This window comes from Mustela nivalis (assembly GCF_964662115.1).
Source record: "Mustela nivalis genome assembly, chromosome: X".
NCBI lineage: Eukaryota > Metazoa > Chordata > Mammalia > Carnivora > Mustelidae > Mustela > Mustela nivalis.
In genome coordinates, this window is record NC_139040.1 from 3,588,748 (window position 1) to 3,727,113 (window position 138,366).

At 47.1% G+C, this 138,366-nt stretch overlaps 1 protein-coding gene across 2 annotated transcripts; it reads right to left on the reverse strand.

The window, feature by feature from the left end:
- Positions 1 to 3,076: 3,076 nt before the first annotated feature.
- On the reverse strand, positions 3,077 to 93,895 carry MTM1 (myotubularin 1). Of its 2 annotated transcripts, XM_082716697.1 has the most exons (15): positions 93,631 to 93,895; positions 70,020 to 70,092; positions 67,724 to 67,796; positions 65,910 to 66,004; positions 53,964 to 54,074; positions 49,945 to 50,046; positions 31,085 to 31,168; positions 28,931 to 29,080; positions 24,857 to 25,045; positions 21,590 to 21,775; positions 16,716 to 16,922; positions 15,525 to 15,617; positions 14,899 to 15,012; positions 11,097 to 11,273; positions 3,077 to 4,794 (listed from the first exon to the last, which is right to left on the reverse strand). In XM_082716697.1, exons 1-15 carry the CDS (start codon positions 93,783 to 93,785, stop codon positions 4,627 to 4,629), a joined length of 1,977 nt encoding a protein of 658 aa, XP_082572823.1. In that variant the 5' UTR covers positions 93,786 to 93,895; the 3' UTR covers positions 3,077 to 4,626. The 2 variants fall into 2 exon arrangements, with proteins under 2 accessions (XP_082572823.1, XP_082572824.1); XM_082716698.1 differs by lacking the exon at positions 65,910 to 66,004 and having other exon boundaries at positions 93,631 to 93,713.
- Positions 93,896 to 138,366: the final 44,471 nt, after the last annotated feature.

A 138,366-nucleotide genomic window follows, 5' to 3' on the forward strand; every position in this document is an offset into this window, starting at 1 on the left:
TTTAAAAGTTTTGCCCATGTGGCTGTGGGATACTATCTCACTGTGGTTTGAATATGCATTTCCCCAAAGACAGATGCGACCGAACTCCTACCTAGGCTTCCTACCTTTCCAAGACTCAGTTCTTTTTTTTTTTTTTTTAATTTATTTGTCAGAGAGAGAGAGCGAGCAAGAGCGAGCACAGGCAGACAGAGTGGTAGGCAGAGGCAGAGGGAGAAGCAGGCTCCCCGCGGAGCAAGGAGCCCGAGGCGGGACTCGATCCCAGGACGCTGGGATCATGACCTGAGCTGAAGGCAGCCGCTTAACCAACTGAGCCACCCAGGCGTCCCTCAAGACTCAGTTCTAACTGCGTTCCCAAGAAGCTCCTCCCTGACCTCCCAAAGCCCTCCCTCTGCCTTTGTCTGAGCGGGAGGCACCCTCCCTGCATGGGAATTACCCGTTAACCCAACAGTCTTCCCTCTAGGCCAGGTGCTCCTCGAAGGAGGCCACTGTTTCACTCATCTCTGTTTCCAAATAAAAATGACAAACAAACACGAAACCTATCCGTTTGATAGTCTGTGGGGATGCCAGATAGTATAGTGTGCAGCACATACGGCCCCAGTAAATAGCTCCCTTTGCTCCGTTTAGGGACCAAGGGAGTTGAAAGCACATGGTCTGGCTTTGGATGATGCCAGGATACAAAGGAGAGCCAGAACTGGGGGGAGGGAGCCAGAGGCAACTAAAAGCTTGGATTTCCTCCGAGAGGTCACAGAATGGACTGAGCTGGCCCTTACCTAAAGTAACTGCATGGCTGGTGATGGGCGAGCCTAGCGGTGTCTGGACCTCTCGCACCCTGCTTAGACCCGAAGCTGAACAGACTGCAGTGCAGTGGGCATGATGACGCCCCCTCCCCCAAAACATGTCCACATCTTACTCCCCAGAACCTGGCAGTACGGTAGCTTACACAGCACGGGGGTATTAAGGTAGTGGGGGAAATTGAAGTCACCAGTTAGCCGGCCCTGAGATGGGGAGACTGGCCTAGGCTCTCCGGGTGGGCCTGGTATGATGCCAGGGGCCTGTAAATGTCAACGAGGCAGGGAGACGAGTCAGAGTTCAGACATTTGAGATGCTGCTGGCCTAAGGGACAGGGGAATGGGCCACCAATCTGGGGAAGCAAGCAGCCACGAGAAGGTGGAAAAGGAAAAGGACTCTCCCCGAGGGCTTCCAGAAGGAACACAGCCCTGCCGACACCTTGACTTAAAGCCAGTGAGACCAATTTCAGACTTCTGACCTCTAGAACTGTAAGGAGGTAAATACCTTGTAAGATAATCACCTCTAAATGTGTGGTGATTTCTTGTAGCAGAAACAGGAAGCTAATACGGGAGGCAAATGTTGTTTTGTGCCATAAATCTTGTATGTGCACGAGTGATTAAAATGCATTTTCTAGGAAGGGCTGTTTGAACTGGAAGGAACCTTCGAGAACGTGAAGCCCATACCCTAGCTGAACAGATGGACACCGAAGCCTCCAGATCCATCACTTCTGAAAGCTGGGAAGGCCTCAGACCTTCCAACTGCCCCAGCAACAGTTCCAGAGCTCAGGCAGGAGCCCAGGTCTCCGTGCATCCCGGCTAAGAAAGTTTGTGGGATCAGGGCCCCTGACACGAGGTGAACAACTTTCTTTTGTGATTTATGTGGAATGCACTGGGAAATACATTCACTTTCAGAAGCACATAAGTATTACCAGCTATAAATGAGCAAGTCATGTTGTCCAGAGCTACTGGAAAATAAACCATTAGGACTAACAGTCATGTGCAAATGTGTAGCTACCCTACCTAGGCGGTTAAACACATTATCGTCTTCGCAAATAAGGACTAACCTGTGTCTGAATCTAAGCCTCCTGAGGAAACGAGCATGCTTCGGTTTGCTGAGCTTTCATCTTCCACATACATTTAATACAGAAGACTCTGCTAATCATTCTTTAATGCAGTTGTGCACCCACCAATGGATGTCGGCGGATTAGACTCACTTCCAATGAGTGATTCTGTGAACCTCCAACAATTCGACTGCAATCTATTTCAACCATAGTATTTTCCTGCAGATGTGCTAATCCTCGTTTGTGGGACACACCTTGCATATGTTTCTTATTTGCTCTGGAGGTCCCCTTGCTTCTGCTTCTGGCCGTGTCTTCCAGCCACAGATTTAAGTACTGTGTGACAAAGTCTCCCACTTAAGAACATTCCCTGCTTTTGTCTAATGCCCCAAATGCCACAAGAGTTGTCCAAATGAGCGACCCACAAATCTGCGTTCTGTACACAGGGCTGCAGGTGATGAACTACTTGGAGAGTTCTGAGTATTATTCCTACCAAAAAAGCAGACGGATAAGCTTCACTGTGTTACCTAAGTATATCAGGAAGGGCTAGGACCATAGTTCGGGAAAACTGTCACATTATCAAAAATCTCTATGACTGCAACTTATTTGAAGGGCTTTCCCAGAAGAGAGATGACTCTGTTTCGTTCCAATTGGCAGAGCTATAAGGCTATGCACTGGGAACTCAAGAGACGCGGACTTCAGTGTGACACCTGTGCACATTCATTTCAATGCTGTGGGACTTTGGGGCAACGGCGCTCTGCAAAGAAACTTAATCTTTAAAGAGTCCTATTCAGATTTTTAAAAAAAAGTTAATTTTAGTTTACTGCTTGAACTATTTAGCATTCTTAGAATGCACATAATTTCCAACCAGCTATACTATTTGAAAACAATTTTGAAATCTTAAGCACAAGAGACACCGACTATGGCTTACTTCCATCAAGGTCTCACCATCCCTTAATGGCGGCCGCTGTGTTCTGCATCCAGAGTCTAATGTCTCGCGTCCACATACCCTGGCTCTTTTGCGGAAGCTCTCCGGACTTTAAGACAGCTACGGCTTAAAATTGCCACTGTTAATACAGTCAAATGGACCATACTGCTGCAGTTTGGGGAGAGCCCTGCAAGGCTGCTAGTAAGACCAAGAGCATGTGACGTAGAGGCAGGAGAAGACAAGACACCCATTACCTCCCCCAACAACACACACACGGTTATACTCCCGGAAACAGAGTGCTATTTTAGTTAATACATTTATTACAGCAGGTCTTTAGTCATTATTGTCATGATGATTTTCATGACATTTCACAAAATCCTTTAAGCTATTAGTATTCCTTTTTCTTTTTATGGAGTGACACTTTGTTAATTTATGAACTATTTACAGCGTTTACAAAAAGCAAGAGAATGTCTAATAAAATTTCTTATACATACAAAATTTATACATGATACTACTGTATTTGAGATGTCTTATTTGGTAGACCAATTAAGCTGTGACATAAAATAATTTACAAAGATATATTTAATCTCTCTTAATTCATTGAAAACAAAACCATATTAGCTATAAATAGTCCTTTACAAATCACTTGCAAACATTAATTGTTTTAACTCTAGCCTTAACTTTTACAAATATACGTAACTAAATGAATTAGTTCAGATATCAAATAGAACTGTATTTGAAACTTCATTTACCACTAGCACTACGACTACAAAACAAAAACAAAAAACAAAAACAAAAACAAAACGAAACTCCCCAAAAACCTGAAAACACAAACTGCCGGGTACATTTTCAAGTAAAAATGTGTAGAACCAGTTTAATGCACACTTGGGGGGAGGGGCATCCAACACCACGCACGCTCGACAAATGTACATCTGCAGCTTTAATTTCAAAGGACGAAGCTCTAGCGACAGCTCATGCATCCTAGATGGCCAGCCCTACGCTTTGGCGGATAAGCTGGTCGGACTAGAGCGATGTTTGCAAAAACATTCACCTAAGCAGCACAGTGCCCCCGACATCTTCCAACAGTGCTAAGGGCTTTTCCACAACCTGAAAATGGGTCAGAATTTCAGGCAAGCTGATAGAAGAACTTAGAAAACAGAACTGGCAAAAAGTTGAAAAAAAAATCAAATCATATTCGACTGGGCCCCATCAGTGTAATATAAAAATATGCTCCTCTTGAAAATTACGGGAAAACACATCAGATTCCAAAATTCCAAAAGAACGAAAAACTCATCTACGCAGCTATTTCTCTTTAAGCCACCACTCACGATGGTATAAAGTTTGGCAATTATTTCAACACCTTGCTTTTGGATGACGCCTCAGAGGATGAGCTCGATTTGGTTTTGGCAACAACATCTCTCACATTTGGGCTCGTTTTACACCAAAGCAACTATGAGAAGCAGCCCAAGGAAAATCCGGTTCACAAACCTATTTTTTTTCACTTCAGTTTAAAATAATGTCGTTCCAATTAGGCCCACAAAATACATATTGTAGACGCAGTATTTCGAAAGAGGTCAACTCAATTTCAATTTTCTCTTTCAAAAACTGTCCTTGAAAGGTGTCCGGATTTTCCACTTGGCTAACCATCTTGGTTCCTTTCTTCTGATTGCCCTGTAGACACTAGTTTTCTTGTAATATGTATTCTAGAAGGCACATATTCAAGAGTTTAAGATTATGTTAGTTCAAGTTCTACACGGAGGCAAATGTTTTAATCTACTTTGTACAGAGGCCCCCAAGTGAAAGTCAAGTCTCTCCTTTACTCGGAGCTCTGGCGCAGCCCTGGGGCTCCCTCCTAGAAGTGAGTGTGCACGTGGGGCATCATCTGGGCAGGACCGGACGGCGAGGTCGAGGGGTCGGAGAGCTTGGCGGAGCTGGCGAGCTGCAGCTCTTCGAGCCGCTGTATATATTCGTCACGCAAGGCCAAGAGCTCCACGTAGCGCTGCTCCACAGGGTTAGGCTGCTGCAAAGAAGCACAGACGGGCGTTAGAGCTTTTCCCAGGAAACCCCCGGACTGACCTTCAGCGTTGGTCAGAAATACAGAAAAGTGCAAAGGGTGAGACACCCAGCTCTTCGCTGCCAAGACATAAGCTCATGTACACATGGCCTTGCATTTGCCTCACCATCTTTTTAAGGTTTATCAACCCAGACACGGCTCTGGTCTCCTACGTGTCCCGGCCCCAAGCCCACTGCTCTTTCGTTTCCGGAGGCCACAACTCTCCTCCAGTAGGCGCATGGCCTTCTTCCCCGTGTAGATTCGTGACACTCTTCCTATACGTGAGTATTGGGAAACGAAACACGCCGTTCTGGTCTCTCTTGTCGAGGCCTACGTTGATGGTGCTCTTCTGTATTCTGTCCGTATTGACTGGCGTCTTGACCCGTGTCTCTGCGCTCGAGCCCAGCTGAGTCCCCGAGTGAATAAGGCGCGGCTCATCTCTGCACTCCCGCAGCGACCGAGAGTCGGGGCTCCCGGGCCCGTCAGCCTCAGGGCCGAAGCTCAGGTCTGCCTCTCAGCAGCCAGAGGACTTAACCCAAGAGTCTGCACCTCCCTGCCAGGGAGATGGGAGCGGGACCGGCGCAGACCTCACGGGGCTGCTGGCAGAGCGAGGCCAGCCGTCATGGTCGGTGTCGCCGTGCCGCCCCTTTCCTTCACGGGTCAGTGGGGGTCTCGTGGCACTCCAGAGGTTAGACATCACACGGGGACAGAATGTGATTCTCCCCAGCGTGCCAATTCTTTAAACTCCTGTACTGATACATACATTATGCCGGGAACGCAAACCAATCTTGAACTGGTCAGCTCAGCGGGCCTTTACCAGATGTGCACTAATGCCATCACCCACCCGGGCCAAGATACACGACACGACAGCCCCCAGGAGGCTCTCTCACCAGCATGTTGTGAGTGATCAAACGCAAGCTTCTAGAAAGCTTGAGCAGTCTATGAAGACATCAAGAAAAAGGCCAAAAGGCTACAGAAGTCCATTCCTTTGGCACCAGTGGCTTCTGGGACCATCCTGCTTTCTACCTGGTAGGCTCTGAACCCCAACAAGGGAGTTGAAGCAGGCCGTGCCCTGGCCTTGGCCCACAGTGTGGAGGACAGCGGGCCGGGTCATGGCTTTCAGGAGGGCGCGGGAGTCCCGGGGGTTAATACTATGTCTGAGCTCCCTGGGGCCACCATAGCAAATGAGCACGACCCGGGGGACAGCGGCAGTGCTTAACGCAACGGGGGCACTGTGCTGCCTCCGGGGGCTCCAGGGGATGCTCCTTCCTCTCCTCTTCCAGCTTCCAGTGGCATCAGGTGTCCTTGGCTTGTGGTCACATCCTTGTCGCCTCCTGTCTTCACAGGGCGTTCTCTCCACAAGTGTCTGTGGCTCAAATCCCCGTCTGTTTTCTCTTATAAGGACCCCTGTCACACGACGTAGGACCTATTCCAAATCCAGAAGGATGGCATCTTCAGATCTTTAACGAAGTAATACCTCTAAAGACCCCTTTCCCAAATAAGGTCACATTCCCAGGTTCAGAGTGGACATGTCTTTTGGGGGTAACACCAGCCCACCCCAGCGTCTGCCAAGGAGTGGTCGACAGAGGCCAGGTAAAAACGCCACGCATTTCCAGTGGCACTGGGGTTTCTTTTTCTTTTCTTAAAGATTTTATTTTTAAGTTACCTCTACATCCAGAGCGGGGCTTGAACTTACAACCCTGAGACCAAGAGTTGCATGCTCTACCGACTGAGCCAGCCGGGGGCCCGCACCGGTGTGTCCATCAGAGCTCTAGTTACAAACGTCCACAGGCTGGAGGAGGTCTCCTCCTTGCTCCTAATCCTATTCTTCCTGTAAGCCCTATTCCCTTACTGGGGCTGCAGAAGGTGAAATTTTTCAGAAAGGCACACGTGGCATTAGAACAGGAATGCTTGGGGGCGCCTGGGTGGCTCAGTCAGTTAAGTGTCTGCCTTTGGCTCAGGTCATGATCTTGGGGTCCTGGGATGGAGCCCTGCATCGCATTGGGTTCCCTGCTCGGCGGGGAGTCTGCTTCTCCCTCTCCCTCTGCTCTCCCTGCATGTGTATTCTCTCTTGTGCTCTCAAATAAATTAAAAAAATTTTTTTTTCAAAAAGAGCAGGAGTGCTTGGTAGAGCGCATTAACACCCAGCAGGTACTGTGCACAACCTGCTACTGTCTTTCGTCCATTTTTCTCTATGTATTCTGCTGCGGGCAGCTGCTGTTCTGGGCACTTGGGACCCCTCAGTGAACGAAGAGGCCCAAATCCCCATTTTTTTAAAAGATTTTTATTTATTTATTTGACAGACAAATCACAAGTAGGCAGAGAGGCAGGCAGAGAGAGGGGGAAGCAGGCTCCCCGCTGAGCAGAGAGCCTGATGCAGGGCTCAATCCCAGGATCCTGGGATCATGACCCCAGCCAAAGGTGGAGGCTTTAAGCCACCGAGCCATCCAGGTGCCCCCCCAAATCCCCATTTTTATGGCATTTTCCTTCCAGCAGAGGGAGACAGACAAATGAAGAATACCACAAGTCTGAGTGACAGGGGCTGTTCAAGGGCTAGGAACACTCCAGAAAGGGAGAAGAGCAGGGTTAAGAGGGGCAGGGCTGGTGGGACGCTGCATCAGGCCGTGGAAACTACTGCAGGGACCTGGACTTTGTTGTCTGGTGAGGTGAGCTGCTCCCGGGACAATTTTGAGTGGAGGGGCGGTGGGATCTGGGATGGGCTTTATTTGCAAGGACCACTCTGGCTACCATGTTGAGAACAGACTGGAGGGAAGGAAGGTGGAATTCGGGAGTTCAGCTAGAAGTCTAGGCAGCACCGCACGGCCCGCACCAGGCCAGCAGCGGGAGGACTGGTATGGAGGGTCTGGGGTTATATGGGTTTTGAAGGCCAAGTCCAGCGGGCTTCACTGACAGACCACATAAGGGGGTGCAAGAGAGAAGGGAGTCGAGGAGGGCTCACTGGTTTCTGGCCAGAGCGACTAGGATGGAGTGTCCAAGAGCCACAATGGGAAAGATGGCAGCAGGAATAGGTTCTGGGGACCGGGGGATCCATTTTAGACACGTCCACTTTGATCTACTGTGCAAGGATGGTCTGTCCTCTGCCCTCTGCGCCACCTCCCGGGGCTCCCCATCTGTGCCGTGTGCTTCCAGGCTCTACCCCTGCAAACAGCAGGGCAAGCTCTTCCTCGATATTCTCCTCCAAAGCTGTCCTGGCTATTTTTAAAATTCCGTCTTTTCGGATGACTACCAGAATCAGTTTGTTACTATGCCAGCAAGGACAATTAGACAAGAAAAAAGAATCGGAGGTAAAAAGCATTTTTGTAGATGACAAGGCTGTATAATTAGAAATCTCAAGAGAGCAGACCAAGGAATGATTCCAAATAAAGAGAATTCGGTCTGCTGATGGGTACAAAATACCCAGAAGCCATTAGCCTACAGACAAACACAAACCATTGAGAGGATACGAGGAAAGAGTCCAAAACACAAAATTATAAGAAATGAAGTTGAAAGTCAAGTGGCTGCAAAGGCACAGCCCGGCCCCTCCCCCGGACCGACCGTGGAGCCCAGCGTGTGCTCTGCACAGCACACTGCAGCTAGTGAAGAGAGGAAGCACCCTGGCCTTTGGGCAGTTTTTAGGGTCACATTCCTTTTGGGGCTCCCCTCAGAAATGACTTAAGCGCCACACGGGTCAACCTGTTTCTATGTGACTGCCCCTGTTCTCACCGTTTGGCTCAGCCTTTGGCGATTGCGGGGCAGACAGGAGCGCGGCACCGTGCGCCTGCGCAACAGCCGCGGGAGTCCCAGAGGAGGCTCCCGGGCGGCCCGAGGCCTCATTCAGGCTCTTAACAGGACTCGCGGGATACTTCCGCTTCCGGGATGAGCAACTCCCTCGTCTCAATACGTGCACCAGACGGGCTTTGCGATAGCTCTTCAAAGGGAAGCATTGCTCTTTCCGTCAACTCCACTGAGTTTTTATGTCGCAGCAACGGTTGGTGGTTCTTGCTTTTAAAACACACTCGAACCCTTCCTTCTTCTAGGCCAGAGCTCATGTGACAGATGGGCTGTGTCTGCTTTTGTCGCTTTCAGTACTGCTCGTATATATACGACAGGTACCTACCTGGTAACATTCTGTATACCAACTGGGCCACACAACTGAACAACAATTGAACTTTTAAGTGGTTAAATATATTCCTTGAGGTTTACAATTTATAATTTAAAAAGTCCTACGTGATCCGATTTAAATCTATTTTTGTACGAAATAATGTTCTAGGGGAGATCTTTAAGGAAATGTAAAGCATTTCATTCACACATCCATTATGACATTTTTCCCTGAGCACTATCATGGGCTCATGTTCCGGGCACCCCCGTCAGCCTGGGAGGTCCTGGGGCCAGAGATGACCTCTTCTTAATCTCTTTATCACCCTCCCACCCCACCACAGCCCTGAGAATACAAAGATACGTGTAGTACCCTCCACATTCCGAAAATCTATATGGAAAGGATAAGTTACTTTCCTTTTTGAGTAAATTTCACAGATCATAATACAGAGCAATTACTGTCTCAAAATAGAAACCTCTATCAAGAAATGTGTATTCCTATCTGGCCCAGTTCCATTTTGCTAAGCTCTACAAAAATAAAGGGGTAGATACACTGTAGTAAGTTATTCTAATGATTTTTTTCCTACTTGTCACACAGTTATTACCTTTATATGTTCAGAGGTGAATTGCTCTAAATTCCTTGAATTTTAAGAATTTCTCCAGTACAAATGGGTGAGGGGAGATTAGAGAATCTGTACAGAAATTAGCGATACTTTCTAATTACTAATGTTTTTTAAAAAGTCACAATAAATACAGAAAAGGATCAGATTATAGGAGACACTGCACATCTATATAATATATATGTATTTTTTAAAAGATTTTATTTATTTATTTGACACAGAGAGATCACAAGTAGGCAGAGACGCAGACAGAGAAAGAGTGGGGGAAACAGGCTCCCCGCTGCGCAGAGAGCCCGATGCGGGGCTCGATCCCAGGACCCTGAGATCATGTCCCGAGTGGAAGACAGAGGCTTGACCCACTGAGCCACCCAGGCGCCCCAATATTTATGTATTTTTTTTTTTATTAGAAAAGAAACATGGCCCCTGTAACAGCAGTTAGAACCCTGGCAAAATGCCTGTTTCCTCTTTACTTGATATTCCAAAGGCTAGAAATTCTCTCACTGTGCTTCTCAAATCCCCGACTAAGCAAGCGAGCGTTCTCAAGCCCTGAAATTTGTCACTTTCCAAGAGATTACACATTTCCACCATTCCTGAATGGCAGAAGCCTTTCACAGGAGCAGCAGAGACCTTGAAACGAGAGTGTCGGCTTGAAGCGGGCAGTCCCCAGCAGAGAGAGAGGGCACAGCCTGGCGTGCGGCCAGCTGCACGAGTGGGATGAGCAGTCTAAGAGACAGAGCGCAGCACCCGGGCCCGGCTATCGCCCGGCAATTTCTAGCGGGATTAAAGTTGGCACTTTTACAAGACTGGCCCGTGCGAACAGGCAGCCCGCCATCCAAACCACAGGAGAAGGTGAGAACCTTCACAAAGGAGCAGCTGCAAATACGAAGTATTTATAACACTTCAAACAAGTCACAGACCAGAGGCCCTTCTGAGCCCTTACACACACAGGCTATGCTTCCCGTCCGCTTCTGGATGGAGTGAAGTGGAGAGTGGAAAGCCCGAGCGTGTCTTCAACAAGATACGAACTTTTTTGCCCAAAAATCATTATTTCCCTTTTTGGTTGCTGAATGGCCAACCGAATGTACTACCTGCTGACAGATCAATTATCTTTATTTCAGAAGCAAAGGTCCTCAGTGAAGTGCACTCTGATGTCCGCTGACCCGGTACAGACACGTGAAGCAGACAGAAGAAACTGCTTTGTTTCTTCTAAGTCCACTCACTTGAAAGAATTGTCTTATGTGCAACAGTGTCCACTACTTGAAGCAAATCGTTGGCAAACAAAACCCAAAACTTTTCCAGAGCTTGCAGTTCACATTTTAGTAAAATAAAATAAAATAAAATAAAATAAGAATCGAAGTTTAACACCAATCAAAATAAGTGATTTAGTAATTAAAACCAATTTTTAATTAAAGTTGCATTTGAAAGCAAGTATGATTTTTTTTAGTTCATTTCCCCTCTCACGATATTAAAACAAAAGCACTACTGAGTAACATTATCTAAACCCAAAGGCAGACTATTAATAGCACTGCCTTTCAACGACCTCCCTTCACTTACTTGTTGCTTGATTCTGGGGTTCCATCTAATGTAGTAATTCACCCAAAGCTCCAAGTGGCGCATACTGGCAACTGGATATAAAACTCGATTGATCTCTTTAGTATAGAAAGGATTTTTGTACGTGTCCTTATTACTGTTGATCAGCGACCACAAAGATACCGTTCGTTCTGTAACTTTCTACGGAGAGAGAGAAAGCAGGAAGCTGAAGTCAAAACACACAAGTACACAAACCATCTTTCAGCCCGTGGCACTACAGTTGAGCCTCAACTCGAATCAAACATTTACGTTAGCCCCAGAATAGCTCAAAAAGCCTCATGGGCCAGTGAGTGTTCGGCAGCCACTTACTATTATTTGCAGAGATAATGGCCTAGCTGGAGAGCCACTGTTTCTGCCAGAAGACAGAGATGCAGGACGCTGTCTCATTAAATGTAATTCACTGAGCTAAGATGACACTTCCTGGCTAGGTAAAACATCTGGGAACAGATAGGCAGTATGTTCTTTGTAATTCAGCAGAGAGAAAAACGATCATACGATCCTGTCGGCTTTCTTCATTTCTGTATATGTTAGAACTGTAAAATCTTAACCTGTGCCTACTTGACAGCAGGGACCCAGATAGGAAGTTGTTTTTAACCAAGCATCCAGATGTTCGCTCGCTATCACGCTAACGTGCAGATATGTGAAAACACCTGGATAACTGACTTCACTGAATCGTTACTTTCTCACTTGGTGTCCATGATCTCATGTAGAGATCCACGTTTTCACTGTTTTTTGGAGATCTTTACCGATTCTGAGCATAAACTAGAAAAAAAAAAACCCCAAAGCTTGGGAAATAAAAGGTATGATTGTTAAAATTACCAAAGGCAGACTTTGAGACTCTTCCCAGTAATGACTTCAATAAGCAAGGACCAAAGACCTAAAACTGGGAGCTAAAAACGAACGGCCTGAAACAAGTGACTGAAGAAATGTCTTTAACATACATATTTCATTAATGTGAACAAGAAATATGGCAGCATAAATTTGTCTTCCTTGGAATCCACCTCAAATTTCATTTACTGGTACCTTTCCGATGCCCCAAGCTATGCTGGGTTGTATTCATTTGCATGCTTGCTTTTAGTTTTATACATGCAGAGTTTAATAATTTTTAAGAGATTTTATTTATTTGACAGAAAGAGACATGAAGGAGGGAACACAAGCAGGGGGAGTGGGAGAGAGAGAAGCAGGTTCCCGCTGAGCAGGGAGCCCAACTCAGGGCTCGAGCCCAGGACCCTGGGATCCTGACCTGAGCCGAAGGCAGGCATTTAACAACTGAGGCACCAAGCGCCCCTGCGTGCACATAATTTAAAAGGTCACATAGCCTTCACAGGTTTGTTATGGATAAAAAAAGAAAAAAAAAAAACCTCAGCTATCTCTCAGCTCCCCACAAGCAACTGTGTTTGATATTTTTAAGTTGATTGCTTTGACTATCTGGTACTTAACCTCCGTATCTCTAAATAATATGCTTTCCTTGCCAGCCGGGGGGCCGTGCGGCTCTGGGCACTCACGCTCTCTGTCCTGCCCTGTGCTCCCAGCAGGAAGCACGGCTTTCAGGAGGCTGACATTTAGTGTCAGATTCCTGTGACGAAGCAAATACTACTCTCGGGCAGGCCCTGCAGCCCTTTCTGTGACTTCTTCTCCTGCACGAATTTTGTCATCTTCCCTCCATCTAACCATCTATTCTGCGTATCCTATTATCTGTTGTTGGCATTTATTGTGAATTTAACCCCGAACTCTTCCTCCAACATCTCAAACTTCTGTCAAGACACTCAGCACCTCAGGCGCTTCCCGTTTCCTCCTCAGGGGAAAGCCAGCCACACACCTACGATGGCGTCTCTGTTTCGCCCCAAGCATCCCCTGTTGCCTCTCTCTGAGCTGCAGCTCCGGCTTCCTGAGTTCCACAGTCTTCTTTCTTGTTTGCATGGAGCCAACACTCCAGGAGCTTCCAGAGAAATGGTTTGGTGTGGGAGGGAACTCTTGGTGCCATGCATGTCTGAGAATATCTTTGGTCCGCCTAAACAGCTGGCTGACAGTTCAGTGTTTAGAGAATTCTAGGTTGAAATCATCTTCCATTAAAATTCTGAAGGCAATGCTCTACGGACTTCCGGCTTCCAACACCGCCATTGAAGGATTTTGCCTTCTTGATCTGTTTCTATCTGTTTCTTTGCAAATGACCCATTCCTTTTCTGTCTGGAAGCTTGAAGAATCTTTTCTTTGTCCCTGGTGTTTTGAAACCTCACAAAGACGGGCCTTAGCTTGGGCCTGTTTTGGTCTGCCATGCTTGGGCATGTGGCAGGCCTTTCAGTGTGGAAACTTATATACTTCAACCCTGGGAAATATTCTCATATTATTTCGGTGACCTCCTGCTCTCGGGTCTTCCTGTTTTCTCTTTCTGGATGCCCTATTATCTAGAGATCAGACTCTAGGACTGGTCTCCTGGTGTGCTCACCTCCCTTCCATCTTCTACCACCGTCTCTAGATTTCCACTTCACCTTTCAACTCTTCTTCTGGATTTTTAACCTCTTTTCATTTCAAGTTGTTTTCTGATCTTTACATAGTCTTTCCAAACAATATCCTGTTATTACATCACAGTACCAACATTTACTTATCTTTCTGGAGATATGTGATGCTAGCTGCCTGTCTACATCTCTCCCCTCCCTACCTGGTAACCATTCTGTCCAAGTGGCTTCTCTCCCTCCAGGCTATCTGCTATTACTGAAGAGCCGACTGGAAGCCCTGGGACCACGAGGCTCAGCGCCGGAGCCGCACTGTGGGGAACCACAGGTGCTGGTATCTTTCGGTTCTTCCTCTCTTGGGCTCCGTTTCCCCAGGGATGATTTTTTTTTTTTATATCGAGGTGGGGTTCATGTACTGTAAAATTCACCACTTTGAAGTCTACAATTCATTTGTGTCACAGCCCCCCTCTCCAGTTCTGAGAGATCTTCAGCACCCCGAATGGAATACTCCAACCCACTGAGCACACATTCCGCTTTCTCCCCCGCCATCAGCGCCCCCCCCCAAACACTCATCTGCTTTCTGCCCCGATGGCCTTGTTATTCTGGACATTTCCTAGCAATGAATCATGCCATCTGTGAGCTTTTGCATCTGGCTCCCCCCTCATGAGCGTGTTTTCAAGGTTTGTCTACACGGTAGCCTGGGGCACAACTTCCTTCCTTTTGCTAGGCCAGCGTGTGGCTAGGTTGCGTTCTGTTCATCCTGTCATCAGCGGATGGACCCGGGGTTGTTGCCACCTTTTAGTTCTTTGAACATCTGTGTGCTTTCGTTTCAACTCCTGTTTTCATTGCCCTTGGGTATGTGCCAGGGAGTGGACTTGCCGGGCCACAGGACAACTCTCTGCTTAGCTTCTGGGGAACTGCCAGCTGGGGCTCACTGCCATTCACCTCACCCCCTGATAACACGCGGGTCCCCAGCCCACTCTCGTGCTCTCTCGAGAAGAACCCTCTGTCAGAGTCCCCAAATTTGGTGCCTATGTCTCCTTTCTCATCTTCTTTGTTCCTGTAGGTTTGTGCCTTTAAAACAATGCCCTTTCCTGATGTTTTTATGGTGTTTTGGGAGGGGGACCTTCTATACCTTCAAAGTCATTCCTACTCTCAAAGTCAAAGTCTAACCCCCTCCCCCGCAGAAAATGCCAGACACTCAATAAACCCTCTACATTTCCCACAAACCAAGCTATCAAAAAATAATTTTTTTTTTCTATTTCATGGAAGACACGACACAGTTAACTAAAAGGATGAGCATTTCCACTCACCTGTTTCTCTCTCGCAGATTCACAGTTGTATAAGAAAGTCCCAAACCGGCAACTATACAGATGATCCAGAATTGTAATCAAAAATCGTTCATTGAACTCAAAAGCTGTAGGGAACTAGACAAAAACAAACACGCTCACAAAGCATGAAAACTTGGGACTAGCAGAGGCTGCCATTTGCATACGCCCTAGAGCTCACTGAGCAGTGAGCGGCACAGGACCGAGGAGTTCAAAGGAGGGTCAAGGAAAGGGATCAGAGGAAAAGCAGCTGATATTCTGGGTTCTCCAGAGCATACAAGGCACACTGGGTAGTTTCAGCACCGATGGGGTCTTAAGTGCACAGGCTGGTCCCAAGGCAACGGAAAAGATGAGTTGGGATTCCGTTAGGAGAGAGGACGCAGTTAAATACTGAATTTTTAAAACATTACAGAAAATCCCAGGCATAAATAGCTGCGAGAATAAAAGCGCAAACCCCACGTACCCACCACCCGACTTCAGCAATGACTCGCGTAGGGCCAGACTCATTTCATCTCTCTCTGCCCTGCGTACCGTGAGGCAAATCCCAGACATTAGATCAAAACACTTAAACGTGAAGTCCAATGTAATTTTATCCCGTACACATCCCTTACCTGTTTTGACATCTGCCATACACAGTCAATAAACTGGAGGAAAATAGGAGACCGGTCAGCGTCGGCGTGGTTTTTATCACCATGGCCTATTCTCTGAAACGAAAGGATGGAGATGATTTGTTTTCAGTTACGGGTACAAAACCGAGAAAGCATATATAACCCACAAAGCGTGACAATACAACTCATCAATCTGCTTTCCAAATGCCAAGTTTCTCAGAGAGTAAATGGTGTCTGTTTTTCCTTGGCAATATAGAAATGTGCAAAGGTTTAGGAATACCGGAAGTCAAACATAAACATCTATACTACCCCAATGCCATCAGCTCAGCCTGCCGTTAAGTTAGCAGTGCTGAGGGGCCAACCCTCACGGCCGAAGCCTCAAGACCACGTCCAAAACGGTGTGGTCATTAGTAAGTGAAGTTCTTTCTCTCCTAAGAACAAGACAAAAGCCTCACCATTTATTTTTATTAACAATGACTTTTTCTACTTGAAAATGTTCTTCACATTCCTTCGGAAGTGTGGATGATCATCTGAGGGAGCTTGTTAAAAAGGCTTCTTCAGGGGCACCTGGGCAGCCTGGTCAGTTAAGTGGGTCTGACTCTGAGCTTCGGCTCTGGGCGTGAGCTCAGGGTGATGAGATCAGGCCCTGCGCCAGGCTCTACGCTCAGCGGGGAGTCCGCTGGAGGCCTCTCTCCCCCTCCGCCCTTCCCCCTGCTCATGCTTGCGTGTGTTCTCACTCTCTCAAACAGATAACTAAATAAATCTTCTTTTCTTTTTTTTTTTTAAGGCTTTTTCAGACCTGGAAATATGAATTTTAACAAGTTCTCGCAATTTTCAAATTGTGCGTCAGAGAATAATAATGATAGTAACAATAATAAAGCTTTGAACGAGTCTAGCGGCTCTGTGAAAGGTATTTGGCTCTAATGGCTATAATTGTAGCTGAGAAAGAATGGTCACACAGTCTCAATTTCAACCCTTCTACGCAGGCTCCTGCTCTGATTTTCAAGTCAAACTGTAAATAGGGCAGATGGAGAAAGCGGTCTCCGGAAACAACTTTCACGACCCCCGAGGAATTGCACATACTTTTCATTTGACTCCTCAGATTTTCTTTTCGAAAGCAAATATATGGCTTAACCACCAGTCTCTCAATCTCAAACATGGACACGGAACACGTCGGCTTGACTGTTCACTTACAGATGCAAATTTATGTCCGAAACTTATCCATTCTTTCTGTACTAGTATTTCAAAGCCCTCGATGCTCCGATAGAAGCTGTCCAGCATCAGCATGGCCAGGGACGTCAGCTGCGCAGTCCGGTCCCAGCCGTCGCTGCAGTGCACCAGCACCGAGCTCTTCCCCGAGGAAACTTTGTCTGCTACCTGAATGGCTCCCGTCAGGACAAGCTGGCGAAGAAGAACACGCGATTAGTAGGCAGCTGTAAGAGATGGCTAAAACTTGAAATAATCGTTTTTAACTCCAGAAAAGGTCATGTTTTCAAAAATTACTACTGTCTAGAACAGAAAAACTTCTGCAAATGGAACAGCAGGGGCTCTGGGGCCCGCTGCTCTTGCTCTGGGGCAATGGCATTCCGGAGACTAGGTCATAACAAAACAACAAACTCAAAGTGCACAAGTCTAAATGGCATTTCAAACCCATTTTTATGCCTGTGAGTACATTAGCGTATGAGGGCTGTCGTTGCCAATGACCACAGCCTGGGGCTTAAACCACAGGAGTGTATTGTCTGGCTGGAAGGCCTACACCAAAGTGTGGGCAGGGCCTGGCTCCCTCTGAAGGCTCTAGGGAAAGACCTGTTCCAGACCTTCTCATCGCTTCTGGTAGACTTCCTTGGCTCGTGGCAGCAAGACTCTAGTCTTCACGTGGTGTTCTCCCTGTGTCTGTGTCTCCGTGTCCAAATTTGCCCTCTGCATAAGGACACCAGTCTTACTGAAGCAGAGGCCCATCCTACTTCAGTATGACCTCATCTGCACTCACCGCACCTCCGAGGAACCTAGTTCTAAAAAGGTCACACTCTGAGGTACCGGGAAGGGGGTGCGGTCAGGGTTTCAATACACGGAATTTTTTACGGGGGAGGTTTCAATTCAACCTATAGCAGTGATCATTTTTTTAAAAACATCACCGGCCCAACAGGTCTAGTTTAGACCTTAAAGGCCTGATACAATGGAAATCCCCTTTTATCCTTTAAATTGACAAAATATGAACTATTCTGTGGCTTGTAAGTGGAAGACTTCCATCAAGATAAAGTGACAGCCTTCTTGTAAACATTTGAGACTGAGAAATACTACGAAATTTGTGTATACCAGGAGTTATTGCTAGGATGTCATTTTTGGGTGACTTAGGTATTTATGGACTTATTCTGTATGCAGCACAGAGTTCACCCATCACGAGTGTGCAGTGTGATAAGACCGCACACACGTATACACAGCTGCGTAGCCATCATCGCAAACCAGCTGTAGAGCGCTTCCATCACCCCCAGAGAGTCTCATGTGCCACCTGAGGTCAAGCCCTGCTCCTGCCCTCAGACCCTGGCAGCCACTGATTTGCTTCCTATCTCTACAGTTCTGCATTTACCACAACCGTCATCTAAATGGAATCACGTAATAGGTGGGCTTTTATGTCTGGCTTCTGTCACTTGGCGTCAAGTTCTTAAGGTCCATCCATGTCATAGCCTGCATCAGTACTTCCTTCTTTTTACGGTCAAGGCATATGCTGTTGTACGGACAGATCACATTTTATTTATTCACTCCCTAGCTGATCAACACCTGGTTGTTTCTTGCATTTGGTTACTACAAATGATGTTGCTGTGAACTCTAGCACGCACAGATTTGTAGGGACTTAAGTCATCATTTCACTTGGGTAAACACTGACGAAGGAAATGGCTGGATGACACAGTAAATGGATGTTTATTGAACTTTTTAGCAAACTGCTAAGCCGTTTTCCAAAGTGGTTGGACCATCTCTCATTGCCACCGTCAGTGTACGAGGGCTCCGTCTTTTTATGTGCTCATGATGCCATTTCTGGAGCTCCCCAAGCCCTAACAGCTCTGCAACAGTCATGTATTACAGTTGTTTTCATGGACTCAAGGCAAAGTCGGACGAAGCGAATGATCTGGTAGAGAAAACTTTAAAGACACATACTTTTTGTTATTTTTTTAACTGGATTTACTTATTTAAGTCAGCTCTATGCGCAGTGTGGGGCTTGAACTCACGACCCTGCCATCACCAGTCCCATATCGCACCCACCGAGCCTCTGAAGATCCGCATCTGCATTATTTTGATATAAACAGTAACTGCAGATAAGTGCCCAGAAGGACAGGTGAGGGGACCTCCATTATTCATACAGAAGTCACTGCTTTTAACTGACTAGAGTGGCTTTAATTCTTCAAGTGTTTTAAGCATCTCCTCAAAATCCTGTTTACAAATTTAATCTGAGGCACTGCTGAGGAAAGGGCTGTTGGATGCGACTAAAGGCAGCTTCACCCCAGACACTCCCCTCACCATGAGAAAGGGAGGCGGCCTCAGCCTGTGATCTTTCAAAATATTAGATGTTTTCCCCAAAAGTATGAATTCCCACCACTGCTTCTCGACAGGAAGGCTGCTAGTTATCTCATGAAGTGAAATTAGATTTTCAAAACCATCACTGGCAACTGTTGTGTAATCAGACGGCCTAGCGGCTGACGGGGAGGCAGCGTGTGGCGCTGGCTCAGTGGCCCGAGGCCTGGGTGTGAAACCTTCCGCCGCTTTGACCCGTCACACACTGCGCCAGTCACAGAGCCGTGGTTCCTTTCTCTCTGAAGCGGGAGGAGGAATGGTAGCCCCAGCACAGCCTGTCTTGGCCCGAAAGAAAGAATCCCCACGAAGTGACGACAAGGAGGACAGGTTCGGCGAATGCTGGCTGCCGTCTAGCTGCCTTCTCAGAAACACACAGTGACAGGTCATTTCCAAATGGGAAGGGCTACAGGGCAAGAGTGTTGAAAAGGACAGAAAAAAACCATATGCTCCAGAAACCACAGACACATTCTACCCTGCTGGGGCTCCAGGGGCGGACTAGAATGGGGGTGGTCTTGCCTGTGAAGCTTGCCCTGTTTCGCACACAGTCGTGAGCCCACTTCACCTGAATGCAGGTTCGTGGTGGCCATGCCATGTGTCTAGCAGCAGCTCTGGGGCTGCAAAACAGTGTGCGAGGCCGAATAGTGGGTCAGCCAAAGATGCCCCGGTCCTGGCCCCCAGATATCTGTGAATACCGCCTGGCATGGTAACAGAGACTTCGTAGATGTTATCAAGATAATGACTTCGAGACGGAGAGATTATCCTGGATCGTGGGGGAGGGCACTAAATTACATCCCACGTATGTGATAAGAAGGAGCTGAGGGAGATTTCACAGAGAGAAGGCAGTGGGACCACAGGAGCAGAGAACGAAGTGACCTGGCCATAGCCAAGGAATGTCAGCGGCCACCCGGAACTCGAAGAGGCAAGGACCGATGCTCCTCCTGGAGCTTCCAGGAGCACAGCCCAAACGTGCCCCCCACTGATTCTGTAAGGTCCGGCTCAAGGCTACCCACATCTCTGCTCCCCCGTCTTCTGGCACGATGGGACGGAGGCCTGAGCAGCCCTGAGTCAGAGGGCATTAAGGTGCCCGTCTGGCACCCCCATCACAGGTGGCCTCCTCAGAGAACACTGACAGTTTCTTTCATTTCCTTTCTATCTCCCTCTCTTTGGACAAACCTATAAAAATTGACAGGGGCCTTTTAGAGCCTTCTCCATATTCTGTAGGTCCTAACTTCCATTCCCCATCTTGTAAAGATGGCCTGGACTCCTAGTCTCCTCAGATAAGTCCCCTCGCCCCTTCTGCTTTCAAGCCCCTCAAATCCCAAAGGCCCCTTTCCTTCCACTGCCTTTGCTACGAAGGCTTGTGGCATGTAACACACCACACGGTGGAGCAGTAGCTCTCCTGTTCATGAGCCTGTCACCTCTTCAACCGCAAGAACCTCCTGGAAGGCAGAAAGTACGTCTCGTACCTTTTTCCATTCATGGGGTCTAGCGCGCTGCTTTGCCTGCCTTTAAGAGTGCGATAATTTCTAAAATTAAATGTTTTATTTTAGAATAGTTTTAGATGTATAGAAAAGTTACAAAGATAGTGCAGAAAGTTTGCATATACTCAAGTACATTTGCCACAACCTGTGAACCAATATTAACATGTTATGAAATTATTAATAAACTTACTAACTTATTTTTAATAGAGTCTGTACTTTATCCAGCTCTCCTTAATTTTCACCCAGTGTCCTTTCTCTAATCCAGGATCTCATCCAGGACCCACATTCCCTTACCGGTTACAATTCATTGGTTTTGCAATTTATCTTTGAGAATGACAAATTAAGAAAAAAATGAGAGTTAGGCCAAATGAAAATGCGATTCCTATCAAGTCTGAAAGTAAAATTTGACTAGAAAACAATTTATATTAATAATGCACCTATTTAAAGTAGGCTTTCTGTTTGTTTCCACAACAAAAAGGGAGCTTCTAAAGGTGTTAGTTCCCTCAGATAGCTTCAAGTACTTTTAAAGACTGGAGGGGTGTTGCTGATTTTATCAAGATGAAACACTGAGTATAATCGAAACGCTAAGTTCATTCTTTAAAGTAAGTCAATTTGAAATTGGTTTCAATGAAAAAAACCCTCTCTCCAGGGCCCTGAGGGTCGTACCCAGCAACAGTTGGATAATAAGTTGGCTGTCTCTAAACAAATCCACGTGAAGACAGAACTTACTATTGGCAAGATGGAAAGTGACCGCTCCACAGACTGTGAAACTGTTCTGGAGTGAGATGCTGTGAAATCTTTAACTTAAAGGTAAGCACACTCTGAAGAGGTACGGAACTATCAAATGTAAGAACCTTATACGACAACTATTTCAGCTCTCACCGCTCAATTTTAGAATGGAAGGTACTGAAACAGATCCCTGTTCCACTGAACAATGACTTTCTTATTTAGGTACGGACATCTTTTTTTCAAAAAAAAATATACTTGAAAAAAAATATACAAAAAAAAAAAGATACTTGCCTTGATGTGTTCTAACCAGTGAGTAGACTCCAAACTGGACAGCCAGTGAGATTCTTCCACATTAGGATAGACAATGTCTTTGACTTTTTTTAAAGATTCCCGCATGACATGAATGTTATGGATGTCTAGGAAGAAGAGTTCGGTGTTATGGTACGCGTCGTCACTTTCATATCCTCCTCCTGTTGCCTGAGAAACAGCAAAACATACAAATAGTCAGCTGGGTTTTCTAGTTCATCAGAGAACTTACATGAATATTTCAAGTTATTGGTCCTCCAAATCTCCACCTTCCAGCTTGCACGCGGCGATCGACAGGACCTGACTTCCCATCCAACACCAAGCCTCAACAACATCAGTCACACACTGAGCTTGGGGGGGGGGGGGAGGACAACAACAGAAAAACCACCCAGCAGGCTGGCAGTTTGCTGGGGATCTGTATTTGCAAGGAAAAAAAAATCACTTCAAATGTTCCATAATTACTAGCTCTTTTGGGCCTGGAAAGGCAAGAGAGGTTGTCAAGGGTCCCTTTCCTTGATGGGTTCCGTGGCGGTACTCTCAGGCAGTGGGAGAGGGCAGGCACGGCGCTCACTCTAACAGCCCTCAGCTCAGCCCCACTTGCTCCGAGACTGAGGGGAGGCACTCAACCTCTTGGAGCCTCGGAGACTGGGCAGGCTGAACAGGTTTAAAAGGAGTCACACTCCACCACAGTGGACCCCAGCCACGATTCAGTGAGCCCCCGCCCCCCGCTTATGGCCATGCCGCCAGAGAGAGAGTACTATCCCCATTTTGTCACAGATGATAGATGCTATTTAACTATCCCCAAAGTCACACGGTAATCAGTAGGACGCCACGTGTCTGAGTTCAAGGCCCGCACCTCTTCTAGTGCACCGTGACCATCTGTCCACCCCGCGGACACCAGGGACAGAGCGCCGCACCACTTTCCAGCACGGCGGAGATACCCATTCTCCATATAAAGCAAAAGAAACGGAATGGGAGGAACCTGGCTACACTCTGCTTCACGTTTTAAAATGCCATGGAACATGTGGCCTCTGGCCCTTTAAGGAAAAGTTAAATAATTCAGAGACTTGCCAAGAAAGCAAAGTTCTCCAAGCTGAAATGGAAGGGGGAGGCATTGGACAAATGTGCCGTTGCTACATCTTGCCTCTTTTGTTTTTATTTACAACAATACAAAGAATATCTAACTTGTAACTCAGAACAGAAGGGCCAATGCATCCCATGTTTTGTGTTTTTTTTTTTTTTTTTTAATTTTCCCAGGGTTAGTCACACAAGTTTCCTATGCAATGAAAGGAAGGCAACCACTTGAATTTCAAACCTAAAGTCCTCCGTACAAGCCAAAGGTGTTGGTCTTCCTGGTCTCTAGGTAAGAAAATAGGTTTTATTTAGAAATACGTGTCTAAAGCTTATGACAAACAGCATCAATATAAGTAGAAAACACACAGGGCAACCTTGTGTGTTTTTTTCAACCTTGTTGTTTTTTAAAAAGTTATTAGCTAATGAATACCTAGACAGATGAGCCCTATTTCCCTCTCCTACCCATGCGTCAGGGCACGTAACACCTCGAGGCTCTGGTCAGAGGCCCACAGAGGTGCTCCTACCCGCCCAGCAGTCACTCCCGGAAACGGCAGGTGCCCGGCTTGGGAGCAGAGAGCGAGTCTGAGTTTTGCCAGAGCTGCGAGCCACTGATGCAATGATAAGTCACCCTCGCTTGGATGACCTGCTTCTCTACCCTTATGGTTTTTAAAGAGTTAGAGCGATTTTCAAGAGATTCCCAACGCTGGAGTTTCTTTCGTAAATAACTGAAGATAACATGCAGACAGATGAAAGGCAAAATGTACTGATCGCTCCTTGCCGAAGCGAAGGACGTTACTGCCGCTCTACTTTGATTCATCACGGTCAGCTGCGGCAAAACTGAAGCAGCCTGGTGCAGGCGCTTGTCTATGCCTGGGTTTTGCTTACTTTATAATGGTGTAATGTTGCTTATTACGTGGGGGGGGGGGTGTAAATTTCTAAATATCCACGAGGGAGGAACAATCAGGTCCAAAGAGAGCAGAAGTCAGAAGGGTAAAAATCAATTAGCCAAGCATAGATTGAGTTTCCAAAGTTCAAATTCTCCATCTCTGGCTAGTTTTGAAGTCTTTTCAGTTTCCTTCTCTTCAACAAAAAGGAACAACCCTGATTATCGAGTACGGCGACACAGAGGTTCAAGGGCCTGTTGCTATGGATATAGATGACTAGGGGAGAGACACAGCGGGGGAGGAGGGAACGAGAGCTTGGGTTTTTCCAGAACGCCACAGACATCTTTAAAGCCTGGGTTTTTTCCCTTCATTTTTTCCTTCCCTTCATTCCTAAGAGCACTAGTAACACAGGCATATTTCCTGAGTGTTTAAGAGGCATTCAAGAATTCTGCTGCTGTGAAGCTGGGCGGGGTGGGGGGCGAGATTCTACTATCACAATAAGCTTTAAAGTTAATAGATGAAGGTAATCACTTTATATATTTTCATATTTTAAAATAATCTTTCTAGGGGCGCCTGGTGGCTCAGTGGGTTAAGCCTCTGCCTCTGGCTCAGGTCATGGTCTCAGGGTCCTGGGATCGAGCCCCACATGGGCTCTCTGCTCAGCGGGGAGCCTGCTTCCCTTCCTCTCTCTCTCTCTCTCTCTCTCTCTGCCTGCCTCCCTGCCTACTTGTGATCTCTGTCTCTCTGTGTCAAATAAATAAATAAAATCTTAAAAAAAAAATCTTTCCAAATACCTCATTACAATTTTACATCATATTTATTTCAGCCTAAATGTGTACATAGAAATACTGCTTTTTATAAACATATTCAACTCTGAATTATATAGAAGGGATGGGTCAGAAACATCTAACATTACAAAGAATGCAAGATATTCATCTTTAGACTCAATTTCCTAAATGTTTTAATTCTACTTCCCAATTTACTTTGATTGCTTTACCTACAATTTCAAAATCATTTCCACTACTGAAACAAAAATCAACTGCAATTAACGCAGAGCTGGGCCAAGGGACCACAGGGAGCGGAGGGAACTCGGCAGGCGTGAGTGGGTAAGATGCACGATCCACGTGTAAGTAACAGTGAGCAGAGCCGCTCACACACCCTTCCATTTAGGAAGCTGCTGCATCTCTCCAAGCTGCGTGATGACTTGTTTAGCTTTCAGGTTCTTGTCTTGTGCTATGAATAATTGAAAATGCCAGAAAAGTGACGCATCTAGCGTGTCACTGAATATACTCACCTTGTTGGCCACTGCATTTACATTGGGTCTTGCATCATAGATTGTGAGTTTAGAAATTTGTCTGTTAGTCTCCCTGATAACATCGAGATACTTCTCATCATCTTTATTCCGTTTACCACTCATACCAACGAGGGGCTGACTGCAACGCACGATGACGGTCTTGTTTTCTGGATGAATCCATGACAGCACCTATGGTGGGTTCAGAAATTTTAAGCTATCAAGAAAACAGCAAATCACAAAACTATTAGAAATATAAAAAAAATAAAGCACTAACCATCATGATGCTGTGAGTCCGATTTGGCCAAAACAGAAACTTGTTTACCTGTGATTGCACGGTGTGTGCCTAGCAACACACGTTTAATGAGGACTGTTCAGAGACAACTAGAATAACCAATTTCATTAACCAGTCTTTTCTTAATTAGCACATCTCACAGAGATAAAATGCTTACCTAAAAAAGAGTTCTATCACTTCAAGGGAATAAAAAGCTTCTGATACTACTTCAGTTCTGTAGCCTGCCCTGGATTTCTCTGACAGAAACAAGTAAATCACCCTGGTATAATATCTTTATATAATACCAACTCACTTCTACAGGTCATCTACCCAACAGTCTCAATTCTAGGAAAAGAAAAAAAAAAGCTTTCAGGATGACCACAGGGCTGCCAGAGTTCCCACAATGAAGCTTAGGGAGCCGTACTTTGCACACAAGCCTAGCACAGGGGCTACCTGGTTTCGAAGCTCGCGGTGCAGGAGAAACAACACCTGTAGAAGGGAGCTAACAAGTAATACAATAAGAGCTATAGAACTGTCCACTTTAAGTGGGTGAATTGTTTGGTAAGTGAATTAGATCTCAAAGCTGTTAAAAAAACAAAAAGGGAGCCACAGTGCGGACTCAGGGCGAGGCACACCTCTGCCATCGCCGTAACCCGGGCACAGAGTTCACAGCCTCTGCCGCTTCCCCCTCCTGCTTCATCACATGTGGGGGTGAACATGACTCCGTGGCCCTGCTGGGGGAGGGCGGAAGAAAACATGTAACGTACGTTCGAGGGACAGGCCAGGTGGCCTGTGAAGTCAGATACAGAAAACCGTGAAAAGCAGACACAAGAACCAAAGAACTCAGTTACTACAAGGCCAAACACACTGTCATCTCCGAAGTCACCCCCTCCACGAAGGCATGCCAGTGAAAACAGGCTACTGAGAAAAGATCATTACCACAGCGTGAAGGAGTCTTTGTGCCATGCCAGAGACCAGTAAAAACACCACTGTGGCCCCTGAGAGTCCAAAGGCTCAGAACTGGGAAGCCTCGGGATAAGCACTGGCTCCCCGGGACCTCCATTTTCTAACCGGCAACGTGGAGGTGACACTGGCCCAGCTTGCCTCCATTGGCCCTTGCTTTGAGACAGATAAGAGACAGGAGATCCTTTTAGGCAAGTATGAATGTATTTTAATTTTTCAGGTTTACTGAGATATAAGTGATCTACAACACTGTGTAAGTTTAAGCTGTATAAGACGCTGATGTGGTGCAAGACCACTTTTTTTTTTAATTTCATAAACACCGCAGCAACTTTTAAATTTAAATCAGGTCCTAGGCAAGAAACTGCCGTGTGCCGCCACCAGTGGCTTCCCTCCCTCCGCCCCTCTTCTCCCGGCCTGGGAATTTAAGGCTGCAGTCACCACGCCATTACTAGACAATACTTTTGTAAGCTGGTTTGCTTCTTTTCTTTTCTTTTCTTTTCTTTTCTTTTCTTTTCTTTTCTTTTCTTTTCTTTTCTTTTCTTTTCTTTCCTTTTCCCTTTCCCTTTTTCTTTTCTTTTCTTTTCTTTTCTTTTCTTTTCTTTTCTTTTCTTTTCTTTTGGGATCTCCACAACCTTCTTAAAAAGGATGCTTGATGTTTGGCTCAGAGCTATAAAGAATGGTCACTTCACAACACCAACTACCGTGACTGCTTTCAAAGTATAGGGTACTGTCTTAGGCTGTTCTGATTGAGGTTAGGATCTAGAAGCCAAAGATAATTAAGGATGTGCACACATATTGCGCCACCAAAAAGGTGTTGATCGCAGCACTGTGGATAATAATAAAAGATTAAAGAGAACCCAGATGTCTCACAACAGAAAATGGATAGAATACATTATGGCACACCTACACCCTGGCATACAGAATAATTTCTTTTTTTTTTTTTCAAATAAAATATGTTTCCATGGAAGGAAGTTTGGAAGGACATAGAGCAAAATGTTAACTGTGGTTCTCACTAGGTGGCAGACTCCTTTTTGCTTATCGGCATTTTGTAAAATGTCTAAAATGATTATGTTACTTCTATGTCAAGGACTCCTGTAACTTTAAGACAAAGTAACTGAGTAACTGAGTTCTTTGAGAACACAGGAATGCATATGAGAGCAGATGTATGCATTCATGGAAATACTGATTCATGCAGATCATTTTGTCATTCAACAATATCTTATAATCGTTCTTGTCCTATTTATACACACAATAACAAGAGTGCTTTCTCATCAACTCTTTTTGTGTTTTTATATGGGCTTTTAAAAAAGAACTGAATATCAAATATTAATGATTTCACATTAAAAGCAAATACATTTTCTGGTGTACAGTCGAAAGTCAGGTGGTCAGAAGGTGTATCAGAAAGAGGATATCATCTATTATTAAATATTCTTAAGCATGGTAATCTATAAAGATACAGACACGATGGAGAGCTTAGCCTTCATTTTATTAGGAAAAATACAGGTAGATTGGTGGCTGTTATGAAGTAATAAGGATCAATAAAATGGCTAAATAAGTAAAAAGCTAAGCATTCTACTGGCTCCACAGTAGACTCTCGCTCACTCAGGGTAGCAGAGACTAGTAGGTCCAGATGGTAGCTGAGCACAGCAGACTGGGCCCAGTTGTTTCATCTCTTCTCCTGCCCTAAATCCCATGAAATTCTCTCTCTTGCTCTCTCTCTCTCTCTCTCTCTCACACACACACACACAAACACACACACACATGCGTGCACACACACACACTTGACATGGTACATGTTCAACTGAATGAAGGCAAAACAAAATCCATCCATACTACCCTAGCTTAGTTCTCCTGTGGATGAGACAGTGGGCACAGAAAAGTATGTCACAACAGAGCAGAAGAGGAGTAAGTAAACTTGTAACTCTAGCCTCGTTGGCACAGTACTCTAGCAAAACGAGCTAAAGAACATATGTTCAAGTATGGAACCACCAAGAGATCATTAACATATGAACAGACACTCATAATCAGAGGAGCGAGTGCATTTTAAAAGTTGTGATTCCTATTATGTTGACATTCTACAAAAGTTTCACATGAATGTCCTTTTAAGGACAAAAAATGTCTAGACTTGGAGTTAAAGGCAAGGTGACATTAAATCTTCATTTCTTCAATCCTTGTTTTTCCAAAATCTGTTATTTAGAAAACCAAAACAAAACAATGTACTTATTATGACATGTCCTAAAAATTAAGAGGGGAAAAAATTCTCTAAATTTTTAGTCAATAAAATTTATGCACACAAAGTAGACAGTATGACTCATACATAAATATTTAAGAGCCAAAGAGAACTTTGTGAACTAGGTCCAATGATACCGTAAGTATACTGTCTGGAATAATCTGCACTTGGCTCCAGTTTGCTAACTGCATTCAGAGAGCTTGCAAATGTGATGAGGACAAGCTAGACCTACTAAAGCTGCCATGTGCTCTATGTCATTTCCAGTATGATTGAGCCGACGCTCATGGAAAGCCCATCACACGTCATGTACAGTATTACAAAGGTGAAAACCAGAAACCCTCCTCTTTCCCTCTTTCCTTCCAGCTAGCACTTGGTTGACTTATGCTTTACTTAGACCCTCTCCCAAATAAGAATTAGTTTGCACTCATTCTCTGACCTTGATTGTGAGCTCTGGAAGATGGGTGCTGTCTTAGTTCTTTTCCCAACAGGCGTAGCACTTTGCACTCAGAAGGCACACTGTGGCCTGCAATTCCAAGAGTGTTTCTCTGACCTGACTATTTTTATGGGCTAAAAGGCAATCTCTGAGGAAAACATTAACTGTAGTACTCACTGGAATCCGATTTCTGGATCTAAAAGTTGCAACTCTCCTGAGATCGTCATCTGAGGCACGATATGGAACCACCAAGAGAGCAGGGTAAGTGTCACAGAGTTCATAGCACTTATTGATAAAACTTATTCTCCAGTGGTGATTGGGCAAGCCCTGTAGGAAAAAAGGAAGTCTAAGTCAGTACTCCATGACTTTGTACCTGGATTTGGCCTTGGGTCTCCTTTCTTCTTTCTAGCAGAATCTGCACATGCTTCTTTGACCACAGGGTAGTGACCGTCTATCGATTTATACTAAAGGGAGCCAAATCCATAATCCAGACAACATAAGAACACAAGACAAAACACTGGTGGTTCCCATAATTCTAGAATATCATTGATGAATACAGATTCTCTTGAATTTGAGATCTTCCTTTATTTCATGTCAAGCTATCTCTTACTACTTGGACAATAAAGATAAACCCAAGTTCATCCCCCACCTGTATACCCCACCCCCACCCCAAAGAAAAGTGCATCATGTAATTTCAACCTGAGTCTAACTGAGGATAGAAAAGAGATTGGGCAACTCCCTCTCCCTGCTCAAAACGGAGTGAATGCTTCAGTCTGCTCCAAATTAGAAAGAAGCTAAGTTTATGAAGAAAGTCACAGAGGGGAAATAGAGGAAAACCCCTCTGGGGAGGCTCATTTCGCCACCTCCTAAAAGTTTTTTCAATCAAGTGGTTTGGGATTGGTGATTGCCCTATAGGGCTGTGTGAGAAATACAGTCATCTGCATTCTAAGCACACTGCTAATGCGACAGGGAGACAAGGCGTACACCTCCCATCCTGTCATTCACCCACAAAACCGTATCTAGTATGGACAAGATCCAGAGGTGGTGGAATATTCTCTCCCCATACTCACAAATACACAAATACACAAACAAAGGTGAGCTATGTGGGTGCTTGCTTTGGGGACAGACATTGTACCTTTTCCTTAGGTCTGGTCCTATAGACCACGGACCAAACAGGTGAGTCTGATGCTGAGTCCAATTAGAGAGTTATAAGTCCCATGAGAAAGTTATAGGAAGAAAAGATGAAATATAATGGCAGTCTAAAACAAGATACCTTTCAACAGTTCATACATGCATGCAATCTTAAACAGGAACTGTCTTGTATCAAGCTAGGAACACTGATCTAAAAAATAAGTCTTAATATGTCAGTAACACTCCAAAACTAAGATACAGATATTTAAATACATGATGCTACAGAGGTCTCCAAAACATGCAAAATGTTTTAATGGTCTTTCTTCTGCCTCAATAACTGACCCAGAACAGAGGTCATTAAAAAAACGAGAGGTATAGATAGCCTTCGGAAACTCAACGCTCTAAAGCTGACTTCCGGAAGCATAGGACATACTACCTCATACATGGGATTTAAACTCCTGCACCCACATTCCTGAGCATCGAATCTGCTTACAAATATGCACACCACTGGTCAAGACTAAAAAAAAAAAAAAGAGAGAGAGAGAGAGAGAAGAGAAAATCAACACAGGTCCTTGGTAGTGGAGGTGGTGGCCAGAAGGTTCTTCTCAAGTCTAGGGTTCTAAGATTTTACTTTACCTTCACTGCCTTTTCACATAAGGCAATCAGGCTTGATCTGATTCTCAAAGCTCACCCGACAAAAGTTCCCAATTATTTTAAGAGCTGTGTAGGATGAGAACTATGAAAAACTTCATCACATAACTCCAAGCTAGCCTACAGATTTGGTTAAATCAGAGGTCAAACTGTGGCTTTTGGACATAAAACACACAGGCTCTTCTTCACAAAAGTGCCACAAGAGACTTTTGTCCCTGAATAGCCGCACTGTACCACCGTGTTTCTTACAGCACAACAACCATGCACGTGGGTGAGGTTTACAGAAGAGAGCAGCAAAAGCAATTTGAATATCCATCCATCAAAGCTTTCTTGGAAAAGACATCATTACAGGGAAACCATTCTAATTCATTTCAATCTGCAAATCAGAATAAATATAATTTGAATCTAGCTGTCAGTGATAGTCAAGCTCCCAGGTACGTAAATATATAGTGACACGAATTCCTAAAGAGTAAGGTATAGAAGTTTGACTCCTCTAAATTCCAAATATTTGATTCATTTCATATGTCTGCGATTTGCTACATGACTTACCTGCCTTCTGTATTCTTCGACTGGGTTATAAACCATCCACCCATCCACGTTAAACTTTTCTTCATTTAGAAATGCAAATATGGGCTAGAAAAGGCAAAAGGAAAAAAAACAGAATTTCAAGTTCCACGTGACGGAATTGATAGTCTCCTAATTCCATGTCCTCTGGGTTTGCCTACCATGAAATCACAACCCAAAGCGAGACTTTCAAAAAAAGGAGTAAGAGTGGGAAATGCAGACCAGATTTAATGCTACCTTCTAGCTTGAGTAAGCATTACTTCTGAGACCTCAATTTTCTATGGCTACAAACATCTCTTTTCATTTGTTCTTTTTAAAAAATGATGTTCCACGAACATCAGATTTCTAGACCAAAACATACCTATCTATTTTGAACAGCATTAGCAATTGATCAGGTAAAAGCCACTTAAAAAAAAAAAAAAAAAAAGAAATTCAGGAATAATCACTAAACAGATGACTGTCTCACAAGGGAACAATACCATGTTTATCTATTTTAAAAGGGAAAGGACATTAGGAAAATTCTTAATTAACTGTTCTCAGTGAGTTCTGAATCGATGCCCTGACCTCCATGCAATGATAGGACGTGGCCCTCTCTGTGTCCCTGTGCTCACTCTGGAGGCGATATTGACGAATTTTACAGCTTCAAATGCCATCTGTATTCCAGTGACTCCTAAGTATTTCTGGCTCTCCAGCCCCGACTTGGATCTGCACACCTGGCTGTCCAAGGGACCGCTCCACAACTCCAGCCTGCCCCCAGAGGCATCTGGAAGACTCAGAAGTTAACACGTCCAAAGCCAAACCCTTGAACGCCTCCCATCCTGCTCCTCTCACAGCCTCCCCACTTCAGTCGATGGCAACCCCATCCTTCTAGTTGAGCCCAATACCTCGGTGCCATCCTCATCAGCTCACTGCCACCGCCCTGCTCTAAGCCTCAACCATCTCTGCTTGCATCACTATAACTTCCTAACTGGTCCCCTACTTTGCCTCTTAACCTCTAAAGTGTCACAACCTAAGTCAGCCCGAGTCATTCCTCTGCCCCAATCTTCCTGTGCTTTCCATCTCACTTGGAGTCAAGGCAGAAGTCCGCCCAGTGGCCTACACACCGCTGTCCGCCATCTGGCCACAGTCCCTACCAGGCCTCTGCTCTCCCATCGCCCCCTCCGCTCCAGCCCCGCCGACCTCCAGTTTCGCTGTTCCCCCAAAGCACCCAGCACATGCCAACGTCAGGGCCTTTGCACCTGCCGTCCCGCTGCCTGGAATCCTTTTCCCCCATGGCTTTCCCTTCTATTTCTTTCACATCTCTGCCCAAATGTAACCTTAGTCAGTGAGACTTATTCTGACACCCTACAGAGAAACTCCATGCTACCCCTCCCAGAACAGCACCCCTCTTCTCCTTCCCATCTTATTCCCCTATTACCTACGACCGTCTGACACACTGCATGTTTCCTTGTTTGTTTACTGTTGGACTCCCACTGTTCCCTGCCCTAGACCATGGGCTCCATAAAGAGAGACACCTGCTTGGGTCACATCCTGTATCCTCCGTAACCGGAATGGTATCTGGTCCACAGTAGGCAGCATACATACTCGTTGGCCCAGAGAAAATGCCCAGTCTATACAGCCCCTGTACAACCACGTTCTCGCGAAGCACCGGGTTTGGGCACTTTTTCCTCTCGGTTATCTTCCCCGCCACCCACTCTCCTCTGCTGTCGTCCTGCAACTGTGCACGCCAGCCTCACCTCCCCTACACTACACGGCATTTCTGGAAAAGCCTTGCTCGGCAGCAACAGCTTTACGTATTCAAAAAGCCAGAGGTTTAAGGTAAAAACTGACTAGGAGACTGCTCTCCGGACTGTCTTCTTGAACTCTCTGAAGCACGGGGGCCCCCCCAGCAGGTCTCAGGGCAGGCAGTGGTAGGCCCAACCGCTGTGTAGTCTACGGCGGGCAGGACACCAACCACATGATACTGAGCTAGCTAAGCAATCCGCCGAGGCTTCACACGGACACGGAACCCCCGGCAGTCCTTAATTATTCCTACCACTGCGGGATATGAATGATTCCTGTTACTTGAAGTTTAACGCAAAGGCGGAGGGACTTTTGATGGAAACAATCCGTAGCACGCATCAACGTGCTCTGCTGGCGACCTCTGGCACTGGAGAGCGTATGATCAGCTCCGCCCGCCACTGCGCTGCTCACATACGTGTAGACGGCGGTGGTCTGAGACACAGGGCTCCTACCCCCTTTACAAGACCCATATGCTGCTTTCTTGAAATGAGTTCCTGACTTCCACTTTTTTTTTTGTTTGTTTATTTTGTTTGTTTGTTTTTAGTTATTTGCCACTTTCCCATGCAGCTCAAGTGAATATGGCGGCCTTTTAAAAACAGAATAAAATGACTAACTTGAAGGCCAGATAAAGCTTTCTCTCCAGAAAAATCGTCATGTGTGTTAATGCCATCAGGACCCTTTGGCTTGCCAGCAGCATTTTCAATGTAACTGTTTCTCAGCTACAAATAATAAAGCAACTCCTTTCTTGCTTCACATATTCTCTTGTATCTTATATTAAAATTACTGAGGTATATAAGTTCATAAAATCATTATCAGAAGATGAAAGTTATGTAGCCCAAACCAAAATTATCTCTATAATTTCTTTTTTTTTACGATTTTATTTATTTATTTGACAGACAGAGATCACAAGCAGGGAGAGAGGCAGGCAGAGAGAGACGGGGAAGCAGGCTCCCTGCTGAGCAGAGAGCCCGATGCGGGGCTCGATCCCAGGACCCTGGGATCATGACCTGAGCCGAAGGCAGAGGCTTAACCCACTGAGCCACCCAGGCGCCCCTATAATTTCTTTAATAGGTTTGCTTTTAGGCAACTCTGAATACAAGTAATATAAAAAATTGTCATTAATAGGAGAGTGGGTCCAGTGTCCTTGTGGTAGCAACATCTCAGGCGGCCTTTCTCAAGAAATCGTTCTGGAATAACACTGCACATTCTAAATGACATCCAGATATACAGGATGAGTCAATGAACTGGCATCCTCTACCTCTGAAACATGCCTCTGAGAACCCTGTGATGGAAACAGCTCCCAGGTTAAGAGCTAAGAGCCGGACCTGGAGCTCAGATATTTCAGGAAAATTTATGAATCAACCAACAGCCAGATAGTCCTGGTCATGAAATACACAGGAGCATATCAAATACTGAATTGGAGCTTAAGGTCGAAAAGACCAGGTGTCTAAACCAAGATGTTAACCATCCAAATAAATTAGCTTACAATTACAAGAAAAAAATATATATATACATTTTAATATTTTGTCTATTTGAGAGAAAGGGAGAGGGAGAGAACAAGCAGGGCAGGGGAGAGGAAGAGAGAGTCTTAGCCAGACTCTGCACTTAGCACAGAGCCCAGCACAGGGCTCAATCTCACAACCCTGAATTCATGACCTAAGCTGAAACCAAGAGTTGGATACTTAACTGATTGCACCACCCAGGTGCCCCGAGGAAAAAATATTTTTAAAAAACTATTACTTGTTAGTTTTTAAAGAAAAACACAATTCAAACATGAAGTTGTTGGTATCTGGCTCCCCTGAGGCAAGCTTTCCAAAAGAACCAATGCGGATGTTTTCTAAAGTTGGATGTACCTAGACTTATTTCCCAGGTTATTTTCATTTTTACCTATTTTTTTTTTCCTCTTAAAGATTCAGGTAAGAGAATGAAGCAAGAGTTTTAAAACAAGCTCTCAACAGGATAACATAAATGTGGATTATTACCAAAACTACTTACTAAGTATTAAAGCAAAGCAACAAAACCCTTCACCTGTACCTCATTATTACAAAGTACAAAATTCCCCACAAGTGGTGACTTGTGACAAGTCTTAAGCTCCTGTCCGAACACTGTTAAAACCTAAGGTTAATGGGTTACATGCCTTGAGATTTTTAGCTGTCATTTATTTTCTCTTCTTTAAGGCTTTGAGTCTTTTCGGACTTTAGCAGAGGGCTGCCATTTCCAGGGATTCCTAACTCTATCCCTGGATCGCCTGAGAGCCTCTCTTAGGGAACCAGAAGTGCCATGAAGAAAACTTTCCTTTCTGAGGATGGAGCAGGGAGCCGGGCGTGTAAGCCGGGTTACAGTGAATCCATCCTGGCAGTGACATGACTTCAGGGCCTGGGGACCCTGCAGCAGGAGTGCAACTGTGTGTGCGGGGGCGGGGGGGGGGGAGGGACAGCTCCGCCTCTGGGCCCAGAACAGTTCTGCCCCATGGGGGCTTCGGGAGGTCCTCCACGGGGCTGGCCACACCCTACCTCAGAGTCAGGCTGGGGCAACAGGGGCGGGTGCCCAGGGGTGCCTGGGCCCCACCTTGCCCTCCCTCTCCCCACGGAGCCAGAATTTCCAGGGGTGGGGGGAGGTGGGGGTGGTCGCCCCTGTTCAGTGCCCTGATCCTGAAGAGCCACGTGCCATACAGGATACAGGACCACACTCAGGATTACAGCCCAAGGCTTCTATGTACACAGGCTAGCTGGGGGGCTGCTCCACTATTTTTTTTTTTAAGAAAGTAATTTTGAAATACTTAGAGATTCACAAGAAGTTACAAAAATGTACAGGGAAGTCCCATGCCCCCTTCACTCAGCCTGAGCCATCAGGAACACCTTGCACAGCTAGAGCACTGTATCCAAACCATGAAAGGACACTTGCGTGCCTACCCTGGCTTCAAGTGAGCAGGCCTGCCTTCACTTGGCTCTAGACTAGTATTTGGGCAATTCACCAATTCAGATTCCTACTAGTCAAGAGATACCATGGATGGAGACTTAAGGAAAAAAAAAAAAAAAAAGCAATCATGTGCATTTTTTCCAGGATTAAAAATAGCACAATGTAACATTTGAAAAATGTTAAAGGACAAAGTTGAGATGAAAATCTCTGATTTCACACTAGGGATAAAAACAGCTCTGACAAAGAGAATGTAACTTGTCATTTAAATTTTCATACATTTATCACTGTTGTTGTCTTGTGGGGTGGGGGATAAAACCTGAAAGGACAACAGGTTTTAGATTTCATTTAATTAGCCATTATTTAAAACAGCCCCTATGTGAAGATGCACAAACTCACTTAAAAAACCTAGATTGGATTTACTGCTATTTAATAGGCTCTATAAATACTGAGCAACTCCCTTAGTTTTCTTCTTCAAGGTGGGAGAGCTGTCTGTCCGTGAATTAGAGTTTCTAGATCTCATGAAACCCCTCTCAGACAGCCTCTTCCCCCAAAGACTTGGCAGGTTGTGTCTCAGAACTGGAGGTTGGAGAGTCAGATGTGTAAAAATTAAATACCATTCAAAAGGGAGGCAGTTACAGAAGAAAACTATTTTCATAGTACCCAAGGGAATGAACTGATAAGCTATGCAGATTTAACGGTGCTTTCAAATGATGCTGCCACCAGGCATGGACACAAGTTTGAGGAAAAGCAGACCCTTTTTAGGAAACAAGCAAACTCTCTCTGAACACCCAGCACTAAACATCTAGGGGGCTGTTCACTCACTCCTTTCCTGATGGAATTCTGCAGTATCTGAACAGGAACTTAAGTGGCCATTTTTAAAATTTCGTTTCTGAAATTGAAGACACCTGCCTTTTTAAAAGATTCCATCTACCATTTCAGGGTGTCGCAATGTAAAATCACCTCATTTTCATCTTTCGGGTTACACTTAAGAAACAAGACCTCTTTGTATAAGGAAAAAGAATGCTTTCATTAAAGTTGGCGCGGGGGGGGGGAGCCCCAAATTTTGAGATAGAACTATAGGAGGTAGTGAAACTTGGAAATTTTTCAGTTCAAAGTAACATCTTTCATGCAACTGCATCAAAAGTAATTTCATCCAAAAGTGTGACAAAAGCCTCCTAGGTCAAAAGCGGCTAGCACATAAATGACCATTTACATCTCCGTTGGCTTCAAGAATTCTCCTAGTCCTCGGGGCGCCTGGGTGGCTCAGTGGTTAAGCCGCTGCCTTCGGCTCAGGTCATGATCTCAAGGTCCTGGGATCGAGTCCTGCATCGGGCTCTCTGCTCGGCAGGGAGCCTGCTTCCTCCTCTCTCTCTCTGCCTGCCTCTCTGCCTACTTGTGATTTCTCTCTGTCAAATAAATAAATAAAATCTTTAAAAAAAAAAAAAAAAGAATTCTCCTAGTCCTCTACCCGACAGTGCTAACAGCAGTCATTCTGCTCGTCTTCCAGGGTTCACCTCCTCCAGGAAGCTGTCCTTGACACCAAGCTCCTTACTTCCCCCTCCCCTGATATCCCGCGCACAGGCGTCTGCAGTCCGTGCGTCTGTCTGTCCTCCCGACAAGCGGGCATGAGCCCCAGCTCCCCGCACCTAGCCATAGGCCGGCAGGAATTGTGTAAGTGCCTGCAGAGCAAACACAGAGAGGAAAGGATGGAACGGAGGATGAGGAGGATGAGGACGGAGGAGGGGCCTGACCTAGCAGACCTTCCATTTTAAAAAGCCTCAATGGTTAAAAGAACGTTACTGGTACCTGAAGGGTGACTGATGCAAGAAAAGAAATGTTCCAAAATCAAACACAAAGAAGTGTGTGTGATAAAGGTGGTATCGTACACGGGAGCCCTGAATAAATTCCAAATCAGTAAAATATTTACATTTTAAAAAAGAAACTGAAGTTTTAAAGGAATATCCTAGGGAGAATTATTCTACAACTCTGAGCAGGGAAGACATCCCTACCAGTGATGTAAAACCCAGAAGCTATGAAAGGAAACTCCACAGACAAGAGTTTAACCTAGCAGGCCCGGCTGCTCTCCTGAGACAGGTCCGCTCGTGAGGTTGGCCCTCGGCTGGCCCCTGGGAAGCTGGGTTCTCGGGAGAGTTCCCATAGCTCCTTAACTGATAAGAAGGGTTTATGGTGCCTCAACTGTATAAAAGTGTTTTATGTTATTTATTTATTTGAGAGAGAGAGAGACTGAGAGCATGAGAGGGGAGAAGGTCAGAGGGAGAAGCGGACTCCCCTTGGAACTGGGAGCCTGATGCGGGACTTGATCCTGGGACTCCAGGATCATGACCTGAGCTGAAGGCAGTCGCCTAACCAACTGAGCCACCCCGGCTCCCTGTATAAGCATGTTTTATGCTTAATCTCTGCTTTCCTCCTGAGATGCGGTGATTCGGGTACCTGCTAGGCAGATGGCGCTGCACTTTCCTGGTTGGTGACACTTCCCATGTGTTGTCTCAAGTTGTTGCTGTAGGAATAAGTGTCTCCCGTGTGACTCTACTGGGAGAAAACTCTGGAAGTTTGTGCCTGGTTTCCCCCCCAGACTTTACCCATGTGCCTTTTCCCTTTGCTGCTTTTCCTCTATACCTTTTTGCTATAATAAATCACACTCGTAAGCATGACTGTATGTTAAATCTTCTGAATTGTCTGAATGAATCATTGAACTTGGGGTGGTCTTAGGGACCCCCATCGGAAAAAAAATGATAAATACAAAGATTTTTTAAAATTCCTATAGCAAAAGCCACCATAGTCAGAAGACATATTGGGAAAATATTTGCAACTCGTAATATGAGTATGGCCATTACATAAAGAACTCCTACAATTAACAAGCAAAAGACCAAAATCCCAAAGGAAATATAGGCAGAAGCTGCAGACAATCAATAGAAATACGAATAGCTCAAACCAAAAAATATTTAATTCTGGGGCACCTGGGTGGCTCAGTGGGTTAAACCTCTGCCTTCAGTTCAGGTCGTGATCTCAGGGTCCTGGGATCAAGCCCCGCATCGGGCTCTTTGCTCAGCGGGGAGCCTGCTTCCCCCCTCTCTCTGCCTGCCTCTCTGCCTACTTGTGATCTCTCTAGAAAAAAAAAGAATATTTAATTCTAGTCAAATAGGATAAATACAAAATAAAACTATGAATCCACATTTTCACCTATTAGATTAGTGAAGATAAAAAAATCTGGAAGTAACCTGGCTTGGTGCAGTGGGCAGAACGGTCCCCCAGAGATGTAGTCCTACTCCCCGTGACCCATGTTACGTCACCGTGCGTGGCAAAGAGGAATTACGCTGCCAATGGAATTAAGATTTCTAATCTCCTGACTCATTTAAGAAAGGAAGAATACCCCGGACATCGCAAGAGTGCCAATGTCATCGTAAGGGTCCTGAGATGTGGAGGGAGGCCAAAGAGTTGGAATCAGAGAAGGAGAGGGACGATGGAATAAAGTCAGCAATTCGAAGGACTCCACCACTGCTTCGGCTCTGACGGAGGAAGAGGCTGTGAGCGAGGGAACGTGGGTGCCTCGGGAAGCTGGAAAACACAAGGAACGGACTCTCCCCGAGACCCCCAGAAGACACACAGCACCACACCCCTTGACTTTAGCCCAGTGAGACCCATTTTGGACTTCTGACCTCCAGAACTGTAACATGACAGACTCGTGTTTTTCTAAGCCTCCAAGTTTGTGATCACGTGTCCTCGCAGCCACAGGAAACGAACGGAGTTGGAGGGGAACAGGCGCTCTGACGCACTGCACGTGGGGGGCGAAGCCAGTACATCTTCTTTTCCTGACAGTGGCAACAGCAGCCACTCTGCTTCGAAGGACTTATCCTACGACATACAGGAGCGCGTACAAAATGATGTATGCGCAAGGCTACCCGCCACAGTTTACGTAGCGGCAGACGCCCGGAGATGGCCGCGGTACCCATCCATGAAGGTCATAAAGAGGGCGAAGCGGCCCACTCATCCGGCAGTAGCTTTTGGTAAATGTAAAAGCAAGGTATGGAAGAACACACAGCTTACTCCCGCCAGGGTCAGAGGGGGACAATACGACTAACAAGTTACATGACCAGGCTTAAAGTACCACTGGGTGGACAGTAACAGATGGGCAACACGGGTCATCTGTGAGGAGGGGAACGGGACGGGTGAAGGATGCTGGGAGCGGGCTAGTCTCACAAAACACCTGCCTTAGTGGAGCCAGGATGACAAGTTACCACAGACGGGCTGGCTTAAAACAAGGAACATTTACTTCTCACAGTTCTGGAGGCTGCAAAGTCTAAGGTCCAGGAGTCACCATGGCTGGGTGCTGGTGAGACCCACGTCCTGGTTTACAGAGGGTGGCCTTCGCACTGTACGTGACGTGCTGGAGAGCCCCGGTCAGGTCAGTGATCTCATCCTGGGGCTCTCTCCCCATAACCTCATCTAAGCCTAATCACCTCTCCAAAGCCCCACCTCCAAATACCATCACACTGGGGGGCTTGGGCTTCGGCACGGGATTCTGGGAGGACAGAAACATTGAGTCCGTAACACTACCTTCTAGAGGTCCCAAGTTTTCAATTATGGACACGTATTAGCTATTTTTAAAATTATAAAGTAGCGCTTGTTGAATAAATGCCCTTTCTAAACAGAATATTCTTACTGATGACTTGGTTGCTGCTGGTTCTTAATTCAATCACTCTACTGACCTTAGTATATTATCAACAAACATTTACTGAGGACCCACCTCAGTACAAGGTATTAAGTAGAGAAAAAGATGAGTAAGACACAGGCACTGTCTTTCACAGGTCAGAAATTCTCCAAAGGACAGTGACCAGGGCACAACTACTGGTCACGAAAAGTGGAGAGCACAGATAAAGCATTTGGGGCTCCAGAGAGAATGCCTAGCTTACTTCTAGAGAGATGGGCCTGGAAGGGTAAGATGACCTTGGACATGATAATAACAATGATGACAAAAAGGCGTAAGTGATAGCTAAACTCAGCGAATACGAGGCCAGAGTGCAGGAGGGGGTCGGAAAAAGTGGGGACAATTGAGAGGTGAGGCCACAAAAGTAAACGCATTTACACGAACAGAGAGGGAGGAACTGCCAATGTCTCGGGAGGTGGGGGAATGAGAGCCGAGTCCCAAGGAGAGGACATGCAAGGGGGGACTGGGTAGGAGACAGACAGGAAGCAGGAAAACCAGCCCAAGAACTATTCTACCACTTGAGAAAAAAAGAGACAAAAACCCTGGGTTCAGTAAACATTCAGGAAAAGGGAAATCTTCCAGTGGTGGCCTTGATTTTGGAGGAAGAGAAGATACCATGAGAAAATGGGAGCACAGAGAGCAGGTTTAAGGGAAAGAGGAGAGATCATATTAAAGGAACATTCTGGTATCAGCTGAAGTTCTAGATTGTTAAAGGGAAACAGAAGCTTTGGATCTGGCAGGTCAGACGGGCAATGCCGGAAGACAGGAGAGGGAGAGCGACTGACGAGGAGATGGTACAGAGCAAGAAGGAGGGGGTAGAACCGACTTCTCGAGGACCCACACTTGGACAGCAGAAGGAAGCAGTGGAACCTGCAAGGAAGCTAGAGAGCTAGAGGGCTGGGCGCTTCCCATCTCAGAAACGACCGGGAGAGGCATCTGGTATAGATGCCCTGAGCCTTCTGCTGGAAGCATCTTTAAATGCTGGATAAAACAGGAACCTTTTTAAAAATGCTCTACTGAGCTAGCCAGCGAGGAACAAATACTCAGAAGCTAAATACTAACCACAAACAGGGGGGAAAAGTGCTGGCCTTTACCTCAGAGCGCTCACAGAATAGATTCTTCACAGCCTCTTGGGGTACAGGAGCTGGAGGACACGAAGGCCCAGGGCCACCCAAGATGCCAAGACGGGCATCAGCCTGCAAACCGCCTTCAGCAGAGGCTGGCCTCCTCCCAAGCGTGCACAAGCTCGCGTGAAGGACAAGCAGGAAGTAAGCACCTGGGCCTCCGAGGAAATCACCTGTCCAGATCAGGGGTGTTGATCGAGGGAGAAAAAAAAAAGTCTCCACTGCTGTCCCCCACTGGCAATCTGTAGCCACAAAGCCGCTCTGCAGAAAACTTGGATGGTCAAGAGCACATCAAACAGGGAATCTAGTTTATAACTGCCCCACACCGGCAGTGCCCTAAGACGCCCGGCGGAAGGAAACGTCAAACCACCTCCGGTCCTGGCCTCTGAGTATTCCCGCAAAGGTCCGAGGAATAGGAGTTCAGAAGCAAGAAGCACAAGACATTTCGGGAAATGAGGCACTGTGAGCCAGCAGGTAAGAACTCGGCAGAGCAGGCCCGGCCGAAGAGCGCCACAGCGGATAAAGTCAAGGCCACAAGATGACACCCCGGGAGCCGGAGGGCACTCCGGGTATCAGACCACCTCCCACTTCACGTGTTTTACAAACATCCTCTTGTGGCTCCTCAGTAGTTCAAAAAACCTTTGGAAGGAGAGGTGGCTTGCGTACTTGCAGGGTCTTGAGTCCCATTCAAAAGAACAGCTCCCCTGGCGTGGGAGGGTGAGAAGCAGAAGAGCTCTGTAGGGAACGGCTGCCGAGCCAGGCGGGCAGGCAGAGCACGCTGGGCTTCTGACCACGGAGGGCCCCGTGGGGCCCGTCCTGTGGGCAGCACAGTGCCAGGAGAAGGGAGGGACTGAAAGAGACTGAAAGAGACCAATGAGCAGGGCCTGGAGGGGGCAGGAAGCACGGGGAGACCCTCAGTCGGCCACTTACTGCTTATCCAAGAAAAAGAGTCCTAGGCAAAGCCGCATCTAGGCTGAAAAGCAGGTAGGTGTGGTGTGTGTGTGTGTGTGTGTGTGTGTGTTTGTGTGTACATGCAAGGTACTGCTTCTCATTTCAGCTGCCTTCTGAAAATGAGCTGTTTGCTTTTATCTATTCCGTGGCCACCCTAGAAAGTCCACTAAATTTCAGGCTGAGATTTTTAAAATCTCAAAGCAATTTTAAAAAATGTCCCCAGTTTTGGACTGAAAACGGAAGGGCCGGGGAAGAGCACCCTTGCTTTAATTGCCTATTCACAGGATCCTCTACTCTCATTTGGGCAATTGAAGAGATGTGCGCCCCCATCACCCGCTTCGGTAATTTTCATGCAATCATTTGTACAAGCAGGTACACTTGGACTGGAGCCAGAGTGGACACAAGGTGGAAATGACACAGTGCTTAAGTGGTGGGGGCAAGTTTTGATGTTGTTCACCAAAGTCAGGCAAAAAGAAGTGAGCGGCTAAGATTTTGAGAAGCGAAGGCAGCAATCTCCAATGCCGGCACGCGCAGCGGGACCCTCTCCCGGAAGGCACGGCGGCCGTCTCGAGCACCTGGCCCCCCCGCGCTGCCCGCCGCAGTTAGCGCCACGCCATCCATCTGCGGAGCGCTGCTGGTCTCCGCAGAAAAGCCTCCGACGCCCAGCTGTTTCTCGCTCTCAAAAGCACAGCCAGTAGTCTGCTCTCCTGTGCCTATTCCTACCACCCACCCAAAGGTCAAGTTTACCAAAGCAAACAAAACACCAAAAACCTTTGCAACCACACGAGTGCTAATGAGCTCACAGTGTAACTAGAGGCAGAAAACACTGTGATGCCCAAGAGCTTAATCCAGAATGGCACAGGAAAGTACAGAGCGCGAGGACATACACACCCAAATGCGCCGCACTACCCTGGAAGCGGGAGGCCTGCCCGGCGTCCAAAGGTGGACTGAAGAAACAATGGGAGGCCTTTTCTAAAGACGATCACTGCTGCCCCTATGTCACATTTCTAGTTAAGATGCTTTCTGCACTTAACACACTGAAATTGGAAGACTTCCAACCAATCCTTTATCCAAGTACAACCAGTGGTTTCTTAATAAGGATAGAAACCTTATCCACATGGCATCCTTCTTTTATGGGCCTTAAAGTGTCTCACATATTATCACAATTACTTTATTAATATTCTGGGGGGGAAAAGTGTGTTGGGGCAATCATCCTTCTTCTCTGCACCTGCTGGGAAAATGGTGTGCAACTGCATAGTGGACATTCAAAGGACACTTAACTGTATGCCAGGCACTTGTACACAGTTTATGTTTAATCCTCACAAAAACTCTATGGGGTGGAGACGATTATCCCCCATTACAGATGAGAACACGGAAGCACGTAAATATTACACGGCTTCCCAAGTTGTCAAGCAGGTAAGTGACTGAGCCAGATTCAGACACGGGCCGCTGGACTGCCCAGCATGTGCCGTGAGCACGCACCTTGCTGGTAAACTCTGTCAACAAGTCCTCTCCCTGGCTCTCCCCCATCCGTGGCTGCCCTGAGTGTGGAACCACGTGCCAGGCTCCGTTCCTTCCAGCTCTCCATCCACTTCCCTATGTGAGGCTCCCCACTCCATGATTTGTTTTTCAAATTTTATTTTTTCCAGTGTTCCAAAATTCCTTGTTTATGCACCACACCCAGTGCTCCATGCAATCCGTGCCCTCCACAATACCCACCACCAGGCTCACCCCATCCCCCACGGCCCCCCTCCGAAACCCTCAGTTGTGAGTTGGGGGAAATCGGAGGGGGACACAAACCATGAGAGACTGTGGACTCTGAGACACTCCATGGTTTTTGTCAAAACTCAAGCCCTTCATTTCAACAAAATTCAAGAAAGTCCATGCATGCCTGTAGTTGTCAAGACAGATGAAAGTGCCTTTACTAACCTAAATTTACTCAAGCCCATTTTATTCTATGTATTTGAGCATTACCTAAAAGGTTGTTTTTCAAACTTTCTAGATTAACATAAAGCCATACACTTTGTACCACGACCACCTCCCTGCACACACACACACACACACACACACCACACCTCTGAAACAAATGTCTGACAAAACCACATGTGCCCATGGTACGTATTGTGCTCTTAGTACTTCTTCTTCTAGGCCATTTAAAAATGCTGGTTGCAACCTAGTAAATGGATTTCATGATTCAGTAATATGTTGGGATTAACAGTTAAACACTCATCTGAAATTTATATTCTCTCTGGTTATCCCAACTGGGTGGAAAATGAGCAAACAATAAAGGAAATCAATGAAAGAACTACTCTGGCATTGAATGAGCTGCCCCAACAACTAATTACTCTCTTTGGTAGCTCTGTTAGGCTCTAATCAGATCTATACAGTTTTCGTTCTCGCCTTTGAAAAATTACGTCAGAACCATTGACACATTTCTTTTTTTTCAAGACTTATTTATTTTTTGAGGCAGGGGTCAGGGCAGAGGGGAAAAAAGAGAGAGCATCTGAAGCAAACTCCCTGATGAGTGCAGAGACCGATCCGGGGTTCAATCCCAGGACCCCAACATCAGGATCTGAGCCAAAACCAAGAGTCAGACCCTTCAGCCACTATGGGTCACCCAGGCACCCCAACGTTGTCACATTTCTTATGAAAAGGTATCATTTACCTAGAAGTAGTGTTGAGTCACAAGGTAGTTTGTGAACTTCGTACAATTTCTAGTGTTCGTAAGACAAGATAGAAATAAAGCAAGCAAAAACACTTGGGCTGAAGTAGAAAATGTTATGGGAACAACGTCCAAGTCTGACTGGACCGACAGAATACGGAAACCAGCAAATTAATAGGCTAGGGTTGACTATGTGTGGCTAACCTGCTCAAGTTCAACTCAAAGTTTAAGTCCCAACTTGAACACACTGATCGGTGAAAATGCTAATGGGTAAGGAGGCCAGACAGAGCCAAAGGGAGGGTCTGAGAGCAAAAAGCCCACTCGTACACCATTCACCCTCCGGCTGGATTCGGAACCCAGCTCTTCCGGCTTTCAGACACCATTTCACGGGTACAACAGCAAGCTTACTTCTGCCCTCAAATGCTTACAATTAAAAAAAAATCACTAAGATAATATGCAGCTGATTTAACATTTTCAATAATATTAACCAAGTGACGTTTTCGAAGCAGGGCCGTTTGTCCTGGCGCACTCTCGCACTCCCCACGGTGCCAGTTTGAAAACTTTTCTTTCTCTCCTGTCTCAGAGGAATACTTGCTCCTTCTCCTTTCCCAAACTGGGCTTAACCCCATCCGTCTCTGCCTTGCCTGGGATCCTGCTTCAGAAAGATCCCTTCTCTCTGTTGCGTCAAGAAGAGGCAAGGCTCCGCACAGATAACATTCATTCGCCTTCCTCAGCTTCTAAGCGAAACACTGGTTTGGACTTCTCTGTTACACACCAGGGTTACTTACCTAACCTGGGACCCACGGATGAGCTTCAGAGGGGCTGGAACCCTAAAATTCTATGTCAAGTTTTGTACTTAAGTGCATTCTTCAGGGGATGAGAAACTATAATTTGTGTCATGTTATCAAAGGAATGCATAGCTCCGAACAGACTAAGAACCATGATTTCAAATCTACATCTCTAGACCCTTTTCTGAGGGGCAAACCCAAAATCGCTGCTGTCAATTCTGTCAAAAAGTCACAACGCTAACGGCCATACGAACAAAACACAGAACTCCCCATCCCTCCCTCCTCGCCCTGTCTTCCACCTGTTTCCCCAAACAAAATCCCTGTCTGGCATTCCTGCTCTGTCGATAGCGCCCCATCCTCCTCACCACTCAACCCGCAAACCCCAGAGGGAAGGATGATTCATGCAGCTTCTCTCACCAAACTGCTGCCCAAGCTGGTCGGCCTCCACCCCGCCCGGCTACCGGCACCGCCGGGTCCTAGGTCGGGCACCGTGGACCTCTCGCCTGGCCCTCGGACCGCCCCCACCTTCAGGCTCCACGAGCTCTCTGCTCCGGCCTAGTCATCATGAGCTTGTGTCCAGTTCTCACTCACTCCAAAACCGTCCGCAGGTCTCCACCCCGTCTCCGGGTATTAGCTCCTTCCCTAGCCAAGCTAAGACCATCCACCGCACGAGCCCAGAGCTCCTCCTCCCGACGCTCCGACCAGAGAGCCCGGCCACCCTCGTGAACACCCTGCAGTGTGCCCTGCTTTCCACCGCTGTGCCAAGGGTCAGGGTCTCGCCTCTGCCTGCAACTCCACTTCCTCCACTGGAAAGGATGGCCATCCTTCGAGGCTCAACCCAAATGACTCAAACTTCATGCAGGCTTTCCCATGCAGGCTGGACGTGTTCTCTTCTCCCCGGGACTCCCCAGTGGACTTCCTGTGCATTTCTCTTCCAACATGAAGGTAACTCTTCCATTTGGGGGCCAGACACATGTGTCCTAGCACTTCTGTCACATCCCCGAACGGGACTAGGTATTAGTCCCTCAGCCCCTCCTCCTGCTCCTCGTCTGCTCTCCCTGCTCCCCGGCACCACCCAACACAGTATCCCGAAATGAAGCTGATTCACGAGACAGTTGTACATGGTGACTTGAAAAGCAGGAACAGACAATCCAAAAGCCATGGCAATAGCTGATCTGTTTCTACCTGTATCTTGTCTTGTTTCAGTGACTAGTTTAATTTTTTTTTTTTTTAGAGATGACTTTGAGTGGTTAAAAGTAAGGGAATATAATTTTCCAAAACTTTGTATAAGCAATCTGGCTGACATTTTTTTCTCAAGTTTGTCACTTCCCAAGGAAGAAGCAGGGATTTCTAGTGCAGGCACAAAAACTGATGCCAGGAAGCGCAGACAAGAAGGCAACCCTGTGCTGACTGCTCCAGCGACAGTGCCCCGCGCCCCCAGACTCTGGTGCTAAATCCACGACATCTAGAAATGTGTCCTGTATGTTTCCATAAAATGGATTTTTCCTTCACTTGCTACTAAACCTGAGTTCAATGAAAAAAAAAAGCCATCATTATACAACCCCCATGCATAAGTCATTATGGTGAGGTGAGAGAGAGAAATAATGACAGTTCCCCGCCTTGATAAGCCCAGCGTATAGCAGGGGGTCAGGCAATTCCTACATAATTATTAGTAAGGCGGACTGAGGGACGTGCTCTCACAGAGGGACCTGCAAAGCCAGAGGCAAGACAAATCCTGCAGGGGGAGACGGGGGGGGGGCACCACAGGTATATAAAAGAACTTAGGGCTCAGCAAGGCAGTGGAGGATGGGCTTTAAAGAGACAAGGAGCCTGCAGGTACAGGGGACAGAGAAAGCAGACTCCGCTCTGAGAAAGTTCTGTGTATATCGGAGGAGCACAGGCAGTCCTGTGTGCTTGGAGTGTACAGTATAAGCTGTGGGAAGTCGCCGAGTTTGTTTTTGTTTTTACGAAGAGTGGGGCACTGTGACATGATTGCAGTTCAGTGACAAAACCACTGGCAGCACCGTGAACGCGACATCAGAAGGACAGAAACTGAAAGAAGAGAAGCCAGTCGGGAAGCGCCGCCTCAAACAGGAAGCCCAAGGAGAAATGGGAAGAACCATGGGGGAGTCACTGATGAGGAGAACCTACAGGATTTGGAACAGATGTGGCTCCGGGAGGCAAGGCACAGGGACAAGAAGACACTTGACTTTAAGTTCTCAAACCTGAGCAACTGGGGATCCTGCTCACTGAGCTGTGGCATGTAGCGGTGAGGGGGCTGGGGGAGAACAAGCCTGTGAGGCTCGAGGACTTTGAGAGGAAGATGTCCGAGAGTTAGGCTGGTGACGCCCACCAGAGGCCAGTGTCGGGGCTGGATTTCGAAATCAGCCACACAGCAGTGACAGCTTACGCGATGGGATGAAGCGAAAGCATCAAGGCAAGCAAGTAAGGTGAGTGGGCGGCTGAAGGCGGACCACCGTAGAGATGGCCCACGAAGGACAAGACAGGAGCCGTGGAGACTGGGAAGGGCAGTCAAGGTAACAGAACAACACGGAGACCAGGACTGGCTGGAATGGGGTGCTCCAAACCACTGAATGCCGGGGCAAGAGCAAACAGCACCAAGACTGAAGTGAGCCACTCGATTTGGCCATTAAGAGGGCCTCTGTTCCAGGAAGGGGCCTACAGTGAAGCCGGATACTGAAATGCGTTGGAGGAATGAATAAACCAGAGACAAGAACAGACTAGAATGTTCTTTCCAGAGGTGTAGTTGGAGGCGAGAGATGGGCCAGTAGTTTAGGAGAAAGCAGGTCTAATACTTGACTTTTTAGAGGAGTAAACCCTAAAAGAGACAAAAGATGTCAGAGAAAGGGGATCTTACAAAAGACGGACTGAGGCTTCTGCTTCTTCAAACCTGCTGTGTGAGCCCTTCTTCAAATTTCTGATAATTTGGGGCCAGATACGCAAAGCTCAAGAAAGAACGTGTTCCCTAACTGAATTTTCATGGATAAGACTTACATTCTCACTTTCATAAATATTCCAAAGATGTGTTCTCATAAAACTCTTTTGCCCTAATCGTTAAAGAAATTGTTAAGTCCTGAAATAGGTTTTACATCACACATTTCATCAAAAACTGAGAAAAGGCTGAAAATGTGTCCAACGCTGTATCATTACATTTGTTTTAAGCATTACATTTGAGTCTGTAATCAACACGTGACTCATGAGGAGTACTTCCTAAATCTTTCTAGACCTCCGGTCTTTGTGTTATTGTCCCTGCCATCAACCATGACTTTCCTTTGCCCGGAACAACTGCTGATGAAATTTGGGAAGAGAGAAACCTTGTCTCACCAGGAAAAAAAAAAAATCTCAGGCCCTTATCACCAAAATACCTAAAAGACAGCCTCAGGAAGAAGGGCTGAGCTACCAATGGTCCCCTTCATCCCCTTCAGTCCGTGCAAGGGCATGGACTTATCCTAGACTCACACGCATATTTTTTTTTAAAGAATTATTTCCTTGTTCTTCTCTTGTAGGCAGTTGCCTCCAAGTCCGTTTAGAGCCAAGCAGGGGAGAAGGGGTGGGGAGAGAGGATGCAAGCAAGGCCTGGTGGCCGAAGGAAGGCCCCCACCGTCTGCCTCATGGCCTCCTGGCTTTGCAGAGGATGAGCCAGGGCTGGGGGCGCGCGCGGGGAGGGAGAGCACAGGCTGCCATGGGTGACGCTTCAGTCACCTGGGCCGGGCCATCCCACACAGACTAGCAGAGGAGAGGCCTGCTCTGCCTGGGACTGCTTTAATAAACACCCTGGCACTCACGGCAGGCCGGGGAGCGCGGCGCGGAGAGTAAATGAAAGGGGAGACACCCGAGAACCTCCCGGCGCTGCGGAGAACCCTGGAATTTACCAGACTGTGGGCCAAGGGGAAGGCGTATCTTGTGAGGATCTCAAACATATCCCTTCTGCTGTGGCCTTCCTGTTTCAGCGCGAACCTCAGGTTTCTCATGTCCTGGGGGGAGGAGGGGAAGCAGAGAAATTTGACAGTTCAGTCTTCAGATCAAGTGACAATCCTTAGCAAAAACATCTCTTCAACTAAAGGAGCGGAAGATTCACTTACCTGGAAGGGCAGTTAATCTAGATTACTAAGAAAATCACTTTGTTTTTGTGTGACATTTGGAAATATCCAGTTTAAGAACACCTCAAAATACTCCCATTGCAGTCATGAATGTAAAGACAAAGCAACTAGTGTTAAAGAGAAGACAGAGCTAAAATCATTTTCTAACAAGAAAAATCAAACCTGGCCTTGCGTACCATCTACGGTGTCTCCTTCAACTGGTTTCTGTGGTATTTTAACTATTGAAGAGTATTTTATTCACAGAACTTTTCAAATGCGTACCTGCTATCACATGTGAGCTCAAAATTGTCAAACATGTCACGAAAAGACGGAAGCTCTCTCCCTCTCCCTCATGCTCCTCTCACGTCTCAGTCTAACAAATCAGGAAATGATTGGCACCGCGCTCTCATCCAGGTGACGGAACATTGTTCTTCCCATCAAGCTGTCTTGCACAGTGTTCTACACAGACCACAGAGGAGTACCCTTGTGCTTTCATGAACTAGACACTAACGCTCAAAACTGGATTCTAAAAGGGGCTTTCAATACATATCTCTTTGCTAAGCAAGAAAAACTTCTCATACACTGAAACCAAACCAAAAACAACGACAACAACAAAAGCTCCCTTTACTATCAAGTTGCATCACCTATCAAATATATAACGTTCTGCCTTCCTTTTAAAGCCAGAGTTGCTCAGGTTGTCTCCTGAATCAATCACGGTACTGTGATCGAGTGGCTGAACACTCAAAACACCAATTCAATTCGGAAAAATGAGCTCCATCCTGGACCCTGGGGGACTTCGGGAAGGAGGCGGCTGGGTTGGTCCCTGTCCTTTTGGATGTCACGATCTTTACATTTTTTCAGTGTTTTTTAATGTAGCATCTCAGGAGCACGGGTAAAGCTTCCTAACCCTTTGGCACAAAGGACTAGCAAAGGCCTTGCTACATACGGGGCATCCCAGAATGCCACTGGCAGCAGAGGTGGTACGAAGAACTAGACCCGAAGACCTTGACCGAGTGACCCAAGACCGCTCGCTCTCTATACAGATGGCACCTTCTGGGTCTTGCCACCTCTAGGATTCTGTGCTTTCATTTCTAGAAGCACAGAACTGAATAAAATCCAAAAACCGATTCACAACATATTCCAAGGAAACCGGGATATTAGCTGTTGGCTCATGATGCAAATCGGTAGTCAAATGGAAGGGAATAATCATTTCAGGGGGATGACACACCTCCAGAGGATTTTACAACTGAGCCACCAGCACAGCGCTGGGCAGCCGAGGCTCCATGGGGCTCGGAGACCTGTGTGCAACTTTCCTCCGCCCAGTCTGGGGTCAGCTGATAATTCCGCACCATCACTGTACGACCACCTGGCCCGAGTTTAGACCATTTCTAGATAACCATTTATTCTGAGCCATCCGTGATTCCAACAACTGCGTTCTGTGTGCCAAAGCGCAAGTGATTCAAGCAACTTCTGGTTGCCATCTGATTCAGATGTAATTAAAGGACAGAAAGAATTACTACCTCATCTTGCCAACAAGAAAATTGAAATGGAAAAGGCAAATGACTCACGGGCGGCAGCTCACCAAATCTACGACAGAAATATGAGCATATCCTAAGTGGTAAGTTCCACCTGGTCTCCTTAAGGCTGACTCGTCAGGGGAGGGCCCCTGAGAAAGAGCCTTGCGGCCAAAGAGCCTCACAGCCCCACCTCGGCCTGTCTGACAAGTGGGTCACGTGGCGATGCACCAAGCCTCGCTGTAATAAATGAGTCTGAGTGAACAACCCCCTGCCACGCAACCATACAGAAGGGCTGCTTTATGGAGACATCATTCCTATAACGCATCTCTAGAGAAACACCACCCATTGCGGCTGACCTCAAAATACCACAGTCTTTAAAGCGAGTCAACAGGGGCGAGGCATGGAAGACGACAGGAGGTTTGTTGGTGGTTAAGGTTCGGCTTCATCTCCCCCGCCCCTTAAGGCTCCAAGTTGTCAGCAGGGGCTGGTGTGGTGCCTGGGGGTAAACATTCACATATTCAGAGCTATCTCGTCCTCTGCTGCTAGACCACATCCACGGGGATTTACAGCCCCCAGCTTAAAGGCACTGCTGACCAGCAGAAATCCCCACACCCAGAGCTAGTAGGACCAGATCTGTAGGGTTTAGAACAACCCGTCTCCCTGGAGCAACATCGGTCTTAGGGCTCTAGACCCCAGCTGGGGCTGACCTCTGCGAGACCGCCCCGTCACAGCAGCTTCCTTTTCTATCACCTTCGGGTCTGCTTCTGAGGACATGGGACTTGCCTCTCCCAAGGAGATAAAGGAATGAAGAGGCTGAGCTCCACCACTGTTCTAGGCCATCATCTTTGGGCTTAGCGCTAATTCCAAAAATTACAGGTCTGTGTAACATCTGCGAGTCATGCCTGGTGAGTTGTCCCGAAGCCCCTTGTCTTTATAATAAACAGCCAAAGGGTAAGAATGTGCTTTATCTTATTAACTTTGGGGACACTGATATTTAAATACAAATTCTTTCTATTGACAAGGCAACAAACAGCACTTTGAAAAAAAATTCTGTTAGAATGAAAGTCACTTTCAAGGTCGTCAATGTTAGCAACCCCATTTCCCTTTAAGTACTATAACATAACGCTCTACTCCCATGGATGCCTTTACGCAAAATGCAAAACTTTACTTCCTTCAAAGTAAATCCCTGTATTTCTAGGCCCCAAAGTGAAGACAGTAGCTGGGATCATAAATAAGGCATTTAAGGTAGCCTGGATTAAAACAAAATCCAAAAGAAGCCAAAGTGGGTAGTGATAGAGAATTTCAGTTCAGGCTTAATGACCACAGAATCCTTTGCTTTGTGATGGAGTGTACTAGTTCATCTTCAGCTTTTATAAACTGGAGACAGTAAAACGAACATACCATATTCATTATCAAAACAAAACTATAGGAGATGAGTTTTAAGAAATCACAGTGCCTGAGCCAAGGTCAAATCTCCCAGATCTAGCTGTGAGAACCACTGAGACCTCCACACCCCTTCCAGCTCCTTCTGGGACTGGACATTATTCTATTCTATTATTATTCTATTCGGATTGTAACCATCTGACTCGTAATACCTGCAAAAGGACATATTCTTGCCAGAAGGGTTATCCCGTTGTCTGCAAAATGTATTTGGATCCCAACCTTGACATCTGTCGGGTAATCTCAGCTCAGTGACCGAACTCTTCTTAGGCTCAAGGCTTCATAAGGATAAAATGGAGACGCCACCTAGCACGTGTGTGCACCGACACAGATGCTCAATGAGCAGTTACTATTACAGCTGAGTAAATGGTATTATCATTAAATCTCTGCTACCCACTGTGCCAACGCAAAATGGCAGGCAAAACATTACCTCTGAAAACTCAGCAAAAGTTAAAAAGGTTGTTAGAGGCATATGCTATTCACGGAGGGTAAAATCTCTCGCAATTTTCTTTCCTTTCATGGTGTGAAGGTGTCCAGCTGGTAACACGTCACATAACGGGACACTGGGAGCAGACTTGGGCAAAAACTAGAAAGTGAGAAAATTCTATCCATAAAGTCTTCTTCCCATCCAGTCAAGCTGACAGAAGGACAGGTCTGAGTCCCCGCAGGTCTCTTCAATAGGAACTACTTCCCCAGGAGGTTTTAGAAGCCTGATCATGAGGGAAGGACCATTCTTGGGCCTTAGATGAACCAGGGTCTTTGATTTTTTTTTTTTTTGTAAACCCCCATTAACTGTTACTCATCATTCAACACTAATGTGTCTTTTTTCACATAAGAAAGTACTGAATCTCTTACTTTACAAGTAATATCTAGACCATAGGAATTTTCGCCTCTACTTGTCGCGCCTCCCATTTTTTCAATTCTGGAGATCACACCCAGAGGAACATCAAGTATTAGAGCAGAATCCTGTAATGGACAAAAATGCAAAAGTCAATATTTCCGTCAGTATCATTAAAACACCAAAACCACTTTCAAAAAACCATATGCTTTAGGGTACTTTTACCTTGGCCCCTTTTACCACTTTCTATGAACAAAAACAGGGTACAGATCACACATGAAAGGGCAAGCATGAGAACAGCCAGTTACGCAACCAAGACGCACCCCAGAACATCCGCGGCACCTACAGAATCAAGACCAAACTCCTAGGGACACAATTCCAGGGCCCCGTGCTGTCACTTCCAGCTGGCCTCCACAGGCTTCTCTCCCATGCCGGTGCGCACTCCCAACTACGTGACACCCTTCACTGTTCCTCAAGCACAGTCCACAGTCAGGCCTCTGCACTTCCGTGCATGGTGTTCTCTTTGCAGAGGGTGATCTTGGTTCCCCAACGACCAAATGTCTCCCCATGGCTTAAGCCCTGGTCCGGCAAACACCGCCTCTAACAAAGCTCGGCTTCCTGAATAGACAGAACACAACCGACCACTCCCACCTCCGAAGTTCTACAAGGCTTGGTTCAGACTGCGGCTGCGCCACGTGCTTTCCCGTATCTGCCAGAAATGCACAGGTCCGTGTTCTCCCCACACCTGGAACCAAACATCTGGAAGTAGCGCCTAGCTGAGGCCCGGGTGCATCTCCCACCCGAGAAGGGCCTGGATGCACAGCGGTGTCTCTCTGTCATTCCTCATCCAATGATGAGTGCAAGGGGTCCGTACAGGTGCTGGCGAGCCAGAATCACATTCATGATGTCACACCATAGTCATCACGAGCTGCCAGCAGCTGCCATGCATGGAGTGAGTTGCCTGTGCCAGGTGCTGTGACGGGGGCTCCGCACGTGACGGGGGCTCCGCATGCCTCATCACTTGGATTTTATCCTCCCAGCCATTCCGGATGTTGGTGTAGTATTCCCGTTTCCCAACGTGGCAATCGAGGCTTTAGAAAGCTTCAGTAACTTGCTTGGTAAATAGGGGGAAGGGTTGAGATTTGAGCCAAGGTCTGGGAACACACATCAAAAGAGCCAGACAAATGGTCCCAGCCTTTTGACTGCATAACTGCATTCTGAAGAGCTTATCTTACAGCTACTGCACAAGAGGACGAACAGTCACATGTGTGGAGATGCTCAGCGGAGCCAGAGGGGCCATCAGCATGGAGAAAACAACGTCACTCAGCTTGAAGGACGAAGCCTGCAGCGCCGAAAATAATCACAGTGCGTGGAAAAATAAGCTTACGTGGAAAAAAAGCAGCACACAAAATACACTGGCTGCAGTAATGTAAGATACATATCCACATGGACAAAGATAAGGAGGCCTATAGAAATTGGTTAAGTCCCATGTTTTCCTGAGTGCTGTGATGACTTTGATAATAAAGAGAATACTTTCAAGGTGCTTCTTAAAGTTTTGTTCTTTAGAAGATGTTCCTTTGGGGGAATACAAATAAAGTTTGGGTTCTACTTGAAATCCTTCTCCTTTGTACAGTACAAAAACTAAGCATTTCTTTACAGAGCAGAAATATAGCTCATGGGTATTCTAGAAATTCAAAAAGTCTAAGAATCGGGTGCATCCATGCTATGGCCCTACTACTCAGCTACACAAACACAAGGAACTATGGATGCACACGACGCCACAGAGGGCTCTTAAAGGCATCATGCCGAGTAGCAGACAAGGCCAATTTCACAAGATCACATCCTGTAGGAGTCCGTTTATGACATTTTTGAAGTGATAAAATTAGAGAGATGGAGAACATAGAAATGGTTGCCAGGCGGTGTGGGGAAAGAGGGTGTGATTATACAGGGGCAGCAACAGTCGCAGATCTCGATTGTCAGTGCATGACTCCATGATTTTATACATGAGATCAAACGGCAGAGAATTAAATGCAAAAACCCACGAGAAAATGAGTGCACGAAACCGTGGTAAAGCTCAAGTACGGTCAGAGTCTCAGTTAACCGTACGGTGCCATTAATTTCCTGGTTTTGATCAAGCAATATAGTGACTGGAGAAGCTAGGTAATGCACTAGTTTTCCAAGTTCTCAAGCATTCATAACTATTTCAAAACAGAAAGTTAAAGAAAGCACAAGAGCGCAGTCACCGTGGCATAGGGAAAAGAGAGTGAGCTCCTACACTGAACAAAATCGGTTCAAGCAGAGTTTTGACATTTATTAGCTGGACAACCTCTGTAAGCCACGTTTATCTGTAAAGTAGGGATGATTATAGATCACGGACTTAGGCCTGTCACATGGTAGCTAGAAAACAATGAAATTCATTATTATTATCACAAAGAATAGGTTTGTGTTTGGAAGACATAACTGTGCTCTGCGAATGCAGCAGATCCGTGCACTCTTGCAAGCAGCTACGGGTCTTTCCCTTTGTACCCCCAAGGAGGCATTTTTTAGTTGTGGCCGTGGGGTGAGACACCTCACTGTGTGACTGAAAGCCAAATGCCTAGAGAAAAAAAAAGACACTGCTCTATATGTAACTGTGTACATATACAGCTGTGTTTTATAACGTGTTTACTTCTCAATACAATCTAGTTATTAAAAACATACCACCAGGAAATCTGTTCTGTTTGGATTGAGATTTACAAGTGCCCAAGTGTATTCCTAAATGTCAAACTTATACCTGGAAACACACAGATTAGACACTAAATAAAGGTCCGATACCCTAAGATCAACATGGAAGCAAGAATATAAACAAAAAAGATGAGACCTTACCGCTCTTTGTCCTCGAATAGAGAAAATTCTATAGCTCTGATAACCCTGACCCAACACAACCCAGAAAATGGGACATCTGAGGACAGCTGGCCAGTTCCTGACCACAGGCGCCCACAGCTTAATGAGGCTCCTTGCCATGCTCTCCCCGAATGACAGGTTCGAGATCAGACAACCCAGCAGGCCAAACTGGAAGATCCAGAAATAGGAAAATTAGCTTACCTCTGTAGAAACCTGAGTTGTTACTATCTAAGTATCATTAAATATTGAAGAACTCTCAAAGGTCCTTTGAACTCAAAATTCTGCACCTCTAAGGATCTGAAATAGTAAACAGAACAATCTAAAAAGATGACTTCATTTACCATCTCTCTCGAGTGTTTACTGAATAGCAGAAACCATCCTGGATACTAGGAAACACAGAGATAAATAAGATACAAGTGCTGTGCAAATGGGAGATGGGACACGTGTACCTGAAGAGCCGCGATGCCAGGCTCCAAGTACCAAAAGCCATCAAAACAAAGCAAAACACAGCCCACGTCCAGACTAACAGGATGAGACATCAGAGGAAGGCAGAACAATTTCCTATTGATTGGCTTTCCTGAAGGTTCTGTGGCAACGGCAATGTTACAGCCAAGCCTTACAGGACGGAATAATAGCAAGTGACAGTGACATCAGCCACACATGTGGGAAAGCATGGGAAGTTTATAAAAAATAACACAACACTTCAAAACAGCTGGTCAGGCTTATGACAGGGTGGCAGGGGAATTCCTTGGGAGCACCCCAGGGCTTGGATCAGGGTGACTGGGATCCCTGGAAGGTGTTTCGAGAAGAGGAGCGCAAGGACAGACCGGTGCTTTCTGAAGATCCCTTTGGCAGTACTGAGCGCTGTGCAGTACCAAGGAAGGGACCACACCCAATCCTGGGAACCCTGGAAGCTACTGATTTAAGGCAAGTTGAGAAGACAGGAGAACCCGAATGTGGAGTGACCTAAGAAGGAAGCAATAGAAGGAGACGTGAGCCACTGGGGAAGCATCGGCAAGGACCCAGATTTTGCCTAGACAGGAGATGTGATCCCAGCAAGAGATGGGAAAAACACAGAAGGGGGCTTTGGAGAAAGATGAACACTGTCACTTTGAGACACACTGGCTTGAAGGTTATGATAAATTAGTCAAGTACAGATAACCAGGAGGCAGCTGGAATTACAGAACTGGGAGAGATTCCAAAGGTCCCTCAAACTCCAAATGTCCCGAACTAATCACATGATGTTTCTCTTCGCATCTCAGTGGCTGCTGCTCCATCTGTCCCATTACAAAGGCTGGAAACCCCGGAGTCATCCTTGGCATCTTCTCTGCTATCCCTCATCCCGTCTCCCACATTCACCCCTTAAATCTATCTTACCTCTTAAATCTATCACCCCCTCTCCAACTTCCCCGGACCACTGGAACAGGCACAGCGGTCTCTTTGCACGGACTGGTGCTCCCCTTGGAGTCTGCGCTCCGCACAGCGGCATAAGCGATCGCTGACAGAAGTCAATCCGATGTTATCATTCCTTTGCCTAAATCATGTCCAAAGTTTCTTGCTGCTTAACTCCAAACACTTCCATCCTTAACAGGGTCTACAGGCCCTTGGTTAGCTGCCCCCCCACCACTGCCCACTCATTCCTTGCTGTTCTCCCTGCCCCCAACCCAGCCCCAGGCTCATCTGTTCATGTTCCCCTTGGTCTCAGTGCCTCTAGCCATTCCCTCAGCTGGTCCTCCCCACTCAGCCCCTGGCAACCATCTAGGTCATTCCTATTCATTCTTCAGACCAGAGGCCAAACACCATTTTCTCAGAACCATTTCCCAGGCTCCTCGAGCAGCTGCATTCCTGTACTACTCGGTCGTGGGCTCCTCGCGCTCGGCACAACTTGTTGTCATACCCCGTGTGATTATCCGATCACTGTCGGTCCCATCAGCACGGAAGCTTCATGGGGGACAGCCTGCGCCTGCCGTGCACACCACTAGCTGAAACCACAAATGGATGATGCGGAATGACCGAGGGCTCTAAGAGTAAAAGACGAAAGGAGAAAAGGCTCAAGGAGGGGAATTTGATTTTGGAAAAAAAGGCAACGAGGCCCCTCCTCTCAGATGAGAGGAGGAGGAGAACACGGATGAACACAGCAGCAGGGAGTGAGGAGCGCGGTTTCTGGGAGTTCAGGGACGAGGGCTTTTAAGTGCTCCGCAGAACAAGACAGGAGGTCGGCTGCAGCCCATGGAGGGTGGCTCAGTGAGGCAGTCGGGGAAGGAAGAAGTCAACCTGAGAGGAAAAAGAACTGCCCAAGGACGGGGAGACTCTGAGGCCTGAAAGCCTGCACTTGCGAGGGAACTAACGCATTAAATGCATGTGACTTGCACAGCAGGGCCCAGTCACCCACAGCCTCTCAAATCTGGGCACAGCGGGTTGGGAAGGACACACAGCAACAAGGGGCAAGGGAACCCAAGGGGCCCGCGGGCATTGCTTCCCCTGGAAACAGCGCACATTCTACAGCAGCGGTATAAGGAGCTTAACACAATACCTCCTGTCCGACCCTAGGTTCCCACTGAAGTCCTACCTACAGACACATGAGGATGTTTTATTACAGTCTTTTTTTAAAAAATATTTTATTTATTTATTTGACAGAGAGAGAGATCACAAGTAGACAGAGAGGCAGGCAGAGAGAGAGGAAGGGAAGCAGGCTCCTTGCAGAGCAGAGAGCCCGATGTGGGGCTTGATCCCAGGACTCTGAGACCATGATCTGAGCCGAAGGCAGAAGCTTTAATCCACTGAGCCACCCAGGCGCCCCTTATTACAGTCTTTTTAGCCTTATTTCAGCCCCTTTGAAAGGAAAAGAGGTGCGAGATCTACTAGTCCGGAAGAACTTTAAGAAGGACAAAATCTCACAAATCTCCATTGTGTTTTCATGAAAAGAAAAACCCTCCAGGAATCCTGTTGGTAGTCCCTATAATGAACTGGATGCGCCCTCCCCCCCGGAAAGAATACAGATCTGCCTCTGAGGGCGGCATTCAAGGCTCGGAGCTGCAGCCAGTGAGAGCGACCACCGAAGCTAAGCGCCGCCCCACCTGTGAGACGCCCAGCTCAAGGTGGCGGACACCTAGTGCCGGCTCCCAGCTCATTTCAGAACCGAATGTCTGAGAAGAATCTGAGTGACACACAGCCGCCCTCCCAGCTCACCTGTCCAAGCCCTGTCTGCACGCTGGTAAGCCGTCGGAAGGCTAAGTAAACAGACCTCATTTTTCTAGTCCCTCGAAGAAATACCTTACCAACTACGGAGGAATGTGAGTGCCATCTTTACAGAGGGTCTTAAACGGTACTAAAGAATCTTCGGGTGATACTCTGCCTGAAAAATGCAATCATTATGTTCCTAGCTTTTAGAGACATCTCGCCTTGAATTGAATCCAGGAAGAACACACTGTTTCTGACTTACCATCAGAAAATGATGGTAAGTTATTTGACGTTTGTCATCTCATCAGCATTACTCAGTAGGAAGGCCTAAAAGCCTCCACTCTGCTAGCTATCACACATCGGCCACAGCCCGTTCTAGTTTCAGGCTGTGTGGAGTGACCGCGAGCGAGAAATACCCACTTTCCGATGGGATCGTCTCTGGGGCAAAGGGGCGATGGTTTCTTTATAAAATTCCTATCTTAAATATTTCAAAATAACTTTTCAAACGGGGTGGGGATGAATGTGTGCTCTAGGTGGGGGGAAAGAAATGGCCTGAAGGAAAGTCCGGAGGAGAAAGCGTAGGGCTTCAGGAGCAGTCACTGAGTAGGGCACCTGAGCCAGAGCGTGGGCTGGGCACACAGGAGAGAGGTGGGAAGGTGCCGGGCCTCTTACTCCCCAGCTAAGGCCTGGGAGCTGAGGGAGGAAAGGGGCCACGGACAGCTTCTGAGCACAGGGATGGCACAACAATAAAGATGACTTCAGGATCCAGAAAGAAGGGAGTGGGGAGAAGCAGCGGGCAGGGAGGCCAATGTGTGGCCCCTAGGATGGCCCGGACAAGACCTTGGACTGGAGGGGGGCACATGTGAAGACTGTGGAGAAAGGAAGACAGGGTCAGGGATTCCAGGGCCACTGGCGGACAAGCAGCACCAGCCCGAGAAGCGAGAACACCAGAAGAATACACTGGGGAGGGAGGAAGCCAGACTCCCGCCTTGGCCCATGCATCTGGGGTGCGAGGCGAAAAGCCCAGGGCTCTTGAGCAGGCAGTAAGAAACGAGGAAGCAGGGAGGCGCCTGGGTGGCTCAGTGGGTTGAACGTCAGACTCTCGGTTTCAGCTCAGGTCCTTATCTCATGGGTCATGGGATCGAGTCCTGCGCCTGCTTTGTGCAGCGTGTTTGGGGATTCTCTCCCTCTGTGCCCTCTCTCCCTCCTAGCCCCACCCCTGCTCTCACTCTTGCTCTCGCAAAAATAAATAAATCTATTTAAAAAAAAAAGACTAGAAAGGGGCCAGAAGAAAGGCAGCCCTCAAAACCCAAGAAAGCCCCGGAGTGACGAGAGGACGGCTCTGCCTGTCAGTGCGGCCAGACGGGGGAGGGCACGGGAGAAGGAGGGCGGCCGGCAGGCAGCATTGTCCTCAAGAAGACACCGCCCCCGGGCGGAGGAAGCCCTGCAGAGGACCTGCAGAGGAGCAGGACGAGGGAGAAGCCCGCTGGCCGCCGCCCGCCGCCGCCTGGAGGGTGGAAGGAGGAGAGAGGGGCCGATCAGACTGCCTCAGACTGCCGCACCCACAGAACTCCACAGAACGGGTTCCCACCCTGGCTCCCAGCAACCTGATGACTGCCCTCTGTGGCCTCTGCTCATTCATCTGCCCGGGGGCCGCCCCCTTCTTTTCCGAGCCTCTTCTCTTCTACCGACACCCACCAAAGCCTTCGCTCAGATTTACTCCTGCTCCCCGACCCCGGCCCCACCCCGGGAGAATGTTCGTGCCCCTCAGTGCGTATCTCCTTGTCACATCATCTTCTCAGGTAATTGTGCGGATGTATGCAGCTTGCACCAACACGGACGTGCTAACAACTTCACCAGCTTCGGAGTCACGTTTCCAAATGCTTCGGAGACATCTCTTCTCAGTGGCTGTACAGCTATTAAGGCCACATTTTCCAAGAATCTCCGGGGGCTCATCTCCGACGTGTTCCTTCTCCCGTGAGGTCCATTTCAAAGGCAAAGGATCACAGGCATCACTCTAGACTCGGGTCCATCCTCCAAGTCCCGCCTCCAAATGGCCACGCCATGCCCCCGAACCTTCTGCCCTCTTCTCTCCTGGTTGTGATGACAGCGGTGCGAGGCCCCGGCTGCGCACCTGGCGACTAGCTTTTCCATCGCTCTCCCAGCCTCCAGTCCCCCTCCCTAATGCACCAGACATGCTGCAACTGGTGTCCCTTCCAGAAAGCCACACCCATCACATGGTTCTGCCTGTCAGCTCTGCGCTGCTGACCTGTGACTTGCGAGACTCTTGGGGCCGGCTCTTCTTCAGGCTTCAGCTCCTGCCACCCCACGTCCCCTCCACCCTGTGCCCCAGATCCGACAGACCACCCAACTGTTGCCACCGTGTGTGGTGGTCTCCGCATTGTCACACAAGTGAGAGGGAAACGCCCTACCTGACACGCTCCTCCCTCTCTCCCCTCCTGTCCAGGAACCTGTTTCCATTCTTCAAGACTTGCTTCATATATCACCTGCTCTACAAAGCACGCTATGACTCATCACTCGGTGAGTCACGGTCTCCCTCACAGCCTCGCAGCGTTATGCAACCACTAAAGGCTTTGTCATATCACACCCCAATTACTCGTCTCTGTGTTGTTCGTTCACCGAGCTCGGGAGTTAGTTCACCGCGGCGTGCTGAAGGTTCCGGAATAAAGTTATAAGCATCTGAACGCACAAAGGGTTACTTTGCCTTTCTCACCCACTATAGCAACTGAGCCCAAGGTGTTTCCTAGAAAGGAAGCTGAAGCTGCCTTCCCCCTGGTAGTCTACGGATTACAGAGTATTACATGCCTAAAGTGCCCCCACTGTGGTCAGGAGATCGACCCCAAGCCAAATTCCTGAGCCCCCTCAAGGTCAAAGGGGGGCGATGAGACTTCCAAACTCCAGAGCAATGGCGGTATCTGAGATGCCTCAATTTAGTGAGGTTTGCATGGCAATCGAGCCACAGCGATGAAGCCTGTTCCCTCCCGAGTTTGCTCACAGAATATGTTTGTACTGAGCTCCTACTGTCTGTTGGGCTCTGTGCTAGCCAGGCACAGAGGACCAAAAGGACTCAGCATTAGTAAAGGAAACACAGACAGACAAGCATCCCTGGCCTCAGACAGCCACGGAACAAGGGGAAGCAGTGCAGGACGGCAAATTGGAGGGGGAGAAAAGTGCTCAGGAGAAACAAACAAACATGGAAAGGAAAGCGGGACAGGGGGCAGCTCTCGGGCACTGAGCACTACCAGAGAGGTGTGGAGAGAGGCTATGCGGACCCAGAGAGGGAAGGGCTCCTTCCCGGGAAGCTGGAGGAGGCTCCGAAGAGGGTGTGGCCATTCAGGTGGGTTCTGAAGGACAAACAGTGGCTTCCAGGCCCGGTGAGAACAGCAAGGGCGATGCACTAATACAGAGGCAAGGAGGGGCCTCGCGTGTTGGGAGAAGGGAAGGTCATGGTCTTACGACAGCACCGGCAGCAGCGGGAATCGAAGCAAGAGAAGTCATGAGGCTTTTTACGCCACGTGAGGGACAATGGATTTCATTCTCTGGGCCATGGGGAGCCAACGGAGCTTTAGACTGGAGAAGCTGGAGGCAGCATGCAGGGCAGAGTGGAGGGGGGATGGCCATGAAGCAGGGTCACACTGACAATCCAAGGAAACAACCACTGTGCCTCTACTGTCCTGGGGAACGGGGCAGGCAGGAAACCTTGCCCTTGACACCCCGACAAATGGGACAGCGGACTCCCCAGCCAGACCGCGCTCCCACTGCAGTGTTTACCTACCTGAAACGAACAGGTGTCTGCTTCAAAATGCCAGTAAGAGGACAGCTCTTTGTCAAACACAGTTTGCAGCAGAATCCACAACTGATGTTCTTATTGAGGACTTTAACACACACTATGCTGACTATGTTTTAAGGTTTTTGCATGACCTCTTATGTGGCTTTCTTTATAGGATGTTTTCTGCCATTAGCTTCTTGCTCTTATACTTGGACTAAATGTTATAACCAATTGGTCAAAATGTTTATGTGAAACAGTAGAAGAAGAAACAAGTTAGTAGTCAGTGTCTAATGGACCTTTGACGTACCCATTCGGTGCTAACCCCTACCTCCTACAGTGCCACAGGAAAACCAGCTAAAGCTTGCTATGTGCTTCCCCAATTAATTACCAAAGTTCCCCGTGCTCATTCCAAGTGGAGGGGAGAACACAGAGCATGCCTGAGTCCACTCTCCAGATGTCCCAAATACTGACACATGTGCTGCTACTTCCTTCCGGCCTCTTTTCTACAGACCGGTTTTTTCCTGGGTTACGTAGCTGAGATCATACAAACTTGTCATGGCACCATGGTTTTAAAAATTCCCCCAGCTCATCATCAGTGACAGCATCAAATGGCACCGGGCACGCGTGGCCGGCCAACAAAACAAGAGTCTCAGAGGGGAAAGGCACTGTAACACTTGCTTTAATTCTCATTTTGGATGACTCTTGCATATATTAGCATAAAATCTCTCAATCTGTCCCAATTTGACTCTTGGGAGCCATACATTCCAAGGCAGCTCTGTCGTGCCTCCCTTCCATCTTATTTTCTTCAGATGAAACTTATTTTGATCAGTGCTCATACTGCAGCCCCTTCGCAAGCTGGGTTCCCTTTGTCTGAACCCTCACTGGTTTGCCAATGTCCCTCTTAAAACACGGCACCTGGATTTGCACACAACACTTGAGACGGGACTACGGTCTCATTCTGCTGGCTATTACATTACACTTTTGTTAGCTGAATCTATAGGGATATTAGCTTTGTCATAGATCATGCCCAATTCCTGAATTGAATAGGGTTCAGCTTTGTATAAAGTAAATGTTAGCTACACGAGATGTTGTATCAATTAGGTTCATTCTGATACCCTAGTCCATTAAGACAGTTTCAAATCTCAACCCTGCAGTCTAGCACAGTCTATAACTCCAACTAGATGTACCACCACCGTTTGGCCCATGTTTCTTAGTCATATGCCTCAATTTAATCAAGATAAGGTGTTAATAACATAGTCATAAAGAAATTATGGGGTAAAAGCAAAGACACACAAGCTGGAGTCCCCCAACAGTCTCTATATCGCCTGTGCATAAACTGCTGTTGGGCTACTCTTCCACAGACCCTAGACCTATCCATTCCTCCTCGAACCATTCCCCAAGTACAGCTACCACTTCAGGCTGGCCCGGACAATGGCGACCCACTGTATCTACTGTAGGTCCTTCGGCAACAGCCACGGCAGCTCTTCACTCGTCTCTTCCCTTCTGGAGCACCTCATCTCCATCTCTCATTATTCCACCAGTGGCACATTCCTTGAAATGCTAAGGCACAGATTTCATGGCCATGGAATGAAGAGGTAGAAATGGCACTAAGTCATCCCATAGGCATTCGAGTGCTAACCCTCTATCTAGTACTATGTGACCACTTGGAAAGTTCTGGAGCAATGCGCCTTAACAAGGGATTCATGTCAGCATCCTCCTCTGTGAAGTCTTAAAACTTACAACTGTACCTGGACTACGGGCCTGGACGCTGTGACACGGAACACCTAGGGTATCTATAGTGTCTGTTAAGCTTCTGATAAAGAACCACTATTCTCTACTAACTCCTCCCAACTAGTGAATAGGTCCAGTTACCAACCCCTCCCCAGTGTTCAGAGGACGAAAACTTCTTACTTTTTAAATCCACCCTATTCCTATGTATGCAGGTGTTAGTGATGAATGAGCTCTGTATAAGCCAAAAATTAAGAGCCAAGAAGCGAATACATCCCCCATGTTAATCTGATCCACAGGCAACGCTGCCAGGGAGAAGAGACACAGTTTAGCATTATCTTTAACAGTTAGGGTCATCTTTATGGTCTTAGATTCTACTTACCGTTTCCAAACTTCTTAAATAAAGACGATAATTTGTGATGTAAACTCTTCCCTTAATGGGGCCATTGAAAGGACATATGTAAATAACTTCTTTGTCTATTAAGATAAAAAAAGTACCCTAAAATAATGGAAATATATACCAAGATACACAACAAATGGCACTCATTTAATATCAACTATGTGGCTAAGAATAACTACAGTAAAAAAAGATCCCTAAAAAGGTCAAAAAGCGGGCACTGGCCATGTTTCTACGTTACTGTGCCAGGTCAGGTGGGGCCACAGGCACTGCTTCCCTGAGCTTGACCAAAATGCTGGCACCACTCGGGGCAAGGTGGTAGCAGCTGGAGAGCAGAACTGAAGGCGGGGCTGCTGTCACTACCCCCAGCGGTTGTACAGGTAACTAAGGAGCTATTCAACCAGAGGATGGCCCTTCGGGCAGGACAGTCTTGTGGACTAACCACCAGATAGGGCTTGAGGATGGACAACCTCTAATCGCGCAAACATCACGATGTTTTAAATAAACGAATGTCAGTGGTAGAACTATTCCTACAGTCTATTCTTTCTAATAGTCCAGAGAAGAGTTTTTAGCTGGATTCATTTCGATCATTTAAGGGATAGAAAACAGATGGCCAAGAGCATAGTACATCTTTAGTAGACTCAAACATAAGGAGAGACTAAATCAGGAGACTTAATTTATTATCATAAAAAAAATCTTTCTGTTATCTTTCAAGGATGTCCTTGAATGTGTTAACAGCTTTTAATTCTTCTTAACAATTTTGAAATCCCATTCTCCTCGGGTGTGAAATGAAAAATACCCAGTAAGGCGACTTCATGCAAACTCAATATAGGACTACCTCAGTTAAGCTTTTGAACTGAGGCAGAGCACCAAAATTTCATATATGAAGGCCACCCAAAGTAAGCCATCCACTTTGCTCTTATCCAGAAATCAGGATGGATGCATGCCACTGGTTTTCAAGACTAGCATCGTGTGCAAGTCTGTGGACATGGAAGAGTGTCTCATGGTGCATGGCTAACTAACTCACAAAGGCACCATGTCTTACACCATGTTTTAGCCACTGAAGCTAAACGATCCAGACTTCAGTGAACACACCAAAAGGTTCCCTGAAACGATGGTAACTTTATCACCACCCAATACGTGCTAGTCTGAGGCAAGGGTGTTGACCCTAATATAAAATGTGAATGCCCACAACATCAGCATTTGGCTTAGAAGCTGCCAGATCCTTCAGTATCCTTAAGTCAGAAAGATCTGGTCCTTCCAAAGTACATCCCTTCCTCTTAGGGTGAATTTATCATGAAAAAATAAGCCAACAATTGAAATACTGCATCAATATTACTAACTCCAGTTATCAGACAAATGAAAGCTATTTAAGCCAATGTGGTCTCCTACATTACAAAGAAAAGACTACTTAGACATTAAGTCTTCATGTTGATCATTTTAAAGCACACATCCTAGGTTGGAAAACCTTAATGTTATTTTGTTCTTATAACCTCAAACCATGAGAGGATAGACTTCCAATGATGGACATTTGAGACAAAATCTACTCCCCACCACCGTAAGTAATTCTCAGTCTTGGGCAGAGAGGGAAAAGTATCAGTACCCTGGACAGCGTGAAACTCTTCAAAGAACTCTGCTCAAGAAACTAAGGCAAAGAGTTCTCCTTATGCTACCACTTTCAGACAAAGCTCGCCTGTGTGCCTAAATCTGAGTTCTAAAGAGAAGGAGGGATTGAAACCACCTGTTCCTGCTGGGACTCTCATCGAGTCATGCAAATCCTAACTTCACAGGACCCTTACCAGTGATGCGAGTTTCTCCTGGAAGTCGAGGAACAGCCTCACTGAGGTCCCGATTAACTCCATCCCTAGAAGTCTGGAAATGAAACAGCGACATCAGAAAGAATGACATTACATTTGCCCAGATTTTTAAGCAATGTGGAACACAAGCAATCAAAAATATCCTTTGTAAAGAAAAAATTAGAGTGATATTTACCATTACAGAAAAGTGGTACAGAAAAAACAAACCACCAAAAAATACAATTTAGCGTCAATATTCATTAGCTGTGTTACATTTTAGTCTGTAAATAATATTAGCACACTTTTCAGTATTAATTTTTAAATACCCTTTCCAGGTGCTTTACAGTGAACAGTGTTCAGGAAAGTGATAAAAAGTCAATATTAAGCATATTCTATAGAAACACGCATACTTCGGCAGTTTTTTATCATATTAAATATTTAGTCATCTTACGTTAACAGCAGAAATGAAATCTTCATTTCAAGGGGGCCTTAACTGAATAACAGTAATTACAGACTCTTCCTATAATGTCAGAAAATTATTTCTTACACATCAGGTTTCTTATTTTACTGAGCTCCTTCCTCACATAGGTCACTATATAAGAGGAAAGGGCGGCAGAGCATTTTTACTAAAAGGGCAATCACTTCATGTGCAAAGTTAGTAGATACTTCCCTCTGAGGGTTTTTGTGAATATTAAATGAAACAAAATGCACAAGTACACTTTTGGGAATTATCACGGGCTATGTAAACATAAAGTATTATGCAATAAGAGAACTGTGACTACGTATTTAACTAAGATATAAGCTGTCAAAGTTGGGTGCCCTGCTGGATTTTTAATTGTTTTATCATGTTTATTCAGGCGCAAAATAAAAATTCCTAGCCAATTTTCAATGTTTTGGTGCTTGCAAGTTAAGCATTTTAACTAGGAGGGCAAGACTGATTGTTGCCAGCCAACTTACATGCATGAGAAGACTGGACAGAAATCATCAGCAGCCTTTAACACTGCCTCTCACTAACTAAAAACAAGTATAACAAGCAAATGTAATACTCACTATACCTTTTAAGGACCACAGTTTGGGGTCCGGAGAATTAGGTACAATTCAACCACAAAATTGGGGAAACAGGTCTTTGATTAACACAGGATAACATGGGATTAACACAGGATATATTTTATATTAGAGTCACATTCCACAAGGCTTAAAATCAGCTTCACGAAGTAACTCTTGTGTTCAGAACTGATCCTTGACCATAACAATACTATTACAATAGAAACTTAGAAAATCTTGGGGATGAAAAAGGTTGTAAACATGACACCCAAAGCCGAAAACATGAAATATGAAATACTGATAGATGTGATCAAATAAAAAAGTTAAACCTCTGTGTTTCAAAAGCAAAATGCCACAAATATAATTAGAAGGCCAATGATAAGCTAGGAAAAAGACCTGTAATGCCTACTATAAAGAGCTGATTATCATAATATGTAAGGAACACTTATAAATCAATAGAAAAGTATCCTCTCAAACACCCCAAAAAGCAAACAGGCAAAGGACATGAACAGCCACTTCAAAAAAGAAATACAGATGGACAATAAACACTATTCTTTAAAAAAAAAAGGCCACCCTCATTAGTACTCAGGGAGGTACAAATTAAAAGACACTAGCTGGCTCCCTTCTGATTGTTTAGGCATCCCTGTACACTGCTGGTGGGAGTGTCAATGAACCTTCCTGGTAGATAATTGGTAAATGTATCCAAGGCTTCAAAGGGCCATGAATAAAGCTTGTTTTAAATTCATCCCTTCCTTTCAATATATGTTTCAAAATCGTCATCTAATTACACAATTTTCTCCTCCATACCTTGAACAATTTTTTTCTTAACGCTGTACTCATTTCGCTCACACAACTATTTGATCACCATAATTAGAACATAAGGCCAATATTTGGGAAGGTGTGAGGAACTGCTCAGTGGGCCCTGGCTTTCCAATATCTCCTTCAGAAAGCTTTCAAGGCCCAGAGATTGCCTAGTATCTTAAATATAATGTCTGGCAGCAGTCCACAAAACAGAGGTTCTCAAAAATGAAGTTACATGAAAGGATTTACAAATGCAAAACTTACGTAGCACATATATGGCATTTTGTCATTTCTGGAACAAGGTAGGATAATAAAGAAAACCACATATACTGAAGAATGTACATTATGTAAATAATGAAATTAATAATTCAATAAGACCAAAATGACCACCTAACAGGCAACTATGAGAAGAGAAATACAGAGAAAGGGGTGCAAATTAAATCTGAAAACTTACCCTCTTAATAGACTCATTCTCCAAGGAGTGTGAATTATATTTAGAAGCTGGTGCAGAAGCCATATTGGAAACTCTAGCAAAAAAAAAAAAAAAAAAAAAAAAAAAGACAACATTCAGTATCAGTGGAATTTGTATGCGATTTCCAACAAAGCGGCATCTGAGATTTAAATATTGCAACTGAGAACAAACAGTACTCTGCTGGACAGGCCCCATTTCCATAGTAGTCTCCAGTGGGAACGAGACACACAAGGGACTAACCACAGCACACAGCACAGGTCACATGAAAGAGTTCCAGCAAAGGTACTGGGAACCAGGCAAGAACAGGAAATGGCAGCTAAGTGTACTTGGGGGAGCTCAGTGGGAGACACTATGCACACTCCCAGAATGGTTATCTGTAGAGTTCAAACTGCCACCTCCAAAAATGTACTGCTTAGTAATTGTGCACCAGGCCTCAAATTTCCCCACTTCTTAATTTTTAAAGATAATTTAGAAGCAGCCAAGCAGATTAGTAAAAAGGGTAGACAATTGAACTCACACTCTTTTCGCCTCTAAGAATTCAGCCTTCTCCAAATTGAGGCAATTTAAAGTGGCATGGACTTGATGGAAATCAAATTAGCAAGATTTGATTTGATCAGTATTTTCCAGGGAAAGTTTATCCTTCATTTAAATAATGCATATTCATCACAATGCAGGCATAAACGAAAGCATCGTATTCAGAACATACACGATATTTTAATACAGGGATTTAGATGTGTGAAGACTATTGCAACAACAGAAAACTAACTGATGCTTTAGTTATTTTATTTTTCAAAGTTAATGACACAAAGAGACCCGTATGAAGTCACTGGGAGGTGAACCGCAGCAACTAGGTGATTATGGACATTTATTGGATCTTTTTGCGGGGCTCATTAAAAAAGCAACCACGCAAAATCTGGCATGATGAATATTAACACACGTTTGCACAAAACCTAGTGATCTGAAAGCTGCACAGTGCCAGTCACTGTCCAGAAGTAAGGCCCAAGAGAGGTGACAAAGATACAGGCAAGGGTGACCAGCAGGATAATGAGGCAAGAATGGCAATGTAAGGACAACCTTACAAGATCAGGACTGCCAGGCATCCCCCAGCAGAGTTCAGCTCACCAAGGACAAGGCCGGGCATCCATCTGGGTCATGGCTGCATCCTGGCACACAGCTGGCACTTGTAACTATTTGGTCAACGAATGATTATATACAAGACACACGATATTGTGAAACATCATAATGGGGTAAGCTTGTACACTGGTTCACCAAATCCTAAAACAATGGACCTAGGGTGCTACCCTGAGGCTTAAAATTTTAAATTATGGCAAAATAAAATGTTTCTTTATAAACTCAAACCTGCAACTATTAAGAGATAGCACAACCTAAAATTAGAAATAACTTCTTAGAAAGATTAATGAATAATTTGAGAATTAGTGAAATTCAGATCAAAGCTCAGAAAAAAATACCTTTGAAAGACCTTCAAGTTCACATCCAAGCGAAATAACTCATTATTCTCAGAGACAGCAGAATGGATGAGACAGACTAGTGAGAGCAAGTCAGATGTTTCTGCCCTGAAATTAGTCTATGCACTAAACAAGATTATACACTTGGGGGATTTTCTTCAGTAACAGATATGAAATTACTTTTTAATAATCAGACATCATAGTATTTAAAACGTTTTAATAATAATAAGTCAATGTCTTCAAATAACATCAAATTACTACTGTTGAGTCAATATAAGAAATTTAAAATGCTGGGTTATACAGTCAATCCAGTCTTCACTTTCCTGTTCATGTTTAGAAGTCTCTCATTCTCACATAAATAAATGAAATCTTTAAAAGAAAATAAAGACTTGAATTTAAAATGAACTAAATACAACAGAGGAAAGTCCTCACATCCCCCTTAATTCTAACTACCGAACAAGATACAACAACTAACTATACAAGTCACCCTTTTCAAGGGACAATTATATAAGGAATAAAGGAAATATATTCCGGACATTTATATAAGGAATCATATACAGTTCACCCTTAAACAACAACGGCTTGAACTGTGTGGGCCCACTTACAAATTTATAGTAGAGTACTGCAAGTGTATTTTCTCTTATGACCACTTAGTAGCATTTTCTCTAGCTCACTTTTATTGCAAGAGTACGGAACACAGACAACAGACAAGCTATGTGCTAGTCAAATCTTAACATGCTTCCATGTGCATTTTCAACTGCATGGGGGCTGATGCCCCAACCCTCGTGTTGTTCAAGGCTCAGTTGGAATAGGTGTAAAGTCCTGATTTTTTAGAGTTACACCGGACACCGCTACTATTAAAAGTTGAATCAACACAAATCTGAGAAATCCAAGGGTCCAAGTAACATGGGTCGGTTCCATGAGGCTCCCTTTAAAATGTTTGACTCTCTGTCAAACCGTTCCAACTGATCCCTGAGAGGCACAGAAGCTGGGACGCCATAATGACGGAGAGCGCGGATGTCAGGGTCAGGGTCAACTCCGTTCAAATCCTCGCTCGGTGACTCACTATGTGGCCTTAGGTGGATGACCCACCCTCCTGCTGTTCAGGCCTTTGGCTGCTACTGTCTCCGTGTTTTCGCAGCACAGATGGGCGAAATGTATAAACTAATACATAGGATGGGCTCACAACAGGGTTGCTATGGTACATACATTAAAAAACTTTTCGCGGGGCACCTGGGTGGCTCACTGGGTTAAAGCCTCTGCTTTCGGCTCAGGTCATGATCTCAGGGTCCTGGGATCGAGCCCCACATCGGGCTCTCGCTCAGCGGGGAGCCTGCTTCCCTTCCTTTCTCTCTGCCTGCTTCTCTGCCTACTTGTGATCTCTGTCTGTCAAATAAATAAATAAAATCTTAAAAAAAAAAAAACTTTTCGCATTTTCTCAATTATGGAAGGATATTTATTGAATGCTGACATCGTAACAAATTATTCTACAAATTAGTCCTGACCCTATAAATACTAGGTAGAAAGTTAACTAGCACAGGGATAGTGCGTGGCCGGTGGTGACCTAGTTATAAAGCTTCTCTTTAAAAAGTGCATGAAAATACTCTTTTTGATTATATTTTGCTCAGGACCCCTAAAGATCGAGTTTTCGTCCTTCTTATTTACAAAACATTGAATTGAAGCTACCCTGGCTTTAAAATGAAATTGAAACTTAATTTCTGTATCTCTAGCTACACACACACACACACACACACACATACACACACACACACACACACATTGCAGGAATCTAACCAAAGGTAGACATCTCTCATTTTTGATCCTGAATAAAACTTCTGTCATGCTCACAGCCCAATCCTCTCTCTGTGACAGAGAAGATGACCAGATGAGCCCAGAGGATGTGTGAAAAGGCCCGGTGCAAGTCAACGGCAGGGTGGGTCAGCTCTAGCCTAGGCCTCTGTACTCAGAGTGGACTGTCCACCTAGGGAAAAGTGCTTCCAAGTGCCTCTATTTTGAAGAAAGCACGCTGGATGTGACTGGTGCCAATCCCAGCAGAAAAGGAGTTTTAGACTAAGGAGTAGTTAAGAAAACTCAACCCATCTAGGCAAACAATCATTGGGGGCCCCGAACTCCTTCAAAGAAAGCTACAAAAAGGTGGCATGATTGAATCAATCAAATGTGAAAATCACAACAGAGCCTTAATTGGATCTCTCTTCACATTGGAGACAGCTGAACCCAAAGGTCTCTGGTGTCCCTCTCTTTGCCCCTCCTGCGCCGTCCCCGGCTCTCTTCCGTCCTCCGACAGTCTCCCACCCCCCACCCTTCTTTCTCTGCGTCTCTCTGTCCCTCTCTTCTCCCTAGCGCTTACCACCTTGAAGATAATGCGCTCTTTCTGCCCGCCTGCCCGCGGCAGGTGGGGGTTCCGGTTGGCTGTCTGTGCCGCTGCAGTCACAGCGCCCGTGGTGGAGCCTGGCACCCAGCAGGTACTTAGTAAGGAGGGGCTCAGTGAATAAATGGACTGGGCAATAAAGAGTTGGCCAAAGAGCCAAACCATTGTTCACCCAATATTTCACATGAGCCAGAAATTCATGCAAGCCTAAGAAAATGGCAGAACAAATCCTTAGCCAATCAAGACGCTCGGGGCAGGGTGGCTCTGGGCAGAAGGGCGGCCCCATTAACTGAGCTGCTTTGCAGAAATTTGCACCACAAACTACTGGAGTGCTACTGGTCCCCACTACAGACTTTTCCCAGGAAACAGACCTTCCAAACTCAAGTATGGAAACTCCTTCCACCACACCCGGCTTCCAGACTAAGAACCTAGTCCCCAGTCTGTTGCATATGAGAAACGAAATTCTAGAAAACACCTGCAGCAAACATAACTACAGACACTTTCAAACAAATGTGGGCCATATTTACTCTTATTACAGAAATCTAGAAAGAGTAGAATCAGAAAACAGTTTTCTAAAAACAAACAGAGTTTTGACCTCCATCTCATAGGGCCTTTGTAAACAAAATCTAAACTCCAAGGAAAGCTCGAGTTTGCATGGTCACCTCACTAGAGACCAAGGGCCCTCAATTAGCAGTCTTTGCCAACTTTCCAGGTATAAACAGTGACAAAAACAGCCCTTCTGTTTGGATTTGACTCGGTGTGCTTTCTTACTCTGTGTTGACCTGCAAATGAAGGTTTTTTTCCAAAGATTTTTATTTATTTATTTATTTGACAGACAGAGATCACAAACAGGCAGAGAGGCAGGCAGAGACAGAGGGAAGCAGGCTCCCTGCCAGCCAAGCATAGAGCCCGATGCGGGGCTTGATCCCGGGACCCTGGGATCATGAACCCATGAAGGCAGAGGCTTTAACCCTCTGAGCCACCCAGGCGCCCCCAACATGTAAATGAAGTTTAAAGATAGTCTTTCTCTAGAGGCTCCCTTGAAAGCTGTGGAAAGCTACCCAGTCTGAAAACCCACTCCTGAAACCTGCCAGTGAACAAAGGTGGTGCTTGGCAGCCTCTGGGTCCAGAGTTACAAATGTTTCTGAAGGCACCCTCTTTACTTGGAAGTCTGTTTTTGAAAAAAAAAAGCCACAAACTTAGGACAGTGCCGCTCAATACCACGAGACCCAATGACCCCTTCATTATTAAAGCAAAGTCCTGTAGACCCCCTTTGCTAGCCTGAAACAAAAGTCATAGATATTATCAATCTAAACACAATTTCAAAAAATCATCAATATAGAACCTAAATTCCAGTATAAAGGAGGAAACAAAAAGACAGTCATTTATAATAAAATAATGCATTTTTCTTTTCAAAAATTTATTTTTTAAAGATTGATTTATCTGTTTGAGAAGGAGAGAGAGAGAGTGGGTGTGCGTGTGAGCAGGGGGAAGGGCAGAGAGAGGGAGACAAGCAGACTCGGGGCTCGATCCCAAGACCCTGAGATCATGACCTGAGCTCAAACCAAGAGTCGGAAGCTCAACCAACAGAGCCACCCAGGCACCCCTGAATTTTTTTAAAAAATAATGTGTTTTTTCAATACATTACACTAAAAATAAAAGCACCCCCATTTCCAATTTGGCCTCTAGGGGGAGTGTCACCCCCAATGAGAAGTACTGGAGAGTTCCCTTAGGTACTTCGATAGCCCATACACACAGAATTTACTATATTAACTTATTCTGATTTTTGCATTACAGTTGCTTTGACTACAGACCACATAGGAGGCAAGAAAATGAAAAGGATGCCGTGAGAAACCACTCTGCACGGAAGAGGAATGTTCATATATCAACAATTGTGAGACCGGATACATGATCAATTCAAGTTCCGTATGTGCTCAACCCACATGAAAACAAATGACGCTCTGTAAAACGAGTTTATTTCATTTTTATACATCTTCCTTTGCACAGAGGTTGGCAAACTTTTTCTGTGCAGGGACAGATAGTAACAATTTTAGGCTTTGTGGGCCATATGGACTCTGTTCCGGCTCCTGAACTCTGTGTCATAGCATTAAAAGAGCGAACGGCAAGGTCGCCTTGCTGGCTCAGTCAGTAGCGCATGCGGCTCTTGATCTCGGGGGCATGAGTTCAAGCCCCACGTTGAGTGTTGAGCTTACTAAGAAAATAAGTAAGTCAAACAGCAAAAGGCAATACGGAAATGAAGGGCTATGCCTGTATTCCAGTAAGATTTTATTTACAAACACAGGCTCTCACCCTCTGCCTTAAACTATTAAAATATGTGATTTCTAAATGAGCTTTCTCTGCCCAAAGTAAGTAACAATTGTGTCTTTTTAAACTAAAATATAAGCTGTTAGCCACCCCCCCCCCCATCCGTAGCTTATACCTTATAAAAGTGCACTATGACCAGCTGCCAAACTGGGTACTATGGTAGAAAAAAGAAAAGGATTCTGTGTTCAGACCAGTTTGTGTTTCAAACCCCAACACTGTCCCTTGATCAAGAACAGTTATGCACCGTTGGACAAACAACAGTTCCTGGTCTGTGAAGTGGGCACGATACCACCACAGCAGACGGCGACATGGAGGCATTCAGATACCAAGTGTCCTCGTCCTCCAAGAGATGTCTGATGAACTCGAAGTGATTCCTCAAACTGGTGCTAATATACTTGGTGGCATTTTCCATAAAACATATGATGTCTAACACTGCCTAACCATTCTGCATTTCTAAAAGCTTTCTAAAATGATCCACCTGATCTTGGCAAAGCTCTGAATAGCCTTAAATTAGTTCATCCTCAAAGCATGCCGATTTCCATTAAAAATATAGAAAAGCAGAACACTCAACTCCTAGCCCAGGGAAACTTTCCACAGGATCCCTAATACGAGGACCTCCCCTCACCACATTCTGTTTTGGCTCAAGGATCTAGAAACATCCCAGAGGTTTCTCAGAGTAAATCTCTGTTTATTCCAGAACAGTACCTGCCCGCCAAGCCAGGTGGCTTACTGTTCAAACAGACACAAGCCACCCGCTTGCCTCACAGTTCCTTGGTCTCAGCCACAGCAAATCTCAGAGCTAAAGGGCCTTCATTTTGAGGATTCTTCTTTGGAAAGTATAAAATGTTAAATAGTATTTCATTTAGAAACTCACCCTTTGTGCCAGTTTGATTTTTACTATTCATTTTATTTAAAAAAAAATTTGAGAGACAGAGCAATAGAGCGTGAGCAGGGAGAGGGGCAGAGGGGCAGGAGGAAGGACAAGCAGACTCTGCACTGAGCCTGAAAGGAGGCTCACCTCGGGGCTCGATCTCACCACCCCGAGATCACGACCTGAGCCGCAATCAAGAGTCAGACACTTAACCAAGTGAGCCACCCAGGCGCTCCAACTATTCACCTTAAAGATCACAATACACTTATTTCTACTTCTTCAAATGTTGCAAAGACCTCTGGCTGAAAGCAATACAATTCCGACCCAGTGCAGAATGCTTTCTGAATCCTTTGTTCCGGTGGTTAGTGACGGGTCTGAACCGGTTCCCTCGCCCTGTTGCTTGGTTGCCCGCATGACAAATGGCACATCTTCAAGACCGCTGACCGGCTTCAGCAGCGGGAGCTGTGGCCGTGGCCATGGCCAACAAGGTAACTTTCAAAACGCTTCCTGAATTGAAATCGTTACGCTACATAAACTCTTCGAAAAGTCGACTACCAGCAGGTTAACTTTTTTAATGTAAAAAGGCTACCTAGTGATATCGCCTACATTTAAACAAATCATTAAATCCACCAATGGATTTTGTAACTGTCAAATACCCACCAGTAAACAAAGTTTTAAAAATAGGAACAAGATCAAGTTCCCCGTCCACCTGCCAATTTCAGAACTCATGAGCCCAGCTAATGTGCTGCATGATACAACTTCATTGTGCTGAACTATTTTCCCCTGTGAGAAACTACTGCAGAAAGGTCCATTTTCAATTAGTGAGTGAAAAGTCCCTTCTCAAGCCAACGTTAAAACCGTAGTTGAAAGTCAAGAGTAAACGTATGGAAACAGTCCCAACCACAGTAGTCACGAACATGCCGGCCCGGCATATCTTACTCTCCAAGGACCTTCTCGGACTGGCATTCCTGACAAAGATTCCTCCAGCTGGGATCAGTGGTGAAGGGGGAAGAGGAGGAAGGAACTAAAGAGCAGATGTGCAGGTTCTAGAAAAAAAGGGAGAGGATGAAAGGCCGGAGATGCTAACCTTCCACTCAGAACAATTCCTCCAGGCACTTTTGACCAGAGGAGGAGCGGGGCGGCTTTGTTGGTACTAGGTCCTTAAGTACCGCTTCAAGACACAGGAAGCTTTCCCTGACTTCCCCGCGGGCACGTACACGTACACACACACACACACACACACACACACCTTGCTTCTCTGTACACCATCCAGATTTCTAATATTCCACTTCTAAGACTATACTGAGGCTATACTATCCACTGATGACTTGTACTGTTCGATCTGCGCTTCGCCAGAGCAAGGGCTGTTTCCCCTTGTGGCGCCGGCATGCGGCAGCCTGGGCACTCAGTCTGCGAATCCATGAAGGCAGTATCACCCGCACAGACTTTCGTGACTTTGGAGATGTTAGTCTTCAGCTATTAAAGGTATGCCGACTTCCCTCCCTAGGGCCGATGTGTGTGTTTATAACTCCTTTGCATATCTGTGTCATTTTTTGTCAATGTAAATATCCCTGAATGATGTTGCTTTCGGCCTTTTACACATAAATGGAATCATTCCACATTCTTCTGCCCGTTGCCTTGCTCGCACGGCATGGTCGGGAGAGCCACATCATGCAGCCGTGCGGAGCTGTGTGCCCCATATTTTCACCGCATCGTACAAGTCCGTTGCTCCACACTGTCTTCCGAACTGGTTCCAGTTTTCCCTATTACAAACCGTTCTGCTACAAACATCTCATAAATGTTATGTCTCCCACTTCCGGCACAGTTGTAGGAGAACTGCAATGGTATTTTTATATCAGATTTCCCAATACCTTTGTCTGATTTGCTGTAAATATATTTTTTAATTATATGGAGAAGATGAATAATGGATGAAAATACAGGCAAACCGACCATTTGAGATGAAATCTTAGAGTTATCAATGCTCTGATTAGAGCAGCAAGGGGGATAAAGGCAAATTAACAGGTGCAGTCTCTGAGTTTCCTGGGGCTACTCTAACAAAGAACCACAAACCAGACGCCTTACAAGAGAAATTTCTTCTCTCGAGTTTTGGAGGCTGAGTCTGAAATAAAGTTATGTGCAGGGCTATGTTCCTTTGAAGGCACTAGGCAAGGATCCTTCCTTGCTTCTTCCTAGCTTCTGGTGGTCGGCAGTCCTTGGCATTCCTTGGCCTGTAGCTACATCACTCCGATCTCTGTCACACAGAGCTGTCCCCATATGTCTGTGTCTTCACATGGTCTCCTTCTTTCCTATAAGGACATTAGTCATATTGGATGAAGGGCCCACCCAACTCCAGTATGATCTCAACTAGTTATACCTATAAAGACCTTATTTCAAAATAAGTCCCATTACAAGGTACTGGGGGCTAGGTCTAGCAACATATCTTTTGGGGGGATGCAATCCAACCTCTAACAGGCAAGAAATTAACTAGAGAATTAACAATCTACAATACAGTCACATCAACGTATGGTTACATTCGGAACAATTTAGTCTGTCTGTCCATCTCTAAAAACTCACTAAATACCCATTAAATTAACCAGCACTAAAATATTAATACAGCCTCTGAGAAGAAATAATGAAATGACACCAAGCCCACTATTTCTGAGACACTCCTTGCTCTGTGTATGTCATTACTTCCAAAGAGGTCCAAAATCATTTGATAATTACATACTGGGCAACTACTCTGGGGCACAGCAGGAAGTTCTAAGAAGAAACAAAGATAGATCTGCAAGGAGCTAGCAAAGGAGTTGGGGAGATGATTAAATATAAGTAAAATAGCAATAAAGACAATGAATATATAGAAACTAAAGAGTAATAAAGCCAATCATACAGGTGGCACTGCACAGGTAAAAAGCAAGGTAGAATATTCGCTCATGGATAATGATCATGGCTTCCATTTACCGACCCCCTACTTTTGTGCCAGGCACTGTTCTAAGCACAGAGGACCTCATTCAATCCCCCCCCCAACAACCTTATAACCCTACTATTACTATCTTCATATCAAAACACCCCACCCCAGGGAACAGGAGGGTTAAAGAATGTGTCCACTGAGAACTGTCAAAGTTAGAATTCAAACCCAGTTAGTCTGGCCCTCTTGCCCACTAACGGATATTGGTGGCTCTGGTTCTCTAGCGGACGGTCAAGTGAGGAATGCCTCATGCTTTCACAGCTGGATACAAAGGTTTTCTTGGAATTCCATCTCTATGTGAGAAAATCGGATGGTACAACTAGGAACCCTAGCCTCCATTTTACAGAAGAGTAAAGAAACAGTGCCTCCTCCCCCACGCACATGTTTGGGAGGCACTGAACCAGTACCTTCCTTCTTGGCTGCCCACTTCGATAGCACTTTGTATCATGGAACAGTGTTTTCAGAGTATATCGGAAAGATGGAAAAACTTCATTATTAGCAGACAAAAATCAAATAAAGACCCCATGAAGTACAACTGTGATGTAAGGAGGCGTCGCTAAAATGCCTATGAGGGCACATGTAGCTGGAGTTCTTCAAAGCAGTCGCTTTCGCTGGTACTCCCTTATTCCAGTAACACTGCCACTATTCGACGTTGGTTTTTTTTTTTTTTAAAGATTTTATTTATTTATTTGACAGAGATCACAAGTAGGCAGAGAGGCAGACAGAGAGAGAAAGAGAGGAGGAAGCAGGCCCCCTGCCGAGCAGAGAGCCCGATGCGGGACTCGATCCCAGGACCCTGAGATCATGACCTGAGCCGAAGGCAGCGGCTTTAACCCACTGAGCCACCCAGGCACCCTGTTTTTGTTTTTTTGTTTTTTTTTAACAAGATTTTATTTATTTATTTGAGAGAGCACATGTGAGAGAGCATGGAGGGGGCAGAAGGAGAAGCAGACTGCCTGCTGAGCAGGGAGCCTGGTGCAGGACTCGACTCCGGATTCGATCCCAGGATCCCGAGATCATGACCCGAGCCAAAGGCAGAGACGCTTAACTGACTGAGTCACCCAGACGCCCCACCACTATTCACAGTATCCTTCCAGTTCTTCTCTTGAACTGCTTTTAGAGTTTAGAGGGACATGAGACATTGTCTCATGACTCTTACCATATCTCAGTTCTTCAACGAAAAGTAATGCTTCCCACAGCATGGGTGCCCACTCTGTTTAACACATGAGCCGCAAAATTATTTTGGCCTGAAGCCAAGTGCCCAGTCCTCACTCAAAGATTCAACACCACTGAGGATATCTTTTAAGTTGCCAGAATATTGGGCTAGATAGTCTGCAGTTTCCGGTCCCTTCTCTACATGGGCCAGAAGGAAAAAGCACAAGTGAGGTTTTTCAATGTGGCCAACTGTTGCAAATGCTATGCATGATACATCTTTATTGGTCCTAATTTATAAGAGCAGGTTGACCTTGAAGGTTAGCAGAGATCAGCAGCAGGGCTAGCTAGCCTGCCGAACAGGCAATTTGCCATAATAGTTAAGAGGAGTGTCCAAAGGGATCGCCAAAGATTGGCTTCATTAGATGCCTGAGAGACTCAGAAAGAGAATGACAAGCAGTGACCCCGAGTAGGGCAATCAGTCACAAATACAGTGGTCATTCACCCACGCTGCACAAGAAGGTGAAGGCCTGAATGCATGAACACACATCCACTTCTCAAACGTGGCACTATTATTAGCAGGGGGCAGGTTTTCATAGATGTGAGAAAATAATCTAAGGAAAAAGGCAGAAATAAAAAAGGCAAGGAGATAAAGAGAAGCCAAAATGAGTGTGAGAAGGATAGCAAAGATGAAGAAATACCAGTACTAGAACAATGACATATATGCATCTGACGGAGAATTTCCATGGCTTTTGAAGGAGCAATATATGCTGCTCCGTAAATGAATTAAAAAAAGTTCTCGTGCTCCAGAAGGAAATTCTGTTATCAACACCAGGAGGAAAAGCTAGATAGTGATGGCTGGTAACGGAGAGTAATCTGGTGATTATGTCGAGTCGACAAGGCTATTCCTGACGTACACTATCCTCCTAAAGATTGTATCTGAGACATGGTTTCCACAAACATAATGCAACATCTAATCATGATTTAAAAAAAAAAACCCTCAGCAAACTAGGAATAGTCAAGAGCACCTATGAAAAACCTACAGCTAATATCATACTTAATGATGAAAGATGGAGTGCTTTCCATCCCAAGTGTGGGAACAAGGCAAGGGCGGTTGCTCTTATTGCTTGCATTCCATAGCTCTTAGAGATCCTAGCAAGTTTTTAATAAGGTAACAAGTCTAATCCTAGCAAGTCTAATAAGGTAAGAGATAAAAGTCATAACATATTGGAAGAAGTAAAGTCATATTTGCAGACAACATGGGCACGTATGCAAAAAATCCCAAGAATACTATAGAAGAATTATTAGAACTGGTAAGTAAATTTAGGAAGGTTATAGGATATGCAGGTCAACATTAAAATAAATGATATTTGTACTGCCAGCAATGAATAAATGGACATGAAAGTGTTAAAAATCATTTGCATAATATAAAAATATGAAATCTTTAGGGATACATTTAACAAAATGTGTATAAGAACCATGCATGGAAAACTATAAAACACTGCTGAGAGAAATTAAAGAAAACCTAAATACATGAAAATATATATCCTGCTCAAGGATCAGAAGACTCGATATTGTTATGATAGCAGTACCGATCTAGAGATCCAATGCCAGGACTATCAAATCGCAATGGGCTTTGTTGCAGAAACTGACAGGACGATTCCAAAATTTACATGGAAAGGCGAAGGACCAAGAATGGCCAAAACAACCTTGAAGGGGGCAAAAAAAGTTGGAGTTACCTCCATTATCCAATTTCCAGGCTTACTAAAAATGCCTCAGTAATCAAGATAGTGTGATATTGGCAGGAATAGTTAGCCTTCTCCAATAGGCAGTTTGCCATCATAGTTAGAAAAATGTCCCAAGGAATTGCCAAAGACTGGCTGCAAGATTAGACCCATTTTTTGAAGGTCCTAGCAACAGTCGATTGATCTCCAACAAATGTACCAGGGTAATTCAGTGGGAAAAGGATAGTCTTTTCCACCAATGATGCCGGAACATTTTGATAACCACGGCGAAAAATAAGTGAATACTGACACTTACTTCACAAAATATACAAAATCAAGTTGAAATGAAGCATAAGGTACCAGTTTTAGGGGCACCTGGGTGGCTCAGTCGGTTAAGCATCTGACTCTTGATTTTGGCTCAGGTCGTGATCTCAGGGCTGTGAGATCATCGAGCCCCATGTCAGACTCCACACTCAGCGTGCAGTCTCCTTGGGATTCTCAGCCTCCATCTCCCTCTGCCCCTTCCCCTCCCCTGCTTGCATGCGCTTACTGGCTCTCTCTCAAATAAATAAATCAATCTTTAAAAAAAGTGTTAATTTTATATTGCTGCATAACAAACTTAGTAGCTATAAACAACACACATTAATTATCGTGCAGTTTCCATGGGTCGTGGGTCAGGCGCTGGCAGTGCAGCTGGATTCTCTCCTCAAGGTCTCACAAGGCTGTAAACTCAAGGGAAGGGGATTATACAGGGAATGAACCTGGGGGAGTGGGGAAGACACAAGACATCTAAACAGAAGTGCTAAAACTACAAAAGTCCTAGAGGGAGACATGGGAAAATCTTTGTGAAACTTAGATGGGGCAAAAATTTCTTAGAACACAGAAAGCATAAGCCTTAAGAGGAAAAAAAATCATAAACCTGACTTCATCAAAATTAAAAACCTTGCTCTTTCAAAGGCACAATTAAGAAAATGAAAGGGTAAGCTGAAGTCTGAGAGAAAGTACTTGCCAATCACAGATTTCATAAAGGTCTTATAATCAAAACATATAAAGAACTTTGTAATTTAGTAAGACAGGCAACCCAATAAGAAACAGGCAAAAGATTTGAGCAGACATGTCACCAAAGAAGATATACAAATGGCCATGAAGACATACTCATTAACTGTCATTAGTCATTAGGAACATGCAAATTAAATTCACGGTGAGCTGCCATCACGCACATACTAGAATGGCTACAATTTAACCAGACACACAATAACACGAGTTGATGAGGATAGGGCCCAAGCAGAACTGTCATACTTTACTTTGCCAGTGGGAACACAAATTGGCACAAGCACTTTGGGAAAGAGTTTGAAGGTTTCTTGAAAAGTTAAGCATACACTAAGCACACTGCCCACCAATGCCACGCCTAAGTATTTACACAAATGAAAACACAAGTCCGCACGAAGACTTGTAAGCAAATGTTCATAGCAGCTTTATTCACCAGAGCCCAAAACTCAGCCAACTCCAATGTTCATCAACTAGTGAATAAACAAACCGCTGTGGAACACTACTCAACAACAGAAAGTCACCAGCTGTGGGTCTGTGCGACAACATGGATGAATGTGCAAAGCATTATGCTGAGTGAAAGAAGCCAACCACAAAACACTATATAAACCTACCCTCAACACGTCTCAAAAAAACTACTGGTCTTCAGACCACAGCCTCTAACCATAATGTAGTGAAGTTAGAAATCAGTTCTAAAAATACCTAAAAATGTATTTGCAAATTAAAAAAAATCTATTCCTGAGCCCAAAGGTGAATGAAATAATCACAACAGAAATGAGACTATACTAAAACTAAAGAATAATAATTCTAATGTTTTGAAACATCCAAACCACAAAATAAGTCCAAAGAGAGGAGAAAATAAAGTGATTTCCAGAACATATTTTAAGTGAAAAAAAAGAAGAGAAAAGAGGCTGAATAGTGTATATAATATGCTTTTTTGGTGTAAGGGGGGAATGTAAATGTGTGTGTGTGTATGTGTGTGTGCGCACGCGCGCACAAGCATACAGAAGAAACAGAAGACTGCTCACTTTGGCAACACATATACTAAAATTGGAATGGTACAGAGAAGATTAGCATGGCCCCTGCACAAGGATGACACATGAATTTGTGAAGTGTTCCATATAAAAAAGGAAGAAACAGAAGAATAAACTAAAAACTGATAATGTTGATTACCTGGGATGGCATGGAGGAAACAGAATGCCTGGCAAGAGGCAGGGATGGAAGTAAGGCTTTTCGGAATACACGCTGATGGAAACTTAACTTTAGAATTATATAAAGTTTTTACTCATTAAAAATTAAAAAGAAACTAGAGAATAAATTATGTTCATTCATTTGCACATACTGACAAACACCATGCTGCATAACCACAACTGACAAACCTCTGGTAAGACTAAGAAAAAAACAAAAAGAAGACATAAACAATATTAAGATTTAAGAATGGAAAGATGGGGGTGCCTGGGTGGCCCAGTCAGTTAAGCGTCTAACTCTTGGTTTCGGCTCGGTCCTGACCTTGGGGTCCTGATCTCAGAGTCGTGGAATTGAGCCTGGTGTCTGGCTCAGGGCAGAGGCTGTCTGGGAATCTCTCTCTCTCTGCCCTCCCACTCCTCCTCTCTCTCTCTCTCTCTCTCTCAAATAAACAAATCTTTAAAAAATAAAAAGAATGAAAAGACACACGTAACCGCAGAAATGGCAGATATTAACAGGTATTTAACATCTTCCCACACTGAATCCACCAGGCCCAGGTGGGCTCTAGGGGCAAGTCCTACCCAACATTCAAAAATTCAGGTCATTTCAATCTTACAGCAACTTCCAGAGACGAGAAAAAGGGAATGCTCTCACTCGCTTTGCAAGGCTAGCAAACCAATACTAGGCAAGGACAGTACAGGAAAGCCAAATCTCACTCTCAAATACACAGATGTAAAAATCCAGAAGAAAATACTACAGATCAAGCCCAGCAGTAGGAAACACCCTGGTGTCACACCAGCAGGCAAACCAGGTTAATGCTACAACCTAGTATTAGAAAATCCCTTAAAATACCCCATCAGCTTAACAGGTCCCAAGAGGGAACAAAACAGAGCTCTGTAAAGGCAGAAGAGGGGTTTGATATCATTCAACACCCGCGCAGGCCCAAACAAATATGCACTAGAGGTGTACCTACACAAAACCTAAAGTAAACCTAACTACCTTGTGGCGTAATACGGAAAACATGGTGCCTTCTCAAGTGCGGCCCCTGCGCCCCGCCCCACACCCCCGAATCAGAAACTCCAGACTTGCCGCCAGGGAACCTGCCATGTGGGAAACGCCCACAGGTGCTCCCGGGGCAGCTGGTTACCCAAAGTCAAGGCGCCAGTGACGGAGCCTGGGAGGTGCGGGACCGGGCGTCACCTGGGAGCTCACCATAGCTGAAGCCGGCGGGAGAGCCCGGGAGACCGAGTCAGAATCCGCGTTTGGACCCAGAGCGTGGGTGGTTCTCGGCCCACCCAGGTTGGAGACTTGCTTCTACAGCAGCTGCTCTCGAGTTAAGCGAAATGCACATGTTTGCTCTCCCCCAAGATCAAGTGCATCTGAGCATCAGTGGGTGCCCCCCCCCCCAGCAGGTCTTTAAGGCTCCCGGGAGATTATGTTGAGCCGCCCTTGTGGCCAGCCGCTGACCTGCAGTATTCCAGCACATGGAAACTTCTATTTAAGGACTCCGCACCCTCCTGGGGTGAGCCAGAGAAGAAGGCCCTGATCCTCGAGTTCTCTGAAGAGACACCAAGAAAAGAGCCTGCCTTGCACACCCACGCCGCTGGCGAGTTCTTCATTCTTCAAACTGGAACGGGGAAGCCACGGTCTTCAGTGACGTATGGATATTGTGCAGATTCAAATGGGACACACATAATCGCAACGGGCAAAGGTCTGCCACAGGCTACGTGGGTCGTTAACACAAGTTACTACTGAGGCAAACCCCGCCTCTCACTGCTCTCCAAGCTCTCACTGCTCTCCAAGCGCTGACAGCAAATCTGATGACATCATCAGCAGATCGAGGCCAGGATGTATTTTCAAAGCTGCACTGTCCAACACGGGGCCGCTAGTCCACATGGCCCCTGAACACTTGAACTACGGCTAGTCCAACGTAGGGGGTGCTGTCAATGTAAAGTTCGTGACAGATGTTGACAACTTCGCACAAAAAGGCAGGGGGAGACCTCTCACTAATCATTACACTGATGTGCATGTTGAGATGACAATATGTTGGATATACTAGGTTAAACATATTATAAAAATTGACTTCATCTGTTTCTCTATTATGAGACTACTAGGAACATGGGTTACACATGTGGCTCGAATTATCTTTCGAAGGGACCACAAGGTCTCGAAGGATCGTGGGGAAGCCAGGATGTGAACTACTACTTAAGCCAGCCTTCTCAAACTTTAATTTATGTACAGACCACCTAAGGATGTCATTAAAACACTGAATCTTGGCTGGGCAGATCTGAGTGGCCTCATATTCTGCACTTCTCCCTAAGCTCCCAGGAGCTGAGGAAAGCCAGGAGCATCAGGAAAATCAGCAACAAGGAAAAACTGTTTTGTGGCATACAAGTGATGGGGACCTCTGGAGACATGACCGTATCATGTCAGAGCTGATAATAGCAAAGAAAGGAAATGGCCAGCAGGGTTTACTTGGCCTCAACTTTAAAAGCTCAGCTGTTCTGCTCCCAGCAGGAACTCCAAAGAGGTGAGGGCCAGCTCCATTTGCCATCCATCGAGGGACTCCCTTTCTCTCTCAGATATGGAAGCATCCGTGTGTGCATGGAACACGTCAGGACCAGAAAGCTCAAACGGAGTGTTCACTGAAGTTTCACGTATCCTGCCCGCCACCTAACTAGTGTCGATGGTAGTGTCCTCCTTGGGCCTCCCTGAACCTAAGTGTGGATCTTGCTTGTCACTGTGACCCACCAGCACTACTGACAAGCCAAGGCTGGGGGTTGCTTCCCTGCAGGTGCATTTCTTCTTTTTGCAAAACAAAAAGAAAAACAAAACCAGCTCGGGCTGGTTCCCAGACTGCTGGAATGAACCCTGACAGCACAGTCCCTGTTCTCCTGATTCCCCACCTAAGTCATCTCAGGGCTATGGAGGAACTTAAGGGTTAGATGAGGGCATTTCGGGTGCCACCATCTAATGCCACGAATCCCCTTCACGACCAACTCTGCCTCAAGAGCTCCCCTGAAGGGGAATGCATAGCGCCAGGACGTAGCAGCCCATTCCTTCCTAGGATGTAGCAGCTTGTTCTGGTTTTTTTTTTTTTTTTAAGATTTTATTTATTTATTTGACAGAGAGAGATCACAAGTAGGCAGAGAGACGGGGGTGTGGGAGCAGGCTCCCTGCTGAGCAGAGCCCCCCGATGTGGGGCTCCATCCCAGGACCCTGGGATCATGACCTGAGCCGAAAGCAGAGGCCTTAACCCACTGAGCCACCCAGGCGCCCCCAGCTTGTTCTGTTTTAAGAGGCTCTGGCAACAATGCTTCCTTCTCGGAAAGCCCAAGGACATGATATCAATATATAACAATTAACACAAGCTAAACAAAGGACATCACTGCATTGTCAAGGTCTGTCCTCAAGGGAATAAGGACAGAATGAGTTACAAACCAGTTACTTTTATTTTTACTTCCAATGATTACCCTTCAACTTCCCTCACTTCTTCCCGCCCCCAAACACACCAACAAGCAAAGCAAAAATGAACCTATTCTAAAAGTGCGCATGACAATAGTCCAAAAAGCCAGAGGTTGGGAAGGCAACGTGTGAGACCTCTCCCATCACTGGACTCCAAGAACTTTCTTGCTCATTTGCTAGTTGACCACAACAAGGCTGAGTGAGAGCTACGTTTCATCTGGCAGTCAGGGGATATGGTCTCTGTACATACAACCGAATTTGTTGAAATGAACACATCCAATCAATCAACTCTGAACTATATCACCTCCTGTCCAGTTCAAGTCAAAGAGCATTTACTCAATGTCTGCTGTGGAGGGAGGGCCAAGTTAGGCTTTACTTGCCCAGGACAAAAACATCTCCAACCTCAGCCCCCTTCTGCACAAGCTTGGAAGATGAAACAAGCAAGACTGAAATCTGCAGGTATAACATATCAAGACAAAGAGTGGAGGCAGGGCAATACTGAACGAACAAACAACTCCAAATAACAAGAAAAGAGCACTCGGTTCTGTTGGAATGTGAAAGGCAGCAGAGACCTGGAGAGCAATCAAGGCCTTGCGTGTGTTCCCATCCTAAGCCCCTGAGTGAGAGTATCCAGTCTAATATGGACGGAGGAGATTGGCAGGGCCTCAGGCTGCATTAAGGAGCTAATGTAAGGTGCTGATTCGAAAAAGGAAAGATTTTCATTCTGAAACGGTTCAGAAAAAGGCTGGCAATATTCCTTGGTACAGAGATTGCCTTGCTGTCGCCCTGTGATGGCTGGTTATGCAGTATTACGTTTTAAGAATCAATAAAATGGAAGCTCGTAAGAACCAATGGCTCCAGGTGCATCTGACAGAGGCAATCAAACACTTGCATACTTCCAGGCTGACAGAAGAGGGAAAGCAAGGCAGAGAGGCCACACCTACAGCTATGGGGGAGGAAGACCAAGAACAGGAAGGACTCTGCTCTCTTACACCAGTTCTCCCAACAGCAACGGCCTATATAATTCATGTAATAATTATTACACGAATGTAATAATAATAACGCTGCCCAGCCAACAAAGGGGCACTGATGTGTATTCGATTCTCTGGAAAGTTCTGGGAGCTTGGCAGGGCTCACTGCTCTGTCTTACAAATGGGAGAGGCAGCAGGGGTGAAGTAAAATGACTTATCCAATGTCACAGAGTTAAGAAGGGGCAGAAATGGGACTCGAACCTGGCGTCCGGAATCCAAACTCAGGAAGCTTTCAGCCACCTCACACCAACCAAGGGCTCCTTAATGATTCCTTGCTCCTCAGACAGAAACAGAAAGAACGTGCTAGTGCACGGTGCCAGTATTCTAAAGAGGTGCTGGCTGCATTCTTAAAAAGAAAAGAATGAGATTGTCCAGGTGCTCAGGTGGAAGACTACATAGTAAACATTTAACATGAAAAACTGTCCTCCAACTATAGGGGGGCAACTGGGTCTCACTTGACCAACTCTCTGCTGGGTCTCCTGGTACCCTCCTGCTTTCAAAGCAGAGGAACTAGAAGAAGGCCTTTCTTGCTCTAGTCATGTTTGTAGAAACAAACAAAATATGGCCTCAAGTAATTTCTGAGTCCAAATAGCAAAAGGAACTTAACACTGCGGGAACTGTGGGCACTGCTGCCAATGTCACCTGAAACTAAAAGCTCGAGTCAACCCCAGAAATGGCTAGAAAAAAAAAAATCACACTTACTGGACATCCAAAAGTGTATTAGGACACGTCTAGAATCATTTCTTTTTCTTTAAAAGCAAACAATGGGAGGGGTCCCTGGATGACTCAGTCGGTGAAGCACAGGACTCCTGATTTTGGCTCAGATGATCTCAGAGTCCTGGGATGGAGCCCGGTGTCGGGCTCCACGCTCAGCAGGGAGTCTGCCCAGGATTCTCTCTCTCTTTCCCCGTCCCTCTACCCCTCCCCCCATTTGCTTTCTCGGTCTCTCTCTCAAATATATCAGTCTCTAAAAGCAAACAAGGGAGTTCCATGCAGTTCTAGTCAGTAACAGTTAACTTTTCTTGAGTGCCTACTATGTGCACGACACTATTCTAAGCGCTCGGAATAGATTATCATTGAGTCTGGCCAACAACGCTTTGAGGCCGGTGCTGTTTGTGTTATTATTCTCATGTTACAGGTAAGGACACTGAGGCACAGGGGTAAGTAACTCACCCAAAGTCACACAGGTAATATTAGAGCCAGGACTCAAATCCAGAGTCAACACCTTACACGCAAATAGCAGCCCCTGTTCCTCCCCCATCTGCCAAAAAAGAATAATGAACTGAGAAACTAGAAAATAAAGCAGAACTTCAAAGAGGTCAGATGCAGGGAAGGGAAATTACTAAAGAATAATGAAAGCAACCTCTTATTCTTCTATAAAATGAAAAAAAAAAAAAACTGTAGAAATAACAAAAAAAACTCTGGCCTTTGAAATCCTTTGGCCACCAGTTCAGAATGTCGCCTACTAAGCCTTGAAGACGCTCTCCTTTTCTCTTGATTTTGGAGCCCTTAATGAGAGCAAGAACCACATGTTCTTTCAGTGGTTTTTAAAGTAGCTACCTTTTGTTAGTCCTCCTTTCATTTTGGAACAAAGAATATTTGAGTATTTTTAAATAACTTTAGTCATTTTTCAGAACCTGTAAAAATGTAAAAAATTTGCTTTGAAGCCATTGGACATACAGCATGAGAGAACCGAAAGGTACTAAACAGACGAACTTTCACAGTAAGCCATCATGCATGCCATTTGACTAGCCCTTTAGTTTTTAAAAAGTTGAATGCTTCTTTACGCTACAGCTAACATCAAATAAACTTGTCTCTTTACAAACCGCACACCCCAAAGAATGACCACGGTTTCAGGTGGTAGGTTCTCAGTATACACCAGAGTGCAGGAAGAAAAATCCCTGTGTAAGGTAGCCTGAGGCAGGCAGACACTGGCATGAAATCAACAAGGAATACAAACCTCAGCAGAGCCGTCTTTAGCAAGAGTAAGGGAACTACTGAGACAGGGAGTGATTGGAAGGTCACCTCCCTAGGTGTCAGAAAGCACTTACTGTTTGCATGTAAAAGAAAAAATGCAAAAATGAGGCTGGGGTGAATTTATGATCCAAGAGGCAATCGCTGGAGAAGCAATGACTCCATAGAACCTCTTTGATTTAGACAGATTTACTTTTGGATTTCATTATTTGCTTTAATGGAGCAGCAGCTGACACTCTAAAACTAACAATTCAGTGTAATTCCTAAGTCAATCTCAAACATGCCAGCCTGTTTTATTGACATTTATTTTTATTTTTTATTTTTATTTTTTTATTGTATTTAGTGACTATTTTTCTGCATAGCACTCATGTCTACTGGAAAATATATCATTGCTTTTTTATTGTTGTAATTGCTGTCTGCTTCCCCACACATAAGTTCTGTAAGGCGGGGATTTAGTGGTGCTATTTGCTGTCTTCACCGTACTTGGGACGCCGCAGGCACACTATGGGCATTCTGGGTTTAAAGGGTAAATGAAGACGCTGACAACTTGGTCAATATATGTTAGAACTTTAAGGTAAGGAGACCCAATTGTTTAATAGCATTTAATAACTAGAATCTAAAAGACCCAACGAATCTTCTCTACGTTCAGTGGCTGAAATCTACTCCATGGTGCGGAATCTCTCAAGGATACATTTGGTTTTGTGAAACAGCCAAAAGTCCTTGAGTCAAATCTGGTAATAAGTGATTGTGCCCAAAATATATGTCAGATGAAAGCAAAATGTGTCTATAAACTAACAAGCCTGTCTTATTTGACTGGTAAACTGGTTTTGAAGGAAATTCAAAATAGTTTGAACTACAGCAAAATCAATGGCTTAATCTCAAGGCTCTAAGGTGGAGACTTCACAAGGAACAAAACTAAGCTGTAATAAAATAAATAAAAAAATAAAAAAGTGCCCGGGTTCCACAGAAGCCAAGATACTCCCCAGAGACCTGACTCATGATAAAAGCTTTGCCATTAGGTTGCCCAAATCCTGGGTCCTATTATTTTAATATCATACAGGGTTACACTCTCTGGGCCTCAGTTTCCCCATTCTGGAAACGAACTACTATGAACTTCAAGGTCCAAGTCAATTCTAATATGCCATGATTTCATTCTTGTGAAGGTCTATTATGTCTATTTAAAAGCCAGTCACAAGTCACTCCACCTCATACTTTGTATACGTCTATAAAGCACGCAATATAATCTTTACAGCAGATTCATTTCATATTTGCTTAGGCAAAAACTAAAATTAGTTTTCACTTCCTGAGCACAGCAAAAGACAGTTAAGGGAGGCAACCCGGCAAAGGGCGCTTGCTCGTGCCTGTGCACACTTCCGACTGCGTATCAGGGAACTAACCGTTCCCTCTCAGATCGCCTCTCAACTGTTGCAAAAACAGATAAACCTCCCGTGCGTGACACTGAAAGTCTGTTAGAGAGACCCCATGGGGCTTCCTGGCCAGAGGCAGGCTGCGGCAGCTCCGCAGGACCCACGGGGATGCGACGGGCACCTACCCCAGGCGGAGGGCCAAGGCACGGACCAGCCGCGGCGCGTCGCCGGGGAGGCAGGACGGCAGCTCAGCCCGCTCCCGCCCCAGGACAGGGAAGCAAAGTCCGGGGAGCGGCCGCGACGCCCCCAGAGTCCCCCCCCTCGGGCCCGATCCCAGCCCCGACCTTCGCCCGTCGCCGGCCCGGGACCCTGGGCGGAGGGAACAGGAGGAAGCGGGAGACACCTGCCTGCAGCTCCCCGGCCTCACTCAGCCCTAGCCGGCAGGGACAGCGAGGCGCTCGGGCGAACCTCCCCCCCCCACACTCACACCCCCGCCATCTACACCCGCGGGTACGGCGAGGACCCGCCGGCCCCGTCAGCCCAGGGAGTCCCAACTTCCTCTTCCCGGCCCCCCACCGCAGGTCCCCGCAGCGGCCGTCTCTGAGCCAGGCCTGCCGCGAGCGTGCACCCACCTCGGGGTCCCGGCGCCACCGCCGTTGCCAGGCTGCTCGGCTCCCGGGCCCCGCTCCGCCCCCTTCAGGGCCCGCCCCCTGCGGCCTCCCCGCCTCTGGCCACCGCCCGCCGCCCTCCTCCGCGCGCCGGTTGGCGAGGGTGCGCCACGTGACATGGGTGAGACGGGCGGAAGGCGCCGGGAAAGCCTCTGCGGGCGTCCCGAGGGGCGGGGCTCTTCACCCTGGAGGCTGCTGGGAAGCCCTCTTTGAAAGGTCCGGCGCGTGAAGGCATCTGGAAGTTGTAGTTCTAAATGCGATGCCAGGGGGCCGGGCGCAGACGCTAAGGAGCCGCCCCCGCGAGGGAAGTTGGCGTAGGAGCCCGACGGAGGCCGCTAGGAAGCGTAGTCCCAGGACTCCTGGGGTCCCCTTGTTTTCCTTCAGTAATGGGGAAATCCAGGGGGAAAACCTCTCTGGATGAAACTTCAGCAGATGTCACTAAATGGAGCTGTAACCGGGTGCGGATGGTGGGCTGCGTGAAGCTGAGATACCATTAGGGGAAAAAAGAAGGGATGGCACTGACGCGGGCGCGGAATCCACAGCTCCCGAACCGAACGAGCCGCTGAGGTGTATCTCATGCTGCGTCAGCATCTTTCCAACAACTCTCTTGAGACTTAGTGAAAGAAAACATTTCAGGACGAAGTCCCTTCTGCTTTTTTGAGGTTTGGGGGCAGACGACCATTAACACAGTAAAAAGAAAGGAAAAGGGGGGGAAAAAAAAACCCAGAAGGAAGACAACTTCAGGAAGAGAATTCCATGTGTAATGAAATAAAACAAGCTTAACGTGACAGAGAAGAATAGGTGTGATATTCCTTGGGCTGCACATTAATTTATATATATATAGATAGATAGATAGATGCACAAACACACACACACACAAACAGTTCAAGTAAACGATGGTAAATAGGAGCACTTAAACATCTTTTTGCTCTTTAGTTAGTACCCCAGCATCTAAAAACAAGTGTTTTACCTGATACTAGTGTGTGTATTCATATTTATATACAGTTATATATCACTATATGTATACACACAATACACACACACATACACACACGCACTAAACTTACTGCAGAGTCCAGACTTAGGTGAGTAACAAGGCCCTTCAGAGTCCAACCCTCCTACTCTCCCAATGTGCCTCTTCTCTCTCCTTGCTCCAAATTCTGGTCTAATCACAGAAACCTTCTTTCTGTTCTCTGGATGCACCATGTTCTTTCCTCCTTCCAGCCCCCTGCGCTTTTGCTGTTTCTTTCTGCTGGGTTGGCCAAACTCCTGGAAGGGCAGCAGAAGAGCACTTGTTCCTGGGCCAGGAAGAATTAGGCCTCCCAGAGCCCTTCTCATCGCACTGATGTGATCATTTGCTTACATGTGGCCTTGCCAACTCCCCTTCCCAGACTGTGAACTCCTTCGAATCACATTCATTTCTGTACTGGATTACAAAAAGCACTCAGTAAATGCTTCTTGATTGTATGAATTGCATGCGAGAGCAGCTCCCTGCTGGGCTCCTGACTGATGATCTGTGAGTCCTGGAACCGAGGGAGAGGCGGATGGAGAGAGGGCAGCCGCCGGAACCGGGAGAGCTTGCCTACAGTAGGCACGGTACTCAAGGATGAGGCTGAAGCCCTCTGCTCAACAGGGACCTCAGAGCAAGGACATTGCTCAGCCTAAGGAGGTTACCCCAGCTCCAGCTCTGAAGGACACAGCTCAGGTAGAGAAGTCCAGTGAGAATGCCAGTGTCTGGCCTGTGGAACGCAGACAGTGACCCCTGCCTTGCACTGTGGGTGTGACAATCAGCTGAAGGAAGGGGGGTAGCTCTTTGACCACCTTGCTATGGAGGAGGTTGTGGTATTGTGGTTTGTTGTTTTAAGATTTTATTTATTTATTTATTTATTGAGAGAGAGGGAGCACACGTCAGAGCCAGGACCTGGGCTGAAATCAAGATTTGGACGCTTCACCAACTGAGCCACCCAGGCACTTAGCCCCCAACCTTTTGAGAAAATATTGAGTTACATATTTGAGAGAGAGAGAAAGAGAGCACGAGCAGGAGGGCAGAGGGAGAGGGAGAGGGAATCTCCAGCAGACTCTACACCAAGGGCACAGCCCAACACGAGGACGGATCCTAGGACCCCGAGATCATCAGGACCTGAGCTGAAATCAAGAGTCAGTCACTTAACTGACACCACCACTCCAGTGCCTGAGTTCGAAGTATGAGTGTGAGTATCTGTTTGTGGTTCTCCAGGCTTCCCTGCATTTTACACACACACACACACACACAAACGGGCACATGCGCATACACCAAAGGCATGGGGGTCTGTTGGGGGGTGGCTGGTTCCAGGACAATAGGAAGGGGGCAGCAAGAGACGGGACATAATGCTGCTTCTTCAGTAACCTTCCTGGGTAGGACATCCTGCACCCATTTCCCCCTCCCCAAGGTCCCCCAGCTTTGGCTAAGACCCAGGCAAAAGATACCTCCTGTCCCTGGGGCTTCAGCCTATTCTCCCAAATCTGGGCAAGTGGAGCAGGCAGGACCAGCAGGAATCTACATCCATGGCCCGGCCAGGCATACCTGCGCCCCCCACTCCCAGCCTCCTGGGTAAGAAGCAGGCCTGAGAAAGGCAAAGTTTTGCTTCCTGCTTCTCTCCTTCAGCATCCTCACACGTGGCCCTGTGCTGATGCTCTACCCTACCAGTCCCCACCCCTGTTGTAGGCTGGGGACTGCCACTACCTTGTTCTAGCAGGTTCATTACACTGAGCCCAGAGTGGAGGAAGGGAAGGGGCATCCTTGTCAGGAGGAGCAAACTGTTGGTCTTGAGAAAGTTACTTCTAATCATTAGCTACTGCCTCTGAAAAAAGGAGTCAAATGCCAGTTCTCATGGTCGCTGTGTCCTAGCATAGTAAGGATCCAGGTGAAGGTGGTCTAGAATGTCAAGGCAGCAGTGTTCCTAAGATGCCAGGCTGGCCAGTGGGAAGAGAGGTGGGAGAAGGTAGGAGAAAGCCCCTGAACTTCCCAGCTCTTCCATGTTTGTTAGGTATGTGGCTTTGGGGAAGTACATCTCTCTAAACCTCAGTTTCCTCCTCCGGGAAATGGGGATATTAGTACCTAATTTTATAGGCTTATTGTAAGTGGCTCCACCTCCCTCCTCCTCATGCCTACCCTCCCTCCCTCCCCTTTTCTTCCTTTCTTTCCTTCCCACTCTTTATTTAAAAAGTAGCCTGAGAAGAACGATGCAACCACTTTGGAAAACAGTTTCACAGTGATTTATAAAGTTAAAAGTACACAGGACCCAGAAATACCACTCTTAGCTATTTATCCAAGAGACATGGCAGTGTATGCTCTCAAAGAGACTTGTATACAAATATGCAGAGCAGCCTTTTAAAATAGTAGTCAAATAGATAAACAATTCAAATTCCCATCAGCTGATGAACGGCAAAACAGTGATATGCACAGATAATGGAATACTACTAAGCAATACAAAGGAAGGACCACTGATACACACTCCTGCATGAATGAGCCCCCATAACCATATGTTGAATGAAATAAATAATATACAAAATATTATACACTGTATGATTCCATTTATATTACATTTGGAAAAAGGCAAAGCTACAATGATAGAGAGCAGATTTGTGGTTGTCTGGAACCAGAGATGTGGGAAGGGAATTGACTGCAAAGGGGCAAGAGGGAAGTTTTAGGGGTGAGGGGAATGTTCTATACTTTGTGACGGTGATTACATGATGGTATACAGCTGCCCAAACTCATTAAACTCTAAACATGAAATGAGTAAATTTCATTGTGGATAGGTTATACTTCTATAAAGCTGAGGTTTAGAGGCGTGTGGGCAGGAGGGTGAGTAGCCTCTGGTAAGTTTCCGGTAAGCCCAGAATTGTCAGTCTGTTTGTGTTTGGTTGTTTGCTTGGTTGTTTTTAAGAGACCCTGGTTTTTGAATGGGAGAAGGTGGTAAGGCTTACCCTACACATACCGAGGGTGTGCTACAAGGCAAGAGATTGGTTGGGGCTACGGAAAAGCCCCACTGGAAGAAGATGGTGGCCAAGCCCCATGGGGGTGAAAAGGGGAGTACTTACCTGGGAGGTGAGTCTGAACAGAGGGAGCATGACACTTGTAGACTCTAAAAACCAGAAGTTTCCCCCATCTTCTCTCTGTGACCTATGAGCACACACATGGAGGGGCTCCAGAACACCCAAGGGTCAAGCTGGACTCTGTTCACAGCAGAGGAGAGCGCTCTTGCTTCTTGCTGGTGTTTGCCTTCTACTTTCTCATAAAGCTCAGTGTTGAGTTTGGGACCTCTTTGGAGAGGTCCTGCTGGTCAGCAGGGTCTATTTTCCCAGGTGCTGGGTGGAAGTTCCATCCAAGTAGTGGAACGTGAAAACACATAAAAGAGAAACAGATTTTTTTTTTTTTTTTTGGTCCCAGGGCCTCTTGGACACAGAGGCTAGACATGCAGAGATTATTGTTATGACATCACAGGGTTTCCAAGGGCCAGCCTTGTTTGTATCCCTCATCATTAGATAAATGTAGGGTGTTTAGGGATGATTTTGAGGTCTAGTCTACAAGCAGCCTGGTGAGAAAATTGCCCCAGGTTCAACTCATATCACAAATGAAACCAAAGCAACTGAAAAGAAAGACCAACTCACAAGATGCCCACCCTCTCTGGCCAATTATGAGGTTTTTTAAAATCTCAGTCTTACACTAAAAAATTTTTTGAGGAAGGAAGCCCTATGAGGAACTGTTTCATGATACATTCGAGTGTGTTTTACTCAAAACAGATTTTTAAAAAGAGCTTTATCTTTGACTTTGAGGGGGCTGCTTGATTCATGTTGAAGTGCATAGTATGCTATTTTGCAAACTCTGAAAGAGTTGGATACCCAACATTAAACTTGAAACAGAATATGTGAGAAAGGAAGAAATGAAAGAGGAAAAAACCCAAATGTCAGCAAATATTTGTTGAGCATGAATGACATTTTGTTATTTAGATTAATCAGTCAAAAAGAATAAAATACTTAAGAATAAACTTAACCAAGGAGGTGAAAGATTTGTACACTGAGAACTATAAAACATTGCTGAAAACAGAAATAAATAGAAAGACATCCCATGTTCATTGATTCAAAGATTTAATATTGTTAAAATACCAGTACTATCCAAAGTGATTCAAAGATTTGATACAATCTTTATCAAAATCCCAATGATGCTTGTTTTGCAGAAATAGAAAAATGCATCCTAAAATATATATGGCATGTCTAGGGACCCCAAAGAGCTAAAACAATCTTGAAAAAAAGAAAAAATGTTGCAGGTGTCACACTTTCTGATTTAAAAACATATTACATAGCTATAGTAAACAAAACAGTGTGGTACTAATATAAAGAGAAAATATAGACCAATGGTTCAAAATAGAGAAGTCAGGAATAAACCCTTACATAAATGGTCAAATGATTTTTGATAAGGGCACTAAGACCATTCAATAGAGAAACGATAATTTTTTCAATAAATTGTGTTGGGAAAACTGGATATCCATGTACAAAAGGATAAAGTTGGGTGCTTACCTGACACCATATACAAACAGTTAACTCAAAATGGAGCAAAGACCCAAATGTAAGAGGTAAAACTATAAAACTCTTAGGAAAACACTGGGGAAAGGCTTCTTGATATCAGATTTAGCAATGATTTATGGGCTATGACACCAAAAGCTTACGTAACAAATGTAAAAAGAGATTAGACTACATCAAAATTTAAAACTTCTGTGCATCAAAGGACACAACCAACAGAGTGAAAAGGCAACCTATGGAATGGGAGAGAATATTTGCAAATCACATATCTGATGAAGGATGAATATACAGAATGTATAAAGAACTCCTACAACTCAATAACAACAACAACAAAAACAAATCAAATAACTCAGTTTGAAAAAACACCAACGAGAGTGCCTGGGTGGCACAGTCCATTAAGTGCTGGACTCCTGGTTTCCACTCAGGTTGTGATCTCAGGGTTGTGAGATCGAGCCCCACATCAAGCCCCACATTGAGCCCTGTGTAGGGCTCCGTGCTCAGTGTGGAGTCGGCTGGAGATTCTCTCCCTCTCCCTCTGCCTCTGTCTGTCTCAAAAATAAATAAATAAATCTTCTTTAAAAACCCAGCAAAGAACTGAAATTGACATTTCTCCAAAGAAGATATACAAAGGGCCAATAATCACATGAAAAGGGGATCACTGCCACCCATCATTAGGGAAATGTAAATCAAAACTACAATGTGATACCACCTCACACCCATTAGGATGGCTACTATCAAACAAACAAAACCCAAAAAACAGAAAATCACAAGTGTTGGTGAGGCTATGGAAGAATGGGAACCCTTGTGCACCCTTGATGGGAATGTGTGAAGTGTGCAGCCACTGTAGAAAACAGTATGGTGTCTCCTCAAAAAATTAAACATAGAGTGACTATATGGTCCAGCAAGTCCACTTATGGATATATACCCAAAGGAATTGAAAGCAGAGTTGCAAAGAGGTATTTGTATATCCATGTTCACAGCAGCATTGTTCACAATAACCAGAAGATGGAAGTCACCCAAGTGTCCAACAATGGATGAATGCCTCACAAAGTGTGGTCTATCCATACAATGGAAAGTTATTCAGCCTTAGAAAGGAAGGAAATTTTGAGACATGCTACAACATGGATGAATCTGGAGGACATGATGCTCAGTGAAGGAAAGCAGCCACAAAAGGACAACTATAACATCATTCCACTTATTTAAGGCCCCTAAGTAGTCAAATTCATGGAGACAGAAGAATGGCCATTGCCAGGGGCTGGAGGAAATGGGTATGGGAACTTGTTTAATGGGGACAGAGTTTGTTTTTCAAGATGAAAAGAATTCTGGAGATCGGTCATACAACAATGTGAGTGTACTTAACACTAGTGAACTATAGACGTAAAAGTGGCTAATATGGCAAATTTGGTTATATGTGTTTTATTACAGTTGTTTAAAAATATTAATTAAGCCTCCACAGTAATCTGAACTAAGAGGACCAAGAACCTAGACTCCGTAGTTCATCTCAGATGTGATTGATTGTACCCTGCAAGGGGTTAGCTTCCACCTAGGACAGAAGGTCTTGTGTCCCACTTTAGAAACAAAGCTTCCCCCAGGGAGCCAGAGGTAAGCAATTGTCCAAGTCCCAGAAAGATGAGGGAAGGAAGAACACGGGTCCTTTCCAAGATAAACACTACCACCTCTTCTTTGTGTCACTGCCAAAAACTCATGGGCGTTGTTGGGGTGGGTCCTTTCCCAGAGTGACTTCCTAAACCCTTCCTCTCCACTCAGAAGAAAACATCAGGAAAAAGGCTGGGGTATGCAGGAGAGCAACATGCAATGGGATTGCCCTAGAAACTGCCTCCTAGGGGCTCCTGGGTGGCTCAGTTGGTTTGACATCTGCCTTGGGCTCAGGTCATGATCTTGGGGTCCTGGGAGTGAGCCAACATCAGGATCCCTGCTCAGCAGGGAGTCTGCTTCTCCCTCTCCCTCTACTCCTACCCTTTACTCATGCTTTCTCTGTCAAATAAATAAGTAAGCTTAAAAAAAACAAACCTTCCAGATGGAGCCTCAGCCACTTCTCCAACTGTTAACCCTTGCCTTGGTCGGGGCCCTGAGGAAGTAAAATACTTAATGTTTCTAGTGGCAGTGTTTCTAGGGACACCTGCAGACCACTCACGTGCCTTTCCTCAGCCATGGGGCTCATGCGAACAAAGCCGAAGTGCCAGGAAATGAGAGGGTTGGCAACTTTTCAGACAGGGAATGGAGCTCCAGGAAAGCCCTGGTCTCTGTGCTGCAGGCGGAAGCCCGCTTAAGCTAAGCTCCCCTTCCCCAGTCCTGAAACTTCATCCCTTTCACCCCTGTCCCCCAACACAGAACATTGCCTATGCTCTCTCTCTCTCTCTCTCTCTCTTTTAACAGCTTTATTTTATTTTTTTAAGATTTTATTTATTTATTTGAGAGACAGAGATCACAAGAGGCAGAGAGGCAGGCAGAGAGAGAGAGAGAGAGAGAGGAGGAAGCAGGCTTCCTGCTGAGCAGAGAACCAATGTGGGGCTCGATCTCAGGACCCTGAGATCATGACCTGAGCTGAAGGCAGAGGCCCAACCCACTGAGCCACCCGGGTGCCCCTTTTAAGAGCTTTATTGAGATAGTGTGTACACAATAAAATTCACCTATGTAAAGTGTACAAGTCAATTTTTTTTTAGCGTATTCACAGAGCTGTACAACCACACTATCTAAATCCAGAACATTTCACCAGTCCCCAGAGAAACCCCATACCCATGAGCATCCATTCCCCATTTCTACCTCCTGATTATCCTGGGGCAACTACCATTCTACTTTCTTTCTCTATAGATTTGCCTATTCTGGACATTTCATCAAAGTGTAATCCTACAATATGGGGTATTCTGGGTCTGGTTTCTTCCACCTAGCATCACTTTTTCAAGGTTCACCCATGTTATAACATGAATCATTACATCATTGTTTATATATACACACACCACACTTTGTTTATCCATTCATCCTTCAGTGGTCATTTGGGTTGTTTCTATCTTTTAGTGAATAATACTTCAAGATCACTCATGTGCAAGTTTTTGTGTGGACCCATGTTTTCATTTTTCTTGGTTACACACTGGTTGAATTGCTGGATCATATGGTAACCCTATGCTTGGCATTTGGAAGAACTGCCAAACCGTTTCCCAAAGTGGCTGCACCATTTTTCATTCCCACCTGCAGTGTATGAGGCTTTCAATGGCTCCACATCCTCTCCAACAACTGTTAATTGTCCTTTTGATTCTCCCCATCCTAGTGGTGTGAAGTGGTACCTCATTGTGATGGCTTGGATTTGTACTTCTTGATGACTAATGATGGTGACCATAGTTTCATTAGCTCACTGGCCATTTGCATATTATCTTTGGAGCAGTGTCTATTTGGATCCTTTGCTCACTGTTGAAAACTGAGTTATGTGTCTTTGTGTTGAGGAGTTGTAAGAATACATATTTTGGATTCGACCCCACTATAGAGAAATGATTTGTAAAAGTTTTCTCCCATCCCCTGGATCATATTACCACTTTCTGGATGGTTTCTTTTGAAACGCAAATGCTTTTCGCTTCAATGAAGTCTAATTTATCTATTTTTTTCTTTTGTTACTTGTGCTCTTGGTGCCATATTGAAGAAACTGTTGTCAAATCCAAGACCATGAAGGTTTGCCACTGTTTTCTTCTAAGAGTTTTATAGTTTTCGCTCTCACGTAGAGGTCCGTGGTTTACGTTGAGGTACCTTTCACATACGGTGTGAGGTAGGGGTGCAACTGCATACTTCTGCTTGTGGATATCCAGTTGTTGCAGTATTATTTGTTGAAAGTACTGTTCTTTTCCCATCGAGTAGTCTTGGCACTCTTGCTGAAAGTCAGTGACCATACGTGTGTGTATTTATTTCTGGGCTCTCAATTCTATTCCACTGATTCACATGTCTATCTTAATGCCAGTACCATACTTCCTTCTTTCTTTTTAAACTCTCTGGGTTTATTGGGAAGACCACCTCGGAAGGCCCCTAGTATATCGGGTGCTTTCAAGTCCCCCAACCACTCTCAACCCCTCTTGTTACCTGGCCTACCTAACAACTTTTGAAGACAAATGAATAAAGTGATCCTCCCTCAATTACAAATGAGGAAACCAAGGCTCAGAGAGGCTGCAGGGAGCTCAAGGTCACTGCACTGGTAGACGGCAGAGTGGAGCACATAACCTCAGTTGCTAGCTACAAAGCTCCCTCCTGGACAGCCACCGGCATGACTTTGAAGACATGCTATTTGACATTTTTAAATAAAGGCAGTTTCCAGCCCTATTTTTCCTACCCTAGCTAGTTCATAAAGGTGTTGATGTAGCTCAGATAAATTTAAAAAACCTTTCATAAATTCTCAGTGACTGAATTTATGTGAGTAGTTACTCGTTGTGCGTTTCTACAACAGCTCTCCCTTGAAATCATCCAGATCAGAGGTTGAAATGGGCCATTTCCCACATCTTCTCTCACATTGCAGCTATACTGGGCAGGAGACTACTATAGCAATATCATCTTACTTTCCCAGTGGAACAGTCGCTCTGGGAGGGATCATCGTCCCAGTCGTGTTTGTTGTCCAGAAAGACCCAATATGATGTGGTATCCCTTTAAGGAGGGAAGCAAATAGTATTCAAGTATTGTACAGCCACTGAGTTATGTTCCTAAATTAAATTAAACACTCTCTCAATAAGCAGGCATTGAGAACCTCTGATGTTCTAAACACAGTATGAGGCACTAAGGGGCGGCACAGAGAAGATGAGGATACAGCCGAGACAGGCAAGAACTGACAGCCTCACAGGGGACGACAAACACTTAAAGGAATGTGCTTTTTCATTCAAATTGTGCACCAGGACACAGACGTGGTCCCCAGCGCCACAGGTTAGGGGTGAGTAATAGGTTACTGTAATGGACATGAACTCCCCCAGCTAGCTCATCACAATCTGGACTACAAACCACGCAGGACACCAAAAGCAGTGACCAGGGCACTGGGTCAGTTAGGGTGTTGGGGAGGCATCGCTGAGAAGATCACGTCTGAGCTGCCATGACGTAGTAACTCCCTGGGAACCCAGAGGGTGAATGGATGACATCTTGGAGGAGGTAGGGTATGCTTCCCAGAGGCAGGGATGTTTGGGCTGGTCTTTGACCAGACATGGAACACACGGTCCACACCAGGATACTTGTGAAAAGGAGCACTATTCACTATTATGCTGGGACAACAAGTAGAAGTTGGGACTGGCCCTGGTAACCCTGGAGGCAGGATCCCTGCCCCCCACCCTGCAACCCAGCCAAAGCACATGAAGCCCAGTGTGCAGAGAGTATTTAGGGAACAGAGCAGTGGGAGGGCGGAATAGGGGGTAGAGGAAGCGATCAGGATGGAAGGTGAGTGCGTTCCTTTCCTCTGCGCTGCCAGGCTGCTGGTTACAAAGCACAACACACTGAATTGTTTAAGCAACAGAAATTGATCCTCTCATAGTCCTGGAGGCTGGAAGGCTGAGATCAGGTCGTTGGCAGAGCCCTGCTCTGTGCAAGGTCCTAGGGAAGGAGCTGAGCTGGGCCTCCCGGCAAGCTTCTGGTGGTTGCTTCACTCATGACAGCAGAACTGGGATCTTCACATGCTGTTCTCCCTGTGCGCCTGTCTCTGTGTTCAAATGTCCCTTTGTTAATAAGGACACCCAGTCATATGGGGTTAGGGTCCACCCTAATGACCTCATCTTAACTTGATCATCTGAAAAGATCCCATTTCCAAATAAAGTTCCATTCACAGGTACTGGGGTTTAGGACCTCAGCATCTTTTGGAAGGACACAATTCAGCCTTTAAGAGCAAGGCAGAAAATGGTGACAGCTGCCAAAGAATGCCATGCTAGAGGGCCCAGACAATCCTGAAGGTCATGGGGAATTACTACCACTTGGCAAGCTGGCACGCAGCACGATCTCTTTCAAAACAGTAACCCTAGCAGCCCAGATCCTCAATTTAGTCCAATTAGACATGGACAATGCTTTTTCGGCTTTTCTCCCCCTCTCCTCGCAGTTTCAAAAATACCTTTTTAGTATTACACTTCCCCTCTGGAAATCAAAGAAAACAAAATATGCATCCCCAAAACAATAGGGTCCCTTTAATAGAATGGGTATTTCCTCACTCTCAAACCATTTTCACCACCCGGCTTGCAAGACGACAATTGTCTCTCAGTAAATGCTTGTGGGGTGGAATAAAAAGCTGTTTAATTTTCCAGAGTGAACTTTAGGGGTGGTTGTCAATGGTGCTATGTGCAAGGTATCACCAGTGCTTAAAAATTTCATTTGCCTCTGATTCTGACCTACAATACGGGTTTCCACATGGCTCTTGGTGCCCTCAGATGTACCCTGGGGACTGGAGGAGGCTGGGTGGGGCAGACCAGAGAGGCTTAGCTCGGACTGTTTTTATACTTGTTGGATGTGTCTGAAAAATACTTTCTGTAAGAAGTTGGGAAAACCTAGGACTTTGTGCCCACTGCCAGCTTCTCTCAGCCAAAGGGCAAGTCCATTTGGGCACTAAATGAATTTCATTATATTCATTCGTCCAACAAACATTTATTCAGTGCCTACTTTGTACCTGGTACTTTTCTGGGGATTGGCATAGAACAGTGAGCAGGATGTTTTTGTGGCTATCCCTTCAGAGAGAAGTTTGGTGAGAACAGAAGCTACTTTTTAAAAAAAGATTTTATTTATTCATTTGAGAGAGAGAGAATTAGCAGGGGGAGAGGCAGAAGGAGAAGCAGACTCCCCACCGAGTAGGGAGCCTGATGTGGGGCTTGATTTCAGGACCTGGAGATCATGACCTGAGCTGAAGGCAGATGCTTAATGACTGAGCCACCCAAGCGTCCCTTGGAAGCTACCTTGAAGCACATTTTGCTCAATCAGCAACATCCTCCTAAATAATACCTAATAAAGATAATTCCCGAAATGTCTACATTGGTGCAAAATTCCACTAGGAATGTGTAGTGGGTTGAATAACATCTCCCCAAAATTCATGTCCACCCAGAACCTTAGAAGGTGACCTTATTTGGAAATGGAGTTTGGGCGGATGTAATTAGTTAAGGATCTTGTGATGAAATCCCCCTGGATTTAGGGTGTGCCCTACGTGCAATGATTAGTGTTCTTAGAAGAAGCCAAGAGGACCCAGAGACCCACAGAGAAGACCATATGAAGACTGAGGTGAAGATCGGAGTGATGGGGTCACAAACCGGGGAGTGCCCGAGGCTACCAGAAGCTAGAAGAGGTGAGGAACCATGACCCTGCCATCACTTTGATTTTGGACTTCAAGCCTCTAGAACCAAGACATGACGTTTCTGTTGTTTTGAGCCACCCAGTTTGTGTACCTTGTTCTGGCAGCTCTAGAAAGGCTTTCCATCAAGGCTTTCCAGACCCTCTATTCAACCTTCTTTCAGAAGAGGAGGTACAGACTGCACAGTACTTTCCCCACACCTCAGGATGAACTCTAGTACCGGTGCTGCCACCCCAGAGAAACTGGCTGCTTTCTCACTTCTTTGTCCCTCGTGTCTTTTGGCTTCTCAGCAAGGGCTGGCCACGAGTGCTGGAGTCCTGCAGCTTAGAAGGCCACCAGGAGAAGTCTCGACAAGAGCAGGGCGACAAGTTGGGATGGTTTCTGCTCCCCTCCCCTCCTTTCTTTTTTCTTTTTTAAAAAAGATTTTATTTATGTATTTATTTGACAGACAGAGATCACAAGTACGCAGAGAGGCAGGCAGAGAGAGAGGAGGAAGCAGGCTCCGCACTGAGCAGAGAGCCCGATGCGGGGCTCCATCCCAGGACCCTGAGACCATGACCTGAGCCGAAGGCAGAGGCTTTAACCCACTGAGCCACCCAGGTGCCCCCTCCCCTCCTTTCTTTTTTTTTTTTTTTTTAAAGATTTTATTTTTATTTTATTTGACAGAGAGAGAGAGATCACAAGTAGGCAGAGAGGCAGGCAGAGACAGAGGGGGAAGCAGGCTCCCTGCTGAGCAGAGAGCCCGATGCGGGGCTCGATCCCAGGACACTGAGATCACGACCTGAGCCGAAGGCAGCGGCTTAATCCACTGAGCCACCCAGGCGCCCCCCTCCCCTCCTTTCTTAAGGCAAAAAGGTGTCACACACAGTGTTTTCAGCAGCAGCTCCGGCCCTTCGGTGTACCGCAGCCTAACCATCCGAGGCTGGCCACCATGACCTTGGTGGATGAACATGAGCCAAAGCAGCCCCGTTCCCATCTTCCCACACCACACTGTCCACGCTGCACTCTCTACCTCCAGGCGGCCAAGACGCAATGGGAAGTGGGGCATGGTCAAGCCCATGCCAGTAGGTCCGAGCAGATCTAACTGGGGAGCCACTGTTGGGAAATCCCAAATGAGAGCTCTGCCTTCAGTGACATGCGAAGAGAGAAGAGTGGTCACTATGTGAGCAAAACACCTCTAGCTCGACTCCCACTGCTTCCAGGCTGAGGGTCATTTATTAGCTCTGTTTCTGACAAGGGTGTCCATTTCTTGAGTCCTGAACCTATCTTCCCACTTATTATCTTATTAAATTCTCATCACTGCCCTGCAAGGTTAGGATGACTATTAACCCATTACAGAGATGAGGAAACGGAAGTTCACAGAGGCTTGGGGGGGACCTTCCTAAGGTCACACGGCAATTTGACCAGCAGACTCTCCGCTGAGCAGGGAGCCCTACCCAGGGCTCCATCCCAAAGTCCTGAAATCATGACCTGATGCAAAATCAGGAGTCAGAGCGCCCCTGGTCTTGGTCTTTTTAACGTTCACCTTTAAGACTGATGGGCTGCTTCCCAAGGCCTCCAACTTCTGGAGTGAATTTATGAGACCTAAAAAGAAGGTACTGATTGCCTCAACCATCCTTGGGGGTGTGCCTGCTTCCAGAGAGATCTGGACTTTTCCAATAATTTCCCCTCTGAATGCCTCGAATTTGTCAAAAAGCAAACAAAAACCCTGAGAGTTTGTCATTTCTTCCTGCGCACAGTGGCTAGCATTTTTATTTTAGGCCACATTATGTGGACTATGTATATTTGTGTGTGGGGCCTTGTATAACCCGCGTCCAGAGAACATTGGTGTCCATGGACCCCGGATCCCCCTTCTCCGTTTCCCATGATTCTCCGCGTTTAGATAGCTGCTGGGCTGGGTTAGGGTCATCAAGTGTAGTTCATAGAGCCTCAGTCAAGGAGCCCCAGTATGGGAATAAGTCCTGGCAACTGTCTTTCAGAGGTTCCATTTGCCCTGCAACCAGCAAGGGGAGAGCTCGCAGGACAAGCACGCCAGATCCGCCGAAGGTAACCTTGGAGAGGGGACTAGAGGAGGCACAAGAATCAAGAGTACGGCTCAAGGGCAGGGCCTTAGGGTGTCAAGAGGGACAGCCGCCTTGGGCGCTGCTGAGGTTCCTGGGGCCACACCTGCACCCCAGAAGCCCTGAGTCCTTGTTGGGGCAGAACCAGTTCACACTCCCCTCTAGTGCCACCCTTGGGCTCCCTCCCTTTTGCATCCGGCACCCTGAAGGGGGGGCAGCCGACAGGTGGCCAATGAGAACAACTGATTCCACACCGGGAGTTCTCAGGGCTCTGTGCCTGCTGTGGCTCTCTGGAGCCCTTTTTAGAAATCCTCCTGAAAGCATCTAGCCCTCAGGCCGCTATTCCTTGGGTGGGACTCATCTTACTTCCTCTGTTCCGTCCTTCCCCTGCTGGAGGCTGCCACTCCTTTATCACGCTGAGTGGAGCAAACCACAGGCTGGACACCCGTGGTCAGCACTTGCTCTGCGGCTCCAAGACGCTGGGGAGACGCTCAACTGAGGGGAGCACCATCCTGGGGACTCTGATCGACGCTAGGGCTGTAGTCTGGTCACAGGTGAATCATTATTATTTTACCCTTTTGTTTGCTTATTCATAATTCCACTGTGACCAGACTTCCTATTGAAACTCCCATTCCCCCACCCCATTCAGCAGCCCCCTGAGCCACACCCCCAGGGCAGCCAATCAGGCCCTGGCCCGCTCTGGGGGCGAGAAGACCCTGGTGTTGGCGAGCAAGTAGGAGCTTTGCCACCCTTCTCAGCGAAGGGCTCTGCTCCCACTCTCCGCACAAGGCTGGCCTGCTCCTACGGCCTCCTTGGGGCGCGCAGTCACGCCTCCCCCAGCAGCACTTACTGGCTTCCAGTGTAATTACGGGTTTTCATGCGGTGTTCTCGCCTGGGCTTGGAGCTTCTTGCGGAGTGGTTCATCTTGCTCCGGCTCCTCCACCCTCTCCCTTTCCGTAGGGTGCCCCGCTGCATTCGGGGCTCAGGGCGGGGTGAGCTCAGGGACGCCCTAAGAGTGGAACATCCGCTAGGACAAACGCCTCTGCTCACATAGGGGGTAACTTGTGACAGGCGAGGCCTGGCGTGTCTGGCTTTATCCACTAGAATGGGCAAGAGCCTACCTGCTTTCCTCCCTACTCTGTGTTCAGGGCCTGGCGCGGGGGCTTGACACCCTAAACCCGCGTTGCCCGACTCCGCAGTTGTGTTCCCGGTGACTGAGGCCCACGTCTCCCAGATGGCCGGCCCCGGCTCCCTCGGGATGAGTGAGCTGGGGTGCCGGCGACCGCCACCACGGGCTGGAGGGAGAGGAGTCCGCAGGGCAGGGAGCGCAGGGGACTGTGGGCACCGGGCGCGGGGAAGGAGCGGCCCCCTCGGGAGGGAAGGGAGCGGTGGCTGAGCCTAGGGGAGCGATCCGGGCCGTGTGCCGCGGGGAAGGCCGGGCGCTGGGGAAGCTTCCCCGTCCCCGGTCCCCGTCCCGTCCTGTCCCCGAGCGGGCCAGGGCGTGAGGGCTGGCTTCCAGCCCGCGCCAGCGGCGGGGACCGGGGTCGGGGCGGTGCTCTGGGCGTTTGGTGGCCGGCGGGGCCGGCGGTCGAACACGTGACCCGCCCGGCCAATAGCGAGGCGGCCGGGGCCGCGGTCAAGGGCCCGGGGTGGCGCCGAGGCGGGCGGCGGCGGAGCCGGGGGCGGGGGTGGGGGGGGGCGCTTCAGGGCGGGGCTGGGAAGGGGCGTGGGGGGCCGCGGCCGCGCGCCCGGGAGGCTGCCCGGCTGGCACGAGCCCCAGCCCCGGAGGGCCGCTGCGCGGGTGGGTCGGGCACGGTGGCGACTGCCGGGAAGCCGGCGGGGACTCCTCCCTAGAGCCAAGGCCGGAGGGAACGGGACGCTCCCTGACTCCCTGGGCGGCCGCAGCGGGGGGCGGCCCCTCAGACGCCCGCCTGGGGACTCGGCCGGGCAGGCCCGCTACCCTCACGCTGTCCCCCGCCAGGGACCCCACCCCCACCCCCCTGCGCCTGCCTCCCCGTCGGGGGAGCGCCAGGGGGCAACTGCCTCACCTAGCCGGACCCCGAGAGAGCGCCCGATGGAGGGAGAGGGGCCGGAACCCTAGATGAGTTTAGAGAGGGAGCGCCGCCGTGGTTCACGGGTCAAGGCTGTATCTCTCACCGCACACCTAACACGTCACGTCACTCCTACTAGGTGCTTCGGCGGGGTTTGCTGCTCAAGAAACAAAGGAGGGATGGAGGAAGCAAGGAAGCCTGGCAATTGTAGCTGAGGCTGAGGACTGGGGCTCTGGCTGCCTCCCCACCGTGGGGGCCCCCACCAGAGGGCCTGTGAGCTCTCAATTGCGATTGCAGTGTGGCTTTTAAAACCGGGCCTTGGCAGAGGAAGCTGTATGTTCTCTCCTGCTAAGGAGGGCTGGGCCTGGGACAAATAACTACAGTGTTCACTTTAAGAGGACACCGTAAGCCCGAGCGATTTGATAAAACAAATCTCAGCGTCCACTGTTTCCAGCATCACTGTCCTCCCACTGGCACTCTCTGCTCTGGGAGTGAACCTTGGATCCCTACTTCCATGGACTACCGCATGGGCAAGGTTCTACAGTTCTACAGGCCAGCATCAAAGGCCTCCTTATTTAGAAACCCCTTGCCTCCTTCTATGGAGGGCCACGGACCCCTCCCTCCCCAGGACATCCCCGAACACTGGTGCAGTGGTTCCACCCTCTGGGCACAGTCCTGTATCCTGGAATCTGCAAACCCTGGACTGAAATCCTGGCAGCCCCACTTCCTAGCTTGTCTTTGAGCCTCTTTGTCTGTATCTATAAGATGGATGACCATAATGGCACCAGGATTATTCCAAGGCCCAAACACAATGTCTCCTATCAAAGTGTCTAGCACGGAAGTGGTCCTCTGAATATAGTAGTCCTCGGGCTCCTGGACGGTATGGACTGTACCTTCTTTTCTCCCCACTCTCTCTAGCTCTGAAGCCTCCCAGATAGCTCGGTGCGAGTAGGCACTCCAGGAAAATCTGTTGTCACACTGCCTTCCCTGACCAGGACTGGTTCCCAAACTGGGCAGGGCCAAGTTTGCAGGCTGCTGCCGGGGCTGGGGGAGGGAGGCTGACCAGTCTGGCATCCTGGCTCCAAAGGGACCCACCACTGAGACCAAGTGCTTTTTGAACTGGGTACGGAGACCTTGCTTCTTGGGAGCTGAACACCCTTCAGCTGTGTCAGTAGGGCAGCACATACAGGAGCAAACATGTTTGGTTGGCTGTGTCCCTAGTTCAGTGCCGTCCCACAAGATGGTTGCTTCTGGAGGTCTTGGCGGCCGAGGCTGGAGCTCAGGCAGGCTTTATCCCCTGCTGCAATTTGCCTAGTGACCTAGATTTGTGGCCAGGCGCCGGTCTAAACTCCTGCCTGGTTTGGATGGCGCTAGGGTTTCCAGTTTTAGCAAATAAAAATACAGGATGCCCAGTTAAATTGAAATGTCAGATAAATAGCGAATAGTTTTGTAGTAGTAGAAGTGTGTTCCGTACAATCTTTAGGACATACTTACACTATGAAATTATTTCTTGTTTATCTGAACATCCCATGTAACTGGACTCCTGCATTTCCCCTGGCAAACCTAGCTGGAGTTTATCCAGCCGCTGGGGATTGGAAGGGCCTCGGCCTTGCGGGGTAGAGTGGGAGGGACAGCTCCCACCGAAGGCACTTTGAATTGATGTCAGAACAATGGCATGGGTTGTTCTGTTTTTCTTTGCATAGAAAAAGAGCATTCCATGTCACTCAAAAGAAAACAGAACGGTGAATTACAGCTCTCTGCCTTGCTCTATTGATGTTGACCCGGAACATGCCTGGACTCTGAAAGGGATATTGACTGGTAGACAAGTGGCCCTTTCATTTGTTTCTGCAACGCTCCTTCCAGGGGTTGGTGCCCACTTCCCTGTGGCCCGTTTGGCATACACCCGGGATGGGGTGTGCAGTGGCCATTTGCCTCTCCAGAGGTCCCTGTTTGGCTAGGCTTTTTTGATCCTCCAAGCACAAAGGCCACTTAATTGAGTGGCCTGAGCCACAGACAAAGGAACACAAATAAAAAAGGAAGGGTTGGTCAGTTTCCCAAACACCTCTGCAGCCTTGGGCCCTTTACGTGGCACAACCTTGAATCCTCACAACTCTGAGAGGCCCTGTTATTCCCCCTTTACAGATGGCTAACCTGAGGCCCAGACTGACAAAATGGTAGGTGTGGGGTCATACAGCAGGTGCGTGCTGACGCTGGTGTTCAGACTGTACTCTCTGAATCCAGTGCCTTAACTCTTCCTTTTTGTCCTGGCACGTGACCCTTGTGTCCACCAGCTTGCTCAATCCCTGCTCCAGGCCTCAGTTTCCCCATTCATTAAATTGGGGGGGGGAGATAGACGAGGTGATCCTGGAGATGTCTCCCAGTGATTCTCTTTTTTAAAGTTAAGTAAATTCTACTCCCAACATCGGGCTCAAACTGTTCAGCCAGCCAGGTACCCCCCAATGATTCTCTTTTGATAGAGCTTGCCAAAAAGATGAATTCACTCACCATTTTCACGCATGTGCTTGTCACCAGCAAAGAGAATCCTGAGGATATTCTTTGGCTCAAAGCAAAAGGCTGACCAACATTCAAATGGCAAAGCTTGGCCAGCAAAACATGTGGGCTGCCTGTTCCCCATGGCATGGGCCTGGTGGCTTACAGCACTTTCTGTGCAGGCCAAGCAAGGGCTACTGCATGGAGCTCCTGGTCTCTAGGCCTGGGTAGGAACGGGGCGTTAGGATTAGCTACACGCCAAAAATACATGGGACATACTTGTGAGTTATGAAATGCAGGCCCAGCCTCTGCATCCGGACCCGACACTCCCACAGACAGCAGGAGAACAGACGGAAAGGCTAGCTCTGCTTTCCCCTCCCAGACCTACAGAGACCCAGCAAGTAGCCAAGACTCCCCACAGACGCCGCCAAGAACCTGCTCTGCAGCAGCTCAGCGGTGGCCTGACCAGAGCTGGCTGGTCAGGGACCAGGGCTGAGGACCCGGAGGTGCTGCTCTTTCCGACAGGGAATGGTATCATTGTTTCCGTGTTTATCACTTCGTCCTTCTCCTCCCCTGTCGTTGGCGGCTCACACAGAGGGTCAGTGCCCTCCTGTGAGTCCCTCGACACCCGGGGCTCGACACTCTCTTGGCCTGTCTCCCCCACTGGGCTGTGAAGATGGAGTCTGAGTCCTTTTCATCTTGTCCCTGTGGAGTGATCTTGCCCCAGCTCTTGGGTGACAGACTCATTACTTTCAAGTCTCAACTTAAATGTTACCTCCTCAGAGAGGCCTTTATTGACCTCCCTGGCTAACACCCACCTCCACAGGGTTATTCTCTTTCGATGTCTACATGGCACTAATCACCGCAGAAATCAAATCATGTCTTTTTCACGGAGATGAAATTCACCTAACACAAAATAACCATTTTAAAGTGTACAAAGCAGTGGTATTTAGTACATTCACAATGCGGTACAAACTTCATCTCTCTCTGGTTCCAAAATATGGTCATCACCCCAAGAAGAAACCCCATGGCCATCAGCAATCACCCCCCTGGGCCCTTGGCACCCACTAGTCAGTTTTCTGTCTCTCTGGATTTGCCATTGTTGTCGAGGTTCACTGATGCTGTGACACGGCGTCAGCGTTTCATCCTTTCTGTGACTGAATGATATTCCATTGTGTGGCTAGACCACATTTTATTTGTTCACTCGTCAGGTGATGGCCGGTTGGGTTCTCACTTTTCGGCTCTTGTGAAGAGTGCTGCTGTAAACATGTGTTCAAGTTTTTGTGTGAATGTATGTTTTCATTTCTCTTGGTTATATACCTTAGAGGGCAATTGCTGGATCAAAGAGTGGCTGTATGGTAACCTTTTTGAAAAACGGGCAGACCATTTTGTATAGCGGCCACGCCCTTTCACGCTCCCACCAGCAATGCACGGGGTTATTTTCCACATCTTGATGGTAGCCATCCTCGAGGGTGTGAGGTGGCGTCTCTTTGTGGTATTTGCTTTTATTTCTTCTTGTCCTTCTCCCTGAATGTGGGTTCTAGGAGGCTCCAGGAGGCCAGGAGACCATGCCTGGACCGTTCTTGGCCCATGGTAGGTTCTCAAGATGTGGAGGTCGAGTCAATGCCCGAGTGAATTTGTCCTTGCTGCATCCTTGCCCAGGGCCTGGCGCGGAGAAGGCCTGCAGTGGCTGCAGGTTATATGTTCTGACCCAGTGGCCCTGGGCTGTGGCCTGGCCCCTAGGGCAAGAGACTCTCAGGACCATGCAAAGGGAAGTACCCTCTCTACCTGGGTTGGGGCTCAGAGCAGCAGTCCTGCCTTCATAGGATCTGGAGTAACACAACAGGGGTTTAGCTCACGACAAGGACATCCGCTTCGGGTGGGGATTTAGAGGAGGTGAGCAAGCAAGGTCAAGGCACGTGCCAAAGAGCACGGGCTCACCGACCAGCAGCTTGGCTGCACTCCGCCTTCATAATTCCTCCTGCCACAGACTCTTGGGTAGTTCCTTCCAGTCTGGCTTCCCCTCTTCATGCCGCCCCTTTGGAGACCAGGCTCTGGGTTAAATGCCAGGGGGAACGGAACCTCTTCAGATGCAGCTCCTGGTAACTGTCCTTCAGTTGCCACCACGGAGTGGGGGGGGGGGCATTCCTCGTACTACCTGGAGGGGCTGGGGCCTGGCTCTCCCACGCTCCAGGGCGGGGCATGGAAGGAGCCTGTCCATCCTTGGGCACATGGCCCCACACCGCCCACAGGTGTAGTGTCTCTGCTCCCTGGGCACAGCAACAGGCCTAGACATGCAATGGGCTTTTCCAAAGGCCGTCCCTGCGAAACACTGGCAGTTTCTCCAGAAGCTGAGGGCGCAGAGTTACCACATGACCCAGCAATTCCACTCCTGGGTCTATACCCCAGAGAAGGAAAAAGAAATGTTCGAATGCTCACAGCACCATTTCTTATAGGAGCCTAAAGTGGGAAACAACCCAAATGTCCATCAGTGGTTAGATGCTTAGAATGCGGCATTGTCGTACAATGGGGTATTATTCAACTATAAAAAGGAAGGAAATATCAAATCATTGTGTTGTACACTGAAACGAATAGGAAGCTATATGGCAGTTGTATCTAAATAAGAAAAAAGAATGAAGTACAAATATGTACTACGATGCTGATGGACCTTGAAAGCATTATGCTAAGTGAAAGGAGTGAGATCCAAAAGGCATGGATTGTACAACTCCATTTATGTGAAATACGAAGAGTAGGCAAATCCCCAGAGACAGAAAGCAGAGTACAGGCTGCCAGGGGCTGGGGCACTAATGGCTTGACGGGCAGAGGTTTTCCTCTTGGAGTGGTGGAAATGTTCTGGAAATAGCTTACAGCACTGTGTATGTGCCCCATGTCACTGAATCGTTCCCTTCAAATGGTCATGTAAACTTCGCCTCTCTTTTCAAAACAAAAAGCTGCATTCTCTGCCGAATATCCCTTTAGGTCCCAGGAGTGCAAGTCCTCCTCAGGTTCCGTTTCAGCCTTCACCAAGTGAAGGCTCACTTGGTTCTCACGTGAGCCCACGGTTGTCCTCCTGCAACTTCCCCTTGCTGTTCTCACTCTTGAGAGGGGTCACCAAATCAATGTGCACTATTTGCACCCCTTGTGGGCCAGGATCCAGAAAATATGAGGTTAGGGACCTCTGTGGCTTTTCACACCTGGGTAACCCCCTGCCCCAGGGATTTCTGGGAAATCCGAAAAAAAAGAAAAAAAAGAAAGTGTAGGAAGGCTCATGCTCAGTTTGGCGGAAGAGAATATCAAAAAGCAGCCTTTGCTGTAGGATGAACACAGTCATTTCAAGAACAATCTCTGCTCCAGGCCTGCAGCATGTGGAATTATCCAGAAGTATGGTCTTGACTAGCGGGCAAATATTCAGATGAGCGCCGGTGCTATGCTGGGTCCTGCTTCTCCCTAATGCTCTCTGAAGCTCAGGGAGTCTGTGAAAAGCCTCAGAAAGAACAATTAGGCTTTCAGGGGCCACTTTCCCTTCCCAGGGCAGGTCCCAGGGTGTACAGGTCGCTACAGACCTCTGATCAGCCTCGAGCTGGGAGGTCCCAAGGCTGGGCTGCTGCTGTCCCCCTGCTCAGCCCCTCTCAGCCCAGGTCTGCTCTGAATCTGGAACACTGCTACAGATCCAGTTTGGAAGCACATGGGGACTGGTCTGCATGCTGACTAACAGCCTTCAATCATACCTCCCGATGCCGGAGAGATCTTCATAAAGTACAGATCTGCACAGTCTGGCTCTTCTTTAAAACTCTCCTAAGCCTCCCCATTGCCTTCTGGATCAATATGGAAGATCCGTAGCCTGCATTTCAGAACGTCTGTAGATCCTAGGTTCATCTGGGCTCCAGCCTCTTTCCCTGTCGCTAGCTGGGCACTCTTCCCCCGCTCCTCTTTCCCAGACTCGAGCTTGATAACGTTCCAGCCACAGCTTACACATCTGGGGCGGAAGGTGCAGGGAGGGGCTTCAGTGAGCCAGGTACTGGAGTCCAGAGGGGCTGGGGAGGCACGAGGCTTCTGGAAGAGGCAGCCGGTCACCCGGAAACATAGTCTGGAGGTCAGGACAACGGGCTGGGTCCCTGAAGCCAGAACCGGTGTGCTCCAGGTCTGCCTTGAGCTGCCCTCGGTGGCCTGGGAGGAGGCCTCCTGGCTTCTACTTTGTAGCATCTTAAACTTGCCACCCAAGGTCCTGTCACACTGCTAGCAACTCAGCCCTGTGGACCTTCCGGACCTCAGCTTCGTGGCCTTCGCCCATCACCTCAGCTTGCAATGTCCTTACGCCCACTTTACAAATTTGAAACAATAAGGAAAGTTATTAACTCATAACAGGAAGTCCAAAGGTGGGACAGACCCTATGATACAGTCAAGCCCTCAGATTTTTTTTCTGCCTCTCTCCACTGTCACCCACAGCGCTCCTCCTGAGGCCGGTTCCCCTTGGGTCCCTAACACGGCTGCCAGTAGCAGCTCTGGCCTGTGGGATTCCTTGTTTGCATCCACTGGGTGAGAGAGCCAGGAAAGGTCTGGACGGGCCCACTTAGTTCACAGGCCGGCCCCTGGATCCGTGACCGTCCCAGCAGGAAACGTCCTGTGCATTTTGGCTTAAATCTAGGTGCTCTGTTGTCACCAGGAACTGTGGAGCAGCGCGTGTCACCAGCTTCCCCCCGCCCCCGCATCCTCAGGTCCCAGGGCTACCCCAGCCCCTGTGCCTCCGTCGTCACAGACAGCACTGCTGCCACTGTGTGGTCACTGGTGTGTTTTTACCGTCAGCTCTGAGAGGACGGGTGGCCCCAGGGCCCGCGTTGCCTCTTCTGTTGAGGGAAAGCTAGGGAGAGCGAGTGAATGGGGGTGGTGTCCGAGTGGGGGTGGGGGGACAGAGAGGCTTGGAGCGGGGAGCGGGAAGGCCGCCTGCCAGAGTCAAAGCAGGTTGTGCCCATGGGTGAAGCCCTCCTCCCGCCGCAGCGAGCCCTGGCTGACTGGAGCCTGGCCGGGCTGTGGCTCCTTCAAGCAGCTGGGCCAGCACCGGGTCTGGCGCGTCCTTCCTCCCCCACCCTGGCCTTTCCTCTTTCATCGGCCTGTCCTTGTCTCACCCTCTGGATCTGACGCCCCACATCCTGGTGCCCTCTGTCTGCTTGCTACCACTACTCCAGGGTCATGCTCGCCGTGCCCCTGCCCTGCACAAGGGGCTGCACCAGGCACTGCATCTCCAGCGAGCCACACGGTGACCTAGGAATCATCACCCAGATCCCCGGGGGGCTGCGGGCTTGGGGTGCAGCTGAAGGCTCGCCAGGAGACAGAGAACCTCGGTTGAGCCAGCGTCAGTGTGCAGTGTGGGGCCAAAGCTGTAGCCGCCTCTCTCCAGGGAACCCCCTGGGGGTGCGCCCCTGCGGAAAGATGGATCATAATGGAACTGCTGGGCACCAGGGACGGGAGCCCGGCCTCCGTAGCTCCCTGTCTCATGCTCCGTGGACTCCAAGACCATTTGGGTTCAAATCTCAGTTCTGCCCCTCACAAGCTTGGTGCCCTGAGGGAGTGGCCTCTCCAAGCCTCCAGTATCTTGCCTGTAGTGAGGAGGGGGAGAGCACGGAGAGTCCTCACCTGTAAGGATGTTTGGGAGCACTGTGCGGTCTGCTGCGAGGTGAATGACCGCAGACGCCTGAAGAGCTTAGCACCCGGCTGGCAGCCAGTGAGGGCTCCGTGCTCTGCCTGGGGGGCTCCAGCCTCCACCATCCATGCAGCCGTGTATTCCTGTGACACGTATCGGCTGGCGTCTATTGTGTACCGGGCACTAAGCTGGGCACTGAAGGCCGCCCTCATGGAGTGGTTGCGATCAGGGTCAGGAGAGCTGGATTAGGGACGCTCCGTGCCTGAGTGCCATGGGACACGTGCATTCCCATCTCCCCGGACTCCTGTGTGACAGAGCACAGGGGCACAGCCCTACGGTCCCCGGGCTTTCTGCAGGGGAGCCTCCTGATACTGCTGCGAGAGGGCTAGTGGGACCCATCTCCTGCCCCCCTTTGCCAGGCCGGTGCCCTCAGCAATGTGGCCAATGTGGCCATGGAGTGGACGCTTGTGCTTGACAGTCCCAAGCCTGGGAAGCCCTCTTGGGGCCACTCTGGGTAAACCCTTCAGGGCTCAGTTCAGGCACCGCAGAAGTCCTCCCTCCAGTGCGAACCTAAAATTCCTTAGAATCAGTCATGTTGGCTGAGGGTAAGAGAGCACGTGATCTGCAAAAACCCCACATCCTGCAGCCTCGAGGGACTTTCTGCGCCGTCCAGGTTTGCCTCGGGCTCAGTCCATTCGGGCTGCTGTAACAAGTACCACAGAGTGGGCAGCTTATAAGCCCCAGAAGCTTACATCTTGTAGCTCTGGAAGCTGGAGGCCCAGGATCCGGGCGCCGCCACGGCCGCGTTCCAGCCCGGACGCTGCATCCTTATGCAGAGGAGGATAGGCAGGGGAAGCAGGCTCTCTTGGACTCTCAGCCGGGCGTGCGTCCCATTCCGAGCCCCCACCCTCCGGACCTCCCCTGATCCTAATCACTTCCCAAAGGCCTCGATTCCTCCTACCATTTGGGAGGACGGACCATTCAGCAGAGAGCAACCACATGCCCCTGCCTGCGAGCATGGGTGTGCGGAGTTAGGGGAATGCCCTTCTAGTGGGACAACCGCACACCCTCTCTTCTCCGCACAGAGCCCTCCACCGGGCCCTGTGGAGCTCTGCTGTGACGAGCTGGGCAGCCGGATGGGCGCAGGAGCCGGGCTGCTGGGCTCACAGGTGCTAGTCCTGGGACGCCAGGCCAGGCAGCCTTGGGGGTACCAGGTACTCCTGGAGGTGCCTGGAGATCCTGAGCTCAAAGGGATAGTGGCTTCTCGGATTGTCAGAAGGTCCACACCCTGGCAGGGGCACCTGCTGTTGGCTTTGCCTGGGACGCTCCTCCTTCCCCAGACTCCTGGGAGGGTCTCTCATGCCTCATCAAGGCCTGGCTTCCTCCAGGAGAGATGCCTCCCACTGCACCCTGCCCTGGCCAGGCTTGGCCTCCTCCCTTGTGGTTTCCCTGTCCCCTGAGCTTCCCTTGGCCAAGGTCCTTACCATTGTGTACCCTCACGCCCTTTCCCCTCATGGCCCTGTGACCGTAGCCTGTTGTCACTTATACCCCAGCTTCAGGGGATGAATGAATCAACCATCTTCTACCAAGAATATCTTCAAGGGCAGGAGAGAAGAACCATGTAAACTCCACCAAATGCCTCTGATCCTCTCGGCTCAACACCAGCATGCTTGTCACCGGGCACTGGGGACACGGAGGAGGCTGGGCTCTTGGTGGCTGAGGTATGCAAGGCCTTGAGCCCTTCCAGGGGCCGAGAGCATACACAGGGCTGGCCAGGGGCAGCAGGAGGCTGGCTGGAGGAATAGGTACCAGCTCTGGGAGAGGGGGTGAGCAAGGCAGGGAGGTTTGGGGGGAGCTCTGACCCTCCTGACCTGTATCCTGAGAGCTGTGTGTGAGGTGAGGAGACACCTCCTGCTCCCTGGGGAAGGGGAGAGTGTGAAAGGGATAGTGGGTTCGAAAGGCAAGCTGGGATTCTTCCAGCCTGTGACCTTTTCCTGGAGGGTCCGTTTTACTCTCAAATTGGGGCAAATAGTTCGTTGAACTGGTAAGTAATGTAAATATCATCTTGTCATATTTGAACAAATATGCATATAGTATGCCCTTGAATGCAATCCTCCTATGGATTTTTTTATAGCTATAACATAAGGCATCAAAAGGGCGACTTTGGGCTGTGCCCCCAGGGGACCCAGAGCACCCTCGGGGGCTGCATCCCATCTCTTCAGTTGTTAGGAAGACCCAGTGGGAAAATTCGAGAAACCCAGTGTGTTGAGGGTGGGGAACACGGTGACCTTAGGCGTTAGATGGACATGAATCCCCATCCCACTTCCTTCCATAGCTTGAGCTCCCTGTTGATAAGATCGCTGGGACCTTGGGCAGGCACTTCTGATATCTGGGGATGAGGACCAGAGACTAAGGGGGGGAAGCAGGCCCTGCTCAGACCCCTTCCCCCGAGCCTGTGTTGGGCCTGCTCGGTCAGGAGCTGGGCTGGGAGACTGAGCCCCACAACCTCTGCCATCTTCTTGCTAGCTACAAGAGAAGACAGGGGCCTTCGGAGCTTTGGGGAGTCTCGAGAGGGGACAGGGGCTTGAGGGCATGGGAGGGCTCTAGCTTGCATAATGAGCTCTGATTCACTACCCCTGCCCTCAGAGAACCACCTTCCTCCTCTCCATGGCCATCCCAGCCTCTGGGTCAGCCTTCCATGGGCTGGCCTCTCCTTGACCCCGAGAGGTAGGCTGACTCGACCTGACAGCTCATTCTTCTCCCTTGGCCCACTCCGGGTCTCTGCATGGGGAAATCATCATTTGCTGGGCCCCGCAGGGGTCTGCACAGGGCCTGCATTTCTAGTCCCTAAGTATTTGGATCATCTGTTCAAGGTGCCAGAGATCTCACTGGTGATGCTGGGCTAGGGAGGAATGTACTGTTTCATAGTCCTGGAGACTAGAAGTTGGAACATGAAGGGTCAGTAAGGTTGGTTCCCGCAGAGGGTTGTGCAGGAGTTTCTGCTCAATGGCTCTGCCCTAACATCTGGTGGTTTTTGTTTTTATTTTTTTTTAGATTTTATTTATTTATTTGACAGAGAATGCAAGGGAGCATGAGCAGGGGGAGCAGCAGAGGGAGAAGGAGAAGCAGACTCCCTGTAGAGCAGGGACACCAACGCGGGACTCCATCCCAGGACCAGGGAATCATGACTTGAGCTGAAGGCAGACTCTTAACCAACTAAGCCACCCAGGCATCCCAATAGCTGGTGTTTTGCGGGCAATCCTGGGCTTCGAGAAACATCCCTCCATCTCTGCCTTCATCCTTATGTGGTTATTTTCTCCCGGTGCACACATCTGTGTCCAAATGTCCCCTTCTTACAAGGACTGGGTAATATTGGATTAGGGACCCACCCCACTCCAAGATGACCTCAGCCTAGCTGACCTAATTCCGTTGACGATGATGGGCCCGTTTCTAAGTAAGGTCACATTCCGAGGACCTGGGGATCAGGCCTTCAACATACAAATTTGGGGGGAGGGACAGAATTCAACCCATAACAAAAGTCAAATGGAAATTCGGGTTCGTCTGATGCCAAAGACCACCTTTTCTCTCAAGCTGCTGGTGCTTCTCACATTTTGCCACCGAGTCTCCCCAGCGATGCAGTGTCTCTGTCGGCATCCTCTGGAGGAAGCAGGGAGAGGGATTCTGAGTGATCAGCCCTGGTACTGCCCTCCCAGGTTATCTTTGCTCAGGGCCATCTAGTGATATGTCACCTGCTTCGGTCTCCTGATGCCTGGAAGCTTCTCACCCCCACTGCCGCCCCAGGCAAGCCTAGGGTTGATTTAAGCACCCCCAATTTGTTCTGGACCCCTAATCTTGGTATTCCAGGCTTTCATCCAGACGGAAGGCCTGGGAGCTCCCACGCAGGGAGGACTCTCATTGGTCCACTACCCAGAGCCCCAGGCCGTCCCTAGTGGCTCCCAGGTTAGGCTCCCATGGACACCCTATCTGCACTTCACCTGTCCCTGGAGAAATTTCCAGCATTCTCTAGACCGGCAGAGATGCTGTTCCAGCCCAGGCTTCTGGGGTGGCTGGAGGCCTCCAGATTGCATTTTGAAGAGCAATTACTGGGGGGACCAGGTGGAGCCCTTCCCTGGAAAGTGGCCCCTGGCCTGCCAGAGGCTGTCGGTCAGAGCCTGGGGTTTCTCTGATTGCCATTTCTGCATGCTGCCCGCACATTGTGTTTGGACTCATCTCAGGAAAGCATGCTCCAATTTAATGCCCTTCAGCTGCACTTTCACACTGCTCAAACCTGTTTCTGTGTCATAGTGTGAACACTGAAATGCCTTGATTAGAATAATCAATTCTGTATCAAGGCACAGCCTCCCTGGAAATGCAGGCTCCCGCCAGGTGCCCAGAAGAGTCCTGTCTTCGCAGCCACATTCCCCTGGACCTCAGGACAGCTGTGTGCGGTGGGCTCGCCAGTGACCTGGGCCTGCCTTGGGGGGCAAGGAAATAATTCGGATTGTGTCCTTGTTGAAGGATTTAGTGAGGGAGGGTGCCCCTCTTGCACAGCGGCTACAGGTTCTAAGTTTGCTTGTGTCCTTAGGGATCCTGTAGGCAGTGGGTTCACTTACGGACAATCGAGGGTTTGTGATAATAAGATGCTGGTAGCTAACACTCAGGGAGCAGGGAACAACCATCCAGTGCTGGGCCTGGATGTGACCTCTCATGCCCACCATCCAGGGCAGGTCTTCTTCTCATTACATCCGTTTTCCTGATGAATACACTCGGGCTCCAAAGAGGTAAGTGGCCTTGGGAGAACGCAGTTAAGAGGTGGCAGCAGTGGCTGGATTTGAATCCACGTGGTCTGGCTCCAGAGCACCCGAGTGGACTTGCTCTGCTGAGCTTGGCCTAGAAAGAATTTGAGGATTTGCTTCAACTTCTTCATCTGTAGGTGGGGAAACTGACGCCTGGGGATGAAAAGAAACCTGCCCAAGTTCACAGAGCAAGTTGGAGATGCAGGCCAGGGTGATTTCAGGAGTCACTGCAGTGATTCCTCAAGGCGGTCACACGCCAGTAAGGGAGATGACAATAAGCTGGGAAAATAAGAGGATGACAAGTGGAGCCGCCGCGGTGTGATAGGGAGAGAAGTAGATGGGGGGGGGGGTCAGGAATGACCTCAACAAGGACATGTGACCTGAGATCTGAATGCTGAGAGCAATCCAGCTGTGGGAGGCTACAGAGGAACGTTCCAGGCAGATGGGCCAGCCGCTGCTAGATCGGCTTGGTGTGTTGCAGCCATGTGGGTGGGGGCAGTGTAGCAGCGAGGAAGGGTCACGCCGATTGCTGCCGAGCAGGGGCTGGGAGTGGGCAGCAGTTGAAGCAGGGAGACGAGTTAGGATGCTCTCCTCCTCACCCACCACCCCCGACCCATATGTCCACCGGGTCCCTGTGAATGAGATTTTATTGGGAAAAAGGATCTTTGCAGATGCAGCTAAGCCGAGGCCCTTAAAATGAAGACCATCCTGGATTACCTGGTGGGCCTAAATAGCAAGACAAGCGTCTTGACGAGTCAAGAGAAGCTGAGAAGTCATGTGCGGATGGGGTGGGGGGAGGCAGGGCCTGGAGTGATGGGGCCGCAAGCAGAGAACACTTTGGAGCCACCAGAAGCAGGAAGAGGCAAACAAGGCTTCTCCTCTAGAGCCTTCGGGGGAGTGTGGCCCTGCAGACACCTTGATTTTGAACTTTTGGCTTCCAAACTGTGAGGGAAGAAATTTGTGTTCAAGTTACCCAGTTCGTGGTAATTTCTTTCTTCTTCTTTTTTTTTTTTTCTTCCGGATTTTATTTATTTGAGAGAGACAGAGACAGAGATAGAGAGAGCGCGCGAGCGTGCGCATGCGCTAGGAGGAAAGAGGGAAACAGGCTCTCCATTAAGCAGGGAGCCCAATTTGGGGCTCGATTCTAGGACCCTGGGATCATGACCTTAGCCCAAGGCAGACACTTCACCAACTGAGCCACACAAGTGCCCCAGTTCACGGTCGTTTCTTATGGCAGCCCTTGGATACTCCTCCAGAGGCTATTGCAAGAATCCAGGTAGAGGTGCCGGTGGTTTGGGCCAGGGTGGTAGTCATGGAGCTGGAGAGGCATGGCTGGCTTGGGATAGGTTTTGAAGTTTGAACTGATGTAAGACTTGCTGATGAGTGAGTTGTGGGGCATGAGGGAGAGCAAGGACAGTCTTAGCTACAGATTGCTAGTGAGTGCCCCACACTACCTGGCCAGCCCAGGTGACTCTCTGGATTTGATCCTCGAATAACTGGAGGAAGAACAGTGCCAGGTATTGAGGTGAGGAAGACTGGGGATGGGGGGAAGGCTTGGAAACAGCCAACTGGCAATGTACTTGGCCAGGTTCCCTTTGAAGTGCCTGTTGGACATGCAGGCAAGGTTGAGGAGATGGCCAGATATCTGGGTATGAAATTCAGGAGGGGACCCTGACGAGGATGCATAGATTTAGGGAGTTGTCGGTGTAGAGATGACATCGGGGTTTTTTTCCCCCAGATTTTTATTGTGGTAAAAGATATCTAATAAAAAATTGACCATTGTAACCTCTTTTAAGTGTACAGTCTAGCGGTATTAAATCCATTCATGATGTTGTCAAACTGTTGCTAGAACACTCTTCTTCTTCTTGTAAAACTCTTCTTCTTGTAAAACTGAAATTCTGTCCCTATTAACAGTAACTCCCTATTCTCCCCTCCATTCAGCCCCTGCAAACACCATTTTACCTTAGTATCTATGATTTTAGCTACTTTAAGGACCTCATGTAAGTGAAATCATGCAGTATTTGTCTTTTCATGATCGGCTCATTTCACTTAAAGTCCTCAGGTCTTGTCTGTGTTGTAGCTTTGAGCGCATGGATACAAACATCTATTTTGAACTTTGCTTTCAATTCTCTGGGGTATATATGTGGAAGTTGAATGGCTGGGCCATGTGGTCATTCTATTTCTAATAATTTGAGGACCCCCCTCACTGTTTTCCACAGTGGCAGCCCCAATTTACCTTCTCAATAGCACCGAAGGTTCTAATTTCTCCACATCCCCACCAGCATTTGTTATTTTATGTCTTTTTTTTTTTTAAAGATTTTATTTATTTATTTCACAGACAGATCACAAGTAGGCAGAGAGGCAGGAGGAAAGAGAGAGGAGGAAGCAGGCTTCCCGCTTAGCAGAGAGCTCGATGCAGGTCTCGATCCCAGGACTGTGAGACCATGACCTGAGCCGAAGGCAGAGGCTTTAACCCACTAAGCCACCCAAGCACCCCAATTATTTTCTGTTTTTTTAAAAATAAATAGTAGCCATCCTAATGAGTATGAGGTGGTATTTCATGGTAGTTTTGATTTGTGTTTCCCTGATGATCGGTTCTATCCAATGCTTTTTCATGTGCTTAATGGTCATTTGAATGCCTTTGGAGGAATGTCTGTTTAAGTACTTTGCCCATTTTTGAATAGGGTTGTTTGCTTTTTTGGTTGCTGAATTTTGAGAATTTAGAGATGATGTGTTTTGATAGTCATGAGACTGGATGATGCTATCTAGCAGGGGAATGCGGACAGGAAAGAGAAGTCTGAGGGCTGAGCCCTGGTGCATTCAAATGATTAAAGAGTGGGTTGGTGAGGAGCCAGCAAAGGGTCAAACGCTATTTATTGCCAGATCAAAGAAGATGAGGACAGGATGTAGGTCATTGGTGACTTTTATGGGAACCCCACCGGTGCGAACTGGGGAGGCAGTGGGAATAAAACATGGTACTAGCCTGTGTGGGTAAATCTTTCAAGAGCTTTTGCTGTGAAGGCAAGTGGAGAAGTGAGGTGGCTAGATCCCAGGAGATAAGGAGTCGGGGTGGAGGGATACCTCAGGAGCAATCCAGAGAATGGGGCACCTGGCTGGTGCAATCAGTTAAGCATCTGACTCTTGGCTTTGATTCAGGTCATGATCTCAGGGTTCATGAGATTGAGCCCCACGTCATGCTCCAGGCTCAGTGGGGCGACTAGTGGAGATTCTTTCTCCCTTTCCTACTGTCCCTCCCCCGACTTGCACTCTCTCTCTTTCTAAAATAAATAAATAAAACTTAAAAAAAAAAAAAGGATGCCAGGACAGTGAAAGGGGACAGCTATAGGAGCCAGGGACATGTCTTCTGGGTTAACATCAGGGAAGGCAGGGCCTGAGTACAGATGTGAGGCCTCAGTAGGTATGGTATTGTTTCTGCTTTCGGATGGGAAGGTGGAAAAAGTGTGAAATCATTGTTAAGGGAAGTGGAAAAACACCTGTACTCAGGGAATGTAGTAGGTTGCTGGACGGTGCTGCCCGCTCACATGGTTATGTAGCGTTACCATTATAATTCCATTATAATTACGATAATTGTGTGTCTAGATATCACAGCTTGACGAATGGTATCATGGGTAAGAGCCCTGACTTTGAACATTTGTTTCATGGCTTGGTCCTCCCCAGCCAGAGAACTTGGACTGAGTCACCAAAGTTGCCCAGGATCACACAGCCAAAACCGGACGGAGTTGTGGTTCAAACCCAGAACCTCCAGCCTTCCTCCTGTGTGACATGGCCACTGTTCATCCAAGAAAAATGCCAAATATTGAGAAATCACTAAAACGCTTTTGCTGTTAAGATACCTTTTGGGAAAATGTGATTGGAGGTGGTGGTGGGGCGGGGCGGGGGGACCAGAAGTCTGTTGCCTGCTCATTTCTGGTTATTTCAGCCTGGGTTTGAGGGACTATGGAATGCTCCTTGGGCTGCCCCTGCCAGGTTCCCAGTCTCTGCCTCTCTCCTCTTCCCAGCCCTTGAGCAGCTCGTCCCTGGCACCTACAAGCCCCTCTCTTGGGGCCTGGAGCCTAGCCCGGTCAGTCTTTGTCCAGCTCTGTGGGACCCTTCCCTCACTTTCCCAGAACTAAGAGGAGCCAGGACTGGGACCCTCTGATGGTTAGACAGCAGCAGCAGCAATGACAACACAACAACAACACTGCTCTGAGGATCTTGAAGAGACTGGCAGAGGGGCAAGGCTTTCTGGTTCTGCCCCACCAAGCAGCCATTAAGAAAGCTCTGCCTGCGTCCAGACATTCACCAAGAAAACATAGCAAGCCACTAGGCTTGGTGTTAGAAGGAACTGGAGAGGCAAAGGTATTCTGGACCGAAGACAAAATCTCTTGTCATAGCTGCTCCCTAGCACAACAGGAGTCTCTGTGGGGAATGGGAGAACATGGCCACCAAAAGCCTCACAGAAGGGCCTGGTTGACTTCATGGGTGAATGAAAACCTTGCTTCACTGAGAAGCAGTTTGGGAGATAGTGACAGTTTTGTTTGGCGTCATAGTTGTGTGCATGCACGTGGTGCACTGTCAGATCTGTCTGCTTGGGTTAGAACAAGAGTCCAATAGCCATCAGTGCTGGCCCTGCATATAGGCTGTATTTCTGTCCAACAACAATGTCTTTGAGCAACGTCATTCAACAGAATGGATCAAGTTGGGCTGCTGGGACTTGGCAACCCCACCCCCGACGCCATATCATGTCTTGTGTTCTGCCTGGGCAGCCTCGGACAGGAATGCTAATGACCTGGGGCTATCCCCGTGGGAGGCAGATTTTTACAGTTATGAATTGTATACAGTTATGAACAGATATTACTGTTATGAACTGAATGTTTGTCTTCCTCCAAATTCATATGTTGAAGTCCCTAACCCCACAATGTGACTATATACAGAGATAGAGATAGATAGAGGTTAAAATGAGATCTTAAGTGTGGGGCCTTAATGTGGTAGAGCTCGTGCCCTAATGAGAGGAAGAGACACCAGAGCTCTCTCCAGTATATGAAAACACAGCAAGATGGCGGTCATGTGCGGATCTGGAAGGACACCACTTCCTTGCATTGCTTTCCAAGATGGCATCTTAGGCAGGCCCAGGTATCATCCCCTCAGCCTTCACTTTACTACTGTGGGCTCCTCCCAGACTCTCAGAAAGTGTGAGTGTGACCAGGCTCTCAGCTTTCAGCTTTCCCGAACCGCCTTCCAGTGTGCTTGTCACAGGACACTAGTCCCAGGGAGAGAGATGAGACCTACATGCCTACATCTCCCTTTGCTTTCTTTTCCCTGCCATCCCTTTGGCTTGAAGTGAGTGGGTGGGGAAGGGAATACTTTCCACGACTTTTTACTTTCCTTTAAAAAAACAAAAAGATTTATTTTTTTATTTTAGAGAGAGAGAGACGGGGTGGGGGGAGAAGCAAAGGGAGAGGGAGAAAGATAATCCGAGGCAGACTCCCTGTTGAGCACAGAGCCTAACATGGGGCTCCATCCCACAACCCCAAGATCATGACCTGAATGGAAACTAAGAGTCAGATGTCCGACTCACTGAGCCCCCCAGACCCCTTCCCACCTCTTTTTCATCTCAGCCTGAGTTTCTGCTCTCTCTATTATAGAATAATATGGGCTTGGTTCTTTATGGGATGATAATGGGAAACTCTGTTAGTTAGGGTTCCAACCAGAGAAACAGAAGATATAGAGAGGGTATAGGATGTGTGTGTGTGTGTGTGTGTGTGTGTGTGTGTGTGTGAATTATGAAGAATGGGTTTATGTGATTGGGCGGGGTGGGGGGGCGGGTGGTGGTGGTGGTGGTGGTGGTGGCTGGTTAGGCAAGTCCAAACATTGCAGGGTAACTGGCAAGCTGGAAAGTTGCCATAGCTGCTGCTGAGGGCTTGAGGAGGACTTCCGTCTTCCTCAGGGAAACCTTAGCCTTGGGTCTTCGGGCCTTTCAGCTGATTGGATGAAGCCTGCCTGGGGTTATGGAGGCTAATCTCCTGGACTTCAGGTCAACTGATTACAGGTATTAACTATAACAACAAACACCTTCTCAGAAATACCCAAATTTGCATTTGCATAAATACCTGCGGACTCAACTTAGCCAAGGTGACACAGGAAATCGACCATCGGAGAAACTAAAGGAGTTGAGAAGAAACATCTTTTCTCTATAGATAAAGCCTGGCTTTCAAGACGATTGTCTAGCCGTGGACACAAAAATCCTATTTTGGGTATCAAAAGCTGACTTTATCTTTCTTGTTATGTTCTTCCTGTGATCGGAATATTGTGGGTAGAATATCACCCACAGGAAATGTGAATGAGAAAAACACGCGAATAAATTTTTTGCACAACGTTTTGCCCAAGGAAGGACATTTTGTCTTTATAGCCACAAATCATCTCGTTGGAGAGGAAAAAGAAGCAACTGATGAAACCAGCAAGTTTCCATTTGAAAAGAGCGTGAACAGGGCGGGTGGTGGGGTTTGTCCCAGGTCATGGTGGGCACAGACTGTTGGAAAAGCACTGGGAAGGCTGAAGCTGAGAGACAGGAGGCAGGGGGTGTTTTCAGCAGAGCCTGGTACTTGGTGAACCCAGAGGGATGGGCCTATTGCCTTATGAGGCTGGGTTCATATTACCAACTGCTAGAGGCTGTGAGCTCAATTCAGGTCCTAATTTACTTCTTATGCAAGACATGATCTCACACCATGAAGGGCCCAGCTGACACTACCTTCTCCTCTCTTGATCCTCGTAGCCCCCTCACGACCTGGGGGTGGGGGGCCAGGTGCATTCAAACCCCTGCTGAGAGGCAGTGAGGACCCTGGAGAGGTGGATGGCTGGGTTCCTGAGCCCCGTTCTCCGGGCCTCACAGGTACTGATGCTTCGTCTTTCAGTGTAATTCAGTGCAGAAGGACTGTTTATTTTATTTTGATGAATAGTTTCAGTATCATTTTTGGTTTATTAAAAAATGGTTTTGTTGAGGGGCGCCTGGCTCAGTCTGTGAAGCCTCTGCCTTCTGCTCAGGTCATGATCTCAGGGTCCCGGGATCGAGCCCCATGTGGGGCTCCCTGCTCAGTGGGGAGTCTGCTTCTCCCTCTCCCTCTGCCCCTTCCCTGCTGGTACTTTCTCTCTCTCTCAACTAAATAAATAAAATCTTTTTAAAAACAGTTTCGTTGAGATACAGTTCATATAACATACATTTTACTCAAAGTGTGCGATGGTTTAGTCTCGTCACAGATCTGCATACCATCTCCAGTCAGTTCCAGGGTATTCTTACCACCGCAAAGAGAGAACCCATACCTTTAGCTACCATCCCCCGTGCACACCAGCCCCCTGGCGAGCACACAGCTACTTTCTGTCTCAATGGATTTGCCTATTCTGAACTTTCAGATGAAGCCTTTAAAATATGACCTTTGATGCTTAGCTTCTCTCATGGGACCGTGTTTTCAAGGTCCATCCAAGCTGTGGCACTGATCAGCATTTAATACTTTTTAAAAATAATTTATTTATTTATTTGACAGAGAGAGAGAGATCACAAGTAGGCAGAGAGACAGGCAGAGAGAGGGGAGAAACAGGCTCCCCACTGAGCAGAGAGCCTGATGTGGGACCAGGACTCTGAGCCGAAGGCAGAGTCTTAACCCACTGAGCCACCCAGGCGCCCCTAATTCCTTTTTATGGCTGACTAATATTCCACTGTACAGAGAGACCATGTCTTGTTTATCCATTCATCTGTCAATGGACATCTGGGTTGTTTCTACTTTTTGACCGTTGCGAATAAAGCTGCTATGAACTTCTGTGTCCAAGTTTTTATGTGGACATTTGTTTTCATTTCTCTTGGCTATTGCCCAGGAGTGTCACATGGTAATGCTATGTTTAATCTTTGAGAGACATGTGGGTTCTTTTACTCTGCACAACAGCCCTATGCGGTGTAGGCACTATTATTATCTTCATGTGACAGATGGGGAAACTGAGGCACAGAGCGGCTAAGTGGTCTGCTGAACTGCCCAAGGCCCTACAACAAGCAAGGGGTAGAGCTGTGATTTGAGCCCAGGGGCTCTGGCGCCAGAGTTCCAGTGCTGACGGCTGCCCTTTGCTGACCCTTGGCTCATAGACCATGTCCAAGTCCCATGAGGCTCTGGGGCAGCCTGGTCTTTGACCTTGGCCAGCATCCACTCTTGCCAAGTCCTCCCACTGCCGCTCGCCGGCCAGGGTGGTCAGTGTGCCAAACCCATTCCCTTTGTTCCCAGACGAGCTTTGCAGCCACGGCCACTCAGAAGGATGCTGGGTTCTGGGCAGGGCTGTGAAAGGCCCACACATATTTCCTCATTTTTGCTGACTGTGAGCCATGTTACTGAGTGCAAGGAGAGTGATTTATCAAAACCAAGGGCCAAATGGTCCAGAGAATGAGGTTGCTACATTTCCATGAAAGCTCTATGCCTCACACCTTGCATCTCTCACGACCAGAAGAACTTCGTTCTTGGACAATGGCAGCTGTTTCAGTGGTCACGATGAGGCTCCAGCTCCTTCCGAAGAAGAAGCCTCCACGTATGGCCACACCGGGGGATGAGGCTGGAAGGAGAAGGAAGAAAATCCAGTTTAGAAGAAAAGAAAAGGAGCTGGCCTGTGCCTGGGGAGGCGGCCTGGGATCTGGAACCCAAGCAGGGCAGAGGCGCCAGAGGAAGAGTCTTCTGGAATCTGATATTTGGAAAGACTTGTACCTGAATCACCAGCCTCAGTGCTGTCTCAGGCGACTCGGGGACAAATTCAGCCTGCTGGGGTAGAGCTCCCCCCATCAGAAACAACAGCAGCAGAAAGCAGGATTCCCCATTCTCCCTGCCCCGGGAGGACACACTTTGGTGACATCTTTGGGTGCCTTCCTCTTGATGAGCAGACCAGGCTACTGCAGGTGGCAAGAACTCTCTAGAAAATATCACCGTGCATGTGGGTGTCCCCGTGTGCGAGCGTGTGGGTTCTCCTTACAGTCCTCCAGTTTCAAGCAGGGATCCTGGCCTGGCTTCTTCAGGCACCCCTGTGAAGGCCGCTTTCCTTCCTGTCATTTGAAAAGCAATGGGGGCCCTGGATGGCTCAGTCTGTGGAGCATGTGACTCTTGGTCTCAGGGTCAGAAGATTGAGCCCCATGTTGGGCATAGAGCTTACTTAAAAAAGAGAAAAAAGAAAGAAAGAAAACTGAATTGAGGAGCCTGTGCAGGTGGGGGGTGGGCAGAGCAGGCAGAGGTGTCGGGGTAGAGATCTTTTACTGCTCTGGGTATTAGGCATGGGGGGCGGGGGTCTGTGGCACACTTTTTAAAAGCAAAACTAAATTTTAATGTAGTTTCTTTTAAATGCATTTATTTGGCACTAGAGAGACAACCAGTGTGGAGCAGAAAAATACTTACCTTATTGCAATTGTGTTTTGCAGAAATAACACAAAGTAAAATCACCAGTGTCTACTTCCACATCTCTTTGCCACAACATTTTCCTTCATACGCTTAATACTGCATTGCATCTTGTCATTGACTTTAGAAGCGGAAGACACACAGGCACCTGAGATTTGCCAAAGGAATGTTGAATTATGCTAATGATCATGACTCTTTAGCATAATTCTGCATCTTGTTTCCCCTTGCTTTCAACTCTCAGAAATTTTTAGGGCCATGTGGACAGCTGTATTGGATCTCCATCCCACTTGCAAGATAAAACTTTACTTTTTTACTATTATTATTATTATTATTATTTAGAGAGAGATCAAGAAAAGAGCATGTGACTGGGGTGGGGAGGAACTGAAGATGAGGGAGACAGAGAGACCTAAGCAGTGAGGCTCAATCTCATGACCCTGAGATCATGACCTGAAATCAAGAGTCGGACACTCAACCAACTAAGCCACCCAAGTGCCCCAAGGAAAGGCTTTAGATGTGAATAAACTTAACCAAAGTAGTAAAAGATCTGTACTCTGGAAGCTATAGAATACTCATCAAAGAAATTGAGGAAGACACAAGGAAATGAAAAAAGCATCCCACGCTCATGGATTAGAAGAACAAATATTAAAATGTCTATGCTACTCAAAGCTATCTGCCCATTCAAAGCAATCCTTATCAAAATACCATCAGCATTTTTCACAGAGCTGGAACAAACAATCCCAAATCTGTATGGAACCAGAGAAGACCCTGAGCAGCCAGAAGAATGTTGAAAAAGAAAAGCAAATCTGGAGGCATCACAATTCCAGACCTCAAGCTGTGTTGCAAAGCTGTCATCATCAAGACAGTATGGTATTGGCCCAAAAACAGACACATAGATCAATGGAATAGAATAGAGAGCCCAGATATGGACCCTCAACTCTATGGTCAACTAATTTTTGGCAAAGCAGGAAAGAAAACCCAATGAAAAAAAGACAGCCTCTTCAATAAACAGTGTTAGGAAAACCAGACAGCCACATGCAGAAGAATGAAACTGGACCACTTTCTTACAGCTTACTCAAAAACCCCTCAAAATGGATGAAAGATCCAAATGTGAGACAGGAATCCATCAAAATGCTAGAAGAGAACACAGGCAGCAACCTCTATAACCTTGGTCACAGCAATTTCTTGCTAGATTTGTCTCCAGAAGCAAGGGAGACAAAAGCAAAGATAAACTTCATCAGGATCAAAAGCTTTTACACAGCAAAGGGAACAGTCAACAAAACCAAAAGACAACTGACAGAATGGGAGAAGATATTCACAAATGACACATCAGATAAAGGGCTAATATCCAACATCTATAAAGAACTTATGAAATTTCCCCAAACCAAAATATCCAGTCAAGAAATGGGCAGAAGACATGAACAGACATTTCTGGAAAGAAGACATCCAAATGGCCAACAGACACATGAAAAAGTGCTCAATATCACTCAGCATCAGGGAGATCCAAATAAAAACCACAGTGAGATACCACCTCATTCCAGTCAGAATGGCTAAAATTAACCAGTCAGGAAATGACAGATGTTGGCAAGGATGTGGAGAAAGGGGAACCCCCCTACATTGTTGGCGGGAATGCAAGCTGTTGCAGCCATTCTGGAGAACAGCATTGAGGTTCCTCAAAAAGTTAAAAATAGACCTACCCTACCACCCAGCAATTGCACTAGTAGGTTTTTACCCCAAAGATACAAATGTAGAGATTTGAAGAGGCATTCACATCCCAATGTCTATAGCAGCAGTGTCCACAATAGTCAAACTATGGAAAGAGCCCAGATGTCCATTGAATGGATAAAGACGTGGCATGTGTGTGTGTACACACACACACACACACACACACACACACACACACACACAAATGGGATATTACTCAGCCATCCAACAGAATGAAGTCTTGCCTTTTGCAATGACATGGATGGAACTAGAGGGTATTATGCTGAATGAAATAAGCCAGAGAGAGACTAATGCCATATGTTTTCCTTCGAATGTGGAATTTAAGAAAAAAAACCGATGAACATAGGAGAAAGGAAGGAAAAAGAAAATAAAATAAGATAAAAGCATAGAAGGAGGCAAACCATAAGAGACTCTCAACTCTAAGGAACAAACTGAGGGCTGCTGGGGGGAGGTGGGGGGGTGGGGGGTCACTGGGGGATGGGCACTAAGGAGGGCCCTTGACGGAATAAGCACTGGGCGTTACATGCAATGAACGAATCACTAAATTCTACCCCTGAAACTAATATAACATATAATAATATACTATATGTTAACTAAATTTAATTTAAAGTAAAAATTTTTAAAAAGAAGAGAAATAAATGCGAAGCTCAGGTGCCTTGGAGTTTCTCTGTGATGGAGACACAGCAAGTTCCATTTCTGCTCTTTTTGGCAGGATCTTTTCTTCACTGTCCCGCTGCAGGAACGAGTCTGCTGGTAGGTGGGAATAGGACGAGGGTCAAGTTACTGAGCCCCTTCCCTGGCATTCGTGAGGACAGGTAAGATGGTGCTTTCCTCACTGTAAGATGTGACGAATTAATTCATGAAATTCAAAATCAAATCTCAGTCAAATCTGGTAAGGGAAATGCTCAGCGAGAGCTCCCTACTTCATTAGTTTTTCAACATTCAAGGCAACCATGTCTGCTCTAATGGCCTCTTTTGTTGGGTCTCTTCTTTATTGTCCTGTGCTTAGGGCAGCAAGTCCGGGGGCGGGGGTTGGCTGGGTAGTTGGTACCAGAGCAGAGGGGCAAGTTACTGGAGCCCTCTATCAGCATTTCTGAGAAGGAATGACGAGAAGCAGCCGTATGTTCTCAAAAATCTCTTTTGAAGCCATCTGGGAAAACTCCAGATCCAAGATGGGGTTGAACTTCCATAGCAGCTCCACGGAGGTCTGCTCGCAGCAGGAACTCCTCTTGAGTGATGCTCAAGGCTCTTGAATGGGTATACGTGGGCCCAGAAAGGATTCCAGCCTAGTTTGGGCAGTCGAATCCAGATTTGCAAAAAATAGAGAGCCTGCGTGCTTTTTAACAGCGACATTGTTGAATGGCTTTAACCAGCCTCTATTTGGGACACTTGGGTCGTTTCTAATTTTGGGTAGGTCACACAATGCTGCAATCAGTGACTCTGCACACACATCTTTGAATGCTTGTGCGAGTTTTCTCTGTAACAGATTCCCATCATGTTGAAAGCCTAGCCAGTTATCCTCAGCCCAGGAGCTTTAAATACAGATCCCTGGGCTTTCGTCTAGCCCCTCAAAATGCTGTTCTTTGAGCTCAGGTCCCACGCAGATGTATTTATTCCAAAGCCCCAGGTGGCTCTGACTTACAGCCCAAGTTGAAATTCTCCGCCCAGCAGTTAGGTGCATCGCCGTCCAGCCTTTGAAGGAGAGAGAGGGCCTGTGAGGCCATGATCCATCCACACCCGCTGTGATCAGTCGTTACATCTGGGGCTGGTGCCCTCTCAGCTTTGATTGGCAATTTGGGGGTCCTTTGAGCATTTCCTCTTCATTGGGTACTTAATCATTTTCTTAATGTAATACCTAGAAAGTAATAAGTGTTTACCAAGGTAAATAATCGAGAAAGATGAAAGCGGAAAATATTCCAAAGAACGATTGCAGAAATGCTGAGAACACAGACAATCGAGGTGAGTAAAACAGGCGAACCATGGTTTGGGCGAGCGGTTTCTGCAACATGTTGTCGGGATAGGGTGAGAGAAGACCAATCTTCTAGTTGTTTCATGCAGCAGGTGGCTAGGAGCTCCCTGTGGTTTTGTATTAAGCTGTACTGACTTCCGGAAAACAGACTGTAGGAAAATCAGGCCCAATTCCCCTTCCACTCCCTAAGTATAAACTGGGTCTCCGTGGCCTTTTTCTTCTTCCTCAAATTGCTCTATTTATACTTAAAAAGCACCTCTGTACTTTAAAAAATTATTTTCCCTGATGTTTTATTATGGAAATTTTCAAGTAATCAGAAAAGTTTGAAGAGATGTACATTAAGTCTTCATAGACCGCCTCCTAGATTCTATAATTAACATGTTATTCTATTTGCTTTACCATATCTATCTCTCTGCCCATCTTCTCTAGCCATCCATCAATCATCTTTTTGTGTGTTTCCAAGTAAGTTTCAGACATGAGTACACTTCGCCCCTGAGTGCCCCAGCAGATCACAAATTAGAGTTCAGTACTTGTTTAAGATTTTTCTATTTTAGGTAAAATTTAGTTACCATGACATGCTCAGATCTCAAATGGAACATTTTCTGAGTTTTGACAATGCGTACACCAATATAACCCACATCCCAAGCAAGACAGAATTTACCAGCGCGCCTGGGTGACTCAGTAGGTTAAGCATCTGACTCCTGATTTTGGCTCAGGTCATGATCTCTGGGTCCTGAGATTGAGCCCTGCATCTGCCTAGGCTTCAAGCTGAGTGTGGAGCCTGCCTAAGATTCTCTCTCTCCCTCTCTCTCCGCTCCTTCCCCCAGCTCTCCCTCTCTCTCTCAAAAGAAAAAAAAAAGAATTTACCATCACCCCAGAAAGTTCTGTGTCTGGCTTCTTTCTCTCAGCATAACGCATTTGAAATTTATCCACTTTGTAGCTTGTTATCAGACATCATTCCTTTCCACTGCTGAGATTGTCACTCTGTGCAGATGAGTAGTTCTGCTTTGCAATAACAGACCAGTTTGTCTATCCATTCTCCTACTGGTAGATGCCCAGGTTGTTGGTGAGTTTTGGTTATGTTGAAGAAAACCGCTATGAAATTCTGGTACTTTCCTTTTTGTAGACCATCTACTACCTTTATTTGTAAGTATTAGTTATATCAGCCTTTGTCTGTCATGTGTTTCAAATTAAAAAAAAAAAGTCATTTATCTTTTGACTTTCATGGTGTCTTTTCCTGTATACAAGTTTCTATATTTTATGTGGCTAATTTCATCAGTCTTTTCCTTTATGGATTCTGGGTTTCACATAATGACTGCAGAAGCCTGATCTACTCTATATTATAAAAAATACCCATCCTTGTTCTCTTATATTTCTCTTATGGGTTATTTTTTCTGTGATAATCTTTGAATCATCTGAGTTTATCTTGATGTGTTGAGTCTCCCTCACTGATTTGAAATACCACCTTCTTCATTGTCTTAATTCCCATGTATGCTTCTATTTCCTTTCCGACGGCTCATTTGTCTTGTCCTGTGCCAAGGGCCACACTGAGAGAAAGAGACAGAGACAGACAGAGAGAAATAGTTATATACAATTGACCCATGAACAACACAGGGGTTAGGGGTGACCACCCCCCTGTGTCATTGAATTCATGTGTTGCTTTTGACTCCCCCAGAACGTAAGTACTAGCAGCTGACTGTTAACTGGA

Bases quoted from the DNA above. Each gene is read 5' to 3' on its own strand.
- MTM1 (XM_082716697.1), bottom strand. From the start codon at position 93,785: ATGTCACGTGGCGCACCCTCGCCAACCGGCGCGCGGAGGAGGGCGGCG. The intron at 66,005-67,723 runs GTAAGGGTCCTG...TTATCTTAATAG, and splicing joins AGGAGAAACTCGCATCACTG to ACAAAGAAGTTATTTACATA. The intron at 15,013-15,524 runs GTAAGGGATGTG...GTTTTTGTCTAG, and splicing joins TATGGCAGATGTCAAAACAG to TTCCCTACAGCTTTTGAGTT.